Here is a 121212-nt window from a genome sequence, read left to right as displayed (position 1 = left end):
ACTCGTTTTAAAGCCCCCAGAATGATCTGGTATGGAAGACAAACCAATTGGGATTTTCCAGGTAGCTCAAACGTCAAGGCTTCTGCAGGAAGCCCTCTCGATGTAATGTGAACTGTAGAAAAGGTGCCTCTGTACTTACGTATGGTTCTTACAACTAGCATACAGCGTTTGCGGAGTATGTATGTCCCCCTCCCCAGCGATCCAAGGCCCTACCCCTAGCAAGGCAAAACATCCTACGTAGCCCAAAGCATACAACCATTATTCCACTGTTGGTTCCAGGAGCTGCAAAAGAATGGTAAGTATACCCCTGCTTATTTTGTGATCACTACATACTGCTGCCCTTCCTCCAAGAAGCAGTACTTCACATATTCAGTCCAGATCTATCATTTTTAATCCCTTCCTTACACTAAATGAAAGAAACATCCTCACAACTTTGGTTATGCCTGGACAATTGTCACCCGATCAATTTCATGGCTAAATAGGCATTTGAACTCTTGTCTCCCAGGGCCTAGTCCTAAACATGCTAATCTGGTAAATATCGATTGTAGGCTGTTTCCATGGGGGTACAGAATAGCACAGGGTACAACATACCATTCACAAGACATTGTGTTTTATAGCCAAAATCAAACTGACTAAAATCAAAAGCTAGGGTTCTATTACAGTGGCTTTTTCACTACTAGGGGCTCAGTTCTCACACTAAAAAGGGCCACTGGAGCCAACTCTTCCTACAGGATAGCTTGATGCCATCTATCATTCCCCCCTCCTCCACTTCCAAGGGTTCTGAAGTAATATGTAATTGGATTCTTGCACTCTGCTAAGTTTGAAGACTCTGCACTGGCCAAAGGCTTTGCACTGAGCTGAGTGAAATGATAGCATATAAGCCAATGGTTGTAGAGTTAGAAAATGTTTTGAAACACAGCTGCCATTGACTTTAGACTGCTATTCCACTCATAGCGATCCCACAGAGGGCTTTGGATTACTTTTTTTAATGAATGCTATTAAGTTTAAGAATACAGAAACAAATACCCCAGAAATAAAGTGATTAAATAATGGTAAACATTAAGGGAAGGGAAGGTTCTGCCCTTGATTAGAAGTTCAAAGATCTTACCTTCTATACTGCTAAATCTTCAGTCATCCCATGTGGCACAGTTGCAACACCCTGTCCTCCTCTGTTGAGAAAATTCAAGTCTTTGACGATTCTATTGATACATGTTTTTCTTTTACACGTGAGCAGTGGTAGAAATTGTTGAGAATGAAAAGGGAAATGACAGTCTCTAAGATGAGCTATATTGCTTAGGCACTGCATGTTATAGAATTAAGACCAGTGTCAGAAACTTATTGGCAGCGAGTTCATATTCTGAAGTACACATAAAACATGTTCTGACACATTATGTTAGGCACCCTGACAGCTGAGCTCACTGAAGTACAAATTTCTGTGCAAGTGTACTGCTGCCAGGAGTTGGAACAAAAGTTGAGTTTCTTTGGAACTGCCTCCAACATTTAAGTAACCTGGTACACCACGAAAAGTGTTTATATTTATGCAACATGCTCATGTTGTTTCAAGAAAAGTGTATCATTTGATAATAGTATCGGCAGTGAATACTCTTCCTAGTATCAGACGTAATCATGTTGTAATTAATCATACATGTCTCAAAGCTGGCACTGACTCCAATTTGGATCCCACTGAGGAATGCTTTCAGATCTATTTATAGTATTTTTCATTAATATGTTCTACAGGTTAGTTCTTTTCCCTATAAAAAACAGAATAAGAGGGTTATATGCTTACCCCAGATTGAAGGGCATGGAGGTATATGAAATGTGATGCCTCCGTGTATAATCTCTTAGATTCCTTTTCTAGTAGGAAGGATTAAAACTTGTCAGCAGCTTGTGTTTTAAAATATTCTGGCACTGATTCCCTTTACTAGAGGCAAACGTTTAACAGTACTGTTCTAATGATGTGACCAGAGGGTTCCAATATTTTTAAAGCCTCATTTGAACAGGTGTTTTTTCCATTATATGAAAATATGGATTTATCCTCATGAATACATATTAGCAATGATGCTTTGAAGTTGCCACACAACAGCCATCAATGACGATGTACCTTGAGTTTACTATTCAAAAATCTTTTTGCAACCACAGTAAAACCATCCCAAAATGCCCATTAGCAATCCTACATAAGGCCGGGACAAGGCTCATAAGGGCTCCCCACCTTAGTGGTGAAGCACCTGTTTGGCATGCAGAAGGTCCCAGGTTCACTCCCCAGCCTCTCCAGTTAAAAAGAATCAAGTGGCAAACTGATGTGAAATACCTCTGCCTGAGATCCCAGGGGAGATGATGCCATTTTAAGAAGGCAGTGCTGACACAGTCAAATGAACCATCTGATTCAGTATATAGCAGCTCCATCTGTTGAAGAGTTGTGCCTAATTGCCATGCTTTCTAACCAACATTTCAGTTTACAAAGCCTGATTCGGAGACTGAAACTGGTCCAACATGCAGCGGCACGCTTACTCACAGGGGGCGCCTTTCGAGATCACATCCAGCCTGTGTTGCGCCAGCTGCATTGGCTCCCAGTTGAATTCTGAATCATTTTCAAGGTGTGGGTTTTGACCTTCAAGGCCTTACGCGGCCTGGGACCCTCGTACCTTCGGGACCGCCTTACCCCTTATGTCCCTACTTGGCCTCTGTGCTCAGCAGAGGCCAATTTGCTGGGGGTCCCCGCCCCCTCAATGAGGCAGCTGGTCTCCACACGGGCCAGGGCCTTTACGGCTCTGGCCCCGGCCTGGTGGAACACTCTTCCTCCAGCTGTCCGGACCCTGTGGGATCTTGGAGAATTCCGCAGGGCCTGTACGATGGAGTTGTTCTGCTGGGCCTTTGGAGGGTCCAGCCGCTGAGGTGGTGCCCCCCCCTTTCTTCTGCTCTGTTTTACATCAGGGTACCCTATATCATTGGGACCTGCCGTCCTCCCCTTTTTCTGTTCTGAGGGGAGGGTTTGATATTAGGTTTATTGGGCACCTTCTACTTTTACTATAAACCACTGTTTTTAATGGATTTTTACTACTTATTTTAGTAATTTAAATTGTTGGAGCCTATGTAAATTGTTTTTAATGTTTGCTCCTCTTTAGTAGTGTATTAGATTTTATGTTGTAAACTGCTGTGAGCCCCTCGGGGATAGGGCGGTATAAAAAACTAAAATAAATAAAATAAAAATAAATTCCTAAAATTTTAAATAAGCCACTTTATATTTTTTCTAATGTGGGAATACTGGAGCATGTGGTAGAAAGTGCAGGAAAGCTGCAGCTAACTATGGCAGCACCATAGGGGTTTCAAGGTGCAAAATGAATTGAGATGGCTCGTCATTTCCTGCCTCTGCATAGCAACTGTGGACCACTTTGCAGGTCTCCCATCCAGATACTAATCAGGACTCACTCTGCTTAGCTTCTGAGATCCAACAGGACTGGGCCACCCAGACCTATTTCCTTCCATTTCTCATGCTTACCTTTAAAGTACCATTCACATCCTTGTATTGGAATACGAATGGGTTTTTGCTATCTTTTTTGTCAGTGAAAATAAAAGGAAGGACCTACACTTTTTATCACCAAAAAGGTTGTATTGGATATTTTGGGTCACTATAGAGAAAAGCCATGTGGAGTGGGAACTGTAGCAAGAAGAGGAATTGGGCAAAAGTGAATTTAAAACGTTGGCTGGATCCAACTCAACATTTCTCTAATTTCCTTACGCAAAACAAAACAAAAAAAATCCTTTAGACTACATATGCCTACTCAACACAACAGGAAATGGATAAAGTGGGCATTGTCTTTTTACAGTTAGTACATATGAGAACCAAGTTGGAGAGTCTTCTGTAGAAGAGAAATTGCGGGGAGGGAACAGTAATAGTATTCTTAACATTCATGTCTTTGAAGTCTGTGTAAACCTTTCAGGACAAAATAGGGAAAAAGTATCATTTTTCTCATATCTTTCCTGATCTTTACAGAAGCACACTGTATATCAATTCCTCACTGGCTTCTGGAATAATTCTTGTGCTAAGTACAAACACCTTCACTCTAACCAAGAATCACTTTAAAAAACATTAAGATCTGCAGAGGTTTCCCCCCTCCCCCACATATCTTTTTTAGTTTATATCTCTTTAAAGGCATCCTGAATAACAGAACCACATAGCTGGAATTAAAGATTTAACCAAGCTGTTAAAGTCAGTGGCATTTTATTGCTTTTTTGTCAACTTTGTGAAACATTACAAAAAATAGTTTTTGCAACAGTCATTAATCAAATTGTAAAGGCTGGATTTTTCAATTTACATATCAGAGAAAAATTCATAGGCATTATATAAATTAATAAAATATTGTTTTTTACATTTGGAACAGTGTCAACTTGCTTTGGATTTTATTATAAAAGGAAATATATGTAATTAGAAAAGTGTCATAAAAATTGGAATAAAGTGTATAGTTACACCTCAAGTCCAAGTAAATGTTTTTGTTCAGGTAGATGCTCTGAACACTGGAAGACATGTTTACAAAACAAAGCATCAGTAACAAAAGGGAAAAATATTACAAAGGATGTATCTCCTGATTAATAAACTGCATTATAAAAAAAGGCTATTAAATACATTACTCCAAGACTGCCAATAGTGACAATACGTTCTAAATATGAAAACCTTTATTTTCACATCAAATGTAACCCTTTCCTATAACTGACAAGTTCACTAAAAAGTTTCAAAGTAAAAAAATGCCAAATAGTAAAATCACAAGACATCTGTATTCAGAATACAAGTATACTTTGACACACAACTAGGTGCTTGTACATTCACTAAAACGAATGGTTGCTCACAACGTATGTACAGTATTAAGTAAAGGATGACACCTACAGCAATCATTTTTGACACATTAAATTACTGACCAAATAGAACAAAAAGTAAAATATATTCAGCATATTGTGCTAATGATCTAGACATTCTGAACAGGTGACTTCAATACAAATCATTTACAAAATTTATGTACAATACACAATCCTTTTACACAATGCAGACCAGTGCATTTTTTTTTGTAATGCATCACACCTATCCATGGACATTTTACATTTAAAACCTACCTTTACAAAGGGTACATTTTACAAGACTACTGTACATAGAGATAAATGCATTTGAAATGAGAATAAAATGTAAATGTTCTGTTGGATGCTAAAATCAATGGAAATGCTCAACAGAAAAATATTGCCACACTGGCTTGCACATTGTATGTTACCTTGATCACCTGGTATGACTTACATGTAATATAGTGTGTGATATATAAGAACTGCAAATTAAAGGATAATGAGAATTCACATTGTTAAACATGCTTTGATCCAGGGGTTTTCTCTAAAGGTGGTACCTTCTTCTAGCATAAGGAGCCTTGAACTGGTAGAACATGTCTCTTCTATTAGAAGAAGGTCCCACCATCCATGGAAAAGAACTCTTAAATCCAGTTTTATGTGTTGTAGACTCAAAATGGGATAGTGAGTTTTTAGAAGAAATCAAATTCAAAGTCAGATACTGTCTGTCAAACATTTACCTTTAAAAATAAACATTTAAACTTTTTTTAAACAGTTTCCTTAGGATAGCTCGGCAGTCATGTACACAGGAATCTAATTTCATACACCAGGAGATGAAAAAGGTATATAAAGATGCTTAGATATCTACAGGTTAAATTAAAATATACTGGCTTTAAATTAGGTTTGCTTTAGGTAAATCAGTGCACAGTAAATTACCCCTGCTCATTTGCACCTAGTAAGGCAACATTTATATCTATGTACAGTAACAGCTATGTCCTTCACTGTCTTTCTTTAATACTATCCTTTTTATTACAGAGAAGGAAATAACATTTGTATGAAGTAAAATAAGCAGTAGATTTAGATAGAAATTATCATTGGTGTTTTCAGCATGTCATCAGGACATATCTGATATCAAAAGGTTAAAATATATAAGAATACGTTAACCATAAACAATGGAACAATCAATGTAAACTACTTTGCAAAACATGAGATTCCTGGCACTGGTTAGTATTTTTCTAACAAAAAGAGAATTAAATATGATTCGACACAATTTTCTGATCTTCATTTAAATGACTAAAACACATTAACCTTTTGGCACTGAAAAGCTGATACAAACTATTCAGTAATACAGAATTCTAGGTTTTGAAATCAAAGGGTTAAAATTCAGGACACTCTGTTTGGGTCTTTGCAAATTGTGGGTTTACAGTATTGGAAGACTTTGAAGCCACATACACAGTAACATGGCTTAACAACTCTTTGAAAGCTGCATACACTTACAGACATGATTCTCCCTTGACTGCAGCAAAACAGAATAAATTATTTTAAATATGATTGTTACAGACATTGAACGCGTGTGAGAAAAGGAAAAGTGACGAACTGTCATGATTTTCACATTGTTTAAAAAGTGCATATTAATTGAAGAAGGCTAGCTAAGGCACAAAAGATACAGACAGCCAAGAAGGGGGAAATATAGCCACACTGTTTCCAATTATAGTATAAAAGCGAAACCAAAAGTGCAAAACTAATTTGATGGCGCTTAAGGCCTCAGCTTTTACTTCACTTAAATGGCATTGTTCATACTCCCATGTGTAATGGTTTAGTAGCACAAGCGTTTTATTCAAGTTCAGAAAAAGTTTAGCAGCATTTTTCAAATAAAGGGAATAATCATATCTAATTGTTGACTGATTAAATAGGGTTCTACAAATGACAACACTGCAAATTATGTAAGCTTTATATTTGTGGGATATTCAGAGGGAAATAAAGTCTGGCAAAACATCATTTGCATTATGGAAACATGGTTTACATAACTAGCAATATTTATATTCTGATGTTAATGGCTATTTTCTCGTGGTTTTTTGGTGTGGGAGACTATGTTCATTTTTATAAAAGCAAGAACACTGATAAAAGATATTAACATGTTTATTTTTAAATAAAATGTTTACATTCTGTCAATGCATATATGAAGCTAAATTAATGTTGCACACAATAACCCTAGCCCAATGTTTGCTTAGTACACATGAAAGCTCTCAAGGGCTCATGAAGGTCCCAAAGAAGCAAAGTTTTCACGCCCGTCATAGGAGAAGTCATAGAAGTTCTGCATGCATTTGAGCTTTAAGTGGGGGATCGACTGATTTGGAAGTTAAGACCAATTAATAATTTACTTCCATATAAGTGTATTCTGCATTGATTTAAGTGCTGTTGACTTCATTGGGAGTTACACTGAGCTACACTGTTTAATATATTTTAAAACTAGGTCAGCTATTTTAGTTATATTCCCTAAATTATGCTCTGTTTGCAAAAATCAAACATTTTAAATACCCAAAATATTATTATTTTTTGTACAGAATTAAATATTTAAGCTGTCTGGCCCATATCTTATTAATATGCTATGCCCTTACAGAGCAAGGAATCCGAACTGCAAGTATAAAGCTCATAATTTTACCTGCCAATCTAACAAACACTGATCCTAATACTACAGCAAAAGTTCAACTTATTAAAAAATTAAGGTTTCAGGAATGAGAAACTAGTCTAAAGATTTTACTCACCTCTCTGGACTTATCTTCAGTCGTCAATAGCATTTATGTATGTGCAGAAGAAAGGAACTTATTAGACAATCAGAATCTATGTGAAGTTGCTTACTAAACCAATACAATTCTGTTTATTTTTACAATTTAAACTGGCACCCTAATGCAGAGCCCTACATCTGTGTCTCAGTCCCACAGCCTTGTCTGGGGAAGCAGCCTCATTTGTTTTAGTGGAGACAGTTAGCTAAAAACATGGCATAGAGCGGCAAGCCCTACATCAGAACTCAGTAAGGTCTTCTGGGGTTTTCTATGATGTGGAACATGACAAAAGGATTAGATCTGTGAAGGTATCTACTATACAGTATGAGATGGAAATATTTTTTAAAAAAACACTTTAAATAGCATTGAAATTATATAATTTTCACATGAAGACATTATTCCCACTAATATGAATTTAGGAATCCAATAAATAGCAAAATAAAGTGAGAATGGTTTGAAAATGCAATGTCATGAAATGTCTCACTGGAAATTTGTTCAATGGGAGACTGATGTTGCAAAAACCCAAACAGTAATTGCCTGATACACAGGGCATCAATATCACAATAAATTCTAAAACAGCTATGTATGTAAAGACAATCAATAATTTACAGTTATACACATCTAACATTTATGCATGTAATGGTAACTAAAAAGTAATTTTGAGTTTCCTATTTAAAAAATTAAAATAAAAATTTCACTAAAAATAAATATTTCCAAAGCGATCACAACTTCATTCTTGTCTGAAAAAGTCTTGTTGCTGCACACAGAGTATTCAGACTACAAATTTCAGCACATGAAAGAAGTTCAGAAATCACCCTTGAACATTATATCCTATAAAATGATATAGCCTCAATTTCACTTCTATACTGAGGTTTCAGCATCTACATACTTTGTTTCAGATGCATTTTCCATGTCTATTTTCACACACTCTTCTTTTTCAGCGCTGTTAGAACAATGCAAAAGGTTAGATAAATAAAAACATGCAAAGTTTATGAAGTGGCATCTATATTTTATTTCATTATTGTTTTCTATCATGGAGAGTCTGTCACACACACTTGTCTAAAAAGTATAGTGCAAATAAACAAAATTTAGCCTTCAAGTGCCAATTGTTTATTCTACTCAGTTGTATTATGTAATTTTAAATGAAATGTTTTAACGTTTTATTACCTATATATTTCTCGTGCGTGTGTGTGTGTGTCGGTCAAAGGGACAACTTTAGAAACAGCTAAATGTTCTCATATGCCTTAAATGCTGTGTACCAGAAATCATCACTATATCTCATAGTCAACATGGCCCCATCTGCAGATACTGAAATATGTAGTTTGGGGCTATGTTGACAGAATGAATGTTTTTCTCCAAAACTGGGAAACCCCTGCCCAGAGTTGCAGAAAAATCCAAAACCTTAAAAAGGCTGCCCCCAAAAAACATGAGCTTGCACAGGCAACTGTCTTTCTGCAAGTCTCCTCTTCCCTTTCCTACTGCTGAGATGGTTTCACTGGAGGCATGCAGACAGCCAGGAAAGAAGGGAGAGTTTCCAATGCCCTCGGCTCTCCACTCATGCCCAAACAGCTACTAAGGTGATGGTCCTAGAGACGAGGGGATGAGTAGGATGGGAAGCCTCTGCTAGCCCCATAAAGCTGACATCATCACTAAGGTTGCAGTAGCAGAAGTGGGATGAATAAGGAGGGGGAAACTACCTTTCAGCATCCCCCTTCCACCATCAGACCCATGGAGGGCAGCAGGGAGAGAAACATAAAATCCTCTCCATGAATCTCTTGGTGGAGGGAATGGCAAACTGTCTAGCAAGTGTATTGTCGAAGGCTTTCACGGCCGGAATCGCTTGGGTGCTGTGTGGTTTCCGGGCTGTATGGCCGTGTTCTAGCAGCATTCTCTCCTGACGTTTCACCTGCATCTGTGGCTGGCATCTTCAGAGGATCTGATGTTGGGAAAGCAAGTGGAGTATATATCTGTTGGAGTGTCCAGGGTGGGTGGAGAAACCTTGTCTATGAGTGACAAAGAGGCAACCAGGTCAATAGTTGAGGGCATCTGAATAGAAGTATGAGTAACAATGAAGCCTATAGCCTGGGAGTAACACTGGAGATAGCAAGGTCACTGGTGGGAGCATCTGAATAGAAGTATCCTGGCCTTTGTTTCTTTTGTCTATGGTCATCCTGTGTTTGTGTGGAGCTGGTTAGACACTGTCTTGACTCTAGTATTTTTCAACACTGGCAGCCAAGTTCTGTTCATTTTCATAGTTTCTTCCTTCCTGTTAAAATTGGTCCAGTGCAAGCTTATGCCGCATTTCAATTGGGTTCGCTTCTCTGTGTAGTCTGGACGTAGTGGGTTTTCAGAGTGTGTAGGGATGAGCTGCTGACCCAGCAGCACCGTTCAAGTAGAGCCGGGCTGGGAACACCGGGCGCCCTACGGTCTTCTGGTCGCGACCAGCTCCCCACCCTCACCCGGCGAAGGAGTCACGGGTCATGAACTGCCTGGCTCAAAACCACCGGGTGTCCCAGACAAAGGGACAATGGTCTTGCCCCCAGGTGAGGATTAGGCCCAGACGCTGATGCTCCTCTCCGCACGTAGCAGCCAGGTGAGATCATGCATCACATGATGATCTCTCAGTCTCCCCGGGCCTCCGCAACTTCCGGGATTTTCCGATCCGCCTTCTTCTACACGCCAGCTTTATAATCATAATAAAAGGTGCCAGGAACCAGCACGCTGGAGAGTCGCTTTAGAACATCGACACCTGCTCCCGCTGGCGCTTCCACCTGATGAAACCTCCGCTGGCTTCAGCCTCTTTCCTTTGGCGTAATGCACTTCCTGCGGGATGACTACAAGCTGGTGCCGAAAACCTCGAATCCTCAATCCTCCACCCTTGCTTTACCGCCGCCTGGGAAAGGGCCGCGGTAATCGACTATCCGCTGGATCGGCGCGAGATCCAGGGGACTCCACCTGTCGGTATCGCCTGGCCGCTGGATCGGCGCGATCCAGGGACCCGAAGTTCTAGGACACTCTCTCAGTCCGACGTAAACACCGTAAGTATGGGGAGCTTGCAAAAGCAGGCTTTATGACAAGCACGTTAATCTTAACTAAAAGCTGCGAAGTAAACGCTGCAAGGTCTCCGTGAAGAGAGGGAGCTAGCGCTAAATTGGTTGAGGAGATTGAAGCTCACGTCCATGGTACCCAGAAGTAGGGGGACATTGAATCTTTAATGATTGGGAAAACATCGGGCGACTCTCACACACAGAGCCTCACCGACGATATCACTGCTACTGACGCGGAGGTAATCGTTATGTCGCCATCAGCCTTCGTAGGTCTATGGCTGGCCCTTGCTGTAGATCATCTCCTCCTCACCCCTTCAGCTTCAGTTTCACCCCGGAATTTCTATCTCACTCAAATTGACGCTTCTGTCCTCCCTCTACTTCCTCCCTTGCTTTCCCCGCCTTCACGTTCTCTCATGCCTCGGCCGCCTCCCTTCGCCCGCTTCTTCATTTTCTAAAGCCACCGACTGGCCGGGCGCTTACCGTGAATGGCGCCTGGTTTCAAAACCCTAACAGAGCCGTGATTAGCCACGACATCTGGCAAAGAAGGAAACTCTGGACGGAAGACGCATGCTTCGTAATATCCTGCCGCATGTGCCCTCGGCCTTCACTACACACTTCGGTGATAACGAGGGGAGGATGGCATCATTCGGGCGAAGCTGTCGAAAGTAACGCCCCTAGGTTATAACATTTCACTGAGCCCGCAAGTACGCGGGACGTAGGAATCACTCAGCCCCTATGCGTGAGAGGCATGTTGGAAGCAGTCGCCAGGAACCACCTAATGGTTCCGAGGACTGGAAACCACCTCGTGATGCTTTTAAAACCCTCGCAGACAGTATGTGATCTGGGAAAGTAAGTAACCGCCAAAGTGCGCATACAGCAGAGCAGCCTCTGGCGGGCTTTCATTAATCACCGCCAAGAGCCGCGGGCTGGCGGCTTTCCACTAACCCTAATGCACAAATTGAAACCTGCCGGAGGCCACCCCTGACGGTCGCCTGAATGCGCCTCTACAGCATGCTTTGAAAGTCCCCAGCACCGGACGCCAGCCCAAAGCGAAGGCCCGCAGAAGCCTCCCAGGAACCCTATGCCGAATTTCAGTGAACAGGCTCCAGGGAGGTCTCAAAAGGCAGGTTGACAACGCAGGAGGCCCAGGGCTAACTCCTTAAGCCGCCTCTTTGCCAAAGAGAACGCCTCGCTGAGTGCCGCAGCAGTCACAGGTCTAGGTAGGAACCCGAACAATGTGGCCGACATGCTTAAGGCTTCTGCCAGGATATCGGGTTCTTTCTACCCATCAAGCCAGCCTTCTAGCCATGCGAGTCCTCACGCCATGAGACAGCCCCCCGAGACGAAAGTGTTTCAAATGCACATACAGGACACTTCCGTAAGGATTGTAGGTTGCCCGTGTGGGGGGGCCCTAGTAGCTCAAAACGGAAGGGGTCTCCCTCAGAGGGCTTAAGACCCCAGGGAGGCTCTAAGCACCAGGTGCTTCCTAATACCCGGCTGGGATTCGCGACCACGGCACTTCCCCAGCCCGGAACCAAGGTCCTGTAAGACTCTCAAACCTCTTCCCCCGAGCTTCCCTATGGAGATCTTCGCTGCTCCAGCTCAGTGTAGTGATCCCTATCCCCATCGGAGACCATTGGGCTGGTCTTTGCCAAAGCTTCTGCCGCCAGCCCAGGATTTCGCCTATCATCCCAGGGGTCATCGACTCCATCGCCACCAGGGAAGCCATCCACATCCAGGTGTGTGGGATAAACATCCCGCAGGGAACTGCCAAGTTCATCCGGGATCATCCTGCCCCTATGCTTTCACCGAAGTCCCGACCTAAGTTCAAGCTAATCTAAATCTCGCTGTTTGCTCCCCCCCCCCTACCGCCTATACTTCCTGCTCTGCTAACCCCTTTCTACTTCCAAAGTCACCATGCTTCCTCCGCCTAGTGCTCCTATAGAGTGGCACGAGATTTCGTAAATCTCTGCAGAGTCCACAGTCACTGAATTGCCACAGAAAGAAATGCTGGACGGGAAGAGAACGCCAACATTCTGGCACTATGCTCCAGTCCGGCTCCCATTAACCAAGAGGACTGGCCGCTTTGAACCTCCTTTCCTCAGAATGCCCCATAGCCAATCTACAGGACAATGAGGCATTTTGGAAAGGGAAGATGCTCTCGCGACAATGGCCTTAAGCCCAAAGTCCTTTTCATGAAGAAGAAGCCCCCCTTGGCCCCTCTCTCCAGCTGTAAGGTTCAAAACCAGGATCTCATAGCCTCTGAGCCTGTGCAGTAAAGCCCTAAGCTCAAAGCTCCCAGTGGCAGCAAAATCAGGCCAGTACCTCAGGGGAAAGCAGGATCAAGCAGCCTGCAAAGGAATCGCCCTGCAAGATCCAGGAGAGCAAGACCCTTCAAATCAGAGATGCAATCCTCCCTCATTACTTTTATATGTGCTCTGTATGCCTATATATGTTCTTGTAAAGTGTTCTGTCTCTTCCTCACAGAGAATTTTAAAGTTTTCCCTCTCATAAGAGTGGGATTTTTTCCCATTGCTTCTAAGCTACGCCTTGCCCCTCACAATTAAAGTTTTTTTCCTTTTGATTATGTGTGCCAGTGCCCTGAAAGTTGTTTCCTACCCATTACAGCATCAGCCTTGAGCCGGACACAGCTCGCTGCGATGTTCCCTAGGGGGGATGCCTGGTGGAGCCTGCTTCGAGTACAGGCCTCCATCTTAGTTAAACCCTCAAATTCTTTCTTTTAAAGCTTTTCCTTTGAGAACCTTTTTTTCTTTGGCTGTCTTGAGCCTACATTACCACATTGATGCAGTGAAGCTCTATATATGTTTTCTTAGTATGGAGCCAGAATTATTTCCGGGTGTCTCCCACATCTTCTCCGCTGGCCAACCCCTGGCTAGTCACAATGCCTGGGGCTCTCTCAGCCACATTCTATCTTTACACAGCCTCCGGGCTGTGAAGGTAGGAAGCCAGTTCAAACCGCCTGTTGTCTCTTTACAGGAGGGGAAGGTAGTTCCAAACCCCCCTCCCCTTTCTTTCTTTCTTAAGGCACTTTGTATTGTCTCCTGAATTCACTCCCCTAAATTTCCTCCACTTCCAGGAGCTGTCTCTCCTCCCTCCTTCCTTTTCTGTATTTTTTTTCTTCTCAACCAGCAAAAGGGCGGGAGGGCCAATTGGCTGACTCTCGGCCCTCCCCTGGATTGGGAAAATCTGGGCCCATCCCCTGGTAATCAAGAGCACTGCCAGGACACAGGTCCCAAGTTAAGGGGTTGCTGCAAACACAGATCCACTCCATGATCTGGTGGGTGGTGGTTTGCCACAGCGCAGGGCAAGCTGTATGAATTCAGCTTGCAGGCCTCCTGGCGCTGACCGGGCTGCCTTACAGGAGCCAGGTCTCAAGCGTGGCAGCATCTCCCTCAAGATAATTCGACATTACAAATTCAGCACTATTCCAGCCTCTCGCTGCAAGTAACCATCAAGGTCAACGGTAAGTACATTTTCCCCAAGTAGAAGAAAGACCCTCCCCCCTCTTTGTGTGTGAAATTTACCCCTTAATCGCCTGATTGCTTGTCTCCGGATGCATCCATCACCCAAAAGCACATCCAAGCCCTCCTTCTTTGTAAGTTGCAAATTAAGCATGCACACCCACAATTCCACTCTCAGGGTCCGCTATAGCGCCTTTCCCTCCTCGAGGTACTGGGACTCCTCGCTTTTGACGCGACTCCTGATGACGCTTCTGAAGCCAGCTTCCATCAGGATCGCCTACCCTCTGCCCTTTCCCAAGGTCAAAACAATTCTAAAGCAAAGAGGAGTAGGGTGGCCCCCCAGTAGATTGCATTTCAGTGCAACCTTCACGCAGGCTGCAAAATAAGCCTTCTTATATTAAAACTCTAACTCAAAACAAAACTCGGACTTTGACCTCCCTCCCGCCATCCGGGCCAGGAACCGGGAACCTTGGCGTGGACGACCCGCCCCTCCCATAACCTGGGAAGGGGGGGTGTGTTTCAGTCCTTCTTCCTACAGGTCCCCTGTGGGATTCCCGGAATTTCGCCATGACCGGCCAGCCCATGGAATGGCGCCAGGAGGAAATCCAACCTTTCATCCCGAGATGTGGAACATCAGATCTTCTGGAGTGATCTCACTTCCGCTGCCCCAACGGAGACGCCGACGCACTGGACGGGTCCAAAGACCCGGATTAATCTGGGGGATGCTCAAGGCAACCACCAGCCAAGCTTCAAGAGCTGCCTGCGCCTAGCAAGGCTATCCCGGAGACACCCGAGAGGGTCTCTGCGGTGCTGCCATCTTTAAGCGATCATCACCGCCAACTCGCAGCAGTCACCATTCTCTGCGTTCGCTCTGTTCTCTCTGCCGGGTGGCAGTCGGCCACCCCCCCATGATGAGCTTTGACCAGGACCAACATCTTGGGAGCACTAACGGCTGTCCGCCAGCCAACGCTGGCCCTTCTTCTACCTGGGCTGCAGCTATGACTTTTCAGAGGTTGACGCTTGTGTGTCGCTGCTCTCTCAATCTACAGCCATTCTCTCTCCCTCTCTGTCTTTCCCCTGGCTGGAGTTTGAAGTTGCAGCCAGGAACATTCCTGATAGGTTAACCTTTTGGAACTCTCCTCGCCCGTTTCCCCAGCCACCTGATTGTTAATATCGAACATGCCTTCTCTTCGCGAGCCTTGCTCGTGAGAGTCACTGAACTTGCAATGCTAAAGCACTATCAGTAGCTCTCTCTCTCTACGCTCTTGAGAAATCCATGGACTCTCTACCACCATCGCCTAAAGGCTTTGTAGCCAAACAGCAAGAGCCGCAGCATTGGATAACCATGCAGCCATGGGCTGCCCCCTCTTTTCCTTTCTTTCATCACCTAGCTACCTTTGTATTATTGTCGGTGAATATGTTTATTATTTCCGATTCTACATGATGCCCTTTGGAGCCGAATCGCACTCCAAAGGAATTATTGGAGTACTGTAACCCAGCTGGGATCGTGTGGGAAGTTATTGCATGCTTCTTAATTTTTAGAAGTTATGTTATTTGCGTTGCTGTTGCATCCGCCTCGTCGGAACTCTCTGCTGTACCGCCTCACCATCGCCCTGCCTCTGTCAGGCTCCACTCGAAGCCCACGCCACTGGCCGCCCCAGTCAGCCCCTTCCCTTCGGGCCCCTTTTGCCGGAGCGACGCTACGGCTCCCAGCCAAGGCGGAGAGCAGTTTCGCTGACTTCCCTTGTGGGAATCCCCCTGACTTACTTCCTGTAACACCAAGACTATCGGCCGCTCTGGCTCAGGTGTGCTCCCCATGGTCCACCAATTCCTACCTCCTCAACTGCCTTGGATGCTCTGGTCTCCGAAAGCAACAGAGTTTCGCCAAGCCAATCTTAGATAATCGCGTACGCCATTGATTGGTTTCGTCATTGTTGATTCATATGAAAGTGCATGAGCTGCCAGATAACCGGTACTACTGTTCAATTCTGCATTGGTTTGATTGTCATGCGTTCTATTATTGGATGCTTTCTGCCTTTGCTCGATGCATATCTACTTTTTGCCTGTAATCGCAGTGCAAGAAAACCCTTTGACTTTCCCTTTACATCGCGAAATCCGCTAAGTTCTAATAGTTGTAACAAGCAGCTCGGCCAGCTTGGCTAAACCGGGCGGAGGAGGTGAGCGGAGCCCTTTAAATCGCCCCCCCTCAACAATTCGGGCTCTCCCTTCTAAATGTAAAAAAGGAGGAGATAGGGATGAGCTGCTGACCCAGTACAGCACCGTAAGTAGAGCTGGAACACCGGCTCCTACGGGTCTTCTCTTTGGGTCGCACTGCCTCTTCCTCACCCCTCACCCCCCTCGATGAGTCACGGGTCATGAACTGCTGGCCTGGACTCATACAAACTTCACCGGTGTGTCCCAGACAAAGGGACAATGGTCTTGCCCCCCAGGTGAGGATTAGGCCCAGACGCTTGGATGCTCCTCTCCTCGCATCGTATGGGCAGCCAGGGTGAGATCATGCATCAAGCTATGATGATTTCTCAGTCTCCCCGCTCTCCCGCCTCCGGATTTTCCCCCGATCCGGGCCTCTTCTACACGCTTAGTAATCATATAATAAAAGGTGCCAGGAACCAGCACGCTGGGAAGAGTCGCTTAGGAACACGGACACCAAGGCTTCCCGCTGCTGGCGCTCTCCACCAGATGAAACCTCCGTGATCTCAAATTTTCCTTTATGTAATGACTCTCTGCGTGGGATGAACTCACAAGAGTGGTCCAGAATTTCTGCTTTTTTTCAAATAATATTCTATGTCCAGGTTGGGTTTTATCATGTGTTCTGCTATTGCTGATTTTTTTTCTGGCTGAAATTAGTCTGCAGTGCCTTTCGTGGTTCTTTTGATACGCGGTCTGTGCGTACCATGCTTGGTGGTTCCTATTGCGGTAGACTTGTCCACAGCTGCATGGTATGCAATAGACTCTTGCAGTAGCTAAAGGATCCCTCTTTATCCTTTTGCTGAATGTAGCATCTGTTGAATTCTTCTTAGTGGGTCTGTAGGATTGCTTTGTAGGTTGTGCTTCTTCATCAGTTTCTCCAATGCGATCAGTGGTTCCCTTGATGTATGGTAAGAACACTTTCCCTCTAGATGGCTCTCTTTATCTTTTGTTCATGTGGCTTGTTCTTGGTCTTGCAGCCCTTCTGGATTTCTGTATTAGAGAGTAACCATTGAGCCTGTAGAGCCCTGTTTAGGTGATTCAATTCATCTTGTAGGAGGTGAGGTTCACAGTGATTGCTCATGCACGATGTACCCAAGTTTTTATGGTGCTCCTTTTTTGCCCTGGATGGTGATTGGAGTTTTTGTGTAGATATCTGTCTGTGTGCGTAGGTTTTCTGTATACTGTGTGTCCCAATTGCTGGTTTGGTTTGCGGATGACTAAAACATCTAAAAATGGCAGTTTTCCTTCATTTTCTTTTTCCATAGTAAATTGGATGTTTGGATGGATCTTATTGATATGGTCCAGGAACTTGTTTAGTTCTTCTTCTCCGTGGCTCTTACCATACATCAAGGGAATCACTGATCGCATTGGAAAACTGATGAAGAAGCACAACCTACAAACAATCTACAGACCCACTAAGAAAATTCAACAGATGCTACGTTCAGCAAAGGATAAGAGGGATCCTTTAGCTACTGCAGGAGTCTATCGCATACCATGCAGCTGTGGACAAGTCTACATAGGAACCACCAAACGCAGCGCACAGACACGTATCAAAGAACACGAAAGGCAATTCGCAGACTATTTCTAGCCAGAAAATCTGTGCTAATAGCAGAACCACATGATAAAGTCCAACCTGACATAGAATACTATTATTTGAAAAAACAGAAATTCTGGACCACTCTTGAAAGCCACTACATGGCCAGACTACACAGAGAAGCAATTGAAATCCATAAGCACATGGACAATTTTAACAGGAAGGAAGAAACCATGAAAATGAACAGAACTTGGCTGCCAGTGTTGAAAAATACTAGAGTCAAGACAGTGTCTAACCAGCTCCACACAAACACACAGGATGACCATAGACAAAAAAGAAAACAAAGGCACAGGATACTTCTATTCAGATGCTCCCACCAGTGACCTTGCTATCTCCAGTGTTACTCCCAGGCTATAGGCTTCATTGTTACTCATACTTCTATTCAGATGCCCTCAACTATTGACCTGGTTGCCTTCTTTGTCACTCATAGACAAGGTTTCTCCACCCACCCTGGACACTCCAACAGATATATACTCCACTTGCTTTCCCAACATCAGATCCTCTGAAGATGCCAGCCACAGATGCAGGTGAAACGTCAGGAGAGAATGCTGCTAGAACACGGCCATACAGCCCGGAAACCACACAGCACCCAAATGTCTAGCAAGTGATTGGTCCAACCAGTGTGGTATTTACCCCTCCCAAATCTTGAGGGTCTCCACTAGTAAAAAGGATAATTTTCAGACCAGCCTGAAGCATGCAATCACCAAAACTAGGAGCAAGGGGGAAAATGTTCCCACCCTTTGCCACAGAGGAATATTTCAAAAGCAACCATTTCATGTCTTCAGATTACTACTACGTAGTATTAATAATGGGATTTGCCCCAAACCCAGAGGTAAATAAGGAGGTTATTTTTCCAGCATAGTACATCTTTTACTTTCTCCTGGAAACAGCTGAACACCCTTCAGTTTCAAAAACAGTTTGCCATGTGGCATTTGGGGCTACTATTAAAAAAAAAAACCTGGCAAAGCCTCCTGGGTTTTACTACAGTGGTGTTACTGTTCTTTGGGCTCAACTCTAATGTGATTTCACATCTTTTCTTTGTTCAAATTGTTAATAGAAACTTATCATATATTCAAAATATTAATATATGATCAAAACAAATTATTTCCACAGCTAGCATCTACTTAACAAAAGCAAAAATACAATCAGAAATTGTGAGTAATTATAAGCTACCTCAAGTTAGACTTTGTTACTTTGCAATTCTCTGTGTTCATGGAAAGAGCCTTCCACTGTGCAGTTTTGGCCATTTCATCTGATATGTTTACAACAGAAGGATCAACGCTAGACAACAAACACATTTTGATTAGTACTCAGTGCCTTGCAATAGCTTTAATTATGTGTCATGCTGTTTATTTCATTTGAGCCTTAGGTTATCTATTTACACAGCCACCAGAAGAATGTTTAATTTAATACAGTTCTAAAGATTGTATTTTTTTTTACCAACGAACTATAATAAAGGTTGCAAAGTTAAAAGGTATGTTTTAAACAGCAAAAAGTATGCTTAACTTTTCAGGTGAATTCAACTATAGAATGTAATTGAAGTATTCATAGAAATGATGTTTGACTACTAATGCCAAGTCAGAATCCAAATCAAATTGATAATTTCTTCTTTCAACAGAACATATAGGAACAACTGTAACCGTTATTTTTTTTAAGAATCTCATAGGACTTATTTCACTATGTTTGTTTATGCAGTATCTTGTATTTTGCAAAGACATTTTAACATACGTCTTGGATTTGTACTAAGGCTTGTATTTAAATTTACAATGCAATAATTCCACAATAAAATGGCTAAATGGAGAGTGAACACTTTTTCTTGTATGTAACTGGATAACTACAAGTCTTAGCAAAAAGGGGTCTTTTCTGTGATAAATTGATTAAAGCTTGGTATTCCATTACAGCTTTGTCAGAAGCACTTGAAATTCATACCTCTTTGAGGAAAGATAACAACATTGTCAAAACAATCCCTTTCCCTTAACTTTAAGCAGGCATAGATACCCTTTGGAAGTGAAAAGGATACTAAACTACTGATTCAGACTGCTTTAAACACTGTAAAGGCACAAGTGCTATAGCTTTCAAGCTAATCAGAGTCAGCCTTTCATATTCTCCCTTCTAAAGAGGGATTCTTGCTTGAATTTGTCATAAACCCAGTCTGAAAATTTTACTAAGTCACAAATTAATAACTATGGAAGCAAACCTTCCTATCTACTTAGAACTCAGTTCCATTTTATTCAGTGGCGCTTATTTCCAAAAACATGTTCTGAGGATTACAGCCAAAATTACATACGTCTGGACTTAAAAGTAAATAAGCATGTGTGTTATTTGTGGAATTTAAGAAATTTGGCCAGTTTTGCTATCAAAGATTATTTCAATGTTAAGCATATACCTTTAGGAAATGTTCAGACTTAAAAAAATTGTTTAGGTAGCTGGTAAACATATGGCTCAGGTAACTTATATTTAGTATCTTCAATGCCTTTCATATCAGTAGCCATGCATGCCACCACACTACAAAGAACTGACCAAAACAGTTTCTTCACCCTGAGAGCTGGTTGGAATTGAGTCATCGGATCTGTTCAAAAGGGTCATGTGAGTAAGAAATAAGTAATTTGAAAACATAAAACAATTAGCTTATTTATAAAGATATCATTAACTCCTCCGAGAGCATATTCCCCAGCTAATGGAATCCCAGATTTTGCAATGTTCATTCAAGTGTGTTAAAATATGTCATTTAAGGCAACATCAAATATAAAAGCTATATAAAATTTAAATGAAAATAGGGATATATCACACCTGTATTTTAGAGCTTTCACAGGAATCTCTAACACATCGCTTCTTCCAAATGGAAGGTGTACAGTTTCACTGTCCACTGTCTGAAACATTCGTTCAGCTTCCTGAAAGTTACACATTATCCAATACATATTTAACAAGTTATTTTAAGCTACAAGAACCAGAAATCTAAAACAAGGTCCTGTATAATGTAAAAACAGAGACACATGGCCACAAAGATGTACTTTGAGTACATAATTGTACTACAACATCATTGCACCTAGTTACATCCAGTACCTATCCACAGTCATATTTGGACCACAAACTAGAATCCCTGGGACAAGCAGTGACGTTCAAGTTTTCTTCACATAGAAATTGCTCTCAATGTTATTTAACAAGCTCACCCTAGTATCTGGGTAAACTTCAGCAGTGGCTTTTAATGAAGTTCACAAACCTCTTACAAGGGGGGGAACTAGTGGGCCACCCAACAAGACTGACAACTTTGGCGACCTATAGAAATTTAAAGGGTTTACTAAGCCAAACTCTAGATATAGTTCAATTCTATTCACCAGTACTTGTACAGCACATGTGAAATCTAAAGGGAGGATGGATCCAGGATTTCAGAACTGAGCAAGCAGAAAAGTTATTTTTCTCCAAGTAAGAGTTGTTGCACTACTTGTTTATGACATGCTCCCACTTCAAAATAAAGCAAAAATCTAGAAGTTCCTCAAAGACTACCAATGTTGATTTCAATATGTGCTTTCAGCTGACCCATAACAGGTCATGTTGAAATAAATGCTGGTAGTCTTTAAGGTGCCACTGGACCTGTGTTTTATTTTGGTAAAACAGACTAAAAACGCTAACCCCTTCTGAAATATCCCACTTCAGAGTGTAAATTAATCTTCAGTCAGCCTTAAAGAAGTCCCAGTACATGCAGTGGAAGCCTTTGCATGCCTAATAGTTTAGTCTTAAGTAGAAAACCTTTCTTTTAAGGGTTTACAAAAGTGGCTCAGGTTACCTGACACATATAATAAGGGCTGGAATCCAAACTGTAGGCAGTATTCTGCTTGCTGAGCTCCACCTCTTACAGATATCCCCTGTACCTTCCACAGTTGTGCCCCATATCCCTAAAGCCAGAAACCATGTGGAACAGCACCCGATGACATAACTATTGTACTCTTCTATCCAATAGTGGTATTGGCTTGTGCATACTGGAAACAGGTTCAGCAGTGGTATATTTTAAGTTTTGCTCTCATTAAATGTTAATATTTAATTACTTACTTCATTTATGGCCTGCCTTTCTCACAAAGACACAAAGTGGATTACAAAAATTTAAACCAACAATACAATAAAAATACCTACAATACTCTAGTAAATTAGCACAGACATTAAACTGTATTCTAAAGTGTATTAGACCCTGATAAAAATGTCCCCTTTGAAAAATGCCCTCTAAATGTCATCCATTTTGCATATTCTATGGACTGGAGAAACCTCCTTGACCTCATCAAATATTCCACAAAGTGAGGGCACAAGCTGCTAATACACAGGTATGGGCAGGCATTGTTCTAATCAGTTTCAAAAGTCCTTGCAGCATAACTTGAGATTGGCTTATAGCTGAGATTTTTATTAATATCATGGCTTAGAGCTCATGAATATATTTTGTAAAACCAATAACATTTCCTGCTATTGTATTTCTACTCATACAGATTCTGAAATGGTACAGGACTGATCATAAAAAGGATCTACAGCTTTCATTTTTTAAAGTAATGTATTCTTATGTTAATATGACTGTTCTACTTACTTCCTTTGCTTTTTTCTTTTTGTCATCTTCCTTCTTCTTTTTACTTTCTGGCATAAGATCATCAAGCCAACTGAGTTCCCGTTTGGTGAAACACAAATCCATAAGTTTGCGAATGAAAACCAGAGCTAATACCTTAAAAACAATTTTTAAAGACCATGTACAGATCAGTACACTACAGAGAAAATCAAAACGAACTAATAGCTTGATCCCTTTCTTCCTGCTAGAAAGAAATCCACTAACAGTACGCCCTCAGCAACTGGGAAAACAAGGAGTGGGCACAGCAAAACTTGCTTCTCTTGCTCCCTGCCAGTGAACACACCATTCTGAATTATCCTGTGCCAGATAAGTGCATAGAGGAAAGGATAAACACTGTGGTCCCTGAAGGAAGTCATGTTACCAAGGGCCACTGAATAGTTGCACAACTTCCATCCTAGTGAGGGAAGATCAGTCTGGCCATAAATGGAAGCAAAGCTTATTTACAAATAATCCCTTCATGGTGAGCATTGTCAACCTGTCTTCCACCATCTTACAGCGCAATCCAGATGGGATGGGGGAGTGCTGCAGCAGCAGCTTCAGAAGGTGTGGAAAGGAAGAAATCTGAAAACCATCCTGCTGCCTAAAGCACTACATACCCGAAACAAGCTTACGCCTCACATTTGTGTGGGAAAAGCCTGCAAACTCGGAGGAAGGCATTCCCAGGCTGGAATGCCAGTGGAAGCCAACTAAAATTACCTCCACCCTCAGGAATGCCCCGGCTCACCTTACCCTGCTCTGCCATCCGCTTGGACACCAACATAGCTCTGCAGCCACACCCATTTCCAGGTTTGCCTACCGTGGAGCTGTGAAGCAGCTGGATGCTGGTGTTTTTGCTTTCTCTGCCAGCATGGGTGACCCTTACACTGGTGGAAGGGATAAATGTACTGGTGCAGCCCTCTGCCACTCTCAAAACCCATTTCCCTTCCCCCCATGGATTGGGCTGCCTTCTTCTGTGCCTTGCCTCTTAGTTTATGAGCTGGGGAGAGAGTCTGAGGTTCCATTGAGCCTTAGGTTTTTTTAAAAAAACAACCCTCCAGTACAGAAATAAAATTACATAAAACAGAATTCTAGTGAACTGTTCTTTGAGTCTAGAAACTAGTTTAGCAAAAATAATAGTTGATAATGGAATGTTCTTGGTTAACTTACCATCATAGGAAAAACAACAGCAGCTGCAGAGGCTTTAATTGCCCACAGAAGAACAAGACAAGTAAGCTGAACTACTGTAAATATATGGACCTTCCAGAGAGGCACATACCGCAGGTAGATCAAATCCGGCTGATGCTTGGCAGGCATTCCAAACAGTTTGATGCGATCAAAAAACTAAATTTAGAAGAAAAAAATTAGAAAATCCTTGAAGAAAATTAAAATATGCAAATGTATAAATATGAAGTTAGGTAGCATTGGTCATTTCCATATAAAACACTGGTTCAGTCAAATATTGGCCAAATATTTAAAGCATTAATGTTAAATTCTTAACTGTTGCGATATCTTCAAAAGAGTTGGTTAGCTTATGAAAAATTCTGATCAACTGTTTATATTTCACAATGTTAGGCCCCCTAAAATTTGAATTGTCTTTCTGAAACAAGCATGTTTTAGAAAAGTTCCGTCTCACCCTCTTCCCATTCCAGAATATTTACTTAGGAAGTAATTCTTTTACATCATCTTTTTCCCTTGAATAATCTAGTAACAATTTGGGGGAGAAAGTAGGAGAACTATCATAAACAAATTGCTCCTCCTTGTTACCCTGGTCTGACTTAACAATAATTTTAAAAGGATATTAGTCTCCTCTATGGGTTTCTGTCTCAGGAATGCCAAGCAATTGGCCTTACAACAATATTGTTCCAAGTGTATATATCTTTCACTGTAAACATTAATTGCATCTGCTTATATGAGAAAGAGTAAGATACAAAGATACCAGTAGAGTAGGAGTTAACCCTGCCCTCATCCTTTCATGATCCATTACTTGAAAGTGAAAGCAGGTTTTGCTTCCTTTAGGAAGGAAGGAAGCGAGGAACATAGCAATGTGCATGTGACAAGGGATAGTGTCTACAAAAGACTTGAGGGTAAAGCACATAAATCCCAGGTTAAGGACAGAGACAGGGTATACAGGTGTCTCTATGCTAATAGTAGAAGCATTCGACCTAAAATGGGGGAGCTAGAGTACAGAGTTTTGAAGGAGGACTTTGATATAGTGGGCATTACAGAGACATGGTGGAATGAGGAGAACCAGTGGGATGCTGTTATACCAGGCTAAGCAGGGCTCTATAGGAAGTTGATAGGTATTGGATGACATTGGGGGTGAGAGTTGCCTTTTACATCATCAAGAGAGCATAGTATCACATAAAAAATAGACAATTTGGCAAAGGGAGCTGGTTGCCCTACAGAATCACTGTGAGGATATCAATACTCAGGTGTGAAGGATACAGTTTAATATTAGGAACATATATTATCGTCCCCCTGACCAAAGTGCACAAGAGGATTCTGAGATGGAAAAAAAGAAATTAGAGAGGCCAACCAACAACAAAATGTAGTGGTAATGGGTGATTTTAACTATCCCCATATAAACTGGAAAAAATGCATGTTCAGGTCATAGTAAGGGAGAGAGCATTCCTGGATATGCTAAATGACTGTGGCTTCGAGCAGATGGTTGTGGAACCAACCAGGGGAGAGGTGATCCTAGATCTAATTCTATGTGGGACCTAGCAAACCTGAATTGCAAGGAAGTCAGTGTTGTTGGAGCCGATAGGGAACAGCGATAATTCACAATGTTGTCCAGATTCAGTAATCTCCAAGAATCGCGAACAAGTGGCAACTACTAATGTAGTTACATTCGCCTTCAGAAAGGGAAATTTCTCAAAGATGAGGGGGATAGTGCGCAGGAAGCTGAAAGGGAAAATCAAGAGAGTCAAAACTGTCCAGGATGCTTGGAGGTTATTTAAAAAACACAGTCTTAAAAAGCTCAGCTGGAATGTGTTCCACAGGTTAGAAAAAAAGGCAGCACCCAGTCCAAAAAAAGAAAGCTTCACCATGGTTAACAAGAGAGGTTGGAGGAAATTATCAAGAAAAAAAGAAAATGTCTTTTAGAAAAATGGAAGTCCAGTTTGGCTGATGCAAAGAATATGGAGAGGGAACACAAATGGTGGCAAAAAGAGATAGCAAGTTGGGGATGGAGCTGTAAGGGAGGCAAAAAAGGATTTATGAGGAACGCATGGTCATCGCGAACATCAAGACCAGCAACAAACCAGTTCTTTCAAGGTACATCAAAAGCAGGAAGCCAGCAAGGGAAGCGGTAGGCCCAAGTTAGATGACAAAGGAACAAAGGGTGTGCTAAAAAAGATGGCAGGGGAGATTGCAGAGAAGCTGAATGAATCTCTTTACATCTGTCTTTCACTCCAAGAGGAGGTGAGGAACATTCCTGCACCTGGAACCAAGCTTCTAACCCAGGAGGCTAATCCGAGGGAACTAGCGAAGATAGTGGTAGACAAGGAAGAAGTTCTGGCAGCCATTGATAAACTAAATGTTACTTCAAATCCCCTGGCCCAGATTGCATCACCCAAGAGTTCTTAAAGAGCTCAAGCTATGAAATTGCTTCAGATCTTTCTCACTCTTTAATATGCAACTTCTCCCTGAAATCAGGCTCCATCCCTGAAGACTGGAAGATGGCCAATGTCACGCCACTCTTTAAGAAAGGATCTTAGGGGGACCCTGGAAATATACAAGGCCAGTCAGTTTGACATTCTGTTCCTTTCTGGTAAAATTAGTAGAATCTATCATTAAAGATAAAATTATAAAACATGTAGAAAAGCAAGACCTGCTGAGAAAGAATCAGCATGGCTTTTGCAGAGGCAAATCCTGTCTTACAAACTTACTAGAGTTCTTTTGAGGGGTGTAAACAGGCATGTGGACAGGGAGTAAACCGATTGGACATTGTCTACTTGGATTTCCAAAAGGCTTTTGACAAAGTTCCTCACCAGAGACTATTGAGAAAAACTCAGCTTAATGAAGGAATAAGAGGGGAAGTCCTCCTATGGATTAAAAAAACTGGTTGAGAAACAGGGAAACAAAGAGTGGGTGTAAATGGGAAGTTCTCACAATGGAGAGATGTGGGGAGTGGTGTCCCCCAAGGATCCGTTTTGGGACCAGTGCTCTTTAACCTATTCATAAATGATCTGGAAGTAGGGGTGGGTAGCGTGGTGGCCAAGTTTGCAGATGATACCAAATTATGTAGGGTGGTGAGAACCACAAAGGATTGCGAAGAGCTCCAAGCCGACCTTGATAAATTAGGTGAGTGGGCTCAGAAATGGCAAATGCAGTTCAATGTAGCAAAATGTAAAGTGATGCACATAGGGGCAAAAAATCCAAACTTCACATACACGCTACAGGGGTCAGTGCTATCAGTCACAGACCAGGAAAGGGATTTAGGCATCTTAGTTGATAGTTCCATGGGAATGTCAACTCAATGCATGGCAGCTGTGAAAAAGGCAAACTCTATGCTGGGGATCATTAGAAAAGGAATTGAGAATAAAACTGCAAAGATTGTCATGCCCTTATATAAAGCAGTGGTGCGACCGCACTTGGAGTACTGTGTCCAGTTCTGGTCGCCGCATCTCAAAAAGGATATTGAGGAGATAGAAAAAGTGCAGAGAAGGGCAACAAGGATGATTGAGGGACTGCAGCACCTTCCCTATGAGGAGAGGCTGCAGCGTTTGGGACTCTTTAGTTTGGAGAGGAGGCGGCTGAGGGGGGATATGATTGAAGTCTACAAAATTATGCATGGGGTAGAAAATGTTGACAGAGAGAAATTTTTCTCTCTTTCTCACAATACTAGAACCAGGGGCATTCATTGAAAATGCTGGGGGGAAGAATTAGGACTAATAAAAGGAAACACTTCTTCACGCAACGTGTGATTGGTGTTTGGAATATGCTGCCACAGGAGGTGGTGATGGCCACTAACCTGGATAGCTTTAAAAGGGGCTTGGACAGATTTATGGAGGAGAAGTCGATTTATGGCTACCAATCTTGATCCTCTTTGATCTGAGATTGCAAATGCCTTAACAGACCAGGTGATCGGGAGCAACAGCCGCAGAAGGCCATTGCGTTCACATCCTACATGTGAGCTCCCAAAGGCACCTGGTGGGCCACTGCGAGTAGCAGAGAGCTGGACTAGATGGACTTTGGTCTGATCCAGCTGGCTTGTTCTTATGTTCTTATGTTCTTATGTTCTTTAGTCTGTGTCTCAGGACTGTAGCCCCTTTTACATTGGCCTACAGAACAGAATGGGACACGAGAACCCCCACACACATATGTTCTATACCTGCAGACACCAATGCATTCATTTTCCTTTTGTGCCCATGATCCTGTTTTTTGCTTATGCAACAGAGTGGCATAATGCTTGGACTATGAAGGTCAGGGTGGCATAATGCTTGGACTATGAAGGTCACTTCTGGCTCATGTTTTATTCCCTACTCTATCAGTTAATTAAACTATTTCATCACTTGATCTCATTTCTAGCTTTCATTGTACAAGACAATTTTAGAAGACATTACATAATTAAAACAGAACTTGCCTGGATGCCTTTTAATGAGGATACTCCCATGTAAAGAAAAACACCATACAAGACTGGCATTGGAATAAACTGTGGAGAAAAGTCAATGTTTAAACCTGAGACCATGGAACGTCACTTTGACAATGGATTATTCCGTAAATACAAAGTGAAATTTTCAGTCTCAAGCACTTCATCCAGAAGCTGTTACAAAACTGTACTTTCATCAAAAAAAATTTGGCTACCAGACCTAAAAAGAGGAGCATTATATAGTAAGTTAAAGCCTGATTTCCAATCAGAACTTTGGCATGTACAACAAATGTATGTCAATGCAATTAAGTCAAATTAATTAAATTAAGTCAAATGTTAACCCTTCAGTATCCTATGAGCCCAATCAAATATTGGAAATAAATGAATGCAACAAAACTCAACAGCTATTTTTGTTCTAAGAAAGCCAATCTGGGAATGGATAAGAAAAATTGTCAAAAACAAACCAATTATTAACATTACACTTGAGCTTTTCTTCTGAGGCTATTTTCCCTACCCCCAATTAGTGTTCAATTATTTTACAAGGATAAATTACTTAGGCCCCTCCACAGACATATTTGATGTGGGACACACACACTACAAATGTGGCATATAGGGAAAGGTCCTTTACCCCTTCTGGTCTGCCAGTTGCTATGCATTCAGTCACAGGAAGCAAGTCACGTGAACCCCTGTCAGTCAAATAGCTCGTGCCATCTAATCCTTGGTCAGCTCTATGGGGACACTAATACCTAGAGCAGACAGCGGGGGGGGGGGTGCCACGGGGGGAAGGGGGGGGGAAAAAGCCAGAGTGTGCACCAGGCGCACTCTGGCCTAGCTATGCCTCTGCCTGGGACTCAGTCCAAAATACCAGAACTTCTAAGGTGGTGTCCTATTCTAGTGTCAAAATACCCCAGTGTTCAAGACACACTATGCAACCAGTATAGACTGTTACATAATCTGAAATTCTATAACTATTATCAATTACTTTGTTAAATCTGATATAGCCACATCACAAATAGCATTAGCTCCCACATTACTTGTGGGCAGACAGTCAGCCCGAAATTTAAAAATATCCCAACCATCACATTTCAACTGTCAGAATTCTTAAATGGCAAAGAAAATAAGTTGTGTATGGCAAGTCTGAAACAAAACAACTCTCTGTATATAAAGTCACACAAATCTAGACCACATAGATAGTATTTTTTAAAGGCAGATGAGGGATCTCCACAGAAAAATAATTCCAGAAATTATTGCTCAACTTTGACAGTTTATCCCTGCTAGAATAGCATTCATTTGAGGTTGATATCTTAATGTAAATTGTACCTATACATCACTAGGACCTACACCAGTGGTGGCAAACGTATGGCACTGGTGCCAGAGGTGGCACTCAGAGCCCTCTTTGTGGGCACATGAGCTGTCCCCCAGTTTGGGCACTCGGCAGTGGCATACCGCCAAGGGGACGAGGGGTGCGCAACGTACTGGGTGCGCACCCCTGCGGGGGTGTGGCAAGGGTGTTCCAGGGCAGGGCAAGGGTGTTTCGGGACATTCCGGGGCATTCCAGGGCAGAGCAGGAGCAAGGAAGGGGCACAGTGTGCACACGTGCCCCAGGTGCAGTTTTGCCTCGCTCTGCCCCTGGCACTCAGTTTCTAAAAGGTTCAGCATCACTGACCTACACTGTCATTGCACTACAGCAATCATTTACAGGTGGATCATCTTGTTTACATAGAAAAATCTATTTGCAAATGATTGGTGTAACACAGACATCTCACTTCCATGCAGAGGTAAAGAACTTCTGCACAGTTCCCTACCACAGTTAGAGGGACCATTGACAGCATCCCTTCTCTGTGTTTAAGGACACATCCACTTAAAATTCAAAATCTCTGTGCTGTTAGAGGCTAAGAGCAGACTCAAAAATCCTAACAGAGCTTACAAGCAAAAACTTGCTTCAGAATGTTTTTCTTGGGAGATCAATCCTAAGCACGTCTACCCAGAATCCTAACTCAGGTTTACTCAATGGGGCATAACTGCAAGAAATGTTCACAGGACTGCACTGTTAATCAGCAGGACATTTACTTCTATCTGGTAATAATTCCAACCCCTCTCCAGACAGCTGTTGAAGCATCTGGGCATGCCATTTTATGCTACCCACTTAGTATCACATACAAATGATTCCCTTGTCTTACATTTTATTAAAGTTTGGCTATTTGAGGGCAAAATCCACACTAGTTAGGCTGGAATGAGTTATTTCCTACTCACTCCAGTTTACTCAATCCAGGGAGGATTTTGAAACGCTAAGTAAATTAAAATGTTTATTTCTTACCTTTAATATTGAAGTCATGAACACTGACATTCCCATTAGAACAAAGATCATTAATCCCGTTACTCTCTGTTCACGGATTCCCAGAAACTTCGGCTGCTCTCCAGGAGCAGAGCACTCAGATTCGACTTTTAAACTGTTGACGTGACTTATAGAAAGAACAGTAGCAGCCACAAACCAAGGCAGGCCCATTATGGAGCATATTCCTAGCATAATGCCAACCATGAGCAGATCAAGATGATAGCCACAGCCTTTCTGTGGAATCAAACACACATATTTCTGACTAAACTAACCATGTATCAAACATGGCAACAAAATACCTTTTAAGTTTCCACAAAAGGATCGGAAATATCCTTAATTGTTACAATCTGTGACGAACATAGATTTTCAAACTGCTAAACTGTGAAACACTGAATAGAGTAGACTAGAATCAGGGTGGGTGTTCAGCTAAACCCTACAAAATGATAGTATCTACTTTCTGGAACACCAGCTAGACATTCACTGAATTCAACCTTGTAGCTACAGGGGGAGAAAAAGAGAGAACCCACAGCTGAGCAATATGCCAAATACAGATTGCCAATAGTATAGTAAACACAGATGTTCTGGCAATGCCCCAAGGTCATGTATGTGGAAGCCAAAAAACCCAGATTTGATTCCATAAAAACCCTCAGTAAAGTTACTTATGTGGTCCTTATTATGAGGTGGAATATGTGTGCAGAATCTACTCCAAATATAGCTGTAGAAGGAAAAATACTTCCAATCATCAAGAGGCCCGTTATTTACTCTTCTTTTCCATCCTACATCCATAGCTCTATATACCAGGGACATCAAAGTTTTCAACTGCATATATTTACTAGTCACTTTTTACATATGTTTACATGTTTTAATTGTTAACTGTTTTATATTTTATATTTTAGAAGTTGGTTTGATTGTTCTCTGCCTTGGGGATCTTACACTGCGGGGAATGGTAAGATAAAAATGTTTAAAATAAATAAAAATAAAATTCATTGCTGAGGTGCTGTGTGGTTTCCAGGCTGTATGGCCGTGTTCTAGCAGCATTCTCTCCTGACATTTCGCCTGCATCTGTGGCTGGTATCTTCAGAGGATCCTCTGATGATGCCTCTGAAGATGCCAGCCACAGATGCAGGTGAAATGTCAGGAGAGAATGCTGCTAGAACACAGGCATACAGCCTGGAAATCACACAGCACCTCAATTATTCCGGCTGTGAAAGCCTTCGACAATACATAAAAATTAATTGCTGTTCACCTTTTTGAAAGTTTCAGGCTAAATACTGTCTACTATTAATTTTGTTTCTAGTTGCCTAACTATGCTGAATATTTTTTTAAAAAACTTTGTAATGGTGGAGTTCATTTGGGCATTCACAATTTGTATCAGAAAATGAAAACAATAAATTACCTTAAGCTTGTGTTCCTTTCTGTTTATGATGACTGCTGTAATTTGCTGGTCCATAAAAATTAGAATGGTACAGAGTAAAGCAGGAACTGCAGCTACCATGAGTGTCCACCAAGGGTTAGGCCCTAGAGGGTCTATGAGCCATCCCCGATCACTTCGTGTGGGCTAGAAAAAGATTGATATTAAAAATTAATAAAAACAAAGCAGGTCCTGTATTACTTATAAAGAAAACATTTGAATTACTGTATTGTCAAAGGCTTTCATGACCAGAATCACTAGGATGGTGTGGGTTTTCCAGGTTATATGGCCATGTTCCAGTAGTATTTTCTCCTAACGTTTCACCTGAATCTGTGATGCCAGCCACAGATACAAGCGAAACGTCAGGAGAAAATACTACTGGAACAAGGCCATGCAACCTAGAAAACCCACAACATCCATTTGAATTATTACTAACTTTACATTTACTCTGTTTGTACTAAATAACTTAAGAATGCTAACACTTCCCCAAAGTTCTGTGTAAACTAATCCAGATAATGTGGGATGAGTAAAGAATACCTCAGATCACCAATGACAACACATTGCATTAAAAGAACTGAACCATATGAAATGGAATTAAAGAAGATATAACGTTTCCTTATTCTGATAGTATATTTTAAAACCAAAAACAACCACAAAAAACAACATTGTGGAACAGAGTAGTTCATTTAATGTGGCATAACATCATACAAACAGCCCACTTACTACAGAGTTTTTCATGTAAAACATCTCAATCTACTATGGAAGAGGCAGAACAAATTTTTAAGCCAAGCTAACAGTGTGATGCTTTGAATACTCAGAAGACACTTAAATAATACTTGGCTGACAGGATCTTACTGAAGAAACATGTTAGGAAAATTATGTAATCCTGTATGCATGTAGGCATACATAGGATGGAAGGATCTTACTGAAGAAACATTATATAAACATATGTAGGCATGTAGGCACACGTAGGACAGAAGTACATGAAAAAAACCTGGGTCTTTAGCGTGAGTTTGATTATTTAGACCCATTAAAATCCAGCTTCTCAGCCAGTTTGGGAGAAAATAACTTGGTCATTGTGCCTATCAATAATTCACTGGAAATGAGAAATTGGAAACATATCTGCATTGATTCTCCTCAATTCCTAGCAGCTTTTGATACCTTCATCCAGGATATTATTTTGAATAGATTAAATGAGTCGGGTGCAGGGAAACATTGCTTTGGTTCTACCATACTATTTACAAGAGAAGGAAAGTGGTTTGGACAGTTCGCATTTGTGCTGTGGGATCCTACAAGCTTCCATCTTGTCACCCACACTGTTTAACAAATGCTGGGCTGAGATCACCTGTAGATATGGAGCAGACTTTGCTGTGCTGCTATCCGACTATTTCTCTTTTTCATCAGAGCCAGGTCTATTTTATTCTTTTACTCATGTTTTAAATATCATACGTAATGGGTTCATAACTTTAAGCTTGCCTTGATCCTTGTTTAGCGCTTGAAACATGCTATCTGGTTGTTTATTCCAATTATATTAGCAGTAACTTTATAAAATAATATTGAAAAGTGCACAGGAGATTCACTAACATTATGTTTCATCAGCAGCATTTAAGAACTCTTTATAACAGTTGTAGATCTGTTTTTGAAAGAAACTCTTACCTCAAATTTTTCAGGCACATGAAGTTTAGGAGAAGGAACTCCCACAAGGTAATCAATAAAAACCATGATCACTATAGTCAAAAATACAGCAAAGTCACTTATTGTAGAACGCACCTGGGAAAAAAAAGGGAGACCTGGTTAAAAAAAACTTGCAAATGAAGGCAACATGCAATGATGAGTGGGTACAACCTACTAACCCACAATATTTCCAAAGGATGTATTGAATTTTCTGTGGAATGTAACATGAACTCATTAAAGTTGGTGTGTGGATTTCATTGATTAAGAAGAATTATTACTATGCCATGTTACAGCTGTAGCTGACTAATTTCCCTTTAATTTATAGATTAAAAAACTGAGGAAGGGCAACTACTAGCACAAGGTAAAGTTGCTAGTTTTAATATTGCAAAGGTAATTTGCCATCAGAATTACATTTATCCAAAATCAGATTCGTTCTTGCAAACTAAGGCAAATTAAGGCAAATCTTAAAGATACATGTATCATGAAACACACCATGATAGGTTTTACATTACTGTTAAATTCCTTTTTAGCCAAAATTGTGATTTATCTAGAGCAGGGGTAGGGAACCTGCGGCTCAAGAGCCGCATGCGGCTCTTCTGCCCTTGCACTGCGGCTCCACGAGCCAAGCCGCTGTCTTCATCCTTGCCCACCCTGCAGGCAGCAGGGCAAGCACACCAATTGCCCGTGGCTGGCTGGGCCGTGCTGCGGGCTTCCCCTCTCGCCCTCCCTGTTCGAGCGGGGTGGGTGCTTTCCCGGTGGCCGGTGAGGCCGAGCCACCGGCTACATCCTTGCCTGCCCTGCAGGCAGCAGGGTGGGTCTACCAATTGCCCGGCTTCCCCTCTCGCCCGCCCTGTTCTAGCGGGGCACGCGCTTTCCCGGCGGCCGGCAAGGCCAAGCCGCTGGCTTCATCCTTGCCTGCCCTGCAGGCAGCAGGGTGGGCGCACCAATTGCCCGGCTTCCCCTCTCGCCCGCCCCATTGGAGCGGCGAAGCCGAGCCGCTGGCCCCATCCTTGCCCGCCCTGCAGGCAGCAGGGAGGACGCATCCATGTGCTTCTCAGAATGAGCAGAGTAAAAGGTTAAAAAACCCAATATATACAGTGTTATCTTTATTTTAAATATCAAAAATTATTTGCGGCTCCAGGTGTTTTCTTTTCCTGTGGAAAACGGGTCCAAATGGCTCTTTGAGTGTTAAAGGTTCCCTACCCCTGATCTAGAGGTAATGGTCAGATAATGATAATGTTATTTGTCCAGCATTGCAACGAATTACAAATTTAGTACAACTGAGGTATAATTTTACATTTACTTAGTAAAGTCTGTTGCCTTGGACTAAAGGAGCAGAAACAGGTTATGGAACTGCACATTCCCTCCTTTCAGTCCTGAACTACGTTAACTATGATTAATTATGATCCTCCTCCCTCTGAAATCTTAAGATTTTTAGCAATATTAAAGAGTTTTTTTAAAAGATCATTGTTGGTTTGCATGTGCACCAGCCTTTAAATAGCGGCTGGCACAAGGTGTTTCCACAGAACATTTATAAAAATTATCCTGAACCTTTTTGTTCTGTGAGCACTAAATGGCATTCCAATCTATTACAAAAATGCAATCATGTATGCCAGCAGATTCCACTCACTTTCACAGAACTTTGTTACAGCATCTTCATTCATGTCTTACTGAAGATCTTTAGAAAGTTATACTGAACTGCTCCAAATGTTGTTTGTGTGCCATTGTTTGATGAGCTGATTTATAGCATATCGTCTCAGTAAATTCAGTCTCATTAATAATAATTGGAAAACCAAACTCTTTTGGGCAACAAGCCAGTGAAATATGCCACTTTTGATATTGAATGAAATCAACCCAACATTAACAGTGCAGTAATGTCCTGAGAAGAATGGGTGTTCCAAAGCTTTCTAAAAACAGAGCTGCTAAAATATTTTATTTGCCATAGACTTACAAATTTGTTTTGCTTCTACACAGTGATTGCAGGAAAGGAATGAAGCAACCAATAATTTTTGAAAAACATTTCCTTGCTTCCTCCAGACAATCAGCTCTGCGGGCACCTTGTCAGCATATGTTTCATTTGTTGTATTCTACTCTACATTATATAAGATTGATCATAACAGATGGACTTTGATGACTTTCTTGGATTTCTTGCAAAATTCTAATCAAATTACTTCTATTGAAATGCATACAATAAGCCATTGTGTGTTCCCTTGCTCTGTTTTTACTAAGGGACACAACATGGTTAAATTATAAATAGCAACCTTTCTTTAGCCAATAAGATACTCAATATAGGAATTCTGAAAACATGTAAATGCAATCATAATTACCTTAGTGGGAAAATAGCGTTTGGTCTTAAATTGCTTAAGGAAAGAAGAGAGGAAAAATGTTGTAAAAAATAAAATAACAGACCAAAAAAGGACATCTGGGAAATAAGGACCATGATGACCACAAGCTGATCCATGAAACACACCATGATAGGTCTTGCATTCCTGTAAATCAAGTCATTTACAAAAACAAGTTAGACGTTACATTTAGTTTTATTCAAGAAAGCAATTAAACTTGTTCATTAATTAGGTTCTGGTTTTTAATTGGGGAGGAGATTGGGGAGGAGATTGTAAGCCCCTTTGAGTCTCCTCACAGGAAAGAAAGGGGGGATATAAATCCAAACTCTTCTTCTTGCCTTCTAATCTAATTTTCTGAGAACATCAACTGATGCAATTATTTTCTTTTTTGTCTTGCAAATCATAGGCTCATTCTGCACATGCAGAATAATGCACTTTCAAACTACTTTCAATGCTCTTTGAAGCTGTGCGGAATGGCAAAATCCACTTGCAAACAGTTGTGAAAGTGGTTTGAAAATGCGTTATTTTGCGTGTGCGGAAGGGGCCATAGATTCTGTTCCACAGTTATAATGAAAATGCATAAATGGAAAGCTTCTGGCCCACCAATTACTACACTGTTTCAGATTCAAGGAAATCAGATCCAAGTATGTGAATCTTACTCCTTTACATTTCCCAATCTCCCCAATTTATTTAGATTACACTACTTGCTGGACAATCCTGATCCTTCTCTCTGTATGATAGTGGCAGACTTTCTTCTGGAAATTACTAAATGCCAGTAGATTTATTTATTTTTTATTTATTTATTGTTTAGTTTTCTATATCGCCCTGTCCCCGAAGGGCTCTGGGCGGTGTACAACAAAGTTAAATCATAATACAATTAAACACAATCAAAACTAAACAATTAGATTCCAATATAAATAGATTACTAAATCCCCATTAAAAACATTTATTTCCTGTACTGTATATGTTTTTAAATCGGTTTTTTACTATTGTTGTACTGTTGGTTTTTTATAAATGGAAAGCCATTGGGTTGCCTAAGAAATTCTATAAGATGATACTATAGAGCAAATATTTCTAATGGTCTGCATGAATGGACACTGAGCATAGGCTCCAGCCAGCTTTCCTGCTGGTGAAAAAGGGAAGAAAGAGTTTGATCACCAAAAATGCCATATCTGGGATATCTGCATGAGGTCTGAATGAGGAGCGGAAGCTGGAAAGACACAGTGAAAAACTGGTAGGATCCAACCCAGGAAATAAGACCCATGTGTACCTACAGTTATTTGGAAACGTGATGTTTTATATTTTTACTCAAGATACTCACACTAACGGTAAGGTTAGCCCATGATATGGTATCTACAGATTTGTTATGCTTTATCCATAGTTCCAGGGTTTCATTGCTGGGATTCAGTGGCTCTGAACATACACATCTGGAAAATTTAAAATGTAACCATTTTAGTCACTGTTTTATCTTATTACAATAAAGACATTCACTGAGAGCACTCCAGTGGTTTTTAAAATGTTGGTTCTGACAATTTTAATGTGCAAAAAAAAAAGGCAACTGCATGCCACTATGGCAGAAAACGATGTGCATATTTGAAATAAGTGAACCATGCAGTTCAGCTGCAATGCCAAACTGGTTTTAATGACCAGTCACTTAAGATCTCATTTTTCTTAACAGTGGTATGTTAAAAGAAAAAGAGATTAAAAAAAGAAGAGAATGTCAAGAAAAAATAAAATTGCATGCAGAAGAGCAGCACTAGTTACATGATAGATGTTTCTAATCTTTAACAGCGACTGAACATATGTTTGAATAAAAGACAGGAAATACTCCATTTATACTATACTATGGAATATTTAGACTGAGCTAATGTCAGACAGGACAACTCGGCCAGTTGAACTGTTAGCTCACTCTAGAAGGATTCAGTATTCTTCATAAACTTGAGTCAGTATTTGGAAAATGGCGTACTAACAGGAACTACAACTACTCGTAGCATTCATTAATGTGGGGGGGGGGGAATGTTATTTCAATCACAATTTCTTCCTCTCTCATCTAATGATTTTGTTACAATCAATCAAAATAAAACAAGGACACATTGGCACATTGCTTTATTATTTTGGGTGGTCCTAAAGAAAAAGATATTATATGACTTCTCAGTTTTAGATTTTTCTTTGGACCAATACAACTTCTTTCTATGTTTACAAAACCAGCAATACTTACGAATATAGTGTCAGCCTATCCAGGTCATTGTGCATATTGAAAGCGTACACTTCTCCCAAATGAAAAATCTTTTCCAGTGCTTCATAGATAAAAATTATGCAAATGAGAGCAGCAAAAGCTTCCTCGGTAAATCGAGTGATATAACACACAAGGCTGCTTGCATCAGTTGCTACTAACAGTATACATAAAAATGAAGTCCACAGTCCAATGCTGGTTCTTAGAGATAGGTAAGAAAGTTTGTAATCCCTGTTTAAAAAACAAATGTGGATTCAGTAAAACTATTACAATGACCTGTCTTTAACTGAGGTAGAAAATAGACAAGAGCTAGGTTGCAGTGCTTCTCTGAATAGTAATGCTTGTCCGGATTTTTTGAAGCTAAATACCACTTAATGTACACATAAAAGGAAACCAAGGCTGCAATTACCTATACAGGATATAACCCATATGGGATTTGAGCTGCCTCTGCTATTGATTTTAAGGGTTATAATTATGTTTTAATTGTTGTTAGATATTATGTGTTGTAAACCGCCTAGAGCCCTTCGGGAATGAGGCGGTCTACGAAATAATAAGTAAGTAAGTAAGTAAGTAAGTAAGTAAGTAAGTAAATAAATAAATAAATAAATAAATAATAAAGATGATGATGATAACAATAATAACAATAATTACGACAACAACAACAACAACAACAACAACAACAACAATAATAAACAACTGGTGTTCACTGAGTGGTCATCTGTGCTGTCCCAAACAGAGGGGGGAACTGCACACGTGTAGAACAGGCACAAATACCGGTAATTTCAGGACTGAATCAATAAAGCTGGGAAATTCTTGTGGCAGTTCAAGTGGACTGAAGGAAAATCCTCCCTTCTCACATGACCTAAATAGCAGGGAAGTACCTTATGCTCTAAACATTACCGAATCTTCCTACAGCAAGACGGCACATGCATAAACACTCAAGTGAAACTTTAGACCTTGGGGTCAGGAAGCCCTTCTTGCTGACATGGTAGTTTTCCAAACTTTTAGATGGCCAAGCATGTAATTCCACCTACCTGATGGCTGAACCTCATCGTTTTCCTGAAGATTTGAGCTGAGGAATATTACTGCTAACATTTAAGCCTGTGTATTAAAGAGAAGGTTCCTAAATAGTTTTCTATCACTTGCAGATGGTTTTCAGGGAAAGCATCTTTTCCTATTTGGTTCAGAATTTGGGCAGTGACCTGTTGAGCTGGAGTGACCTAACAATAAAACTGTTTCCCTTGTTGTATGCGTGATATCAACCTTCCAGTAAACAGTGTGCCTATATTATCCCCCAACTAGTAACACAATACCATACCACATTACAAAGTGTGCATGTGTAAAGTGCCGTCAAGCTGCAACTGACTTATGGCAATCCTAGCAAGGGGCTTTCAAGGCAAGTGAGAAGCAAAGGTGGTTTGCCATTGTCTTCCTCTGCAGAGTCTTCCTAGATGGTCTCCCTTCCAAGGAAGCAAGGAATCTTTCCAAACATAATAACCATGATTAAAAAAAAAAAGACGCACTTACTTGCAAAATTTATATAATATTTTTTCAAATACTAAAACGGGTCCAGTGCTCCCCAATATTGTCAAAGGTTGCCCAGCAAACACCGAATAGGCAATCCCAGTTAATGATGCTCCAAATAAAGATTCTATTGCACTCTGAGGGGAAAGAAAAGCTTGTAATTCACTGAACATATGATTACCACTTCCCCCTGTATTTTACATGTATTCCTTACACATTAACTTTCAAAGGAACAGTAAATATTATTACCTATAATACAATATCACACTAGAATTTAACATAAGATGGTAAGAATTTTGGGTGACTGACTTGAAAGAAATAAAGTTATTCAAAAGTCATGAGATCAAGTTATTCATTTGGTAAGCTAAAAAAACAAAAGGCATATATCTAAACCCCTAGAACACAATATCTAATAGGGATAATCTGATAAAGACCTTTCTCCTGTGGGAACATGGGAATTTTGCATCAAACTTTATCAAAACTGAATAAAATGAGCTATATTAAACTTGTACTAATCAAACCACGGCAGAACAGAAATTACTGTACAAGAATGATTTACCAATGTAGAAGGAAACAAATGAAGATAGGGAAATGAAACAAAATTTATCACCCCACCAGGTAATGAATACTCTCAATTAAAATATTCTGAAACTCTACAGCTATTTTCTTAACATCCTTTTAATACAGTATCCATGATACCCATTCACATGAAACAGGAGGAGTTAATGGAAGTTATAGTGTTATAAATTAAAAGATCAAAATTCAACAAAAGATAGCTTATCGAACTACAGCTTTCCTTAACCAATGGAAAACTAATCCAAAGTGATTAATGGCCCCCTTGTGGGGGGGGGGGGTGAATCTGCCAGCAGAAGCGGTGTGCAGCCGTGCCAGCGGATTTGGGGTGGAGGACCCAAATGCTGCCTGACAGAATCTGCACCAAAATTCAATATAACTGAGTAAACACCTAAGTATTAACATAAGAGGTATGTAAAAGGTGAACCATAACCAATAGTATGTCATGATCTATACACAACATATGCAGCACATAGGATTAATCCAGTCTTTCCAGCGTTAACTATAAGTTAATCATTGTGGGCAGGATGACAAGGGCTGGAGCACTCTCGAGGTGACAGCCTCTGGAGGTGAATGGGAGTGGTATGAACACAAGTGTGTACCTTACAAGCCAGTAACTGAGTATGAACACATGTGTGTAGTAACACCAAGCAAATGAAGGAAGCTAAAAGAAAGAACGTATTTTTGTATTTTAGCGCAAGAGGTACACATTTTTCAACCAATTCTGTGACAGCACAAGTACTTCAACACAAACAAGTGTTTCTGAATTACAAGGCTACTTTACAATTCTGAAAACAGGTTCTCCATAGTATTTTTTTTGGAAATTGGGGTGGGGGTGTAGGCCAAACAAACATCAATATATATATGAACAGTCAAGTACAATAAAGCTAAATATACTTTTAAAAACTGTAAAAAATGCTAGTCTGGTAAATGAGCAGTATTGCTACAGCATGAAAAGATCTGTTCTTAAAAGCAACTATTTTCTGTACATATGACAAATGTTGAAAACAGACATTTACATTTTACTCTGAAAGATAAAATGACATCTTGAGAAAAAAATTACTCTGTTATATTGCAATATTGAAACTCTAACTTTTGGCAATCCCACAAACTACTCCATTTATATTAATTTTGAAGCTTTACTAGGTCACCTGCCATAACAGCTGTAGCATTTTGAATCATAGTTAAAGGTGACAAGATTAAAATTTACAATGATTTTTCTTCTTCTTAAGGTTTGTTGCACTTTAATGCAAAATTAGAGCAGGGCACTGAGCAGAAAAAAAATATCCATGCATATGAAATGTTAAGAGCATCAAGCTTTAAACTTGATTGTCAGGACCAGGTCAATCATGGCAATGATTGATTCTTGTAGGGAAAAGTAACTTCAGAGAGCAGCATATTGGAATGCAGAATGGGGAATGGAGAGGAGTGGTTAACTCTTTCCCCCAATTTTGTTTTTCTGCAGCAGTCTCCTACCCCTAAGCCATCAGCCCAGCCAGCAGGAAAATATCCATCGGGAATGTCGCAGGAGATGTAAAGAAAGTGGCCAGGGTGAGGGTCTGAAATAGAAAAGTGGTAGGTACAGAAGAATTTCAGGCCCCTTCCCTACCACGTTTCTCCGTTCCAAACCCTTTCTTAACCCAAGCACAGTCTGATTTCAAGAGTATGCATGTATAATATTTAGAACCAGCCCTAACAATACTTTATTTTTACTACCGCTACTACCCTACAAAGCAATCTGAATCATCAGTCTTGAGTAGAAATGAAGGCAGTGAACTCAGGGGCCTGTTAAAGGTCTTTTTAATATATAAAGACAAAGCATGCTATCTATCTCTCAATTCATGGAACAGTTCATTAAGATAGGATCATTTTTACCTTAACTGTGCATCTTCTCCTGTTCACACATACATATTCTTCATGTTTTCCACAGCAGTTAATAACTGAGGAACATCTACTATGGGGCTATTCAAATGCTGTGGGCTAAAAGTTTTCAAATAAAGGTAGAAAAGTAAAAGAGACAAATGAACACGGTCACTTGCCTCTGGAAATCTAAAAGCCTGGCTACTACCATTCTTTGTACTCACTATTCTGCCTTCTGTAGCTTCTCCAAGGAGCCCTCCAAAAGTGATTACAGGAGACATACAGGCACAGTATAGGAAAAGAATCGAGGCCAGGCACTGCAGACTTAATGCATCCTTGAAGTCACTCAAGAAAAAAGGTGCTTTCCTTTTGATGTCAAGTATCAAACCACCAAAAAGCCTAAATAGGTGAGATGAAACTCGTCAAACTGTACACTAAAGGACTCCAGAATGCTTAAAACTATGGGAGAAGACTGTCAGTGCTGATTTTCAGCATAAATTAGCCTTTTCAACATACTCCAAATGTATTTATAACACAGACTACAAAAAGTATATCAATTCATTTAGTTAGTTTCAGTACCGAAGTGAACTCTGTTGGCTTTTTAAACGCATATTGTGCATATAATGGGCTAGACACTGAAAAAAGCCTGGCACGTTAGTATACTAATGTCATCCTTACCTCATAAAAAAAATAACCAAATATTTTGTATCTTACCTCAGATGCCAACTATGTTAAGAAAGGCCCCATACATTTCATATAAAAACAGAATATGACAACCTTATGCACACTGAATAGTGTGAGCCGACATTTACATCCTGGATATTTTTCAAGTTCAGGTGTTAGCTCTCTATATCCAGTCTGTGTGCATTCACTATTCTAGAGAACTCAAAATTCTGTCATCGTGATCAAGACAGTATATTAAGTTTACTCAAATACTTAATTGACTTAAATTAAGTTTGCCTCCATAATTTATTTTGTTTCTGGCTGTAATTGAAAGAAGCACTGAAGTGCTCCTGTGCCAATCCCTTGGAAATCTTATTCAACCACCCCCTAATTCAGAAACTTCAGCAGGTAGTAATTTCTCCCCAAATTCATCAATAAATTGCTGCAAATGAAAAAGTGTAATATCCTGAAATCTGCACTTGTGTGGTGGTTGTACTGATCTCCTAAATATTGCATAGCACTAAGTACTTGTACAAGTGACTTCTCTATCACAGTTATGTAGAGAAAGTATTTATCAAAAAAGTCAACAAGCTACAACTGTTTGAAACCCTCTTTTAAACATACTTTAAAAATAACAATCTAGAAAGGAAGCCAATTTTACTTGAGAAAAATAATTACTATTTGGGAAATATGTCAACATATAAGCTTAAGAATACATCTGGGCTATTATTTTCATTCACTTAAATTTGTTCAAGAGGAAAAAAGTACTTTGTTTTGTGGGAAAACTATTTTAAAAGCCTTTCATTTTCCAAATACATCCTTTTAATTACCAAATATTAGTATATCTCAGTTTACAAATTTATCAGGTTTAGTGCCCTTGTGGAACCCAACTTACCCAAGAAAAATGTCTCTGAAGACCATTTTGGCCTTCCTTAAAAGTTCTTCCTTTCTGCAAGTGTTAAGAGTCTTTGAACAAATAGGCACACAAACCCCTTCCAAATTCTTTTAGACAGAGAAGTAAGTGTTTTAATTGTAAGGAACACTTTTAAATATCTAGCCCACTATAGACAATTTTCAGTTTTAAGTTATTCTTCTGATCACCATACGTCTTTTACATATTTTGGAAACTGATTCAATTTGAAACAATACAGATTAATCAAAACATCATTATATTGTCTCCCAAAATGATACTGAAGAATTTTACAAGGATCAAACAGGCCGCCAAATTAGACGACAAATATTTAAGGCAGACACAATATATTTTTCACTGATGTAAGTTTTTAGCATGACATTTTGCAAATTTCTACAGCAGTAATTGTTGCTTTGACAGTACTAATAGTTAAGAAAACCCAACACACCTTCCAGTCCTTTGTAATTCAGGTCCAGCATGATGGGCTTCTTCCTTGAGAGGTTCTCCTGGAGTAGCAGCTCCATTTGGAAATTTAGGTATCTTTCTTTTTTCCTGCAACAAGGAACGGCATTAATGTGTTAGTTTTGCAGGAATCTTATGTTAAAGTTTAAGAATCATTTCATGCTTTTCTTCTGCCATCTACACAGAGATCTAGAGGCTCAGCTTGACAATTCCTTGCAAGCAGGAACTCTGTTTTCTTAAAGAACATCATGATCTTAAATAAAATTTTAACTGACCAATTATACCCAGCAGCAAACACAGCTCTGAAAGAAAAAAATTGGCACAAGAAACATTGTCAGTCAACAACAGAACTATAACTCCAGTCAAAAGTAGGCAAAAAAGTTTACAGTCAAAAGAGTAACTGTCTGCCTAGCATCACTCCTCTGCCTGGCCTAGTCTGCTCATGTGGTCTAGCATCACTCCTTCAATGAGCCTAGTCTGCTCATGTGGTCAGATAGCAGCTGCTGGAACTCATTTCCAAGAACTGCAGGTGATCAATTTGGATTGAGACCACGGTGTGGGAACAAGATGGATTTCAGCTTTCCCTCCTAGCACAATTTTCTCAACCTGAAATAGTCCCTGGGGCATTATTTGCTCTGCTGGGGACTGCATGTGCAGTAATCAGTATACATATTGGCACCTGACAATATACAGTATGCCACTAGATAGTAGTTATCCGTGTGCATCTGAATATCCACGCATGGTCTGAAAGCTCATGGTGCAGAGATTTCACTGAAGTTAAGCAGATAGATCATGTTGGGTAGCTGTGTTTGTAGCTGTAGAAAACAGTAAGAGTCCAGGAGAACCTTAAAAACTAACAAAATTTCTGGATTTCATGAGTTCCACCTCATTTCTTCAGATACCTTCAAGTATCTGAATAAGTGAACTTTGGCTCATGAAAGCTCCAAATCTGCCAGAAATGTTATTAATCTTTATAAAGTTAAGCAGATCTGTATTTGGTCAATGCCTAGGTTGGAAACTACTAGGATAACTTATCAAAACATTCCCACATATGCATTGTGAGAAATGGCAGCTCAGTGTATCAATGTTTCTAACTAAAAAAAACTCCAACAATTGCAAATTTTGATAATTTGCCCATTAATAAACCCTATACTCCAGCTATGGTCACATATGTTACAATCACACAGAAGCATGGACATACACTAAAAAATAAAACTGACAATGAAATCAATTTACTAGTGAATAGTTTTTAAGTAGTTTTCTAGCCCTCGAATACGCTTGTGAAAGCGTATACAGAATGCCTGAAGAAATCAACTGGAAATAGTGCACAGCTCTCGTACAGTCTTCCATACTGTTACACAATTTTTAAGGTGATCTCTGCTGAAGAAGTTCTTACCTGAGAAGGAACGCTTTTAGGTGGTTCAATTCGTATAGTTGGATCCCACTCTCCTGGGGGTAAAACAGTCACTTGATCTAAAAACTCATCAATTCCAGATAGCAGATCATTTCGGTCTTTAGCTTTATAAGCAACATCATGGAAAACCTTCATAAACACATACATACATATTTACATTTGATTACCTGATATAACAACTCTAGCCTGATACATTGCAGAGTGACTAGAATTTTCAAGGCTCCAATTAATAAATATGTTTGTTGTATACAGTAAAGCTTGTTGTATATAAATACAACAAGCCTAGAAAAATGTTGGTGGGCTAACAACCACAGCCACCAATGGAGCCAATCCCTCCTGCCTTTCCTCCACCCTTGGCCCTGGGTCACCAGCTACCTCTTTCTTCTCCTCCTGTTCCCAGATACCTGTATCACCACACAACAGTTAATGGTGCAGTCGCGATTCTCCCACAGAGTGGCTGATGCCTGTTCCTCCTCCTCCTCCACCACCGGCAGCTGTGACTGTAATTGTTCAGCAGTGGGGGAGAAGGGCGACGCAAGAGAGAGAAACTGCCACATTCTGCTATTCTGTGTTGTTTTTACCTGTTCTGTGTAAGCCCTGCCCCCAAGCTGTGTGTACATGGTGAGTGGCTGGAAGTGAGTCACGCATGGCGACATGCACAATTACAGAATTAACACACCTGTGGTATTTTTTTAAAAAATTAGTAAACTATATCTGTTTTGGAAGACTGGAGGGAGGTAAAGAAATAAATAGTTAAATACCTAAATGCATTCAGGACCTTTCCACACGGGCCAATAACAGCACCCTAGGGACGGCAAAAACGCCGTCCCTAGGGAGCTGTTCGCATGGGGGCGCAGCTGCATCGCAGCAGCGCTGCCCTCACTCCCCCCCAGCAGCGCGAAGCCGCTGTTTCCCAACCTCGCTCCCTGACCGAGGTTTTCTGGAAACAGCAGCTTCCAGCCGCTGCCGTGCGAACAGCAGCGGCTGGAAGGCGCCGCCACCCCTTTCCCAAATGACTTACCTTCCCTGCAACCTTCCAGCGTGTCGCCCATGCCTGGGGATACGCCCCCCCACCCTGCGACTCCAGAGCTGACGACAGGCCGGAAGGTCGCAGGGAAGGTACGTCGTTCGGGTGACGGCGCAGCGCTGCGCCATCTTCCCTGCCCCTACCGTGCGAACGGTCCCAGGGCGGGGGGTGAGTCGGAGTTGTATACACCGACGCACCCCCGAGCATGGCCGTGTGGAAACGGCCTCAGAGAATGTAATAAAAGTAATAACAAAGAATATATCTGAAGGCAATATGGCAATATGGTCTTCTCTGAAGACTCTTCTAGAGCAGTGTTTCAATTGGCAATATGGCAACATTTCCAGAATGCACTCAAAGCAAGGTTCCAGGAAAAGGTGTATGACTACAGTCTAAGACAGTGGTGGCGAACCTTTGGCACTCCAGATGTCATGGACTACAATTCCCATCAGCCCCTGCCAGCATGGCCAATTGGCATGGCCAATTTATGACAGGTGCCCCAATTGGCCATGCTGGCAGGGGCTGATGGGAATTGTAGTCCATGACATCTGGAGTGCCAAAGGTTCGCCACCACGGGTCTAAGAACTACAGTAGTGAAGCTTTTTTAATACTTCATGCTTGCAATTGTTGTACCAGTGTTGTCAATCTTATAACCCAACCTTTTTTGGTGGCGTTAAGTTAGCGACTGGGATAATGGGAATTCCCAAGAGGGAAGTCCTTTGGAAGCCAACTAAAGTTGGTTCTGCTCCCCTCTATGCTGGCAAAAGCAACTGTGGTGGAGGCGCACTGCTTCAGGGCCAAATTTCTGGGATTCGATGCCGCGGCAGCTGGCCACTGAGGTAAGTCCCTCTGTGCTGACATCCATGTCACTCTAGTGGCACAGCACTGGTGGCACTGGCATCAGTGCAACTTTTCCACCACTTCCAATGTAGCTTCAGCCCACCCACCTTGGATTGCACAGTTAAAGAGAGACAATGTGATCACAGTTGCCAAAATTGCTTTATATAAGCTCATAAAGTACTGAAATTTTACACACCATGAGACTATAAGTCGCTTAATGGGACATCTCAATTCAGATAAAAACCCAACATTATACAATTAACCGCTTCTCAAGGAAACCCTATTATGTAACACAGCTCAATATTAGATCAAGGTAATATTTATGACAGGTGCCCTCAATGTGGCACCTGCAAGCACCTTTCCTGATGCCAAGAAGAGTTTTTAGAAAGTGGACAGGAACAGATGGGGCTTTTGGGGAGAAAGACTTCTGACTAGCCACTGGAAATCTGATTGTGCAGATTTTTTTTAAAAAGTGGTATCTAAAGGAACTGCCACTACTACTACACAAGGCTCTTCTCTGCACAAGTGCTGTGTATATAAAAGAAAATGTTTTTAAACAATATGTTCATTTAAAAAAGTGTCTTGTTAAACAGAGCTTCTGAAATATTGAAGAATTTCTGTTAGAGTTATACATGACCTTCTTCCCTGACATTTTGTGAATGGCTCCACCTTTTGTGGCAACCATTTAGAAACTGGCTCCATCTCCTACGGTGGTCATTTTGGTGTGTGGCCACCACCCTGTATCAGAACTCCTAAAGTGCCTGCAGTCTTACAAAGTTTGGAAGTACCTGATTTATGACATTAAATAGCTTCAGAAATGTATCTAAAAACTGTTTTATAAAATAGAAATTAAAGTAAATAAAAGTACTATGAAAGACAAACTTCTACAAGTGATATTGATCAGAACACCTAGAAAGATTCTATAATTGCTATAAGGTTTATTTTGTTAACTAATCTTATAAATAGAAGGCTGAAATAAGAGTTTGATGAGAAATGGAAACAATATTTTGTGTATTGTGCTGAAATGGTTAAAAATTAGGTTTATCGTTGATAAATTTTGTATATTTTTGTAGATTAAAAAGTTAATGGCTAGACTTTTTCCCCCAAGTGAATATGTACTGTGGTTGTTAATATATTTGGCTATTAGTATAGCAGTGTTAATTAAGTCAGGAAAAGTAAGATTCCCTAGAATAATTTTTTTTAAAAAAATACAGTATTTTATATTCACTGTATGATTTTTTTGTTTTTTAGATGTGGGTCTGTTTTCTGTATCTTATTTTTTAATATTTTCCATTCTTTGTATTCTTGATATTTTATATAAATAAGAAAACAATAAAACATACTTTTTAAAAAGTCGATGCTGTTCCCAAAATACTGTGTTATTTACAAAGTAATCCACTTCCTTATTAGTTAACATTCCTGAGATCTGCATGTGTCATACACACAGCATCTGTGAGTTTGCAGCTATTTCTAAAGCTATGTGTATGAAACCATATAAAATATTACACTATACCATCATATGTGTTCATACCAATCGTTATTTAATAATTCTATCTGAACATAGCACCCATTCAGATAAATGACTACTTAAATGGATACCAAATGCCTAGTACTCACATCATCAGTCATAAGCGTTGCTATTGATCGGCCAATTTCATGGTACTGAGGTGCTTTGCCCGCTGGACCCAACAAAAGAAAAAGGAATCTGTAGAAGAAACAGGCTACACAAAATCAGATATTCATCTAAATAAAGCAAGAGGTTATACTGAATAAATAGTTTAATCTGGAAGTTCTACTAGTCAAGTTGTGTGTGTGTGTGTGTGTGTGTGTGTGTGTGTGTGTGTGTGTGTGTGTGTGTGTGTGTGTGTGTGTGTGTGTGTGTGTGTGTGTGTGTGTGTGTGTGTGTGTTTAAGAAACATGGACATTTAGAAAAGCAAGGAAAAATAATGATAACTTGTGTTTGGACCAGGGAATTTTTAAAATTAACATGTAACACACAGAGAGACGTATGTATTAAATCAAACAGTTAACTTGTTTCACTTTCTTATCTAAGCAAACTTTGTCAACATTTGGCTACAAGCAGGAAATTAAATTTTAGACCACTACAGACATGTCATATTTACCTACATGTAGGTAAATATTGAGTAAGCACATAGAAGAAAAATCATCCAGCACTAGCTAACAATCTGGGTCAGTGAATTAAAGGAAATTAACATTTTCCCTCTATAAAAAAAAGATAAAAGGTCTATATTATAGACTCTGGCTAATTAAGATGCAAAACAGATAAAGAGATACCAGAGCCCTTCGGGGATAGGGCGGGATATAAAGACAAAATAAATAAATAAATTCCCCAATTAAAATTATGCTAGCTGACTGTCTAAGAAAATACAAAATGACCATTTAATATGTTTTTCCTTACCGAGTAGGAACAGGAACCTCTGTAAGGCCAGAGAGAAGCACAGCAGGTGACAATCTCACAAAAGCAATAATAGGTCTTTCCAAAAAATCCACTTCTCCCACTAACACATTTGATGCCTCTGCACCCATGGGAATCTTCCTCATGAAATTCATGTCTACCTATTAAGAAGGAATGAGTAAAACTGCATCTTAGTTTAATATGTTGGTTTTAATTGCATCTTAAAACTAACATTCAGTAATATGAATATAATAACAGAAGAACATATCAGGTTGCTAAAGGGACAAATTAACACTGTGGTTTTTATTATCATAATAGCTTTCTATTTTATTCTATAAAATATTTAAACTACAAAAGTTGCTTCTAAAGTTACTTCTAGAGTTACTTCTTGAGACAGAAACAGTTTAACACTCATAAACATCAACAAACTTAACTAAAACGTCAGTGCAATTATATACAGAGATTTTTATTCCATAAAATCAATCCGAAAGAGTAGTTTTGGAGAAGACCTTTATGCAAAAACTGTGTAAAAATATAGAAGCCTAAATAGCTGTATGTAATTACACATGAACACCACCATATTGTACAGCACATGAACTATTAGTTCACATACATACACAAAGATCACCAAAAAACTAACACGTGACACAACTATCTACAGCAGAAGACTTACAGCTGGCCTCTTGAGTCCCACACTAAGTGTGCCACAACTACAGTGCCAGGAGGCTGACTCCTGCGCAACCGGAGACAAGGCAGGTGCAGAGAAGAATAGGCCAAGTAAAAACACAAGAACTGTGATAGGAGTAGGAATAATGACACCTATCATGATTAAACTAGAATGTAAATGAGCTTTGTATACATGCATTATTAGACTTCAGTTCCCACACACCTCGTAAACTGGCAATTACACTGTGCACCTGAATTAAAGTGCAGCATAGTTAATCTAGTTGCTCTGCAGGCTTAAATACAGAAACCTGTTGCCTCAGACAGCAGAAAGATAGAAATACTTTTAGATTAATAGGAAAGAACAAATCCTTGAAAATTTCATTCTGGAAATTAATTGAGGATCAAGAAGCTATGTTGAAGCCTAGAGCAGGATCAGGTTTCAGTGCTACATTTGTCTGTCACAAAGTAGAGACCAGTACAGAATTTTCACTGATCACAAAACAGTTGATTAGCTAATCCTGTGTTATCTGTTTCTCAGCATAAACCTCTTCCCTGTGTAGCCTCTCTGGTGAATCCAACACCAGAGTGAAGAAAATTCCCCTTTGTGGATCTCATCTCACTACATAGTGAGAATGGGAAGATTACTGCCAGATGGTTGGGGTGGGTTTTCCGGGCTGCCAGTTTGTTGGGGTTAATGAAAACCAAAACATTCCCATTTCAGCATAGTTAAACAGATCAGAAGGACTTCGCTCTTGACACAGTTTGCAATCTGAACCAAAGGAGGCATATGATTCCCAATGTGTGTATGTGCAGACATAGGGCTGAATTCCAAGTAATATGAACTGAAGTAGCTGGTAGATTTTACCCATCGACCTCTTTCTCCAGTAGCCACCCCTGAACTTTGAAAAGATAATGCCAAAGATGAGGGGATGTATCTGTATTAAGCCCATGCAACAAGTATGTCTGCTCTGAAGAGAGGGAAAAGAGAGAAAAATCATCCTTTGCCTCTTCTGTCAGTTCAGCCTTAACCACTGGCAACAAAAAAAGAGAGAGGAGAGCAGATTTCACCCACTCTTCCTTCTTCAGTGCAACCACCAATTTATCTACATGCATTTCTCAACCTTTGGCACTACCTTTTCAAAGCTTATAGCAGTGTCCTCTAGCAGTGTCCAAAGAAGATTAGAACAATGGGAAAAAAACCCAAAGTGTAGCAACACAAACACCAATATCCATGATCAATGACTTCAAAAGCGAAGAGCAGAAGAGATAGCCAGGTGCTCTGGAGAAAAAAAAATCCATAGGAATAATAGCAGAGAATGCTGTTCTACATGTCCAATAATTTCATCTTTATTAACAAAGGCCCGCAGAGCAATGGCAGCCAATCTCAATGTACTAACAAGTTTTCTAAAATGTATAATTCTAAATGTCAACACACCTCAAAACCAAGACTGTTTCTGTACATCACCCCCAGTTAGAACAGAGCTGGGATGTCTAACAATAATAGGAACTAAACTGTACGGTATATCTGAGTGAACTCATTAGCTATCATTGGTACGGCTAGGGATATGATGCTTCTGGGCAAAGCTGGATACTGTACAATTACAATTTTCAGCAAAAACCATTTAAAAAAATGATCAATGAGATGTCTACTTCCTCAATCATTTTTGTACAAAAAAATCAATAATCCTACAGTCAAATTCATATATACATCAAGGAAACATGCACTCATCATGCTTTGCAAATTTTTATTACGATAACATGTATACTGAAATAGAAGAAGAAGAAGAGTTTGGATTTATATCCCCCCTTTCTCTCCTGTAGGAGACTCAACGGGGCTTACAATCTCCTTGCCCTTCCCCCCTCACAGCTACCCTGTGAGGTAGGTGGGGCTGAGAGAGCTCTGAAAAGTGGTGACTAGCCCAAGGTCACCCAGCTGGCGTGTGTGGGAGTGCACAGGTTAATCTGAATTCCCCAGATAAGCCTCTACAACTCAAGCAGCAGAGCTGGGAATCAAACCTGGTTCCTCCAGATCAGAGTGCACCTGCTCTTAGCCACTACGTCACTGCTGCTGTGTTGTATATGAAGCTGCCTTATAGAGATTGAAGTTTCCCAGCCTGGTACCTGGGATGCTTTAACTGAAGGCAGAACATAGAAACTTTTGAATGCAAAGCAGGTGCTCTACCAGGGGAACCATAACACTTCACCAATTATCAAAGACGAGAAATATTAAAGATTCTTGCATGCAGAATGGTCTAACAATATACAAGCAAGCAAGCAAACAAATTTGGGTGATGTGTGGTTTCCGGGCTGTATGGCCATGTTCTAGCAGCATTCTCTCCTGACGTTTCGCCTGCATCTGTGGCTGGCATCTTCAGAGGATCCTCAGATCTTCCTCAGATCCTCTGAAGATGCCAGCCACAGATGCAGGCGAAACGTCAGGAGAGAATGCTGCTAGAACACGGCCATACAGCCCGGAAACCACACAGCACCCAAGTGATTCCGGCCGTGAAAGCCTTCGACAATACAAGCAAACAAATTATTTATTATAGTCAAAGACGAGCATTATCGTTCAGTAACTATCCCTCAGCTTTAATTCACAAAGACCTCCCCTCTCCAAATGACTTAAAATCATGTACCTTGCTGAAATCAACAGTACTGTTTTCTCTGCTTCCTCCTGTTCCACTGCTTTTAATATCGACACTTTTTCCAGTATCCAAATTACCAGGTGCTGACTGTGGGGAGGCTAAGAGTCCTGGGAATAGGATATACAAGGATGTTCAAAATTTCATCTATGGAAAACAGAGCTAATTACATAATGACAAAGTGGCAGCTTTCTAAAAGCAAATGTGGAAGTTAATAAACAAAAGGTGCATTAGTATCAAAAATGCCACACAAAACAAGCTATTTTCTTCTGAAAAACAATGAACGTTTGTTAAAAGTTAAAATTAGATGTTGCCTAAATGATGGCCTTTTGCACAAAAAACACCAGAACGGAAATGTAAGTTACTTGGTTTTTTTAAAAAAATAAATAAACCCATAAGAATGTAAATCTGACCACCAATATTTTGTGAGTGGATCGTGCATCAGAGGCATTTCAAAATTTCTTTAAGTCTGAAAAACCACAGAATAAAATATATTTTAGAATATCTAGCAATAACACCTCGTTTGTTACTAGGCTGAAGGTCAAGGATTTCACCCCCCAATTAGTCATGGTTTTTAAAAATGCAATAGGATATTGGCCATGATCCAAATAATTCATTTACCTATAAATAAAGAAACTATGCACACAAACAGAGCTTCCTTTGAGCTTCTTTATAGTTGTTTCATTTCCCAAAAAGGCAAGTTTCTATTCAGTTTAAGAAGTAACTTTCCTCCTCAGCAGCAGAAAGTTATAAATCAGACATTTTAAAGAAAATTATCACAGTGAAAACAGCTTCACAGCTGCATGTGGCTATAGTTTTTAGATTTAGCAACAATTACTTGTCCTAAGACATGATTGCAACTAAGGCAGCTACACTGATTTTTTTTTTAAAGGTTGATGCGGTCTGAAACCTTAGTTGCCTTCTAGAATGTGTGACCTGAAAGGACATTTTCCCCTCTCACATTATTTCATCTTTCCTTTCCCTGACTGCCCCCATAGCCTCCCCCCCCCTTTTCCTGCTTCCTTCTTTCCTTCCCAGGCACCAGCCAGCTAACTTTTATCTGCTCCCATCTTTAGTTTTCATAGTGTACTGATGGCTTTTGTGAGGTGGCTGCTGTTGAAAAGTAGCAAGGAGAAAAGAGGGAGTGAATCAAGCAAGTCAGATTGTAGCAAGTCACCCAGCGGCTGTTGCCAGGCTCCAATGAGACCTCCCTCAAAGGCCAAAACCTGGAAAGGACCTTGCCCCACCCCCCTTGCCTTTTACTGACAAAAAACAAGTCTTCAACTAGCTATAGTGTTGTAGTTCACTAGCAATGGGAACAGAGGACACTTATTTCAAAAGCTCCATCTTCTAGTATTGGGGGGGGGGGTGTAACCTTTTTAAAGATTTCAGCTTTTTCTGCAAACTTGGGGCTTTTCTCAGGCTTGTAGGAAGAGCTGTCTCATCTGTTCATGCCTTCAGTCTCCAGATTTAAGTATCCACAGATTTGGCTTCACTAATAATTAAATATATTGATAAAAGTTGCTATGAGTTTCAAATAGGCTGCCTTTACAAATTGCAGCATTTCTCACCTACAAACCAGGGTTAATCTATAGTTTAATTTAGATCGTGGTTTGTTTGCAAAAATGAAGGAAGTATACAAGTCTTATGCTTTCCTGGCTCGTTATTTTTTTTTCAAACAATTTTTTTCACGCCATGTGAAAGCAGTGCCTCTCTTTTTGTAGATCTTAAGATACACAGCTAAGCAAGGATTTAAACTCAAAAGTTCTCACATCCAAACATGCTATCAAATGCACAAGTTATCAAAGACTTAAAGAAGAATAAATTGGCTCAGAGAAGATACTAGTATCTACGCTACTCCAATGTTTAGTATCCATTAAGATAGGCAAGTCATGAATTCTTCATATAAATTTGCATTTCAAAGGGAAAGAATAACTTGTTCACAAAACTTGTCTTGCATATTAAGCCATGAAGTTATTCCCGTAATGTCATATCATGTGAAATACATTAGTTCAATAGCAAGAACAGAAAGAGCAGGTTTATACTTTTGAACTTTCCACTGTAATTAGACCATTCAGATTGTTCATAAAGATACAAATAGGGCTTGAATGAAGTGACACTAAATACTTCCACAGTCTATATCTTTGCGATAACTAATGCAGAAACACACAATTTTCCTAACATGAAACATTTATGCATCTACAAAAGAGCTACCAAATCAAATGTCCATGCTGTTTATATAGGTTTAAAGCATTTATTGGCTGAATGCATTGGGTTCACAAATAAATTTAGTGCCCTGCCTGAAATCTATTATGTCTTTCTATGAACAATCTACTCAAACACAGCATAAAAAAACCTAAAATAAAGGATAAGACTGAAAAAGATTACAAATTCCACTGTCTATCTGATAAACTGAACTCACAGCTCCAACTCAAGTTGGGTTTGATCATGAAGGGGAGAAGGGATTTAATATCACCATATTCCATTTCATTAATCAAGGGGAGGTTTGTTGTTGCAGGAGACATGTTGCAGGAGACGGAAATCTTAAAAAACTAAGACTGCAAGGAATATGGCTTTGACTAATAACGCTGAGCAGAAATTGAAGAAATTAAATCTCTACTCTTCTTCCTGTACAGTCCCAATTAGGGCTGCACATACAATTTATTTTTAAGACTGATGAACATCTGTGATCTCTGACACATTTGTTTTGGCATCTTTCAAAACAAAAAACAATTTGCGAAACATCAATAAGCACCACATCATGCACTTGGTCAGATATTTTGAATCATTTGTTTTTCAAACATTCCCTCATTAACTTCAAGTTATAGTGGTGTATGCTTAGCTTATTTTGATCTAGTTTTTGATCTGTGGTATCACTCAAGCCAATAGCATGGAACTCAGACAGCCCCATTCAGAGCCCCAGCTGTGAGATATGGCACTGCAATGGTACCTCCCTGCCACCTCCAAGCAGGTTTTCTGATGGCATGGGGAAGCAAAAAACAAAAGAGTTCCCCCTACCACTGGAGAGCCCTCCACTGGACTCAGTGGACTTATGCCATTCAAAAGGGTAGCGTAAGTTTGAGAGCCAGGGCCACAGTGTAACTGCCGCAACCCCGGGGTGGAAGCTAATGACAGTCTCATCCCCAGGGAAACCCTCCACTACACTTCCACTTCACTAATGTGGCTCACAGCAACATGGGAGCAGTGACGTAGCGCTGGGTGCCGCAACAGTCACTCACTGGTGTTTCTTTCTCTCCGCCGGGTTAACTTCCCCAGGGAGGGTAAATCCACTGGCGCAGGCACGTACCACTTGATTTGCCGCTGCCTTTTAGATGGGACTGTAATTCTTATTATCCTGCTACGCAGATGCAGCTGTAATATGGAGAAGGCACGAAGAGGGCTGTGTTTCTGCAATTCCACATAGTCGCAGAAACACTTAAAAATAATAGTCATAAAATTCAGCAGCTTGCCTTTTTACTATAAATACAGGATTCAGAGGAGCTTATTAAAATGTTAGCCTACCTATGCCTGATCTGCTTTTCCAAAAAGAGCTTCCGTGCAGTTGTAAAAGACCAGCAGTGCCATCCTAAGCAGGTCTGTTCAGAATCCTAATCATGTGTTTGACAGGATTCACTCCAGGACAGTGTTCTTAGGATGCACACCTAATCAACAGAGGCATGGGATCAACTTGGGTCTTTCTGCAAGCTTTGCATGCCATAGGTGGAATTATTCAGAGGTAATACATGCAAATGTTTTTAGTCTATGTACTACTTACAAAATTTTGCCTTTTGGAGGCAGAATTTCACTATATTTGTTTAAATTTCACACCCAACTTTTTGCCTCAATACCAGCCCCTTGCTCCAGGGACTTCATAGAGCAGAAAGTGTAAGTTATAGTCCAACAGGTAAAAGCCTCTTAGTTGACATTTTAAAAACAAGTAAACTTACACAAATGAAGCATATATGCAACGTAAACTATACTGATTGTTTCTCTCTCTGTTTCTGCCTCTTTCAGAGCTATATATAGAATATGACCACAAAGTTCATATTCTATTCTGTACATTTCTTGAAAGAGACTACAGCAATCAATTGTTTTAAGAAAGGAACATGTACATTACTAACAAATGTTTTATGTGTGATAACTTGAGTACTCTGGAAGTACTCACAATACTTTGTCAGGAGGTGTTAAAACAGCGTCAAGCTGCTGGACTTCCAATGCATTTTCTCCCTTTGTTCTGAGGTACTGCCATTTCAGGCACTTGATATTGGTGAATTCATTAAATGTTGACTTAAATTCCATGAAATCTCTTGTGGGTACTCATGTTCAATAGACTTGGATTGTTGGAAAGGCAAATTTCAGCAATACTACATCACTACTGCGGGGTTTGGGGGGAGCAGAAATCTGATAACCTAAACAAAAGGCAGACTTATCTACTGAATCTTCATTCAGCCGACATGAATGCTTTACAAGAGCAATAAGGATCAAGTATGTGATGAGTGAAAATAATATAACTGTAAATAGTCTAATGAACTTTTCTTGACATGCCTGATCTTCTGCATATGTCTGCACATGCCTAATCTTTCCACGCTGCTGAGGACAGCTGCCACAACCACAGGTCAGGCAGTTTGAAAAACTATACAGCACATTTAGCCACATTAAGAGCTACCATGCAGGAAGGGAGACATTGAGAGAGTGCTATATCCTCTGCGTAGCCCTGCCTCTGTAGCACAAGTAAAATACTGCATTAGCTAAAAAGCTTATATATATTTATATATATTTATATATATTTATATAAGCTTTATATATATGTAAGCTTTATACACACACACACACACACACACACACACACACACACACATCTTCAGTTATTCCAGAAGCCCCCCCCCCCCCTTACAAGACAGATATCAAACTGGACAAAAACTTTCTCTAACACTTTTCAACACAAACTGAGCAACTAAAAAAGTGAGCCTTGCTGCTGTTAACTGACAATAATGGGCAAAAAAGCTAACTCTCCACGTTTCTATCACGAATCATCTTCTGTATGATCATTCTTAAGTTTGCTATGACTGTGTATTGCATTCTTATAAAATAGTTATTTTTAAAACATATTTGGTGATTTGTATAGTCGGCGGATAACTTCAAACATAATTTTTCCCCCTAGAGAAGCACTTCAGGATTGCCTTAAATAAAATAAATTAATACAATACTAAAGAGACATTTGTTCAAATTAAATGAGGCAGAACTGATCAACTTATCCTAAAGTTACAGTCTTGATTTGGGACTGGATTGGGAGGTACTCTGAAAGCACAGAACATCTTTTAGTGCAAAAGTATACTTCGTAAACTCAGGCAAATGAGCTTTAAAAAAGGGAAAAGGCCACCATTTGGTATCTGAATTTCAGATTTACAGTTCAAAACGTGATTTATTTCCTTTTAGTTATGAAACAAAATATATTATAGTCCAATCTTTTATCATTTTGAACATGTTAATTGTGTTAATACTTCAGTGTCAGCTGTCATCAGATTCAGAATACTGAATAAAGTTTTTCATGAAAATATCACGCATGGATAAACAAAGCATGCAAACACTTGTATACAAGTCATGATTGCTCAAGCTGTGCGATAAACTTTGCAGTGCAAGTGATTCAGCTGCGGAAAGCACCACGCATGGACAGTTTGAGTTGAAATAGTTGCCTGGTGTTATGTCACTATCATCCTCTGATGTCTTCTCCTTGCTTTCCTGAGCTTCTAAATCCTCCTCAGGTGGATGGATTATTACTTTCGGGATATCATCATTAGCAGGAGACACTAGGAGTTCAGGACACTGAAGCTCGCTTGGCTGTAAATTTGTGGGTCCCTTGTGGCCACACCTAGGACTGGATGGTGGAGTGCATTGTGGGGTAGGTAAAGGAGTTGTGCTCCTTGAAGCTGCTGGAGTTCCAGGAAGAAGGTAATTGAGAAGAACGGACAAGCGATTCTCTCCTCTCAGGGAAATATTTGAGGCAGAGAGACCTGCTCGTAAAGAGTGTCGGGAGGCTGAAAGGCCTTCCCCTGAGACAAAACAAATGATAATGTTCAGCAGGAAGATAGAAATTACACATTTACTATTACACAGCTCTAAAAATTATATTACAAACTCTAAAAGGTTAGTTGTAGGTGAGATAAGCAAAACATGACAGCTTAGCAGAATGATGATGTTCAAAAAGGTCAGCATATATTTACCGTATCTTCTACAAAAGAATAAAGAAAGGAATAAAAGGACACTACTAGTGAAACCTAGTCAAGAAAGAAGTAAGCAAAACATTGTGTTAAGCACCTTTAACACATGTGGATTTTTTAAAAAATGAAGCTCAAAAATATATAAAGAAGGAAAGTGACAAGAGAGAGGCTACCTCTGCTCTGACCTGTAATATGAACTATTATCGGACCTAGAATATGAATTATATGAACATTAACTTTTATTTTTGATCCCCAAAGCAGATGCCAGAATTGTACACAGAAAACTTAGATCAGGGCCTCAGGACAAGGCAGGCTACATGCTTACATTTAGCTCTTAGTAATGTGAAACATTGTTGAGTGTTGTTCAAAATAAAGCACACCAGAGCCTTACACCCAACTTTAGATAAAACCAACCAATAAAATATGGCATTCTAAATGTTTCCATTTTGCTAACATTTCCATATTCCACAATGTTAACAGGGCACCTCCGATATTGCTTTCTCTTCTACATTTTCTATCTCTAAAATTTAGGGAGATTATAATAACTCAGTCACTTTTGAGAAAAATACCTACCTGAGAAGCCAAACATAGAAGTGATGAACAGAACAGAAAACAGAAATATAACATAAATTATACACTGATTACCTGAAATAACTTTAGCAGCAACAATGATCAAGCTTCAGAAGTTGTACTGAAGTAGAGGAATTTCAGTAAATAAAAAGCATACTGTCTGGATCATCTATCATGATATTATACTCCTGCTACATAAACTGATATAAAATAATATTTGTCCAAACACTAACCAAACGTATAGGATTGGATCCAACTAGCTTTTTCACTGATAAAAAGGGAAGAGAGAGTCTCACTCAGCCCCTAAAAGGCTGTGCTCTGGAATTGGGGACCTGCATGAACAAATGCGTGTGGGACTAGAACTGTAAAAAGGAGAATTAGGCAAGCAAAAAGCCAGTAGGATCCAATGCATACATTTCTATATGACATATATGCACAGCAAAGCATTGAAGAACCAAGACTACCCTGAAATCAAAAGCAGCATCATTTTCCTCACCATATGAATTTAGAAAAGTAAAAAAAAATCTGATTAATGGCATTACCAAATTTTATAATGACAGAGGAAGATCTGGAAAACGAACATAAATCAAATATAATATCAAAGAATACCCACAGCCTTGGTTCTACAAGCACCTTTGTCTAAAGCAACAAGATAGCATAAAAATATGAAGCATACTGAATGAAGAAGGGCTCCATTCTTGAAGCCAAAAGGATAACCATGGCTGCCAATATCTCTACACCCAGTTTATAATACATAAAGAATTTTTAACTTTTTCTCTGTACATGTGCTGACCTTTATCACATCTCTGCACTATATTTGTTAAATGTTAAAATAAACTGGATGCCACAACTTATCTCACCATTTCTTTCAAGCAAGAGAGGGTCAGAATGTTTCTTGCCTATATCTGCAAACGACCGCACCAGGGGAATCCGATTACTGAATTTTTTTTCATTCTGATGATGGTGTCTCTTTAGAAGAGCTTCTCTGACACCCTCTCTTGTAGATTCATCCAGCTGACCAGAAGCTATCATGTTATCCAACACCATATCTACCAAAGATAAAGCAAAACGCAGTGAGCCACTTATATTAAGTACTTGATAATTCTAAGACACTAAAAATCACAGTAATACTTTACAATCCTCTGCTGAAGTCAACAGTGTCAGGTTTAAGAGCCGCAGAAGAAATGAAAGTATACAACTCGTGCTTAGACTACATGTCTATCCTGCTGCAGCAACTAATGTTGCTGCTTTCCCCCCTGTGCTCACCATGGCAAACAGAAAAATACCACAAATGGGAACAGCAACAGCAATAGATAGAGAAATTAAAGGCCTGTCCAAACTACACTGGGATCTCTAGCCCTACACCCATGATTGGATACATCCTGGAGACAAGCAGCTAAAATTCAACTGAGCCAAAAAGGGTTCAAGCAGATAGACCAGATATAAGACTGCCGCCATAATTAGCCAGAATGGTTTTACAGCAAATGGGATAAAGGTAATTCCCCTCAGTTGCATGAATGAAATCCTGTTCAGGACAGTTTTATTTTAGGATCCATATTTCTTTACAGATACATTTTCTGTATTAGTCAGCCATCCGGATATCTAGTGTCAAAAATATACATAGTTTAGTTTAGATCTTTAAGAAAAATCCACCAATTCAGGAACACAAAAGGCACTCTAGACAGTTGGGAGTTCTACAGCAATACGATCTATCTTCTAAATAAAAATGGCTACCTGCAAAGATATACATTCTTGCTTACATATCAACCCCAAATGCAAAAATATGTTACCAGAAGGTTAACAGTGGTTTAGAGGGCCCTTGGCAAAATACAGTGACAATAAAGTATACCTTTAATAAGCTTTATTTCCCAAACAAATAAATGTCTCTAGCAAGATCAACCATTTTTCACAAAAGCTAGGTGGGATTAGAACTGGTAAACTTTTTGGGGGGCGAGGCACACTGCAGGGAGAAATTAGCCAAAAATCAAGTAAATGCCATTTTGAACAACATGTTTTTAGAAGCTTTCCAAAAGACTTCTCAAGAGATAAATCTATCCCCAAAGTTGCAGCTATTGTTGAAAAAAGTTAAAGAATGGACCAAAACTAACCTAAATTTCTGAGGGACAGGACAGTGAACAGATGTTTTCAGGTAGAATGCAGCTAACATACGGGTTCATGCCAGGAAAGATGGCCCCTGTAATAAGAGTGTCCCAGATTGGGACTGAACGTATGTAACTGAATGCTGTTCGCTTTTGTTCTCTTTTTTTACTGTAACTGCTAGAAACGTGAGAAGGCTACAAAAAATCATATCTGCAACTTGGTAGCAGTTCCAACCTTCAGTAATGAAAAAGACCATTAAGTCACCAGGTCTCCACACTTGACAAAATCTGCAGAATGAAAGCTTGAGAGAGACAGAGATAAATTTTGTCAAGGATATAAATATGAACACTTTGCTCCCTTCAACATGTTTCCTTCTTACATAAAACAATGAAAAATTATTCCTAGGTTTGTAAGAATAACGTTTCTTTAAAAAAAACTGAAAATGTGCTGCAACCTGCTATTTCATCCAGTGTATTGGCTCTCATGTCCAACATGACTGTCCCATTTAGAATACAGCTCCTCAATTCGAATAGGCTATGGAGAGACAGAGTGGCCACATAGGGTTTGCTCCACCTATCACCACCATCTTCAACATCTTCTTCAAATTTCAGCCATCTGAAATGAAGACAAACAATATATATACACAATAAATAATTTTTGCACATTGCTATGTATATCATCTATAGTTATTTCCATACATACATTGGAATTATTTCTCAGAAGGACAGTTTTCTCTGTTAAGCTTGTTTCTTCTATGATTAAAAAACGAAGATTCTTTCATTTTTTGAACCATGTCTTCAGTTTCTCCTACTATAGCTACATATGATAAATACATAGTAAAAAGCTACGTATAGTATAGTAAAAAAGCTACATATAGTAAAAAACATATTATGACCATTGGTATAATTGCCAAAGGCTTTCACAGCCGGATTCAATTGGTTGTTGTGGGTTTTCTGGGCTGCGTGGCCATGATCTGATGGATTTTGTTCCTAATGTGTCGCCTGCATCTGTGGCTGGCATCTTCAGAAGTGTATCACAGAGAGAAGTCTGTTATAAGAGAAGTCTGGACACAATGTATAACAGACTTCCCTCTGTGATACACCTCTGAAGATGCCAGCCACAGATGCAGGCGACACATTAGGAACAAGATCTACCAGACCTCTACTATGCAACCCGGAAAACCCACAACAATCAATTGGTATAATTGTTTACAGAACTACAACAAAGCTGTTCATTAGAACTGAGCTACAGGAACACTAAACAGGCCTTCAGGTTAATGTATAAAAGTTCAATGTATCAAAACCCTGAAGTTAATATGAACTACCCAAAAATTACCTGGCAGTTTCTTTCCATTCATATTCTTCCCCTTCTCTAAAACAAAGTTCATCCATTTCTGTGAACAGATCATGGGGGATGTGTTCTTCATCGTCATCCTCAGTACCCAGGATAAAGTGTACCCTCTGCGATGGCGTGTCTTGATAAAATTGTTCAGAGATATTGTTAATTAAAAAGTCCAAATGGTCAAACTTCCTCTCCATACTACCACACTGACAACTATCACACAAAATAGAGCCCCTAGAGCCCCTAGAGGATGGGGCGGTATAAAAGTTTAATAAATAAATAAAAATAAATAAATAAAACTACTACTAACCATGCCAAGTGGCAATTCACAAGTTAAGAAATAAATAAAACTAACATCTGATAAAAACATAGGTGGTTTATTTAATCTCTCCCACCCAAAACCTATTCTGTTAATTAGTTATCAGATATCTAATCACAGCTGGAAAAAACCAACTTGATGGAAAAATTATTCTAGATTTTTGATCTATTTCTTGTGCATAGATCATGATGGGTAGATGTATTTGTCTGTAGTAGTAGGAAAGAGCAAGAGTTCAGTAGGGCCTTAAAGTCAGGAATTTTGTTAGTCTTTAAGGTGCTAATGATCTCTTGCTCTTTTCTACTGTGTCTTGTTTAGCCACACAAATCCCATGTAAAGCTATTTCAGTCAATAGTATCCACATGCTAAATAAGTGATCATAAACACATGGGTCAGCATCCAAGAAGAAGAGGAGTATGGATTTATACCCTGCCTTTGTCAAAGCAGCTTTCAAACTTCTTCCCTTCATCTTCCCACAGCAGACACTTTGGAAGTAAAACAATGATAGATAATTTACAATATTTATAATATTTGTATTATTTATTTGTATTATTGTATTATTTGTATTATCGTATTATTGTATTATTTGTATTATTTATATTGTAAGCTGATAGCATTATTTTGTTTAGAGTTTCAAGGAGTACTCTTGTATGTATGTTAACACATTAATTTTTGTTATAAAGATTTAAAATGCATTGCTGTCTTAGGACAAGTGTGTCAGCCCTCAGAGTATAAAAGTGGTTTGTCTGTATTTACTTTGGGAGGTAGGGTAGGCCAAATTTGCTAAAATGTGTGTGGAAGAGGAAAATGCTGTGGGCACCGAGTTGAAGGTGAACCTGATGCCCACAGCATTCAGCCATCCCAGGCAAACTGGTAACTATTCTTATGACGCCACCCAAGTTTGGTGAAGTTAGGTTCAGGAGAACCAAAGTTATGGTCCCTCAAATGGGTAGTCCCCATCTCCTGTTAGCTCCCATTGAAAACAATGGGGATGGGGGCATTCCATTTGGGCGTCCATAACATTGCTGCCCCTGAACCAAACATCACCAAACTTGGGTGGTATCATCAGGACAGTCTCTGGATGATGACCTGAAATCATGGTGCCACTAGCTTTGAAAATTCACTCTCTGCAGGCCAAAAAAACACCACAAATACCCCCCAAAAGCCCAAATATCTTGCATTTGCTTTTGTTCATATTTGGGCAGGACATAATCGGACACTTTTTGTCCGAATGTGCCCAAATTTGCCCAGATTGCGGCCGAATCTGGTATTTGTTTCATCTGAATCTCCAACCCTCAAAAGTGATGTTGCTTCAGGGTGGGGAAGAATCCACTCCCAAACAGCATCACTTTCAATTTTGTTTTAACCGGGGACCCCAGATTCTCCCTTTAAGGTGGATTTAAAAGAAGAATCTGAGCTCCCTAGTTTAAACACCATTGAAAGTGATGCTGTTTGGGGGTGGATTCCACTGGAGGTGTTTTGTGAGAGATGATGCTGACATTTGTTTGGTAAATGTTTTGCTGGGGGTGATTTGTGAGAGATTTACGTGCTTAATACCCACTTACACTGGCTTGGAGCTGTTTCTCAGGCTAACAACCTACCTCATAGGGTTGTTGTGATTAGGAAATTAGGAAAAGAGTTGGTGAGGAGAGAGCCATGTATGTTTTGCTGGGAGTGGGAGGTGTTTTGTGAGCTGGTGCAAAAAATCATTGTTTGGTCATGGTGGGGGAGGGTGGCCACTCATATGCTGGGGGGAGGGGGCATCAAACTCAGGTTTTGTCCCCGGGCTCCAGTATGCCTAGGTATGCCCCTGCTCACATCCCAATGATTCTAGGTGGGCAACACTACATTGCCCACACATAAAACACAATAGTCCCATAGTTCAATGAAACTCACAAATGTCTTACTTGTATCAGAAGTATGTGTACACAAATAAATTTAGGCAGATGAAGAATTACAGAGATTTCAAAAGCTTCAACTGTGTTTCATGACACTGGTTTTTCAGAATGAAAAGTATGAAGCCTAAGTAACCTGTTGAGGCCTGTTCAGATTACACAATGGTGACAAGCGGGCACAAATGAGGAAAAGGGGGGAAGAAGGAGAAATGTGAATTTTGTAGGCCCTGTCACCAACAACATGCATTCCAGCTGGTTTACAGCCTCTCCCCAATCAGGAATCCTGGAAAAATGTAGCTGCCATTCAAGGCAAGAGTTTCATGTACATTCAACAAATGCACGTAGGGGTTACACACATTCATACTTCACAGTTATATAAACATCAAAGAAAATCCTTATCAAGGGACTCCACAGGATATGTGCAAAAAGGGCCCTGGCAATCCAGATTGTGTGTTACCAATATGCAGAGTGTCCCTGAACAAAGGCAGGCTGCTATGCCTACAAATACAAGAAAACCTAACTCATCATTCCACAAGATAAAACAGGAAATATATCTTCTAGCTGTGCCTTTTCCCATCATCTCAGTACAGTAAGCCTATGCTTCCAAGCTTTATGGGACTCCAAAAACATAATAAGCAAGAAATAAATTTAAGCCAGAGGATGCTACCATAACTTAAGTAGAAAGAGGGAGACAAAAACATTCTGGTTCTTGTATCAAGATTTCTAAATATAGTTTCAAATAACTTAGACTCAAACATTCTGACAGTGGTGTTCTTGCATTTCAGACTGACTGATAACCAACCCATTAGCCAAGACCTTTCCAACAAAACTTTCCACTGCTGTTGCATTCTATTTGGATAGTTCAAAGAGGGTACATAAATTTGGACAGTATCTTTTCAAGACCACGGTCAGATCAGTAGTCAAGGATTTCACTGAATACAATCCTCCTCAAGGGAAAACTGAAAAATGAGCTTCTGTTATAAAGGCAGGTTGTCAATATAGGAATGAGATAAAGCCAAGAATTCCTACAAGAGCTCCTAATGCTGTTGAGTTTTTTTAATCCAAAACTTCAGCTTCCTTGTTCGACTGAAATTCTTACTCTGAATCCCCAGAAGTGTTTAAACTAAGTTTTATATGGGGTAACATGATATTTCCATTACAAATCTCAGGCTCTTCCCTCCAGTTCACATACACAGCTCCCTCTCCTTATTAATTTTGCATTGCTGAATGCTATACTATCCAATACATGTCTCCTCATAGGTAAATCCTACTCTTTTCAATAGGATTTACCAAAAGTGGGCACAGGATTACAGTTTCACTTCATGTATACTTTTTGTTTAAACCAAAACCAAGCAGGCAACCAAATAAACATCTGTAAAAAACCCCTGCATTCTCTTTATAAGAACAGAAGAGGGCAACCAAAATGATTAATGTGTTCCAGTACATGTAAGGAAAGGCAAAAGAGTCTGGGACTTTTTCAGTCTAGAAAAATGATAGCTAAAGGATGACATGATAGACATGATTCATGCACGGATGGAGAAGTGGTGGATACTATCAAGAAATACACACCCATTGCGAGAATCCCTCCCCTCAGTGCGGTTGTTCTTTGCTGCCGTCTGAGGGGTCGGATCATTGGGTACCAGCTCAAAATCTGGTTCTAATATACGGTCTTCCAATGCTGCGCACTCCATGAGTTCTTGTGCCCAGGATATGCCTTCCGAAGGTCTAGTCATTATTTGGCCAATTACTCTTGTGGAGTGTTTGTTGATCTCATAATCTTCTATTTGGATGGTTGCGTTTGGTGCAGTACACTTGGATACTGAATAATTGTCAATGTGTGTTTTTTCCAGGGACCCTTTGCAACTATGCTTCTTGCATTGAAGCTCCCTCGAGAGTCCAGATCAATTCAGGATTATGCGTGGTTTCTAACTGGCTACAAGGAGTTGTTCCTTTGAGGGGCTTAGCATCAGGGGCTGCTCCGATCTTATCTGCAGGTCCTCTCCTGGAACTACTTGCCCTTTGGTCTCCGTTGCATTGTCAGCTTCCCATGCTTCTCCAGATCTGGTTGATGTATAGTCTCCATCGCATGCACTTGCAGGAATCCTTTTTCCCTTTACTGGTAGCGTCTCGATCTGCTTTTCCATTGGGTCCCTTCCCCTTGAGATGTAACTTTTACATTTAGCCAGACTCTCTTTGAGTGAGACCAGTCGATCAGGGATTGATATGCCGTTTGGCTCTTGCAGGATATCTGGTGTTGTCATGAAATAGTGATGGTCATGAGCTCAAGTGGCACAGATGAAGGGAATTAGACATTATCATGGCGGAGAGGTCCATAAGTGGCCGGGGACAAGGTAAGTGCAGGGTGGGAGGGGGGGAAGGCGCCTTGGAGCCGCTGCCGTACACGGCAGTGGCTCCAAGCCGCCGTTTTCCGGAAACCTCGCTCCCCGAGCGAGGCCAGAAAACGGTGGCTTCGTACCGGTCGGGCGGCGCGAGGGCAGCGCGGCTGCGAAGCAGCTGCGCCCCCTGTGCGAATGGCTTCCTGGGGACGGCGTTTCTGCCGTCCCCAGGGCGCCATTAACCGCCCGTGCGGAAAGGGCCTAAGAAAGGTCTCTGTTCCCTGTGTACTGGTCCTCCAGAACCACTAGCTTACTCTGTGAAACAGTATTCTGTTTCAGTAGGTGGACCACTGGATTGACCACTGGTCAGATCCAGCAGATGGTTCTTATATTCTTAGAACAACTCCAAAAGAATTACAGATTTCAGGTCCAGATTCAGGACCAAGACACCTTTAGTTGCATCTGGTATGCATATGGATAGAGATAATATTTTTAATTCTGTTGGACCTGAAAGCAGCATTTGATACATTCTAACTTGTTGCATCATTTGGAGAGAGAGTGTAAAAGCAGCAATCAAATGGTGTGGGTTTCTTTTTCATGCAAATCAGGGAGCTACCAATAGGCAGATAAAATCTGTCCCTCAGAACTGATGTGTAGGTTTTCCACGTGATTGATCCTCTTGACAATGTTGTTTAACATCTTAGCCTCATGTAATTGTCCGCACCTTTGGACTTGATACTGATGACACAGGGCGAGCTCCCCTTGTATATTCCTAGAGCAGTAACTGTGCCAGAACCAATGCCAACCCTTCCTATTTTCCACAAAGATATAAAGCCATTTTATTTAGGAATGAAATGGAATGAAAGTTTGAGTAGTTAGGTAAGGATTGTTTGGCATGCTAAATTATTTTAGGTGGTTGTGATCAGCAGACTTCAATGTCTCATGAAAGAAATAAGCCTCTCCTATTCCAAGTTTACAGCAAAACCATAAATTTCCACTACTTAGAGGTAGGTCAACCCAATGGGGATCACTGAATAATTTCCCAAGCCTGTATCTCCCCCTCACTGCTTACCCACCAAATCACTGTCAGACCACGTTTGACTCACACTAGGACCCAAGGATTTGTTAGGTAAAACCTCCTTTGGCTTGCGTTTCAGATGGACTCACTATGCTTTGATTGGCCCAAAAAGGGAGCTCCCTGACCACAGAATGAAAATATAGATTCCAAAGAAGCAAGCTTTTTGTCCCCTTTTGCCAAATCACACGCTGGGGGAAAGGATTATCTGCTTTGTATGTGAAATAACTGCTTTACGTGTGCACAGAAATGTGTGCACACAATAACTGCTTTACGTGTGCACAGAAATAAAATTTTACAATTTGTACTTATGACTCTGAGACACTTGCTGGATTATCTTCTCCACAAGCAGCTTTAAACACTCAGCCATAGCTACCTGAGAAGAGTGAGAAATCCTGCACGTAGCCTAATGTTCAAAAAGTGATATACAGATTGACCCGGGACAATCTATTTTACAAATTCAAAAAATCCTAGGTGGTGGCAGTAAACCAACAGAAAGGTATAAGAGAATGTGTACAAAATGTACAGCTGGGTCAGAGGGCTCTATAACTACCTATATTACAGTTGTAAGTAGTTCTTTTGCATTGGGCTGTAAAAGTCTTCAATTTGTACTTTGACTGTGCAGTTCTGTGAAGTAAGGTAGTAAAAAAAGTTTGGATTTAAAAAAAGTTTGGAGTAAAAAACAACACATATTTGAGTGGCAACTGACTAATGATAACCTAAATGATTCAATATAAGAGCAGGAGGAGGAGGAGAGTTTCTATTTATACCCCATTTTTCTCTCCTGTAAGAAGTGTCAAAGTGGCTTAGAAACTCCGTCCCTTCCTCTTCCCACAACAGACATCTTGTGAAGTAGATAGGGCTGAGAAAGTTCTGAAAGAACTGTGAATAGCTCAAGCAGCAGCCTTCATGTGTAGGAGCAGGAAAACAATTCCAGTTCACCAAATTAGAGTCTGCTGCTCACATGGAGGATGAGGAAACAAATCCAGTTCTCCAGATTAGAGTCTACCTGCTCTAAAAGACTCACCATGCTACACCAGTAGATCTTATGAGGTATAATGCACTTACTGTACATTGCACCAACAGAGCACTAACACAAACCTTGGAAACAAAAGATATGTCTATAGAATCCTACTACATTTTCAACTAAAATTGCAATGAGAAACAGTAGCTGTTTTTCCCCCCACTATTGTCTCTTAAGGTAAAATTCTGTTTAAAAAACTAATAAAAATTCTTACCATAAGATGGAGATTCTCGCCCATCTTCTCTATCACTTTCCTTTTCTTTTCTTCTTCTATGATGTTTATGCCCACGGTGCCTGTGACGCCGTCGACCTTGCTTCCCAAAGGGGACATGCACACCAATATACACAGCTCTGTGACCTACGAATAAGGTACACAACATATTAGGCTACAAAAATGAATCCAATTCTGTAAGTGAGGAGGGGTCATGGTTTAAGTCACTGTACTCTGAAAGTCATACCAACCTTCAACATTTGATTACACAAATATTTGGTGATTTTCTAGGACAAAAATTCATGCATTATTGGCTGACCCAAAATCACCCAACAAGCTTCACAGTAAAGTGAGGATTTGAACCAGGGATTCCCAGTTTCTAATTTAATACTATTACCCACTAGTCCAGGGATCTGCAACCTGCAGCTCTTCAGATGTTCAAGGATGTGCTGGCAGGGGCTGATGGGATTTGTAGTCCATGAACATCTGGAGAGCTGCAGGTTGCAGAATCCTGCACTAGTCAATACTGGCTTTCTAGGTGAACCCTGATCATGCACTTATTTTCTACATGCTGTCATTTGGATCAGATAAAAAAATGAGGGATCTGTCATGGGAGGGGTATATTGGTCCTATCTGTACCTGGATTGCCATTTTATATGTATTGTGTGTTTGCTGATAGCTTACACAGCAGTGCATCTATATAGGATATATTAATATTTTTGATTAAACAAGATAGTACTATGCATCTTAAAATGCATAAAAGTTTCAACATTTAAAAGACTGTCTTGTAAAGGCAAAGACTTTAACTTCAGTTCTAGCTCCATCCTACACAGAAGAGGCTTGGGGCTAAAAGGGCAAGTTAAAATGTAAGAACCACGGAGGCCAAGTTGTAAGTCAGCACAAGGAGAGTGATTGTAGAAAATGCTCATACAGAATCGACATTAAGGGGGCTCCTTAATTTGTAATTCCAACTTTTTGGAGCATGAGTGCATTTAAAAGCAATGCAATTCATGTGAAACCAAAGATTCTTTGCCTTCAGAATTTTCTTGGTTTTGAATATATATATATATATATACTGCAAGGTCACCCCTGCAGAACAGAAAAGCCACTCAGAGTGTACTACCTGAGGATTAACACACATTTTCCACCATACAGAAGGTTACTTTTTGCTCTTTTGTAACCTAAAAAACTGAAATCTTGCTGAAACTACTGCTAATGATATCTGGACACCTGCTCATCCAGTTACGCTGCTGTAGGTTTTCACTGAAATAGAGACAATAAGACTTTTGCAATATTTTTAAACTTAGAAAGAGGATACATTAAAAATATCCTTTAAAAGAGGTGCAAATGTTATTAACAAGCAGCGCTATATTTCTTGATTAAAGCAAACAAATTAAACTGCTGTTAACAACCATTTTGTCAGGTTTTTAGTGTATGTAATAATGACATGACACAACAAATTCTACAGTCAAAACGTCAAACAAATTATTTTGATTCTATGACAAACAGAGATTTCAAGCCACATAATAGCAGAATGCTGTTGAAGGCATACAACCACTCCTAATTCTGTGTAATTTCCCAACAAACAGAAAATTCCTTTGGGGATTACAATTCATAATGCAGATAAATCTGCTGCAGAGTATGTCACTGATTTGCAGCACTGAATTAAAATAAAGTGCCACACTATACAAGAGAAACTGATTACCCAAAGGGGAGTAATTAGTGAGGAAAAAATCACCCCTTAAATCTGCTATCTGAGAATATCATAGTAACATATCCAGAACTTTGAGGCAGTAGAGATTACTATACAGGTGAAGTCATTGGCTTGAAGTCACTTTTCATAGTTGGGCACAGCATAAAACTGAAAATCCAAATTATTTCCATGTAACAATACTTTTTTATCAATACAAGAATGCTGATAACTTGGAAAGAAAGTTCATGTGCTGGCTTTCAGAAATCATTTCAATTAAAGAACAGCTAATTCCAACATAACTAATGACCTGCAAAGAAACCAAACTAGGCAATGACAGCAATGAAAACAGTAGCATCTCCCCTCCCCATGCTTGGGGTAACTGATAAGCAGCCCCAGAGGCTTTGAGGAGTGGCGGCAGACAGCTTAATCTTTCTTTTCCTGCCATTTATCTGCTCCCACCTATGAATGGGAAAAAGCAAGTGGAGGGTTTCTCTTCTGAGCTTTTAAATTATCAGAAGGACATTCTAAACCACACTTTCTTTGCTCAGACGGAGTCTGATGATGCTTTCAGTTGACTTTTTACCCCTTAAAAGGGGCAGTGGAATAATACAGAATTCAATGTAATATCTGCTGTGTCCCTTAGAGAACTTGCCATGACCAAATGTATTGTCATGGCCAGTGGGCAGCTCAATTAATAAATTATACAAGCCAAGGCTTTGGGAACACACAAAAAGGGTACTCTTGAAAATCAAAGCACATCATTCTAAACTTTTAGCAAGCTTCAATTATGGAAGGGTGGGACACATAAGAAAGCTCACTCACCAATTAAATCGGCAGCTGCAATATGCCAGCAGTCTGACACAAAGTATGCCTTTAAGTGCAAATTAAATGTAGGTCAACAGAAATCTAATGTTCTAATAGTAAGAAGCAAAATACAGCCACAGTTTATAAAGGAAAGAAGGCAGCTGTAAAAAACCAAACAGTGCAATCCCAAACCCACAGGCTTAAGACGGCAGATAAGCCCTATTACCACATATATTGGCTGATATACCAGTGTGTCACTCTTTACCAACTGTTTGGCTAGGACTGCATTTGTGGCTGAACTCCAGATGGAGTTCCAGGTCCTGAGCCTTGCATGCATGCATTAAGATTTGAGCATGGCTGCCTTGGAAATGAGTTTCTCTACATTTGGAGGGCTTATGTCAACAAAGAGAAACTCTTTCTTCCTACTTTATTGAGATCTGAGAATACAGGCCTTTAAGGTACGTCTAGCACCTATTATTATTATTATTATTATTATTATTATTATTATTATTATTATTATTATTATTATTATTATTGATACAAAACAGTTACACACAGCAAGCAAGATCAATATGCTGGATTTTGTATTACATCACACGTCACACGTTACATCACACGTCGGACACTTCCCAAGCATCTACATCATCATCATCATCATCATCATCATCATCATCATCATCATCATCATCATCATCATCATCATCATCATCATCATTATTATTATTATTATTATTATTCGTTTTATAAACCACCCACCCCCGGAGGGCTCTGGGCGGTGTACAACATAAAGGAAACCACAACATATAGGAAGAGCATAAGCCTGAAGGTCAGGATCCTGAACTGAAAGTGTTGATCTTCCACAGCAAACCGGAGAAATCTTCTGTGACCCTGAAATATAGGGACACGTAGATAGGCCTTAATGAGGTCCAACAAGTTTAGAACATCTCCAAGCCTCTTTGGTGCCTGATACATCAGTTGAGAAATTACACATCCAAAATTGCCCTCCAATTTGGTTTCTCTTGGGAATGAGGAAGAAGTAAGAATAAACTCCCTGAAATTTCTCTGAGGCCAGAACGGGTTCTATGGATCTGATTTCCAGCAGATGCTTGATCACTGCCCTCATGCACAGTGCCTTGTCCTGCTGTCTGCTCAGTGAGGAGATAATTGTTCTCTGAAGTGGCAAGCAAGTGAACTCCAGGGAATACCCCTTTGAGACCACTTCCAGCATCCATGTATCTGCTTGATAATGAAGCGAGGCCTCTTGAAACAAAAGAAGACTGCCCCCACTGGTGGCTGGGAATAGTAATGATTTGGCTGGCTTGTTGTCCCAGTCTGTGATGTCTGAGGAAAAACTGTAAGACAATCTTCTCTGAAAGGACTGCTGTTGAGACCTGCTAGACCATCTGCCATCCCTAGAGGCTCTAAACAGAGATCAATGTGAGCAGAGGGTGGAACGAGAGGCATAGGAGGAAGGAGAAGTAGCTCTAGAGCTGTAGCCCTGCGTTCGGTGGCAAACCTCCATTTCCACCCTCACTGTATGTTTCATTAAGTCTATGAGTTTCTGAGAGGACAAGTGGGTAGTAGTGGAGGCTTGATTGCTCTTGTTCCTCAGAGAGAAGTTGTTCGGAGCCTACCTTCCCTCAAAGCTAATATGAGCCCAGTGATCAGAGGTATTTTTAAAGCAGGGTTCTGTGGGTGTCAGACAGGAACAGGGCTAATGTATCCTACCCATAAAATGGCGGCTGTCTCCACCGACGACGGGGGGTAGAAGCACCTGTTTCTATTGCACTTCTCTGATGGTCCACTTCCAGCCGCTGGGTGGGTCAGAATACTGGCTCCCAGGGAAGCTCTAGTGTCTCTGCCATGATCTTCCTGTGCGGCAGCTGTTAAGGAGGCTTCCAGTTCACGCTCCGAGAGGAATCCATCCTCTGGATGTCCACACTGCATTTTTGGCAGAAATCAATCTGCTCTGCTAATGGCAGCAGTGAGCAAGATCTCCTCCCCTAACACCTATCTGCTTCACTGTGCATACTGCAACGGTATAGAGCAAAAGGAAGACAAAATGGAATATAAAAATAGCACAGAAATCAACGAAAGAGGAGAAAAAAACTGAAGAAAGCAATAGAGCCTACTAATGTAGTTGCCTTCCCTGTATGAGGCAGGAAAGAAAATGAAAGTGGGAGATTCCCAAGATGGAAACAGGAAGTAACAAATTTAAACCTGCCCCCCTAAATCAAGGGATGGGAATCATCAACACAAGATGCCCTTGTGCCTCAGTGGGAGAACCATTACATTCAGGCACTATTTATACCTGGCAAAGGAAAATATAGGCGCAAGGTAAGTGAGAAAAAGCCTTTCTCAAGATTACTCCTCTGGAATTACCTTGAAATTATGAATTAATAAAACACAGCACAAGTAATCTTTTTGAAGAGTCTATCTAGATCCAAATTGTGTAATAGGAGCTGGCAGACCTGCTAATTTTTTTTAATGCTGTCTTTGTTTTCTCCTAAGTATTTTGTGGAAAGTGAGATCAGCAACACACTTCTGTATATAGCAGTGATAGCGAACCTATGATACAGGTGCCAGAGGTGGCACTCAGAGCGCTCTCTGTGGGCACGCACAGAGTTCGTCAAGTGGGGGAAAATCTCCCCCACATGCACACACACACACACATCTGGGCTGGCCTGGGCCACTGGGCTTGATTATTAGCATTAAACCTAATACCTAGTTTTGGGGAAGCAGTGTAGGTAACCCTGTTAAGCCCCACTGATTTTCTTGCGAAAACTAAAACACAATCCTTTACCTGGGAGTAAGGTCGGTTGCTGGCAATGGGGCTTGCTTCTGAGTAAACCCTCCTAGGGTCGTGATTCACCCATTCGAAGAGTTGCACAGTTGCTTCAAAGCAAAGCCACTGACTACCACCAAGCTTACTCCTGAGTAACGCACGCCTCGGAGCCAACTGTTTTTAAAACCTCAGTATTCAGGTTAAATTGCCGTGTTGGCACTTTGCGATAAATAAGTGGGTTTTGGGTTACAATTTGGGCACTCAGTCTCGAAAAGGTTCGCTATCACTGGTAAAGATTATACTTGCAATGCTGGCAGTTTTCACCCATGTCACCATGCAAGGCATTGGAGATGGAGATGAACTAAATTTTCAATAGTTCTAACCAATGAAGTAGTTTCTTCTTTCACAAACAGCTACTATTATTTTAAGGAACAAGGATCATGCATTGTTAGTCACTTTACAAAAACTACATTAAGCAACTTACTAGAAATAGCGTGTACATAAGCAGGTCAAGGGTTCAAATCTGGTTTATCTTAACTACAGCACACACAGTCTCAGCCAAGCACCCTTCTTTAAATCAGTCTGAACTAACTCCACCAATCTTAGGAACATGCCAATCTGACCGCTCAACAAAAAAGTATCTGCCATTTTGACCACTAAGTGACAATTTGAAAGATAGGTAGTCTCCTGTGTAAGCACCATGTCATTGCTGACCCATGGGGTGATGTCACATCACAATGTTAAAAAGAAGTGCACGCTGCATTCAACTGACGAGAACCCAAGAATGAGCTGCAAATTTTGATTTATGGGTTATAATTTTGGTTTCATAAAACAAATATTGTTGATTAAAGTTGTAAGATACTTACTTTCTAGTTCTTCTTTCTCAAAATTTGTATTGATGGTGGAGCTGATTTTACCCGTATCTACAACAGCTTCTTCATCATGACCCTAGAAAAAGATACACGATGTTTTCCCATGATGTCAAGAATATACTTCATGTACACATTCTGGCATGTGAAATTTAGTTATTTTACACCAACCAATCTTTTACTCAACATTTTCTTCTTTTCCATGGCCCCGAAGATCTACCAAGCCAGAGAGGCAGCTCCACATGGTGCTGCCTCCAGTTTGGCCCCTCCACTCACCTTTCCTGGAGGGACACGCCCATGCTACCCTCCAACCTCCAGGCCACGCGGAGTCGCAGTATAAGGCTGAAAGAGCTGCAAGCAGCTCCGGAGCCGCGGGTTGCAGACCCCTGTTCCAGCCTAAGGAGACTTCCTCAAACTTAACGAGCTCTTTCTCCAACAGAAGAACTACTTAAGTTGGGGGAAGAAGCCTGAGGAAAGGAAGGAATCTGGAGCAACTTCCACCATCGCTCTTCTTTGCCAATGATTGCACTGACAATACAGTTCAGTATGTCCATATCTTCAACAGCATATTCATATTGGCCTTAAAATGGGCATTTTATGTATGGACAGAAACAGTATTGTGAGCAAATTAAAAAAAAATACATTTTGGTATCCCTCATTCAACAGTGTCCATGGAACTATAAATCCGTTTAAAACTTTACACTCCTGGATTTTCACATACCAGGAGAGCACACTATGATACCCCCTTGACCATTTTGTGCAAGCTGAGTATTTCTCAGCTTTGTTACATATTTATTTATTTATTTATTTATTTATTATTTATTTATTTTTGAATTTGTAGACCGCCCCATCCCCGAGGGGCTCTGGGCGGTGCACAACAATATTCATTACAATCAGTAAAATTATTAAACCAATAAAATCTATTAAAATCTATTAAAGGCAGCGGTCAATACAAAGATATCAGGCACCCCAAAACCCAATTTAATTAAAGGCCTCCCTAAGGAAAGGGAACAGCCGGACTCCCCTCTAAGAGGGTAGCATATGGTGGTAATCGAATAGAGAGAGAGGGGGCGCACATTTCAGCGACTGGACACTCCAAAGGCCCGGCGGAACAACTCAGTCTTACAGGCCCTGCGGAACTCACCAAGGTCCCGCAGGGCCCGGACAGCTGGAGGAAGAGTGTTCCACCAGGCCGGGGCCAGGGCTGTGAAAGTCCTGGCCCGTGTGGAGGCCAGCCGCATCATTGAGGGGCCAGGAACCACCAGCAAATTGGCCTCTGCTGAGCGCAGAGGCCGAGTAGGGGCATATGGGGTAATGCGGTCTCTAAGGTACGAGGGTCCCAGGCCACGTAAGGCCTTAAAGGTCAAAACCCACACCTTGAAAATGATTCGGAATTCCACTGGAAGCCAATGCAACTGGCGCAGCACAGGCTGGATGTGATCACGAAAGGCGCCCCCTGTGAGCTGAGATATGACTGGAGACCTGGATGGAGGGTACACACTTATGCATACTGAAGCTGGAAAATATGCACATTGTTCTACTTATACAAAATGGCAGTGATGCATGTCAAGAGGTTCACATGTAGTATGCTCTTCCAATACAAAATCATGACTGAAAAGCACTTTGGACAACATCTGCCTTTTTAGAAGTTAAGCTGTAGGCATTTTATCTTTCCAAAGTTAATTCACAATAAAAACAGAGTAGACGAGCCATGATTACAAGAGAGACAGCTTGGTTTTTTAAAAATTACATTGGTTAGACTCAGTGGTAAGACTCAGTTATAAGCTAGGAAATTCACAATTCAAGTCTCAGCTAAATCATTAGTTTCAACTACGGTATTTGTCAAATTAGTATTTCATGCCCCTGTTCCACAGTATGAGGATTATATTAATATTAGTCCCTTTTAAAGGGTTGTTCTAATATAACTGACATGATGTGAAATATTTTAATTGCTCAGGAAATGGCATAAATATTTTAAGGCACATTACAAGCAGTACCAATTATTGAAGCCAGAAATCCAAAAGCCAAGTAACAGCCCCAGATTTGGAGATAAATTGGGATATAAAAAAAAAACAGGTTCAAAAGATTATAATGATTGAAAACAATTAGTCAGGATATGTAAAAAAATTAGCTTGAGTTATTTTGTTACTTTAAAAACCTAAGTCTGGTTCTTTAATTAAGAAAAGAATATTAGGAAAAGAATATTTCTAAGGAAAAGAATATTAGGAAATATATTTCTAGGTGTAACTTTCATTACCCACTTATCCAATTTTGGATGAAGTTTTCAAACACTGTACCTCCTGCCAAAAATGATCCATCATCCCAAATGTTAGGTAAATAGGAGAAGGCATTGTCTCAGCTTAGGCAATTACATTTCTCACTAGCAAACTTCCTTCTTTTCTCAGAAACACCCTTTCATACTTTACATATTAATGGATGGGTCCTCCTATGATGGAATGGCTAAATACACTAAGACATTTCAGTTCCTGAACCATCTCTCCAAGTGACAGCAATCTGCTAACGTGATCATTAATCATCTCTAATCTCTCTCACACCTCCTTATATAACAAGAAACCCTCTCCCTATCCTCTTCTCCTCCGCCTCTGTTCTTCCCACAAGCTACTATGCCTGCTTACAGATAAAAACAAACCTTTGCCTCAGCCTAGCAGGCACAGCACAACATAAAGACATAGTCCTTTAAAAAAAAGTTTCTAAAAGCCAATGCAATGCTACAATGATTTGCCAACAGTGGAAAAACTGAACACAAACACACTAACGATCAAAAAAGAAAGTCTGCGTACAGACATACACATGAGTTACTGCTGAAAGAAAGGGGGAAGAGGTCACTTTCCTGGAAAGAAAAAAATGTATCCCTACCAGAGCTAATCACAGCCTGAGAGGAAATTGCCCTTGGCAAAATGGTACAGAGAGGACAGGTTAAGAGATGTGTTGACCCATCTTGCCACAACCCTGATCCCAATCAGATCCCCACATAGTCACAGCTGGTTGAAAAGAATATTGAAGCCATCTGCAGATTGGATCGCATATCTTCAGCATCTCACTTAGTTGAATGATCATCCATTTCATATTTACCCCTTTGATTGCTACTGGTGCACTTAAAAATTGACAGATCTGTCATCCATTAATATCCAGGTATCATGTAAATGAGTGGAAAGAAGAGAAGGAAGAAAAGAAAGGTGATGGTATAAAGGTTGTCAGGAGGAGGAATAGAGGAAATAGTGAGAAGGACACAGCCGAAAATGAAGTGCCTCACACAAGTCCATGTTGGGGCCCCATCATGCAACTGGGCATGTCAGCCAGCACTGCAAAACTCTGCTAGAGTTTTCTCAGGGAATGGCTGTCAGCACAGATGGAGAAAATAGACTCCAGAACTAAGCACATGGATGTAAAGCATCGTCTCGTGAGAAACATGTGATGTGGGTTGGGAGGGGGAGGGGAGGCAGGGGGAGGGTGGCATGCAAGGGGAGGGGAGTGAGGGTGGCATGCAAGGGAGGAGGGGTAAGGAAAGGAAATTTAAAATGGAGGGGGGAGGTAAAGTTGGTTGGCTGATGGGGAGGAAAGAGAGACAGGCAGGAGAAGGGAAGGACTATAGGGCTTTCAAGAAAGAAAAACAGCAAAATGGGTGAAGGGAAAACGAGATGTCTCCCATAAATCCTTCTATAACCTCCACTTATCGTTGTCTAATTTTTTAATTTTGTTTTGTTGGATTTATATCCCGCCCTTTCCTGAAGGGCTCTGGGCCGGTAACAATAAAACAATCCATAAACATTAAATATTAAAAATATAAATCCTAACCAATTAATCACATTTAAAAAATGCTGAGATAGTAATTAAAAGAAGTCCATCATCCCCATCTTCCACCCTCCCTTCCCCTCCCCCCCCCGGAAACCAAAGATGTTATGCTATGCTCAATCAATCCAGCTGACTAGCTGGAAAAGGCCTAGTGAAACACCCTTTTGCTCAGGATTCCCTAAAATTTCTAGTATTTCCATGGGGAAAGTGAAGACTCCTGAGACATTTTCATGCAACACATTTTGTGTGAGAAAAACCATTGCCTTAAAACTCATTTGAAAAGAAAAAAATTCTTAAGAGGGTCTTCTAAGTAGTCCCCCAAATCTCCAGGTGTTTTTTCAATATCAGAAAGTCCTTGGGAAAATGGGTGGGAGGGATGACATTTTTCCATCCTGATTTTTTTCCCGCCTTCACATCCCTACTTCAGACTTTCTTTATATCACCCAGGAATTCACTTCTATATTAAACATGGAATAGGTGTATCAGCTCCACAGAAGTCTGATTAACCTACTGTTTTTGAGATAGAACAAGGACAAAAAGCTGACAGGTCAACCAAGGTCCTCTTGAAAAGGAGTGATAAAACTGTTCTAAATTTTGTATTGTATGCAGACTCTACTGAATTTGAAGACATAATGAGAAGGTTACCCAAATTTCTGTTCTCAGGAGAGAATAATACAGTGAATGGTGGCTTGATGAGTCAAAGCCAGGGAGAGTCCAGCTTTTGATTAGACTTAGAGTTGATAGACTGATAACTCTGGGGTATTCCAATACAGAGTAAGGTTGGATGGTCTTCCAGAAGTGGGGCACAAAGGGCATGATGGGATTTAGTCAGGGAAGAATAGGAAAGTTGATTGAGTTAAGGCTGGCACTTGAATATCCTCTGAGGGCTAGCGAACAGGTGTGCCCTTTCCAGGACTGTGACCACTTTCCCATGGCTGTGGCCAATGAGATCCAAGTGGTGACACATGGGGTTGCAGGAAAGGCATAGCTGTCTACTGTGCATACTGATGTGGGAACAGGGACCTTCTCCAGGCAAAGCTCCTGTCATGAGCCAGGGCAGCTCCTCTGCTAGTCAATGCCCAGACTCAAGACCTGACACAGAGAAGTGTCTGATGGGACACATCCCTGCATACATCTTGGTCTGAACTGTCTATGACACCTTTAGAGGTGATGGGTAGGGCATTGCCTGAGAACAGGCCTCCCTGTACTGCTATAGACTTGGCTGGCTAATTGCCGGGTAAGATACAAGTGAAATTCAGAGAATTGCAAACAATATTTTGTGCATACTATACTTGCAAAGAAAAAAAGCAGCCAAAATAAATGAAATTACAGTCAGACATAGATACAACAGTATTAAAAATCCTGAAAACAGGTTTACAGCAGCAAGAGACTATAGGAATTAAAATACTTCATAGCAGCGCTATGTACACCATATACAAAATGTCTAGAGAAGTCAAATCAGCTGAAAAATGTGTTGAAATGCCATGTATGCCAACACGGATATTTAGTGACTATAGTTTTACTAAAACGTAGGAAACAAGGATACTTTGCCAGCCTGCATGTAGAGAAATGGCCTTCAAAATTCTATCATGTGAAAGCACTTTGTCTATAAATACTGGATTACAGAAAGGCACGCATGCCCTTGTAAACCCTCCTGTTACGCTGCTATGTGAATGAACCTAACATATGCGAGGAGTTTTCCAAGAATAACTACTAACAACCATTGGCATTTCATATATCTACACTGTGGGACCTCATTATATTTCTCAAAATTCAAGCCCAACTTGAAAATTAACTTTGCAGTTATGACCTATCACTAAAACTCTAACTCTAATGTATGTCTCTGTTGCTATAAACAGAGCTTTAGCACATCACTTTTATACATAGTGCTGAACTAGCACCTTTCCAGGACACATCATGAAAGTCACCTTCCATTCTACCTCATTTTGTTACGTCTGCCTCAAAAGTCTGCAATCAAAATGGGCTGCGATGGTATGCACTCAATAATCTTCTTTAGTAGCCCAATTCTGTGCAAGTTTTTTTACTCATTAGAAAATTAATCCTAATAGGAGCAGTTCTGCTTCCACAGCCGATTAGTTACCATCATGCAACACATCTAACTTAGTTGGAATGCTATACATATGTAATGACAATATAGATGAAGATGACAAACATGCTTCAGAAAAGATTGCATAATTTCTTGGACTTCTACAAGAGAAAAAAAATTCAGAGCTGCACCAGTGCTCTTATTACACCAGTGTGCCTGTTTTAGGATGACAGTGATATAGATAGTGGAAGAGCTGTCTTGCTGGATTGCATCAAGGTCTATTCTGTTTCCAACAATCACTCAGACCGGCATCTCTGACCTCACAGAGAATAAAGTCCTTATCCACCTTGTTGCCAGCCACTGGCATTCAGAGACTTTCAACATGTACTTATTATTGCTAACAGCCACTGAAAGAGCTACACTTCAAAAATCTTTCTTTAAAAGCCATCTAAACTAGTGCTATGACCATATTTTATATTTTTGTGTAAAACATACATACATTATGCAAAAAAACTGTTCTTTGTAGTTGAAAATGGACATCAGCTTTATGCATAATCCCAAGTGGCAGAAATTCCTTCATTTGTTCTTTTTCAGTTTTTTTACTTTAGATATCCTTTTCATATCAGAATTATTCCAAATATGACAGTACCATTGCTTTAGCTTTACATAACAATACCACATCCTTGCACATTTATTTTAGTTTAGATCATTTTTCCCTATTGCTCTACAAAATGAAGTTTTTCCTCTTCCCAACAAAATGCTGAAAATTATGTTTCAATTAGCTTTCCATATAAACTGCAAGATTTCTTTCCTGGAAAGATATAGACAGTTCAGATATGTATACTGTATATGAGAAGTGCAGAGAAAGGGGCAGTAAGAGATAATATAAAAAGTGCATGGGGAACCAAAATAGGTAAGTTTCCACATTTCAGATGGAACAAAACTCAATTCAATGCATTCCAATGCAGAATTAAGTCACAACAAGTTCAGTTCCAAGGTTTATGTATGGGCACTTTCGGTCATGCAGAATAATGCACTTTCAATCCACTTTCACAATTGTTTGCAAGTGGATTTTGCTATTTCGCACAGTGCACTGTGCACTGAAAGTGCATTATTCTGCATATGCAAAAGTGCCCTATATCAACACAGTATAAGGGCATAAGTTTATCAGAACTGAAGGATCCTTCAATATACTTCCAAAATTACAATTTCCTAGATTCTATCAGGAAGCTATTGAAATTAAACTAGTATAAAACTGATAAAAGCTTAGAGCGTAGGTAAACTTCTGTTGTAGTTTGAGCACAGTAAACAGAGTGCAATTTTATTTTATTTGGATTTTAAATACCAAACATAAAACATTTCTGTACCTGTTTTCATATCATTTCAGTTATGATAAAATGAAAAGTCAAAAAGGCTGATGGCAGGTTACATTAGAGGTCAAATGTTTTAGATAATAGCCACTTCCTCCACAGAAAGAGAGATAAAAGAGATTAGTCACAGATGAGCTATTTACTTCTACATTAATCCTATTTCTTTTACAAAGAAGGGAGAGAGGCCAGGATCCAGGACTAAATGGCCTGCCAACTCCCAACAACAGAACTGCATAAGAAGCAGGAGCGTTTCATTTGTATCAATTTAAGACCACATTATAAGGACTGCAAACAGAAACCTCACAAGAAATATCATCCTAGCATTCATGAATGTCACCTATCTCCCATACACTTCCACTCAATACATACACACCCAATTATTAACAGAGGAGTTACCAAAATCTTTTATGGACACTCCTAAAATTTGATTCTGTTTCCTATGAATTTGATTTTTTTCAGGCTTAATATATGTTGGGGGGAAGGAGGGGGGTCAGTAGCAAAAGAAATTAATAGCAATATTTCTTTAGACTTTTTCTGTTATTGAATATCTGTACTGATTTTTAACAGAAAGACAATGGTCATTCCATGCAAATGCAAATATGCACACAGATAAGTATACATTGGGAAATGACGAACATGCCAAACAAACAAAATAACCAAAGTTTGACAGAGTGTAGAAGATAAAGGTCAACCATCTTACCTCTACTCTTGATACTTTCTTTGAAGTGACCAGATCTGACCTAAGAAGTTAGATGTCCCCTTTTAGCAATCAACCGCTATACAACTTCTAGGGTGGCCAAGCCCCCAGTGAAAGTGTGGGGTTCCCCATTCCCTGCTGCCTCTCCAAGAGGCAGGAGAGAAAAAAACGCAGCATCATGTTCTTACTGGAAGTGTCAGAGAGTGGCTCTAAGAATCATCGGAAACTACGGTTGTTTCGTTTTTAAACAGAAGTTATATAGTACTACACATGATGCTGTGTCCCCCCATAGGCATGCCCACAACTATCTCTGGCAACCCGAACAACTGCCCATGCTGGACTTTCTCCACATTTCACAAATCAAGGAAACACGTCAAAATTACAAGCAAAAACCTCTACTGTTCTTAATGAATAATAAAATACCTCCCACCAAAATACTGACTTTAGAAAAGTCTAAGCATAGCCCAGAAATTACACATTAACCAGCCAGATTAATTTCTTCTCACTAAACAGATCAGGGTACAGTATGTCTAATGAAGAAGTGAGAAACTTAAGCATCTAATGTATTGTTGAAGGTTTTCACGGCCGGATTCAACTGGTTGTGGTGGGTTTACCAGACCACAGCCACACAGCCTGGAAAACCCACCACAACCAGTTAACCATCTAAATTAAGCATCATACTTTTTACACAAGTTACAATTCTTCACTGTTGACCCAACCTCAAATGAATTCTCATTAAATAAGAGCTATTAAAATAGGTTAACTTTATGGAAAATGTATGTGTGACACCTAGCAATGTATATTAGAGGTCCAGTCATGAATGTTTACATATGAAGAATTTGTTATAGCAGCCAAGATAAACAGAAACGCTAGCTTCCAGGAGAACCAGCTCAAAATCAAAAAGTAACTTCTTCACTATGCACATGTTATATAACTGGTATAATGTCAAGCACTGATCATACTCATAACTGATTTCATCAGGGCTTATTACAGGCTTATTTAAAATAAATCTGAATGTACATTTTAGCTGTGAAATACTAATTCCAGAGCCACAGTCCAATCCAGTGACAGTCAACATCTGAAACTTAACCTTGAGAAATTATCATCAATTACATCCCTGCCAATGATAAAATTAATCCAAGATTTTTTTAAGTATCTGAAAATGACATATTGCGAAAATATTTGTGCCAGTAAACAACTCTGCTTCAAATAACTGTGTGCAACACATTCACTTCTGAACACTAATTTTCCTAAAAATAAGAGTGGGACTAAATGTTCCAGGAAATACATGGCTGCAACTGGAAAAACTAGCATTTTTCTCAACCTTTCTAAGTCATCAATAAAAGTTAACATAATCAAGCTTGGGGTTTCACTGTTCCCACTTCACATCACTGTCTGCCACTTGTAGGAGTGAAAAAACATGAAGCAACATCATGTCACATATCTTTACTTGCTAGGTAAAATGTCTAGCTCCCCTGCAGTCTTACTGATTAACAAAGGTAAAATAAATACATAGGGCGTATCCAGGAAGAGGGGAGGATGTCAGTTAAGGTGATGAATTGCAGAGCTGCTTGGCTTCTACAGGATGCACTACAAAGGAAGCTCATGATTGTTTTTCAGGGTTTTGGTTTGTTTTGCACTTCAATAGCAGTGAAGCTAACTGACCACTACTTGCAGGACCAGTGAAAGACTATTTTCCAACAGAGCTTAGAACAATTGGCTGTCACATTAAGCATACTTCAAAGATATTCAGTAACTTGTTTTAATTTACCAGTAAACTGTTAGGGGCATGTCTAGGAAGCTGGGATACTGGGAGGAAATAAGAATTAGACCATATATTCACAGAAAATTAATTTTAAAAAATTAAACACCTTTATTGTTACTACTCTCAGTGTAAGAATTTAGATTGTGGACTTCCAGTCTCCAACCAGACACCTGAACACAGAAAATGTGAACTGGCATGACCCCGTAGCTAGAGAGAAAGAAAAGAGAACAGCAGGGTTCTACCTGCCTGGCAGAGGCTTCAGCAGTTACACAACCTCCAAATGATGTTTAGAACACCATGTAAAGTGTCTATTGTCCTGTGGGCTTTTAATGATTCCTGAAATTTGTATTTGGTAACTTTTATGATTCCTGAAATTCCACAAATTACTGAGATTAAACTGGCAAAACTGGAATCTGGACCTCCAGAACCACCACACAAAAACAAGTAAAGCTGATGGCAGAGCCCCCCAAAAATAAATTAGGAGAACCAAAAAGTACCAGCAGAGAATTTCAATATTTCCAACAGAAATGTAAAATTTTAATGTAGACCAACAAGTCTCTTAAGAAAATCAAGGAAATTTCTGCCAATGTTTGTAAATCAGAAGTTCTTTCAAATCAAAGAAAGTTCCCCCCTTATTTGACTAGAACACCACTTCAAGTGTTCTGTCCTTAGTTTTAAACATCCCATGTTTAGATAGAACTAAAGCCCTCAGACAAAAATTTAATGTATAAAAGTTATGTTAATCAAATTTGCCTCCATTAAAAGCAGTAGATAATATTTCCTCCAAGTCCCTCCCCCCACAAATCTGAATTTTATGTTTGACAGGAATTCCATGATGGTAAGGACAGCAGCAGGAAAATCACAAACCACTGCTTCAGTAATAAAGGTTTTATCTAAAATCTGCAGACTCCCTTTCCACAATTCTGTTCAGGATTACAGAAAAAAAATGCCAAACAAAGAAAACTCCAACCACTTGCTTTAGTTCATGCAGGGTGACTGTTAAGCAGCAATCTTTTTTCACCATGGCATTGAGATAAGCACCATAAGGGTTCATGGGGATACTACTCAGGCTAGCACCTAAGTCCCGTTACCTTAGGAGATGACCTACAAAAGTTATTTGAATGACACAAAATTTAGTTTCAGAGACTTTTCCTTTTTTTACAAGTGAGCTATCATAGTTGCATAAGAAAGCAGTCCATGGAACAGAAGAGTGTGAAAATGAATTCAATGGAGTACATTTACAAAAAGAATCTAGAGCAGTTTCAAGAAAAGGCACTGACCTATATTTGTAATCATGTATCTATCTGACTACTGCCAAGATGTTAGTTAACAAGCACTACTAATGGTACAAAGACATTTTAATTACACACATTCTGCAACCATATCTATTTATGTTAAAACGTCACAAATAATTTCTACTTACATGCAAATTCCATTACTAAACACCATCACTAACATTTGTAGCAAATAATATTGGCAAAAATCATACTTCCAAAGTATTTTACAAGAAGTGTGAATGATAAGAAAGCAGTAATAGAGCTCTCACTTTTGTTCTAGCAGTTTTAAATAATATAGATTTTTAAAAGCATATTTACATACTGGTAACAATTCGGTGTCTAAGTGTTTTCTTTCCATGCTGTTGCAGAAGACAGGGGGAAATGTCCTTGACGAAGACTGCACTGTAACGAGTCCTGAGATATCAGCCAGTACACAATACTTTATAACACTATGCCCACAATGTAAACCAGTATAAGGCTCTCTCGTACAGCCAATTACAGCCAATTCAAGGATACCTAATCTTCCAAGCCAATAAACTACAACCAGCACAGGGTCACAATAGCAGAACTGAAGAACATGGCATGCCTTCAATTCCCACTGAGAACGCACCAAAAAAGGAGTTGAAACTATGTGGTTTGAGACTTAACATTTAGCACATCAGCAGCTAAAAACAGTCCGCAAACTGAAATGTTTTTCATTTAAGATCTCATCACTATGTTTTACTCAAATTCCCAAACGAAAGACATCTTTTTATATTAAGATCTCATCACTATGTTTAAGTCAAACCCCAAATGAAAACAATCTCAAACAATGTATTCTCAAATATCTTTAACAGAGATGTTTCAGTATCTAGTAATCCTTATAAGGAGTTCTCAACTATGAAAAACATTTGAGGAGAAAGGAGTGTGTATCCTTATATTTTTGTTCCTAGAAGGTTTACCATTCTTAAGCAAGAACATTTATCTTATTTAAGCAAGGTATAATACTTGTTTACAGAAAGTAAGAACTTTCCTGCAACAGGAGCATTTGGAAGCAAGTCTGCTGGAAGCAAGCCTCCTGTTGGATAAACAGCTGGCAGTGGTGGTCAGAAGTGCCTTTTACCAGCTTCAGCGGGTGAGCCAGCTGTGGCCCTTACTAGGCGGACAAGTTTTCAGAGCTGTGGTGCAGGACTGGTAACATGTAAATTAGATTTGTGCAATTAGTACATATGGCTGCCCCTGAAAACTGTCTGGGGCGTTTTCCCCACGGCCAATATATCCTGGGATAAGAAAGTGAACCATCCCGGTTTGGCCATGACTTCCACATGGCTTCCGGGCCTAAATCAGGCCCGCCCTGCGAGATTTCCCTTATCCTGTGCCTTCCTAAAAAACGATAAAATTGGCGGTTCTTTTTTAAAAAAACACGCTGCTTCCGCTCCCATATAAACAACGCAGGAGACGGGCCAGTTTCCGGTTGCAGCCAATCAGAATGCCGGCTGCAGCCAATCAGAATGCCGGAAAATCAAGACAGTTCCATCGCCAGCAAGGAAAATGAAAGTAAACTGGGGGCTGTGCATAATCACCTGGAGTTCTTCCTCCTGGCCTGAACGTGCTGACGGGCTGCTGTGCGGAGGGAGGAATTGAGATGGAAACATCCCATTTTTTCCCAGAATGTTTTGGCCTTGGGGAAAATGCCTGCAAGTGATAGAATTCTGCTGCCAGAATTCTGACTAGAGTATAACATGAACTATATCACTCCAGTTTCACTCCCACTTTATTTCTGAGCCTAATCCAAGGTACTAGTATTCAGGTTTGAAGCCCCACATAGAAGGGCTACCAACTCCCACAGAAACCTGCCTGACCCTCCAGCTGTCTTCTGAAACACAGTTCCAGATGTTCCCACTATCTGAGGTTAGACAGGCAGCAATTTGAGAAATAACATTCTTGGTTTTGGCACCAAAATGTTGCCGTTCCCTTCAACAACAAGATTCACCTGGTAAGCTTGGGATCCTGTGTAATTTTTTTCCCACCCAGAGAAAAAGTAGAACTGAAGAAACAATTTCCTCTAATGATCAAAAAGACCAGTGATTGTTTCCTAATTTTTGTCGCCAAACCTACAAGAACCAGATTGAAAACCTTTCCCAGAATTTATTTTTTAAGACAAAGATTATGAAACCACAATATTTAGAAGTCACTTTTGGAGGTTCCAGATCACCACATGTGGCTTACAGAAATAATGCTTTGTAATATACATTCAAATTATTTTTCAAAAGAATACATCTGACAAGAAGCAGTCAAACCCAACAGTAGAATTTATTAATCTTCAAATGCTCAGGCGGACATTTCATGATATAAGGGTGAAATTGCAGCTGTGGGGTTTTCAAGGCAAGAGAAATTCAGAGGTGATTCACCACTGCCTGCTTCGTGTGGCAATCCTGGACTTCCTTGGTGGCCTCCCATGAGAGCTGGCTAGCTTGGCCCATCCAGGTTAGGGTTGTGATAGTATACTAAAGCCTAAAACAGTACAACATTTCAAGCACCTAGGTATGGCAAAAACATGATTACTATTCTTGTACTGTCATCAGTTAGCACCCATTCTTCTGTAGTAATGTAATACTTCACACTTTCAGGAAATCCAAGAAAGAAAGCAGAAGTAGTCTCTTGCACATGGGTACAGTAAAAGAGGCATTTGATACTGTTATAGATAATAAGTCCAAAAATCAAACAGCCAGCTCACAAGGCTTTCACACTTAGCACATAAAGCTAATTAATATTTTTTTTCACAACTTCAGATAAGAAGCATATGCATCTCTTCAGCTGGTGGCATGTCTAACAGTGTAGGCCAGAACACTCGTTGCATGTGGTAAGTGGGAACTGTAGCTCCAAAAGCCTTTTACGCTGAATTGGAAAGCCAAGGAAAGTACAAGTCTTATTAACATTGTCAGGAAATAAAGTTGAAGACTGCAAAGTAATTTACAGAAAATGGCAGCTCCCAATCAGAGTCCATTCTCTGTTTAAAACCCCACATCCAAGCTGAAAAGATATTTGGGGCTTGAAAAGAGCAACAGAAATGCCTAGGTCAGCAAGATGGGCACCTGTTGGCATATGAGCATTCTACAAACATGCCAGATATGCACACATGCCAAAATAGTTTGACAGCAGAGTTGCTCACAAAAATGGCATAAGACACTTGTACCTTCCCAGATACATGCTGGGACTAAAGAACTCCAGCAGCAATGCAAACTGCAGGGGCACAGTGTTTGATATCCTGAACTTGAAAAAGGGAGAAGACTGGCATTCTGGCTAATTATGGGTGGACTCAGACAGAAAGAGAGACTGCTTTGGAATACATAGGATAAATTGCAGGAGGGGAAGATGGCAGCTGCTTGCATGGCTCTGCACTGAGAGTCTTGTTATATTTAACTATATTTTGAACTCTGATTAATTACTAATCATTAAAAGTTTTCCTTTTGCCAGAATGTCTATTTCCAGAGCTCGAAACAGTAGCTATTCTAACTGTAAGAAAATGCAAATTCTGGAAAAACCTTCTAGTATTTTCACTTTGAAAGAAACTGTCAAAACAATGGGTCAGTAGATTTGATTATGATTAAGACAATAGGAATAACATTTAATCAACAGCTTGAAATGGCTTGACATTATGTTAAGTGATAAAAATGATGGTATTATTATCAAAAACAGACAATAAAACTGTTACTAATTTAGAAATGCATGTTCTGTATAGGTATAATTCCTCCCCAAGGGGACTCCAGCTGCCCTGATGAGGGCAGAAACCAGTCTCTCCTCTCTTAGGTGCATGCACATCTCACTGTTCTGATGGGGAAAAAAACAGAACTGCTATACCTTGTCCCACAGAAAGAAAGAACCTCAATAATTAATTAATCTGCAGCTAGTTCCTAGACCTTCTGTGCAGCTGAATGCTCCATTATGATCCTAGCCTAGTGCAATCAAAGTAGAAAGCTTAATAGCACACAAAATAAAAGTTTTGACATACATAGTGCTTAAAATAGCTTTTTAAGTGCTACCAGAGAATCAGGATTTTGTAGAACAGCGGGAGGACACAACACTCACTTCTGATGCACCACACACAACCATTTTTTCTTTCATTGAGATGTGGTATAGATTAAAATGGTCATTTAATCTTAGGCTATCAAAAGCTCTAACACTTCTTGATTTCTTCAATAATCTACTATCCCAGTACTCAGGGATAGTAGTTCCTAATTTAGAGACTGGTAGTAAAGTTCCTAATTTAGAGACTGGTAGTAAAGATTTCATGGCTTGATAGATCGATCACTAATCCTGAAATTGGCAACTGCTCCACGGTTAAAATTATTTTAAAAATTATCATCTTAGAGCTTCCTACCAAGTCAATATCTCAAATTGAAATCTTACAGCAGCCTTAACATCTTTCAAACAAGGACATCAGCTGTATTGGCCGGTTGCTACTATCAAATGCCAAAAGAGCAATGCTGTTGGATCTCTAACACTGGAGGTCCTGCCCCATTACATATCTGACTGTCTGCTGTATGTGGAGTCCAAGGTTAAATTTCTTGCCAGGATAGTTTCTGGTTTAAATATCCACTCATGTCAAGAAACTAATACTTCTGTTATCAGATTCTGATGAGTACATTTCTCATAGAATGTATTTATATGCTCTGGAAGTGAAGAAAATAAGGCACAATGTGGTTGCTACAGGAGAAGTCTTTTAGAGCTGATTCTTGGTGGTTATGTTTTATTGCTATATATTTTACTTAATATCACTGTCTATTTTAGCCACGGTTGTATGTTCTAATTTATTGTGTATAGTCATAATGCTCTTGATATAACAGTTGATGTGTTTGTAATGGCCCATGGCTACATACAGATAAATTCATTCAAGTGTAACTTTAATTCATTCAAGTATTAGCCATAACAGCTTTCTGAAATTATGATTTTTTTTGCCATTGACACAGCTGACTCATGGTAACCCCATAGGATTTTTAAGGCAAGAGATGTTTGGAGGTGATTTGCCATTGTCTGCCTCCATGTCACCCTGGTATCACTTGGAGGTTCTCATTCAAATACTAACCATGGCTGAAAGTGTGTCTAGCCCAAGGTCAACCAGCAAGCTTCCCTGACACGAGTAGGGATTTCAACCTGAGTTTCTCAAGTCATAGTCCAACATAGTCCACTACAGAGATACAGAAATCTGTATCTGAGCCACTTGGCACATTCCACAAAAGCAGTGAGATGAGAATTATGGGTAGTGCATCTTCTATTCCTGCTTCTGGTTCTTCTGTAAAGGAGAGATATATAGACTCTATAAGAATATAGACTCTATATAAACTCTTCATTGTCTCTACAAGGGCTAGAACACACACTGTGGTAGAACACATATACCGCTCTGTTTCAAACTGGAAGAAGAAAGAGAGAAAGCTTTCCTCCTGCATCAGCCACGACTATGGAACACATAAAGTAGCCCAACTCACAACAGGCCAGCATGGTGTGAGAGCAAGTGTAGTGTAGTGGTTAAGAGCAAGTGAACTCTAATCTGGAGAACCAGGTTTGAGTCCCCACTCCTCCACATAAGTGGCAGACCCTCATCTGGTGAAACAGGTTTGTTTCCCTATTCCTCCACATGAAGCCTGCTTGGTAACTTTGGGCTATTCACAGTTCACTCAGACTTCTCTCAGCCCCACATACCTCACAAGGTGTCTGTTGAAGGGAAGGAGTTTGTAAGCAGCTTTGAAACTCCTTACAGCTGAAAAAAGTGGGATATAAATCCAAACTCCTCTTCTTCTTCAGTTGATATGAATATAATGATTGTGTCCCATTTGGTTATCTTCATTTCAAAAATAACATGCAAGTATGTGGACTAGTGAAGAAAAAGTGAACAAAAATTAATCAGGGCTTTTCAGCTTACAGAAGACTAAGTGGCTACCTGCTTGCCTATTCCATTGATGACAATTTCTGGGGGACCATTTTTCCTTCTTGTCTTCTAGTGACAACAGGTACTATGCTGTTAGTTGTTTTGTTATAGCTGATGTAAATCAACTGAATTTAGAGGTTCTAAACCTATAGGTACACACTTGGAACCCACAACAATGCATCTCATGCCTGCACCATGGTTACGGCTGATGGGAGCATGAAGAAGGTAGCCACACCTAAGACACATGTATTTAACCCCAAAAGTGCCTGCCTTCCTCAGCCATTTTTCATGGCAAGGTCCCTACTTACTCATAATTTGAGGGATATTAAGCCTTATTTGCCCATTATTGAGAGACTAGAGGAATACAGATATACGTTTGAAACCAGTTAATAAACTTAATTGATACTAATCAAACTTGAGTAGTATCAATATGATCAGAACTTCAGATTTCATCTATATCTATAAACGTGAAATACCACTCACTGACTCATTGACTGACTCATGCACAGAACCACCGAACCTACAATGTTGAAATTTGGAACACCGGTTCATTATGTGGTTTAGGTGCTCACTAAGAAAGGATTTTTCAAAATATTCAGAGTACATATTTCATCAATTGCAGCAGACCCAGTAGATGAAATAAACCTGAAACTTAGTTTTGATATTTTGGATGCTATTGAACTCCTTATAAGCGAAATAATAAAGAGTTTCCATTTTATACCAGCTGAACTGATTTTAGCATCCTCTGAGTTGCAGGAAAGAGAACATGATACATCATCTTCCAATCCCAACAAACATGTTATTGTCTTGTCTAAGACATTCAAACATAGGCAAGAGTGATTAGAAATTGCATATCATATAATCTGATTCTAAGAGTCTATTTTTACCACACTAAGCAGCTTGCCGTTTCCAAAACATAGCTTAAGTAGCTTCCATTATAGATGATTAATTTAAGTGAACACTAGCAGCAGTGTGACTTGAAGATAATGCAGATATAGTGAATGCATCAAGCTTCAGCAGAGAAGGAAACAAACAGATTTTGTTTTTGTAAGAACTGGGTCATTAGCTATCAGCAGAAGCACTTTTTTGGCATTTCAGGCATGGCTCTCGTTTCTTCTCTATTAGAACATACCGTACCAAATTAATACTATTGAAGGGGTAAGCACAAAGGATTGGCATAAGACAGTGCCACTTTAGCTAGATAGTAGAGGGAAATAAAAAGTAGTCATGTCATGATTAGTTCTTCTGAAGCCTTGCTGACAGTCTGTCCCAAATTCACCTCCAATATCGAAAAGAAACTGTAGTATACAGCAGTATGTGTTATAAGTCTGTGGTCTCATCTGAATATCCGACCCACCAAGGTATATAAATAAAAGACATACTCCAGACATAATTATAACAAATATGAGCGCTATAGCAAGTGCAATTCCTCAACCTTCCATAGGAAGCTAACTGTCCCTGACAAAGCTGCAAAAATAAGGAACTGCTTTAAGATTTCCTTAGTAGCTAACATAATAGCAACACCTTCTGTCACTTTTTTCTTTTCCCTAACAAAATCCCCCTCCCCCCCGCAATAGTTAGCCCACACAAGCTAATATAGCAGAGTCTTGGACTAGGATCTGGAAAACCTGGATTTGAATGCTCACTGTGCCATGGAAGTTTAATGCCAGACACACACATTCAGTCTAACCCACCAAGTGAGGATAAAATGGAAGATAAAAAAATAATGGAAGCTCTTTTGCCTCCCCACAGGGAATAAATAAGCCTTTCCTACTCTGCTGACTGGTGTTTTCAATATTAGAAAGCAGCTGCTCTTTTCTCTCAGTTCCATTTATCTACATATTATCTCTTCAGAAGTCTAATGTGGGAATGAAGTCTTAACTATTGTATTTTGGGGGTAAGACATGCCACAATTAACATTTGTTAGACATTTGTTTAGAAACAACTGACATTAATGAAGGAAATATTTTATATATAATAGATTTATGATTTGTTCCTCAATCAGCTATCCATAGAGAAGAGGGACAAATCCCATATGCAGGTATATCAGTAATAACAAAGATACGAAATACAAAAATAAGAAGAAATACAAAAGCTGTTTCTAAGTTATTTTACAACAAAGCAGGTGAACTGTCTGGGTTTATAGCCTAAAGTGGTAACAGAGCACTTCGGGGGAGGGTGGTATATAAATGCAATAAACAACAACAACAATAATAGGGGAATTTTTTTTCTGGTATCATAATAAAAGCACATCATCTCCACAGGTGTAAATCTATTTTTATGTCAGTAACATATGTGCCATATATTCTATCTGGAAATATTTCTTCAACAAATATCACCACAGCATCCTGAACACAAAGTCTAAAGTAAAAATAGATGCATCTATTTAACACCATGGCCTGCTCCTGTTGCTAAATGCCAGCCACGCAATTGTTAAACTAAGTGTTCTCAATCAAGTTGTCACTTGTCTTCTACATCTTACATTCCTAACCCAGGACGCCTTTAATACACATATCAGACAGCATCAAGTGCCCTCTAGTGCCACTGCAGCAGTACTCCTCCAGTTTCCCATTTCTTAAAACTATACAGACAAAAGTATACTCTCACTGTAGCAGAGGCTGAACTAAACTTGGTTTCAATTTGTTTCATCTAGAAATGTTTGTAAACTGTTCAGATACTCTGGAAACCATAAGCTGAGGTTTCACTAATCAGAGAGAACTAATATACAAGACAGTTGTCAGAAACAGAAAACAGCAACGTTTCCTATGCTGATTGTGGTGGGTTTTCCGGACTGTGTGGCCGTGGTCTGGTGGATCTTGTTCCTAACATTTCGCCTGTAATCTAGTAATAAATTTAGTAATAAACTGTCATGTCCACGGGTATATCGCACTAAAACTTTCCCTTCTCACTGGACATAGTGTGTAACAGATTTCCCTCTATGATACACCTCTGAAGTTGCCAGCCACAGATGCAGGCTAAACATTAGGAACAAGATTCACCAGACCACGGCCACACAGCCCAGAAAACCAAGCACAACCAGTTGAATCCGGCCGTGAAAGCCTTCAACAATACAGTTCCTATGCTGGTTTTTGGAATTAAGATCAAATCTAAAAACCATTATTTCAGGGCAAGCAAAACAAGAAAGCTTAAATAATTCTATAGCTAAAGACCAGATCTTTAAAGTCTCCATAAGATACAGTCCACCCTCGTCTGATATTTACAGGCAAATTTATCTGGAGGGGAAATTAATAAAGTTTTGTTTTCACTCTACTTATAACACTTTTGAAAACGGCATTGTATACACAGAAGTGTTGGGGTCATTTTTTATCCACAAACAAGAGCAAATGAAATTGGCATAGGGTGAAATTCAAAAAAACATATTTGTATTTTTTTCTCCTTGTGTCTTTGCTGCTGCTCTGTTCATGCACTGCCGAAGAAACTGGTTATATCCAACTATCTGAGGACTTTGTGGAGCAGGACTTTGCAACTTTCACCTCTTTCGGTGGTCAAATAAGCCCATCAAAACTTGTGTTTCTGGGATAAGCAGACCTTCAGCAATAGTAAACTCTGCTCCTTTTTTAAACATTTAAGGATCTTTGGAACCAGATGAATACCTGGCGATATACTTTCACGCTCTCAATAACACCTGAAGACATGCTCAACGCAAACCCCAAGGTTTTGTTTTATTTTTGTGACTTAGTTTGGGGGCCATTTGACTGCTACACCCGATTAGTACTTTTTCTTTCTTTAGGAAGGGTTAACCATTTGACTTGTCAGTGTAACGTAACACTGGACTGGAACTTGGGAGATCTGGAATAAAATCTTCATTCAAATAGGAGGCTTACTGGGTGAATTTGGGCCACTCATTCTATTTGTAACCCATACTGCTTTATCATTGTTAAGGATAAAAGAGGAGGGGAAAATCACATGTATTCCCCTGAACTCCCTGGAGAAGAGGCAACATTAAAAAATGTGCCAGACTGCCTTTGAAAATCCAGATGAGAGGTAGCATCTAAAGAAAGCTGTTATTTTGTCCATTTTTCTTGGTGCCATTAAATGTATTACCAAAAATAAAACAGCCACTTCAGTGACAAAATATCTCAAAAGGAAAAAGAAAAATAAAGGACCACCATACCGGTGACAAAATACCTAAAGAAACAAAACAAGTGGGTGGAAAAAGACTAAATGTATGATCCTGCATTGAGAACCTAAAATGTTTATGACTATGTAATAAAAATAAAATGAAAAACATGAAGTTTAATGGTTGTCTATGTTATTAATATGAATTCATAATCTAATAAAATATAACAGAAAAGAAGTATTAATTCATTCTGTATGCAATCTAAGACAATTCTGTTATCTCATACATTTTTATCAACATAGAAAAACTCAATGTAAGTTCACATATAGCTAATAAACTATTAAACTGTTTACATAATGGGCAGCCCAATCCAGAGCCCCTGGCAACTAGATGCAGTGCTGCTTTGGTGCCGCCCCACCACCTCAAGGAAGGCCTCTCAGCGGCACAAGGAGGCAAAAAAACAGAAAAAGCCTCCCTGCCACCAAGTTCTCCATGGGGTACTATGGGCCTACATCAAAAGAGTGGCTCTGGCATTCCAGCAGGGAAAGTCCAGATGGAAGCCAACTAGCGTCAGTACCACCCCAGCCACACCTCCAGAACATCCCCACTATACCCGCAGAGAGAGTGGGACACAGGAGCACTGTTGCAGTGGTCTGTACCACATCTGGCCATTGTGGAGGGCTGCCATGGCTGCCTGTCGGCAGATTTACCCCTCCTTCAAAATAAGTGTCCGGAGAGAGCAACTCCACTGGTGCAGCCCCATGCTGCCTCCATAGGCATACCCCACCCAAATGTGATGGGTTCACATAATCGTATTGTTTGTCACATACATCGTATTGTTTGTCACATACATCATATTGTTTGTCACATACAACATGGGGCTGCCGTTCTAACATGCAGTTTCTTATAGCTCCAGCAAGAGATATCAAAATCTTAATTGCAGTCAGTGGTGGAATCCAAAAAATTTAGTAACAGGTTCCCATGGTGGTGGGATTCAAACTGTGGCTTAGCGCCAATGGGGCTGGGCAGGGCACGATGGGGGCATGGCCGGGCATTCTGGGGGCGGGGCTGTGGCAAGGACGCAGCCGCTGCGCCGGTCCTTGGACAGGAAACGAATAACGCATGCCGGTGCACCTCCTGCTAGACTGCTTCAAGTTCTGCGTGCGACTGCTGAGAGGAGGGGCGTAACTAAGGCAAAAATCACGTCGCAAAATCACCAATTAGTAACCCCCTCTCGGCACACACAAATCATTAGTAACCTACTCTCGGGAACCTGTGAGAACCTGCTGGATCCCACCTCTGATTGCAGTCCTTAACAAGTTTTCCACTCTGACTTTTTTTCTTTTGAGAAAATGTATTATACCTTTCTATCAATGACGTCAAATAAACTATTTAGCAGAGTTTACCTAAACAAGAGCAGTAATCACTAAAATCTAGGCTTAAAAAGGTATAACTCTGCTTAGAACAGCATCGTAATGATTTCAATAGATTGCAGAGGAGGAGAGCACAAAGACAACCACATTTTTGTCTGATAATAACCATTACCTGGAGCTTTTATCTCTCTCACAACCCCATCCCAAGGGAGAGGATGAAAGGGCTCCTGGAAGCAGCATGTCATCATGCCAGTGCATTTGCCCTCCTTGGGGAACTTAACTTGGTGGAGTGGTAGGGGCAGCCGCAGTCCCCGCAGACCCACTACTGCTAAACCTGGAAGTTCAGGCTGTGGCAAGGCTGTGCTCGGATGACAGCGTGGGGGGTGGGACATTCCTGTGGGCAAAGCCAATATTAATCAGCTCCCTCCCAGGGTTTAGGATTGGTTGCATGGTGCACTGACCCTTGGATATACACCACCCTTTTGGCGCCATATGCCCTTTAAACACTATGGGGCTTTCTGGTGGCAGGGGAGTTTTCGGACTTTCCTGAGTTCCCTGCACTGCTGGAAAGCCCTATTAGAGGCAATATCGGTGCCACATCGGCACGGCGTCCTACTGCCTCTGGGTTTGGATGGGGCTGCCCTTCTAACAACATTGTTCTCTGCACTACTGACTGAAAACTGACAGACTTTGACAAAGCCACCTGATGAAAAGTACTTTGCAGTGCCGTTCACACTGCTTGTGGCCTGAGTCATCAAAATACGTTTGCAATGTTCTTCAGTAGGATGCTTCCAAGATGTTACATTTCTTGAGCAACATATATTTCTAGAAAAATACCATCAAATGCATATTAGTTATTCTCACTACATATTAACTGTGAGAACAATTATATACATAAACAACCGGGTCAGCAAAATATGTCAAGGTATGCGTAAAATATGGTCAGGCACTCTCAAATCTAGCTAAGCCAAGTGCTTCTTCTTGCCTTCTAAGGTGCGTTTCTTAAGTCCTTAATTAGAAAATGCCAGTTTTGTTTTCAGCGGTTTAGAAAATATAACAGCAAATCTACTAGGTTCACAAATTAAGCTGGAGAACAAGGCACCAATATAAATTTCTATTTGAAGAGTCAGTAGAGAAAAAATAGTCATAAGGCAGTACTGACTAAATATGTTTGAATAGGAACAAATGTCACTAGCTGTAAAGTATAGTACATATAAACTGGCACCAGTGTAGGGGGTAAAATGGCGCCTGGGCCCCCCGTGGCACCCCTCCCCACTTATTGGTTGCAAAAAGCAGGCAGCTGAAAAAGCAGCCTGGTGGGAACTACCAGGAGACCTTGCGGACTTTCCTGAGTGGGAACCAGGAGACCTTGCGAGCCCCAACTCGTGCAGAGGCCTCCTGGGGGGGGGGGGGGCTCGCAAGGTCTCTTGGGAAGTGTAGTTTGCACCAGGCTACTTTTTCAGCCAGCTATTTTTTGCAGCCAGCTGAACTGAGGTAAGTAGGAGGGGTGCGGAGGGCATAGGAAGGGGGTGGGGGCAGGGCCGTGGGGGACCCACGGTGCGGGGGCCGAGGCCCAAACACTTCTGGGAAGGAAAGGTGTGGCTGGGCCTCAGTGCAACATGAGCGCCGCCCAGGCAAGCTCGACCCGGGTGCCGCGTACACATCACACTGAGGCCCAGCCACGACCCTCCTCCTTCCCAGAAGTTTGGGGGGTGATTTGTCCCCGTATGTCCCTGTGGCAGCTACACCTAGCACCATTTCTGAACTATTCTGTTGTTAGTTTAATCTTCTGATAGAGACTTAAACAGAAAGCGGGACTTGCAGGGGGAATCCCATCTCCCCTCCCCATCACAGCTCCAGGCTTCCTCCACTGCACTCATTTGCTGGCTTGCCCCAAGCATCTACAGAGTCTCATTCTCTCACCAGCTCACCCAGAGCCAAAAGGGGAGGCCCACAAAATTCATGGGGAGGGGGGAATCCCATCTCCCCCCCCCCACACACACACACACACTTCACCTTCCAGCCTGGCTGTAGTCAGATGGGCCTGCCAACAGCTCCCAGGCACTACTGCCACTGTGACCGGCCTGACAGCATCTCCCGGGTTCTGCTGCCATGGCGGCATGGCAGCTGCCCGCCCTGAACCTGGCTGGCCCAAAGGGAGTCAGAAGCAGCCCTGAACAATGGGTGCATTCTCTGTGCGTGCATGGAGAACACCTTTTAAAAAATAGGGATTAAAAAAAAACAACTCAGCTTTATTGTTTTTTATTTCAGATTTTTCTGCAGACTTTGGGGGTCCCCCAAGTTTGCTAAAACAACTGTTTGGGGTGAGAGTGCCCTTGTATGTGGATTTAAGTATCCACAGGCAGGGAGCACACTTTGGACTTAGATTTAGCATTCATGTACAATCTCAAAATTATACAATCAAAGAAAGTACAAAAACTTAGTATTTTTCACAATGTATTCTACATGTTGAAAAAATCTATTCAAGCTGTACCTAATGCATGAACGAGCCACAAATTCAGCAAATACTGGTACGGTAGATACTCAGTTTTACTGTTTACTCAGTTTTCAAATGCAACATTGTATGAACACATGTAGCTTTCTTCCTTTTTAAGAGTTCCTGGCACTTAACAGATTTCTGTCCAAACTGTTGCTACTGAACTATCATAAGTATAGTGTAAACACCTGCGTACTTTTAAAAAGATCTGCATTTTAAAATCGTTATAACTGTTGAAATATTTTGGAACATAGATTATGTCATACACAACTGAAAGAAACCTTCTAGACTTTCCACACTGGGGTCTAAAATTTTTATCCTTATCCACCCAGTGGCATAGGGCTAACGGGGCCAGGTGGGGCGTGATGCCCCGGGCACACACCTGTGCAGGGGCGTGGTCAAGGCATAAAGAGGGTGTTCCGGGGCATGGGCATGGCAGGGACAGAGGATGCAGGCATGCCCCGGGGGCAGTTCCCCCTCGCTCCACCCTTGTTATCCACCAAATAAGATGGCTACAGAATAACTCTACCTAGACTATATTATTTTAGAGAGTTTAGTTGTTAAGCTCTTCTGTCCTCCTCCTCCCTCCATGTGTGACAGACACAATACAAGAACCAAAGCACAAGAGGGTCAATTTGTGTCTTGTGTCAAGTTCATCAGTCTCTTTCCAGCTACTTCAGGCCAATCAAAAGGAACATGGGATAAAAAAGTGGGAAGGAAATGGTGCTGGGTTTTGTCCTATCTTGCTTGTAAAGCTAACCAACAACCAAGGGCACATAGGTCAAGTATGGTCAGGGAAAGGAGAGAAAGAGAATGATGCAGGAATCAACACGAGTTCACTGCAGTAGCCAATATAAGATCCCAAAATCTAAGCTAGAACCCTAAGTGTTAAAACTACTTCACTTGTTGCAAAATCTGCACATGGAATATATATGCATGTATTGTTCAGTATGATTCAGATGTGCATAGTATATGTATGATGCTACACATATGTAAAACTATAATATGACTGAAAAGCCATGATTTTCCAGGGTATCTACCAATGTATAGCACTCCCTTATAATATTCTATACATCAAGATTATCTTTTTAGATATGTAGCCCATCTATGTAGAAGAAAAAAACCAAAAAAAAAAAAAACCAACAGACATTTAGGAAAGGATCTTAAAATTCTCTAGTGAAACATATTAACACCGGCTTGGAACACAAAATAAAATTGTTGGATTTACTGGCAATGTGTCCAACTGGCGAAAATGAAGGGCCCCACAAAGCAAAATCCAAATCCAAACATAGGTTCAGCTGAATATAAACCTGACAAAACTGACGAGCTAATTGCTGCTCAAAGGAGAAAGGTAAACATATTTTCACTACATAAATATATTTTGTGTTAAAATAACTAACCAACCAACTGCTGTTTTCTCCCAGCCAAGAAAGCAGAACTGAGCAGACTATAATCTACATAAGTTTAATAGCTTGATCCATAATGATAGAATGGTGTCCAGGCTTGTTTTCAAATGCATTAGCAGTTATTTCTGCAAGAATACAGTGGATTGGATCCAGACTAAATTTTCCAGTGGCAGAATAGAGGGTTTCTGCCTCCTCATTTCCACTATGGCATACTGATCTTCACAAAATGAAGGGTTAAAGGGCGCTAAGGAATGCCGGTATGGTGCAATGGTTAGAGTGTCGAACTAGAATCTGGGAGACCAGGCTTGAATTCTCACTCTACCACAGATAATCACTGGGTAACCTTGGGCCAGTTACACACTCTCAGCTTAACTTACCCCAGGGTTGGTGGGAAGATAAAATGAAAGGGAGAAGGAATTGAAGCAACTTTGGATTCCCATCAGGGAGAAAGGTGGAGTATAGTAACATACACACACATACACACACACACACACACACACACACACACAATGTCATAAAGTGGATCTGAAGCAGTAAGGCAGAATCAGTGGAAATTGCTCATTTAGTTTAGATCTAATCCAGTATGTCAAGGAAAGCATGACAATTTTTAGGAAATGTTTATGCCAGCGAACCTATCTAATGCAGCTTATAAAATAAGTAAAGGAAACCTCCTCCTAACCTCAAAGGACGGGGCCCCTTAAGCAACCTAGTTCCAATCCTACATTTACTGTTAGAACCAAGTTATGTTGCTCCCAATAAAAGTGTTTAGCATTACAGTCTCTGCCTCCTACTGTAATCAGCAGGTTCAGAATATTTGCTTTGACCAACAAGAGGCCAGTTGGAGCAACAAGATGAGAGAAAGTAGATCCATAAAGTCAAATAAATTTTTACAACCAATTTGCCCCAGACTTGGCGGGGGAGGAATCATCAGCAACTTGGTCATAAATTGTTGCAACACGTATCAACCACAATTAGAAAATATTTTTACCTTCAAGTATACTTGAAACCTTAGTCAGACTTGAGTTTTGTATATAGGGGAAGACCTTTTATAGAGGAGTTACACAATATAAAGAAAACATGTGGAATCACGTTAAACTTGGTAAACATATATGCTAAACAACAGGTAAAAGTAATGTTTTATTTACATTTGTATCCAAGGAACTCAGAGTTTCAGAATCACAACAATTTTATGAGATTTAACCCCATATGGAAATTTCAGCCACTGCCTCACATTGACTTTATTTTTTAATACAGGCACATAGAAATTTTGATTTTAATTATGGGGCAGCAACAGTTCAGTGGCAAAACACACACTTTACACGCTGAAGATCTCTAAGGATGAACAAATTGAAATAGAATATTGGCAAGACTGAACTGATGTGGAATGCGAAGGCTGAGGTGTAGAAATGTACTTTGCTCCTCCATTTAACCCTCACTGACTCAGTGAAGAAACCTATGTGTTATACTGAACCCATCATTAGTTATGGTAGAACAAATTAAAGCAACTGCAAAAATGCTTCTTCCGCCTTCATTTAGCCCTACTGTGACAAAGCCAACCAGACCACATGCATCCTTGCCACTGTAAAATGCTAGAGTCTCCCCTTAAAGTCAACCCAAAAACTCAAGCTGGTATAAAATGCTACAGTTCAGTGATTTTCAGGAGCTAGGAACAGTATGCTTAGCTTAAACCTATTCTTGCAGTCACTCCACCGGTTACAGATCATTTACCAGGTTCAATCCAGTGTAGTGGTTATTACCAGGAAAACCCTTCATGGCCTCAAATGGGTAAAACCAATGGCAGCCCATACTAGTTTTCTGTTGCATCTACTACCTTGAAGAATGGCCTGCCTGATGTCAAGAAGGCTCCCACACTTCAATCATTCCTCATAATTTGTAAAACAACTGTTCAAAGGGGCATTTTTATAAGAGAAATACTACTGTAGTATAACGGAATGGTTCAGTAGGGTGTTTTTACAGGGGTATAGAATGATACTCTATTGCACTGATCATTGTATTTTCTTGGTTTGCTTCTCCATCTTCTTCTTTTGTGATCCATTGTCTGTTTTGTTTATGGTATGCCATGTCTTAGAAAAAAATGTCTTTACTGTCTGCTAATGTTGTGATTCTAGTCCTGTTGCATTGTTTCTTGACTATCATGTCTGTCTGATTACATTCTTTAAAAATTTTATAATCTGTTTTAAGATTCAGTGAAAAAGGCACGCTATAAATGAAGGAAATAAATATTCCATGAGTAGACATGAGGAAAATGCTAGAGCTTCTTCCAGTAAAAACAGACACTACTGAGTTACATGGACAAATAATGACAATTTGAAAGGAAAAAACCTACAACTATCCTATAAACTAGACTTGAATTCTTGAATGTCTACAATGTTCAGCACGATAGCAGCATACAACCTGACCTGATTCAGCAAACACAGTTGCCAACAAAGCACCTTAGACTCATATAAAAACATCACCTGTAGCTGAAAGCACCTGATTTCACTGCTTTGCCCCTTTCCATGCCACTTAGACATCATTCTCCAAAGAGAAAAACAAATGTAGAGTGAACAAAAACATGTACAATGGAGTCTTCAGCTGCTTAACTACCTACGTTGCCAATGCAGAAATGCTCTCCTACACCTTCCTAAGGCATGTCTACATTGCAAATCCAAACTAGATGAACTGCCCTGGCGCAGCCCCAAGGAACCTGAGGAATCTATCCAGTGTATATATCAGGACAAAGGCACAGCAAAACCGGCAAAACATTCCTTATGAATCCTATTAAGTTCAACAGGGCCTACTTCCCAGCAAGTATGCACAAGACTGTAGCCCGAGTCATCAATACTAAGAGAACAAATCAAAATGAAACAGGGTGTTTTTTTTTCTTGGCAGTTACGCTATGAAAAAGAAACACATGCTCACCTCACTACATTTCCCAGCCTCAAAGGAAGTGAATCACTGTTACGTTACTCATCTCTACCCACCTTCACCAAAGCTAGCGATGAAAAGAAGGGCCTGGAAATAGCATGCTCCTTCTTGCTGCTCTACAACTGCAAGGTCTGAGCTACAAAAGAGCTAGCGCTGACCAGCCATGCGTTTGCATGCTACAGGGAGAGCCAGTGGAAGGAGAGGGTTCACTGGCCACCACAGCTGCTGCCTCTAGAGAGTCACCAACACTGAGCAGCACACGGAACACATGCCTTTGCTTCCACGGAGGGAGAAGAGCAGAGCTGGTCACCCCAGCCTGCTCATTATCCCTTTTACCCTGTTTGACACTTCCAGAGCGATTCGAAGAGTCTGAAGTGGGCATGGGGTGGGGGAAAGCAGAGGGATGGCAGGGAGAAGCAACCAGGCTTGAAACAAAGAGCCCAAGCTCCCTCTCTGGCCTCTCAAGAGCTCGCCTGAACAAAAGCAACGAACTAACAGCAGAGGAGTTGTCAGGGCACACATCTCTCGGTCTCACGCACACTGAGAGGAAACTGGATAGATAAAAAGAGTGGACGGAGATGCTGAATGTTGAGGCAGGAGGAACAAAGAACGAAAACCGAGGATGGATTTAGATGTCATCCCCGCCATCCCCCAGTGCCTAAAAATATAAGAATACTGAAGCAAGAAGTAAAAACACAAAGGATAAAAAGTGAGAAGTGAATGGGGATCCCCCCGATTCCACCAAGCCAATCCATCCACGAGTGACAGCAGTTTTGGGCACAGGAAACAGTGGAGTGGAAAGCAATTTAAAATAAGGGAAGCAAGCAAAGAATACCAAAAAAAAGATCAAAAATGAGAAGTGAATGGGTGTTCCTTTCGCCAATCCATCCACGAGTGACAGAGGTTTGGGGCACGGTGGGTGTGTGGGTGGGCGGGCTGTAAAACAGCGGAGAGGAAAGCGACTGAAAATAAGCAGAGGGGTGAGAGCTTTTTTTCCCCTCGCCCGCCTGCAGGACCCCCTGACACCTGCGAGAGAGAGACGGGAAGAGCGAGCGCCTGTCTTTGTGTCGCCTCCTCAGACATTAAGGACTCGCCACCGCCTCTTCCTCGCTTGCAGCCGCCTGAGAAGAGAAGGGGGGGGGGGGGGGGAGTAAGCGAGGACACCCCCGCGCCGTCCCCACGACCAGGAGCAGCAGCCCCAGCGCGGGTGTGTGAAAGGCGGGCGGGGGCGCCTTCCTGTCGCACCTTCTCCCCCCCGCCCCGCGAGCCCCTCACCCGCTTCATTACCGTCGTGAGTAGCGGTCTCATCTGCTCTCCTGCCCGCTCCTCCTCCATGGCGCGTCGAGGGGCAGACAGGGCTGAGGGGAAGGGGTCGCGGGGCTGCGGCCGTGCGAGGGAAGGAGGAGCAGGAGGAGACGCCGCCGCCGCCGCCGCCGAGGACAACGACGCGGCTCCCTCGGCTCGGCCGCTTCGCCTCTTTTTCGCTCTTTCTTCTCTTTTTGCTTCGCCCCCAGCCAAACCGGCGGGCGCTTCGCCGCGCCTCCCCGCCTCCCGAGTGGCAGCCGGCTCGCCCTATCGGCGCGAGGGAACGGCTCCGCCTCTGGCCGAGAGGGCGCCGAAAGAGGCGGGCCGCCCGTCCTCCTTGTCAGAGGGGGATTGTGTGTCGGGGACGGAGGGGGACGCGCTTAGTACGAACAGGGTCTGAGGGACGCCTCCGTGGGCATCAGGCGCTTCCTTGCACCGGTGCAGCCGCTGAACAACCTGGGGCTTTGCTGCTTCTGGGCGCAGAGGGGCTGGGGGATTTCGGAAGGAAATGACCCACAGCCTGCCCTTCGGGGAACAAATGCAAACACGAGAGGAAGTGTGATTCAAGCCTGTGATGCAAAGCGCGGGTGCTTTTTTTTTAGGGACGGGGTTCTCTGCCACGTTTGTTAACTCATTCTTTGCTGTCTCAACTCAATTTTCTTGCCTTCAAAAGGGAACTGAGCCCGCCCTGCCTAATGGGTCTCTTCAAAACTCTCAAACGCCCTTACTTTCCTTTTCTTTTTTCTCTCTCGTTCTTTTCTTTCTTTTTCTCCCTTTTCTTTTTTCCTTGGTTTCTTGTCTCTCCACTCTTTAGAGGACATAGGACACTCTGGACCATTACTGATCGTCTATCTACGGCTCGTTATAAACCAGCTCCCCATTATCAGAATAATCAGTATTATATATAGTAGGCAGGATGCCATCTTTTAACTTGAGTCAGTGATTGTAGTGTAATTCTATGTTTTAGCATATATATTGTCTTTCGTGTGCATAGTTGTTGGAAGCCGCCCTGAGCCCGACTCAGATAGGAAAGGGCAGGGTATAAATAAAATAAAGATGAAATAAATTATGTCCGTGCTAAATTGTATTTTTTGTGAAATCAAATGACTGTTTTCATTTAAATAATGGGAAAGCGTGCAGCCCTTTTTATGATTAGATACTCAGAAGCAAGTGTGACCAGGTTCAATGGGATTTGTTCCAAGAAAATGCATAGCATTGGGAATACTGGGTAAAGAAGTTGTTCTGATGTGTTAGGATAAATACAAGGTCAAAAGGTGATATCAACATTTCTCTACCTAAATCCAGACAATGGTTCTCAATGTTGCCTTCCTTTTTTCCCCTTGTTCACTTTAGACAAAAGGAAACTTTACAGTGTAAAAAAGACATCTGTAGAAAAAGCACTATTGATTTTTTAAAAGTCAACAACATCTGCACATCCAAACATGGGGGCAGGGACAGTGTAACACCTGGTCCACGATCCAAGCTGACTGCTTACTAGTGATTATGCTTATAGAGCACCTGTACCTGTGCACAGCTCATTCATTGTTTCTACATACAGTGAGATTGTTATGATTAAATGGGTCTATGGGGATGTATGCCACAGCTACAGGGCCCCTCCTCCCCCGCTTCCTGTCCATTCCACATTCAAGTCTCCAAATGTAACAAGCCTAAAGAAAACCCTGCTTTGGTACATTTTATTAGGGACCATTTATTTAGAAGTCGAGTCTAGATTTATAACTTGTTTTTCTCAAAGCGATTTACAAAGTCCTTTTCCTCTGCCCACAACAGGCACCTTGTGAGGTAGGTGGGACTGAGAGAGTTCTTAGAGAACTGCGAGCAGCCCAAGGTCATACAGCATGCTTCATATGTAGGTGTGGAGAAACAAATCCAAGTCACCAGATTAGAGTCTGCTGCTCATGTGGAAGAGAAGGAAATCAAACTTGGTTATCCAGATTAGAGTCCACCGCTTAATCACTGCACCATGCTGGCTCTTAGTATTTTAATGCCAGATTATTTCCTTTTTTTACTGCATTTAGCATACGTATGACAAGGCCCCTGTGATCATGTTTCTCTTTCCCCAATGGGGGATGGAGGGTGACTTGCTTAAGATGGAGGCTGTGGATTGTTCTTATGAAGAAAGTCTGACAATGTCAATAGAAGAGCCTTGGCTGGTTGAGTGGAGGCTCATTGGTAATTGAGCAGTTCTTCTGCATATGAAACTGATTTATAATGAATCAGCATATCTAGGCTAGACTGGAAGCACTTTCCCAAGGCCTCAGGCAGTGATTTTTCCCAACCCTATTGATACTGGAGAAACCAGGGCTTCAACCAGGCACTTCTGTATTCAAAGCACCTGCTCTTCTATTGAGCTGACTCGCCTGTTTACATTTCCACAAATGAACTTTTTAATAATAAAGCTAGACAGCATGTTACTCCCATTCTGCCCATTAGTTAAAGAGCTCAATTTAAAGTTTTGGCCATCACATGCAAAGTTCTTCACGGCCTTGGTCTCTCATATCTACTGGACCATCTCTGCCCCCATGCTCCACCACACTCATCTGAGTACAGCCTTCTGCAGGTGCCAACCTGCAAATGGGCAAAATCATCACATGCTCATACACCTGCTTTATCTGTTGTGGCTCTTACCTTATGGAATGGCCTGCCCCAAGAATTCAGAGAGCCTCCCACTCTCTTGGCTTTCTGCAACCTATGCAAAACTGAATTATTTAAGAGGGCTTTTCTGTACAGGTAATAGAGTTACATTGTACAAAATGGTTTATAGAGTTATATGGATAAATGATGCTATATACTACTGTATACAGCATACTGTAAGTATTCTATTGCCACCCTAGGAGGGGAGGGAGAGGCCAGAGACCCACAATATCAAACAAGATAACTATTCTTGTGGAATAAAACTGATTGCAGCTTATTTATTGGTTTGCTGGCTGAGGAAGGAGAAGTGCCGCATAGGCAACTGATCCGATCACTGGGCAGCACCCTTTGTGATCCCTTCTCCAGGCCCAAGTGTTGGGGAGCCTGGAGGAATAGCAAGACAGTGGAGTGGGAACCATTTGGGCACTGGCCTCTAATCTAATCTCCCTTGTTGCCTGGGTGTGCAAGCCAGCTAGCAACCCTCACCTGAGTCCAACAGACATGACTGAAGCTCAACCCACTCCAAGGTCCCTTATGAAGGTCCCCACTAATGGGGAGGGCTGGAACACAGGCCTTTCCTCCCTGAAACAGATCAGTACCCATGCACAACCTGCCAAGATGCAACAAAACAAAAAATAATCAATTAACCCATGACAACCAAACTCCAAGACCCATGCAAAAACTGGGGTGGGAGGGAATAGCCAGGAGAGCACAGAGTCAAAGGGGCAGAGACCCACCTCACCCAGTCGTAAATGGCCAGGCACTTTTGACTCTGTTCTGCACCCCCCCAGATACCTCATGCATCTGCACCAGCTGAGCCTCTAATGGCTTTGCCCTTGGGATACCATGGAAGACAGCCCTCAACCCTCCCACCCTTGCTCCTGGATGGCAACCCAGGCCACATATGTAATGTGCCGCGTTAATGCTCACTGCATTGCTTCAGTTCTGTATTTTAGATTTATGATTGATTTCAGACTTCTACTATCCTAATCCTATTGCACTGTTTATTGAATGTCCCATTTTGTCCCACTGTCCCATTTGTATTGCTCACTCTGTAATCCCTCATGGGTCTCTATGAAAAAGGTGGACTGTAAATATGTAAATAAATAATTATTAAATAATTATTTCATTAGAACAGTCTGAGGAAAGTGAATGCGAGGTCACATAAAGACAGACAGATTTCTAACAAAACAGCTGTGCAACAAAATTTCAGTAGCATTACCGTATATACTCATGTATAAGTCGAATTTTTCAGCACATTTTTAATGCTGAAAAAGCTCCCCTCGACTTATATGCGGGTCATTAAATTTTTGTATGTGTTTTTACTTTGCCGGCCAGCAGGGGGCGCAGTATGCTATCAACACCAAAATTTCAGGGTACCCTCAGAAGACACTCCTGAGGATACCAGCCAAGTTTGGTAAAGTTTGGTTCAGGGGGTCCAAAGTTATGGACCCCAAAAGGAGGTCCCCCCATTCCCCATTGTTTTCAATGGCAGCTATTAGTAGATGGGGGGTCCTTTTGAGGGTCCATAACTTTGGACCCTCTGAACCAAACTTCACCAAACCTGGCTGGTCTCATCAGGAGAGTCTCTTTATGATACCAGCCAGGTTTGGTGAAGTTTGGGTCAGGGGATCCAAAGTTATTGATCCCCAAAGGGGTGCTCCATCCCCCATTGTTTACAATGGAAGCTAATAGTAGATTTTCCATTTCTGATAATATCCCTCTTAAAATCTAAGTTGGGTTAAATTTGGACATACAGATGATGATAAGGAATCCAGTTTTGAAGGATTTTAACTCTTGTGTTTTAGCTTGGTTGATGATTGAACTAAGGTTTTTGTACTTTTAAAGTTATTGTTGATACCATATTGTTCTTGTTGACCCTCTTTTCCACTTACAGAGCTAGACTGTTTTTCTTTGAAATAAATATTCAAAAACATTTAACCTACTGATGCCTCAATTAATGTAATTTTATTGGTATCTATTTTTATTTTTGAAATTTACCAGTAGTTGCTGCATTTCCCACCCTCGACTTATACGCGAGTCAATAAGTTTTCCCAGCTTTTTGTGGTAAAATTAAGTGCCTCGACTTATATGCGGGTCGACTTATACACGAGTATATACGGTATTTGTTTTTATAGTTTATTTTACAGCACAAAACACAGGGCTAGGCTGGGCAGAGGCCTGCCCAAGACAACCCAGTGAAGGAAATGAACTGGACATAAATTTGAACCTACTTCAAAATGTACTATTCAGTCAGGTGTGGCACTGAAAAGCCTACACATATAGGCTTGTTAAAAGTGGTGCCACACAGAATATGTATAGCATCACCTTAACCAATTAAAGTTACAATTAATTCCAATTGTCATGACACTTAATCTCTTATTGCATTGCTTTCTAAGTTCAAGGTGTCAAAGAGATGATGTTGCGCAAGGGTAATACTCCTGTCTCCCTTTCCCATGAGACTCTGTTCTGGCAGATCATAGTCTTCCCACACCCTCCTTACTCCACTTCAGGGAGTTACAACATGATGATGCATATTCAGCTCACAAGTGAAGCTTGGGCAGTCTGCTGGCTCTGTACCAAACTCCCAATTAAGTATATGTCAGTTCTCTAAATGCTTCCAGAGTTAGTGCTTCCTATTTGATGCCATTAGGTCACTCTGCCCACCAGACTTCCTAGCTCACTAAAAACTCCTAATTCTGTTAAAGCCCACTAGAAGCTATCATCCTGCTATGGTTTGCATACTAGCAGTACTGACCAATGGTACAAGTAGTACTGAAACGGGCAACACAACCTTTGCCTTACCTGTTGGATCATATACCTTTAAGCAAGTTGGTAATTTAAAGTTTACTATCAGCTATCACTTTGAAATGTGACCCAGGTCTATTTCCTGTCTCTACAAATAAATGTGCAGGACTGGCCTTAATCTATCCACAGCAAATACGCAGGGCTGGCATTAATCTATCCAAAGTAAAATGGCACTTAACCAGTGCTGCATGATTGCTGCAGTGGTGTTGAAAGTTTCAGTATCTTGAGTACAAATGACTACTAACAATTTCCAGAGCCACGTTTTCCTCTTCCCACTGCCCAGTAAGCTCTTCTGGTGGCCATAAAGCTGTCAACATTGAGATGTCTCTGATTTGTTGAGCACAAAGTAAATAATACTGTAGGTGTATTCATAAGTTACTTTTCAAAGACTCAGTATAAGAGGGGCTAGAAATGGGGAACATAGTGTTGGCCTACAGGCTACAGAATAAATATTTTAAGACGGCATTGCATTATTTATAGACAGCTATGATGGAATTAAGAATAGATTTTATTTTAAGTTCCATGTATCACATTACAAAGAGTTTGGTAATAAACCAATAAACAGTTTTAATAATTTCAAAACAGCCACTTTACGGAAGCCAAGAAGTTTTGCATTCCAGTAAACACACTCATTGTTTACTGCCATGATTATTCTTATTGACATTAATGAGATTATTCACATTAGTAAACTGAAAATGGATGCTTTATAGTTTATTAGTTCAGTAAGGAGTACAGAGTTTAATTTGAGACAACGATTATGACAGCAGAATGTCCAGGATATATACAATAGTAAAGTCCTTACATTCATACATCTTGCTGAAGAAAAGTGACTTCATAACCCAGCTGATATTTTTTCAGTGCATACTTCTCATATGCATTTTTATATGTTAAGGTCATAATAAATTAGCTTTTCTGGGGGAAACTTAATTTTTGCTTTATTCCAGGATCATCTTGGGTATGTCAAATATTATTTGCAACAAATACCATGTAATCCAGTTAAACAGGCAACACTCCATTTTAAGAAAGATTTACCAATCTAGATCAGGGAATTTGAGTTATCCAGATTGTGTTTTACAGATTTACTTTGGATTTCAAGATGGGCATGCATCCATTGGGTACCCATCAATATTAACAGAGTGATAAAGGAAAGTTTTCAAAATCATTATTAAAATATTGTTTTAGAAATAAAATATTGTTTTTGGAAATCAAGATTATTTAAATAAATTATTTAAATCATCAAGAAAGGGGGCCAAAATATACAGCTTACTGATATACTTCTGAACAAGAATGCATACCAATTGGTCTTATTTTTTATACCAACATTGATCTTTTTGCAAACAAAGCACCATCCATTAAACTACCTCTGGACATGCAGCAGTCACATGTCTTTTGCACTATCAAACTAATATCTGTCTTAAGGATAATTGTGAAATTGAGAGTTTCTATTTGGTACTTTCATACATGGAGCGGTACTTATCAAGATTGCTTCTGAGAAAGTCAAATGTCCAGAATTTCCAGAAGCAAATACCAGCAATTGCTGGGCAAAATAGTGTTTCTATAGAATCTTACCTAAATCTACATTTTTCATAATTTGAAGAATAATAAATACAATATTATATTTATTTAAAATGCTTAAAATCCCAAGTTTGGGCCCTAGTTAGTTTTCATTTTTAAACTGTAAATTATAAGAGATGATAAATGCAAACTTATATGTGTTTAGGTCACATTCAGCTATCTTTTTTAACATACCTAAGCACATTTATAACGTATGAAAAAATTAAATCATCAATTTTATCCACCCTGTCTAGAAACTGATGTGAAAAAATAAGTGTCAGTGAAGCTCATGGTTACATAATTTAAATATTCCATATACAATTTCATCTATCAAGGGAAATCTGAAGCTCGAAACTCAGAAGAGAAATCACCAAAAAGCATGGCAGCAGACCAGGGAGGCTACTCCTTAGCTTGAGGCCAGTGCATAAGGAGAAGATTTTACAGTTTCCTGAGGAGAGCTGAAAGTAGAATGAAAAACCAGCTTGAACAGTAAGGTCATCATGGCTATGGTACATGAGGCTGCCAGTGAGTAATAAAAATAAAAGACTAATTGAGAAATGTACGGGTGAAAGATAGATGTATATATGTATATGTGTAACTTTAATTTCAGATATACCCATTAGAAGCCTCAAAGAACTGTTGGAAGTGTGATTGAACATACTGACATACTGAGGAAGACGCACGAAAAACGTTCTATATGCGCGAAATGTTTTTATGTGGACATGTAGAACTTATAGAATTGGAATATGGACTATATGAAACTGAAGCTTTGTTTCTGAAAGAAGAATCGGCAGGAATTGAATGGACTATGTCAGGGGTCAGCAACCTTCACCACCCAAAGAGCCATTTGGACCCATTTTCCACGACCCCAAAGATCTACCAAGCCGGTTCGGCTCCTCCACTCACCTTTCCTTCCAGTGCTGCTCTGGAGAGCTGGAGGGACACGCCCATGCTACCCTCCAACCTCCAGGCTACACGGAGCCGCAGTATAAGGCTGAAAGAGCCGCTTGTGGCTCCGGAGCCGCAGGTTGCAGACCCCTGGACTATGTGGATATTTATGTTTAGTTATAAGTGTTGGAAGAGTTATACTGTATCTTTAAGAACTTTGTAAGAGAAACGGATGAAATGTAAAACAAATAGAAGTTTTAAGTTGATTAATTATATGCAAAATCAATATATAAGATTGGATATACAGCCAGAGTGCAACGTGCGTATCTCTTTGTTTATTTAGACATGAGGCTGCATGCCATATAACCCCTCTATGCACAAATACACACACGCCAGCTGCCTGTGTTTACCGTAGGGCTTATCAACAAGAGGAGCTGTCTTTCTGCTATGATTCTTGTAGAAATACCAGTTACATTTTCTATCTATTTTTATTCTAGTGTTTCCAAGCTCACTTGTGCATTGTATGTTAAATTCTAGTTAAACGCACAGCAAATCTGGACTACCAATACTTCAAAACAAGGGCAAATTTTTCTCAAAAAGGCAGTTTGTGACACTAGAAAACTGATGGGTAGGATACAAAGAATTCCGCTGAATAGAAGATTGGCAGTAAATTTCCAAAACAATCGATTACTTACCTTTTAGGTCCAGTTTTATCAAAATGCAACTTAATAAAACCTCATATGCATGTATTGTTCCATATGATAGCAGCGCAGCAGCAAGAATTGTGTTGGCCCAACACTGGAAATCGGAACAACTACCTTCCACCAAAGGCTGGAGGAATAAGGTACTACAACTTTATGCGTTAGACAGACTGACACATCAAATAAGAAATTTACTTCTGATACTTATCGAATTGAGAACTGTGGACAAATTATGTGTCTAAAGTTAATGTCGTAACTGTCTCACTGAATATTAACAGGGTGTACGGGTGGGACTTTATAACTGAATAAAGGGTATTTCTGTTAGTCAATAAGAATTACAATTAAAATGTATTATGACTAAAGGAGAAGTTAGGATGTGATAATTGTAAATATATATAGAAGTCAGGATTGGAATACCTTGTGGATCATAATTTAGAAAAAAATTTCCCTTTGTTGTATTGATTAATAATAATGTTTTATTTTGATTGTTTGTATTTTAATATAAATAAATAAAGTTTGTGATAAAAACAGAATAGAAGACTAGCCACAAACTCTTCCACAAGCTTGAGCAAAAGGGTTAGAGTACACGTCTGATAGTTCTCATACTTCTGCTTGAGCAAGTTTTTATGCATTTTTGAATTTGACTTAATTTTTCTTGCATAGTGTTCCAGCATGAGAGAAATACACTTTTCCATGAACAAAACACATCTTTGTCAACTGATATTAACATTTGCATTGGGGAAAGTATGTACATTATAATATAAGAGAGTTTTTATTTCAATGCAGTACATATGCTATGAAAAAAGAACCCCCCATTTATTTAGATCTTTGTATGTACTACTCTTTTGCACATATGTGTAGAATTAATCAGATTCTTGTTAAACTGTACTCACACTATTTCTTATGTCAGAAATAGCTTAGTGAAATCAGTCCTAGGAGTAGTTCTGAATTGCAAAAGAAAAACTACCACTTTGAGGCTGTTTTTCCATAAGGAAAAAAACCTCCATTGTAATTTCCTGTCCCCTTTAGGTATTTTGATTATTAGTTTTGTTAGATTTTTATCTAAAAGGAATCACAGCATGACATCCTTGCATCACAACATACTGACAAGTCTCTGGTGAAGCTAAGAGGAAATTAGCATCTCTGAGCCCAAAAGGAGGAAGAGAAACTACTCAAAAATTCCCCCTTGTGATTGTGTAACAGTAGGAGAAATATGGATCTTGCTTTTTCTGAGTTAAAAGGCAGAGGGCTAATCACAGCCTCAGATTCTGTTAAAAATTATCAGCATGTTGTACTATGCAAAAAACCCTAGAATTATTTATGGCACTAGACTCAGTCTAGACATGCAGCAGAAATGAGATGGAAGAAGTTTGTGGAAGTTGAACAGGCCGTAATGGTGGGGCATGTATAAGCAGCTCTGCAAAACAACAGCAGCTTAGTACTCAAGGGAGAAAAATGAAGTTTAGACCTTTGTATGTTGTGAGTTTTTTTTCACTTTTAGGAAAGTGCCAGTGTAGCAGAACCTTGAAAAATACAATCCCTTCCCCAGTGGTGGGATCCAGAAATTTTAGTAACAGGTTCCCATGGTGGTGGATTCAAACTGTGGCGTAGCGCCAATGGGGCCAGGCGAGGCACGATGGGGGCATGGCCAGGCATTCCGGGGCAGGGCATTCCTGGGCGGGGCTGTGGCAAGGACGCAGCCGCTGTGCTGGTCCTTGGGCGGAAAACGAATGCATGCAGGCGCAGGCTGCCACGCACGCCGGTGCACCTCCTGCTAGACTGCTTCAAGTTCTGCGTGCTACTGCTGAGAGGAGGGGCGTAACTAAGGCAAAAATCACATCGCAAAATCACCAATTAGTAACCCCCTCTCGGCACACACAAATAATTAGTAACCTACTCTCGGGAACCTGTGAGAACCTGCTGGATCCCACCTCCCCATAAGTCTGAAGTGGTTCAGTCCATTCTGCCATCGCTGCATGCTGCTGTTTCTTCAAGTTGCCCACCTCCAGGTGAAGTGTAGAGGTCTCCCAACATTATAACTGATTTCCAGAGTAGACAGATCTGTAATTTCCAGATGACAGCGATCAATTTCCCTGGAGAAAACTGTTCCTTCGGAGGCTGGATTCTGTGGTGGGGTCCCCAGCATGATGCCCATAGGCACTATGGCACCCACCAATACTGTTTTGGTGACTGCCAAGTGTTTTTAGAAAGAGGGTGGGACCAGGTGGGGCTTCTGTTGAACAAGGCTTCTGATTGGCCTTTGGAGGTTTGATTGGCTGTACAGATTTTTTAAAATGTTGTTTTGGCCACAGCTGCCACCGTAGCTGGCTCCCTGAGCCTTTACGGCAACATTACATTGACCAAAACCATGATGCAATAGGTCCCACTGTAACAATTTTTCCAAGTACAGACCCACCCTCAAAGTGCAGAAAGTGCTCAGGATGCCAGCCAGGCTCCAGCCAACGGAAGTTCTCAGGTGCAAGCTAAGCCCCACCCCACACCTGGAACCAATGGCAGGACCCTGAAACATTTAAAAACTGCAGCCTGAACCTGGCAAATTCTATAAATTAGTGTGATCAACAAGGGATGCTTCCATTCAGCTCCTTGGCATGGGGACTTAAGAGCACTCAGGTCAGTGAATGAGCACAAGGAAGGCACTTTGTACAACAGAGGTTATACTTGGCACAGCAACTGACCGGGGAGAGCAAAGTCCACAGACCCTGTGGCTGAGCACTCTCACTGAGGCTTTATTTCAGGGCCAACAGTTTCAGAGGCTGGTCCCAATGGGATGACTGTACCTTTACTGGAAAGCTAGGCAATGCCCCCCACCATCCTATTCCCATCACCCACTCCCAGGGTTGCATGCCCATCAAAGACAAGTGGCACCGACAATTCTGGCACCTGGCAGTTGCTATAGCCCCCTGTCTGTGCCAACATGACAGGGGACAGGAAGTGATGGGGTGCACAAAGGAGGACATATTGGGATGGTGGTGTACCTGTAGCCCTTCCCCATCAATCATCTGCCCTTGCCTCAGTCAAGGATTCAATGACATTGGAGCAACCACAGGTGCCCTGACAGTCACAGGACACTGCCAACCCTAACGCATGTTGCATTATCACTGGGAACACATGTGAAGATATGAAAGAAGACCCACTGACAGCCTTCAGAGGTAACCACTGCACCAGTAAGGAGTCAGAGGGAATGCCAGAGGAGGTGGGCACATGGCGCAAATACAACAGACCCAGTTCTCAAAGGTTAAGTTCTGGACTGGTTGGACATCCCGGAGGAATCACTGTGGTGCCATCATGGCGTTCTCAGTCTCCCTCTGTACCCATCACGGCGTTCTCAATCTCCCTCTGTACTTTCTTCCCAAAGACCTCCACAAGAGGCCAATCAACAGGTGTGGCAGAAGAGACAGTCTCCAAGTCCCACCCAACCCATAAGGGGAGTGGCGCAACCACTCAAATAGCTGACATGTTCCAGTCCTGTCAACCACCCCCACCTAACGGAGATGAGATGGGACAACAATCCCCTGCAGGTGCAAACCAGGAGACCCAGATGTAGAGATGAAGGGTGGATGCTCCCATGCAGTTCCCTCCCTCTGAATAAAGTTGTGTTGCATCTGGCTCAATACATTTGCATCTCTGTAAGAGGGAGTGGGGGCTGGGAGACTAAAGGGTCAAGGAATGGGACACTGGAGTGGGGGCTGACCCATGGGGGACAGGACCCCTTTTGAGGGCTGTGACAGAGTCCAGCTGCTTATCTGGGGTTCTGGCCTCACCTCCAGGTAGCCAGCAGGCAGCAGCAAGATGGGATTGACCATGGGACCCACAGAGTCAAGGCAGAGAATGGGGTGTGGGGGAAGGAGGAAATGGGGGAGATTGGCAATGGGACAACTCAATGCGCCAGCCAGACCTGCCAGGGAAACTGGGTTACACTGCAAGTACTGGCCTGGATTCACACAAGCTCTCCAGACAGGCCGCCAGCACTGAGAGACCATCCTCAGGCTCCCACCTCTAGCTTCATAGTTGAGAGATCATGTAGCTCCAAGAAAACTCCAGGGCTCACCTGGAGGTTGTCAAGCCTTCATAGGAGTTGTATTTCTCATGAATGTGCCAATTTAGCAAGTCTTGGGATCAAGTTGTTTGTAAACATTTTAAAATAGTCTAATTTGTAAGGACAAACCTCTTTGTCCCAGCAGGCCCGTACATGTAGTTAATGTATCAGTCAGTTCTCTGCATTGTTAGGTAAGATTACTTTGCCAAGCGATAACTGGATATTTGTATCCCAGCTCTTGTTTCCGAATAAATTGAACGTTTTCATTCATTGGGACTTTCAGTTCTTCTGAAATACCTGTTTAAATTGACGCCAACAACATTAGACTACACAGAAACAACAGAAATGTAAACCAAACCCCATTTTTAAAGGAATTCAAAAGCTTTTGCTTATAAGGCAATGAATCAGCCTTTTAAACATTATTGTTGTATGAAGTATATCTTCAGCTATAACTTTGGGTATCTTTTGCCACTTTTACACAGAGGTTTCCCCATGGTTTGGGTGCTAGGCAGCAGCAGTTTTAAAACTTTCACCACTGACTGTTTGTTGTCTTTCTGTGGTTTCCTATTTGCTCCTCTATGTTTTCTCGAAATTACATCAAAGGTGGAGAAATTGAAAGTAAACTATGGGAAGGTAACAAATTGGCAACAAAGAAGCTCACAGAGGAAAAAAAACACTGCAGTTAAAGCCTCTGTGTGAAAGACCCACATGATTTTACTACTCACCAAGATGGTGCAGTGGTTAAGAGAGGCAGACTCTAATCTGGGGGACCAGGTTCAGTTCCCATCTTCTTCACATGAAGCCTGTTGGATGACCTCTTTGCCCACACACAGGCAAGTAATGGCAAACCATCTCTGTCTTGGAAACTTGACAGTGTTGCCGTAAGTGAGCTGTCACTTGACAGTACTTCCCATCAGCATAGTGAAGTATTTTCCTGAATGCAGGTGCCCTAGGAGATGAAGCAATGGAGCAGGAATTGGTCCTTGCTAGGAGGAGACAGGAAACATATTGGAAAATTCTGGGGAAGAAGCTCTAAATTTCAAGCCCTGTAAAATTGGGGAGATGAGATCCTTGGGTTGCACACATACAGTCTGAAGATTCTAATGGCTCAAAAAGGATGGTTTAAGAGTATATAATAATATAAGATGAGCCCTGCTGGATCAGACTAGGGGTCCATCTAATCCTGCATACTGCTTTACATAGTGGCCTACCAGCTGCTCTGGAGGGCCAACAAAGAGGACAAAGAGGCCAAGGCCATCTGCTGGTGCTGCCTCCCAGTACTAGTATGAAGAGTTTTGCTGCCTGTATATGGAGGTTTCCTCAATTTAACTTCCTTAACTTCATGGACCTCTCCTCCATGAATCTGTCTAACCCCTTTTTCAAGCTACCTATGCTCGTGGCTACCACTACATTCACTGGTAGCGAATCCCACAATTTAATTACTCATTGAGTAAACAAATATTTCCTTATAGCTGTTGTAAATCTGGAAGAGAGAGAAGGAGCTCTCTCTATATGACAGTCTCCACCCCATGCATAATTTTTCAAATTTCTCATACCTTCCCCTGTATTTTGTTCAAGACAGAAAAGTCCCAGAAAATTCAGCCTTTCAACATAAGAACTCCCAAGCCCTTCATCACCATGGTTGTGCTCCTTTGTACTTTTTCCAGTTTTTCAATATCCTATTTGAGATATGGAAACTGAATCATATACCTTTTCGTACACCGATGTTGTATCATAGCTCTACTCAAG

The 121212-nt window shown here is 40.7% G+C and overlaps 1 protein-coding gene across 7 annotated transcripts; it reads right to left on the bottom strand.

The window, feature by feature from the left end:
* Positions 1 to 4202: 4202 nt before the first annotated feature.
* On the bottom strand, positions 4203 to 107073 carry SLC4A7 (solute carrier family 4 member 7). 7 transcript variants are annotated; one of them, XM_048511639.1, is made up of 28 exons: positions 106786 to 107072; positions 76337 to 76418; positions 70192 to 70335; positions 63326 to 63464; positions 62445 to 62605; positions 60751 to 60939; positions 58796 to 59152; positions 53097 to 53212; positions 50468 to 50527; positions 49798 to 49955; positions 48996 to 49083; positions 45497 to 45643; positions 44087 to 44190; positions 42290 to 42464; positions 39636 to 39769; positions 38094 to 38339; positions 37197 to 37302; positions 35861 to 36022; positions 33516 to 33629; positions 31845 to 32006; positions 30431 to 30682; positions 28108 to 28176; positions 23688 to 23861; positions 22506 to 22637; positions 20729 to 20829; positions 19112 to 19219; positions 8494 to 8547; positions 4203 to 7600 (listed from the first exon to the last, which is right to left on the bottom strand). In XM_048511639.1, exons 1-28 carry the CDS (start codon positions 106831 to 106833, stop codon positions 7597 to 7599), a joined length of 3786 nt encoding a protein of 1261 aa, XP_048367596.1. In that variant the 5' UTR covers positions 106834 to 107072; the 3' UTR covers positions 4203 to 7596. The 7 variants fall into 7 exon arrangements, with proteins under 7 accessions (XP_048367596.1, XP_048367594.1, XP_048367595.1 ...); XM_048511637.1 differs by having other exon boundaries at positions 4203 to 8547; XM_048511638.1 differs by lacking the exon at positions 106786 to 107072 and adding an exon at positions 87631 to 87745 and having other exon boundaries at positions 4203 to 8547.
* Positions 107074 to 121212: the final 14139 nt, after the last annotated feature.

The sequence above is a fragment of the Sphaerodactylus townsendi genome, linkage group LG11 (genome assembly GCF_021028975.2).
Source record: "Sphaerodactylus townsendi isolate TG3544 linkage group LG11, MPM_Stown_v2.3, whole genome shotgun sequence".
In the NCBI taxonomy this organism is placed as follows: Eukaryota; Metazoa; Chordata; class Lepidosauria; order Squamata; family Sphaerodactylidae; genus Sphaerodactylus; species Sphaerodactylus townsendi.
The sequence above is the reverse complement of the archived record's forward strand: the minus strand, read 5'-3'. Positions and strand labels throughout refer to the sequence as shown.

Bases quoted from the DNA above. Each gene is read 5' to 3' on its own strand.
- SLC4A7 (XM_048511637.1), bottom strand. From the start codon at position 106,833: ATGGAGGAGGAGCGGGCAGGAGAGCAGATGAGACCGCTACTCACGACG. The intron at 37,303-38,093 runs GTAAGTATTGCT...TAAATTTTCCAG, and splicing joins GATAGGCTGACACTATATTC to ATGTGTATGTTCAGAGCCAC. The intron at 28,177-30,430 runs GTAAGAAATAAA...TTTTCTCCACAG, and splicing joins TCATGACTTCAATATTAAAG to TTTATTCCAATGCCAGTCTT.